Below are 140241 nucleotides of genomic sequence, written 5' to 3' on the forward strand. Positions count from 1 at the left end.
AGGATTTTATTCAGAATGACAGTTTGGCCACGTGATTTCGAGGTTTGGACACGTTTATCTGTATGCATTATTTCAGATTATTAGGTGAGTAGAACTTCAGGTCTACTTCTACTTATGTCATAATGTACCAGTATAACCTGGAACATTAGCTTTGCAGCAGTTTCTTTACTTCCACATCTCCCCTCCCCTAAATGTACAAGGTTTGTTAGAAGTTTTCAACACTTTCTAAGTTTCTGTAGAATTAAAGCGCTAAGCACAATGCCTTACAGAGAAAGCAGCTAATAAACATTTGCTAAACGTTTGAATGAACGAAAGCGTACATCGATAGCACCGCCGTGCGGCTTTCCATACTAGCAAGTTTCCTCACTTCCCCCCACGCCCCCGCCAAGAGTTTGCCAGGACAAATTTCCAACCACAGATCATTTTATTTAACTCTTTATTTTAACACGGCGGTCAATCACTGGGAAAAGAAGATAAAACAATGTAAAGTTTATTATTATTATTAAGCAAAGATGGCATGACACGAGTGAGCGTGTCCAGCATGCCCTATTTTAAGCTTGAAAAATAAACTGGTTACACTAGTAGCAGTCTCCGGAAGAGAAAGACCCGCCCCACCGCTTGCATATTCCGGGCGGTCTTTTGAGATGCCACACCCAAAGCGCCTGAACTCAAAGAATCTCTCCTCGCGGCAAGGCAGAGGCAGCGCAGAGCAAAGCAGGTCGCAGGCTCCCAGGCGCGTCTGGACGCCGTGGGCGACCGCACTTCCACGGGCAGCTGGAGAGCATCCTCCGCCAGGAACACTTGCTCAGAGGCGACTCGGGTGGTCACCCCGGGCCCGCGCAGGCCGGGGAGCGTGCGGCCGATACTTACCGGTTGGGGATACAATTCTTCACCAGGACGAGAGATGTGGGGCTGTCACGATCCAGGCCAGCCTGCTTTCAGATCTCTTCCAGAACAGCGACCAGGGCAATTGCGGCTACTGAGGCACAAGCTCAGCGGCGGGTGATCAAAACCCGCGGCTCCCACCAGGCACGCTAGGCTGAAACGAGGGTGAGTCCCAAGCCCTGACAGCCAGGTGAGCAGAAATAGTGCACCGAAGATTCCGGAAGACTCAGGCTCGGCGCGCGCTCCCGCCAGGCTGGCTGAGAGGCCACATCGCGCATGCTCCTGGACCGCCTAGATGTCCAGTCCTGAGGAGGAAGAGCTCCGCAGGCTTGGGGTGCGGGGGTGTAGACGTCGCGAGCGGTGCGGGGCGGTTGGTGACAGCTCAGAGTCCGTGGTGAACTGCGCGTCCTGACTTCGCCGCCCAGGCATAGCAGAAGTGCACCGACCATCCAGGTGAATGTCTTAATAACTCATAAAATGTCCTTACCCTTCCCTGTCGGACACTCCAATATTTTGTCTGGTTGCAGCCCTACTTGTGAAAAGAGCCCGCGGAGTCCCCAGACTACCAGGTCCAGACCCGCATGGGCCACTGAGACTTGTAGTCCCTAAGATCTGGCCCATCCATTAGTCATCACCTTTGGGAATTGATAAGGCTGAGAACCATTCCATTATACAGCGTTCGAGAGCAGTGCTTGATTTGTTTCAAATCCAAGTTCGTATTATTTATTGAGTCCCTACTGTGTGCTGAATACTTTGCTAGGATTGGTGGAGGGCAGATGAGTTCAGTGCTCAGCTCTTGTCCTCACTTTAGAGCAGGCGGAAAGTGAGCTTGCAGGGTAGGCTGTAATGAACAAAAAATACGTTATTATTAGTGCTAGTGGAGATCAGAAAAAAAAAAAAAAATCCTGGAAGATGTGAGGTTTGAATGAGGCTTTGAAACGTGGAATGCTCTAGATTAAGGGAAAGGTGGAAAAATCAAACAATGGAAATGCCAGGAAATATAAAGAAGAGTTTGGTCTGATTATAGCTGAAGGTTTATTTTGGAGAGTGGTGAGCAGGGCTTAAAGTGGGGAAGTGGACAGAAGCTTTCTTGGCCTCACTTAAAGAAAGGTGCTCCGTTTTGAGTTTCTGTCCAGCAGGGACTGTAAGTACAGGCACCAAGATACATGTATCTTAGTTCTGAGAACAATGGATGATTTAATTTTGATGCCTTTCAAAGACATGTTTGAGTCATGGATCAGAAAATCCTTTGTCAAGACTTGGTTCCTAGGTTTTCTTTTAGAAAATAAGATCACAGTTAACTAAAAGACACTAATTTTCAAATTTAGATAATGGAACACATGGAATTCACGATAGTTTTTGTGAAACACTGTGAAATAATGCTGTCTCACACTTAATTGTAGAATTTTTTGGTTAAGTTCCACCTTTTCCATATGCCAGTACCAGTAAAGATTAAATATTACGATGATCAATAACTAAATAGTATTAAAAGCAATAGTGTATTTCTTAGTTTAGTTTTTAGTTAAATTAAAAAATTTACATAGCATAAGTTTATCTTATGCATCAAAATAGTTGTTTTCTCTCAGTAATGTATCATTCTTAAAAATATTTCTTATTTATTTAGAAAGTGGAAATGAGAGAACCATCATGAAAAAGATTTCAAAGAGAAAAGAAGATATTTTTAGAAAGGTATTAATGGAGTATTAATGGAGTTTATTAAGGATTTTGATTATACAAAATAGCTCAATTATAAATGTAGGATAATCTTGGAAAAAATGATATATTTGGTTTTATATACAAATCATACAGTTCATATGTTAAAAAATAATATAAGAATTTAAGGGTGATATACTGTTTGATCTGTCAATTATGTAATTAAGAGTATTAGAGGTGAATTATTTATATATTTACTTATTTATTTGTTCCCTTATTTAAATATTTATTTATCTGTTCTCTCAGCCAGCCAGCAGTCAATTCCCTACTTTGCTAAGAAAAAAAAATGTTTTTTTTTTTATCAGCAACTGAAACATTTTTAGGACTGGTATCTACATGTCACCTACAGTAATTCCAATTAAGATTCATATTTTATTCCTGTCTTCTAAATGGGGATGGGCAGTTATGAAAAGTATATCCAGCATGTTGAGTGATATTATTAGGAATTAAAGGAGACCTCCATCACTCACTTGGTGGCATTGATGTTCCATCACACCTTCACGGTTTGCTGTCCCCTTGGTCAAGAATAAAATTAATTATTTTTAATTTTGTTGAGGAAAATGCTGAAGGTTTAATAAGAACAGAACATCTTAATTCATATTGACCTTTTTCAGCAATTCTTAAGTGTGGTACAGAATCCATTGATGGATTTTGGAGTTCTTTCAGAAAGTGTATAGACTAAGCTTGTAACTACAGTCATGTCAGTACCCTCATGTCAATACCCTGCTTTGGCTTTTGACCCAAATCCATGTTTTTACTGTGATTATAAATCTGAGGTATGTCTGCTTGCTCCTCCCACTCCAGCTGCACACTAGTTTCGTTAGCATGTACAGTTGTTGTTTAAAGAATCTTTTGCTATTCTATTTTTTTAACTTAAAATGAAAACCATACTTATCCATATTGTGCTGAACAAGAGTTTAACATTGCTAGTATGGTTTTATTTTGGAATATTGAGGTTTAAAAAGTGGTGAAGGAAATAAATGCTGATTTTAACATGTTGAGTTTTTGGTGATGGTAGGATATTCAATTAGAAATACCACTAGGCAACTAGAAATATGGTATTCAGGAGAGCAGTCAAGGTTAGAGACACATTTAGGAAGTCATGGGAATATATACATTCTGCAAAGCCTTTGAATGTACTCACATTTAAGCTATTAAGAGAAGTGTGACCAATGAAGGATACAAAGAGTAAGTGACCAGAGAGGCAGAATGATAGAGGACAAGGATCTGGAAAGCTTTTAGAAAGTTATCACATGCTAGGTACCCAAGTAGTAGCTAACATTGATATAGTGTTGAGTTTCAAAGTATTTTTATTTGTTTGATCTCATTTGATCTTCCTAAAAGGTACATGAAGTAGGCAATATATGAACACTAAGAACTAACTACTGGATTTTATCATTAAAATGTCCTTTTAAATATTACAGAGAGCAATTTCTTAATTTAAAAGTCTCCTATGTGTAAAGAGCTCATGCCTGCATGCTAAGTCACTTCAGTCATGTCCAGCAATTTGCAACCCTATGGACCATAACCCACCAGGTTTCTCTCTGTATGGAATTCTCCAGGCAAGAATACTGGAGTGGGTTGCCGTGCCCTTCTCCACAGGATCTTCCCAACTCAGGGATTGAACCTGTATCTCTTCCTTCTCCTGCATTGGCAGATGGATTCTTTACCATTAGCGCCACTTGGGAAGCCATAAAGAGATCATACCAACTGATAAAAGAGTGAAATTTAATAGAATGGGCAAAAGATATGAATTGTCATTATAAAGGCACTAACTTTCAAAGGACTGCTGCTGCTGCTGCTGCTAAGTCACTTCAGTCGTGTCCGACTCTGTGCGACTTCATAGACAGCAGCTCACCAGGCTCCTCTGTCCCTGGGATTCTCCAGGCAAGAATACTGGAGTGGGTTGCCATTTCCTTCTCCATTCAAAGGGCTGATGAACTTATGAAAAGATGTTAAATGCCAGAACAAAAAGATGCAAGGTAACCCTACCCCTCTTTTCTTGCAGATGTCAGAAGACACAGATAACGTTGCAGTAGAAGAAAATGTAGACAAGCATCTTCCAAAAGGTTCTCAATAAGTATACCACAGCTCTGATACTGCTGGGCTTTATTTTTTTAATATAAATGACTAATCTTACCCCACAGTTTCATTTGGGAACACAGTTTCTTAAAAGATGAGTTCAAACAGAAACTAAACTTCCTATATAATATTTAATACAAGTGGGCATGAGGAAATAATGGTAAAGTCAGTGCATGTAATAAAATTATATTTTGTTTCCTCTCTTTTTCTCTGCAAACATGGAAAATCTCCTCATGATTCAGACTGTGTTCAACCATAAAGATACAGAGATCTAGAACATGCTTCAGGAAACTTCAGATCTCAGGAAGAAAGATATATAAACAATGGTTTATCCCTGTTTCATTCATCAGCACATATTTATTAAGCACCTACTGTATGCCATCTGTCATTCTACGTTCTGGGAATAGAGTATAAACAAACCAACTAATAATTTTTAAATTATATCCCAGAATGCTGCAGTTAAGAATAAAGATGTCTGGGGACTTTCCTGGTGGTCCAGTGCTTAATACTGCACTTCAAACTGAAGAGTGCATGGGATTGATCCCTGGTGGGGGAACTGAGATCCCACATGCCTTATGGCCAAAAAGTTAAGAGAAAAAGAAGATTCTCATGACCTATACTGATTTAGTTTTATGCTCACCGTTTATTCCCACCATTTTCTATTTATCATTAAGTACTCAAAGGCACCTCATGCGAAGAGTTGACTCACTGGAAAAGACTCTGATGCTGGGAGGGATTGGGGGCAGGAGGAGAAGGGGATGACAGAGGATGAGATGGCTGGATGGCATCACTGACTTGATGGACGTGAGTCTGGGTGAACTCTGGGAGTTGGTGATGGACAGGGAGGCCTGGCGTGCTGCGATTCATGGGGTCGCAAAGAGTCGGACACGACTGAGTGACTGAACTGAACTGAACTGACTGACTCAAAGGCAGGGGGAAGAAAAAGAAAAATACAAGGCAAAATGACCATTAGGTCCTCCAGTTTCTGTACTTAGGACTGCATGACTCCTGTCCTTCTCAGTCCATATGGTAGATCATCTGATGGATGAATCAAAAATAATATGTGGCTTAGAGTGTACTCAACAGCTGGAGCAGTCTTGATACTCAACAGGATTGTTTCATTTCTTGTAGGAACTGGTAGGAATTGGGGTCAGCAGTATTACACTGAATTTTCAAAACTGACATAAGTGGTTAAAAATGAGTACTTGAAGACTTACCTCTCTTTTTTTTCAGATTCCTTCCTCCTCAGTTTAATCAAGTTGAAATATTGATATTTATATATTTTGTAGACTATAGAGCAGCTTATATAGAATGGCTTTGATATTTATATATTTTGTAGACTGTCTACAGTTTATATAGAAAATTACTGTTCTCATGGACTTTTTTTTCCCTAAAAGGTAAAAAAGGTTTCTCAACAATTTTTTTTTTTTTAGCCTCACTGCAAAATTCAGTCCTCATCATGCAGGACTGTTCCAGATGAAAAGGAGGAAGGTTCTAAGCTCTGTTTCCTAGATTCTGAACTCTCATGGGGCAGTGATTTGGTCTTCATAATTGTCAGGATCCAAAGAAATGCATATTAGCTAGCTATTTAATAAGTACTCTATTGCTGTTGAGTTATACTTTAAAGAAAGTGTCATGAGCTCTGTATTATGTTGGCTTCTTGACAGATTTGAATGTAGAAGAAAATCGAAACATAATAGAAACTCTGAGAGGCAAAGTAAGAGAAAAGCTAAAAAATGCTAAGGTAATGCTGATTTTTTTTCTTTCTTATTTTCAAATTTACTGTTTAAATGCAGCATGTATCATGGTGAACTTTTCTTTGTCAGAAAAGAGCTAAAATTCGGTTTTAACATAACTCCTCAAATCCAAAAAGCTTTAGATTCTTTTCCTTGCTTTTTTTCCTTCAAACCTAAAGCCAAGAAAAATTAAATGATTTACTTGTGGTCACTGTATATGACATCTCAGGAGAGACCATGTATATACTTTTTTAAAAAGAAAAACATTGAGAAATCTTTGTTTTTATCCATTTTTGGCCAAAGACTTATATGAGCATGATTAAATCTATATCTGTAGAAATTAAGTTTTCCATACTCTTCATTTGCATTGTGTTTCAGATTAATCAAGGTGAAAAATCGTCAACTCAACTGCTCATTGATAATAAGGTATATCAGTGGTCTAAGGTGAATAACTCTTTTTTAACCTTTTTAAACAGCTTTATTGAGATGTACTTTACAGAGCAAAAATTCACCCATTTTAAGTGTACGATTCAGTGAATTTTAGTAAACTTACAGAATTATGCAGTCAACACTATAATCCAATTTTAGACCATTTTTGTCACTCTTATGCCAGTTTTCAGTCACTCTCTATTTCTACTTGACATCATTTTTTATCCTAAAAAATTGTAATACAATATTTTAGGTGATCCCTGACTTACAGATTTTGTTCTAAAATCCAATGTGTAATCGTATATTTGAAACTTGAAATGACAAAACAACTCACATTTTGAAAGAGCTGTGTTATTTAGAGTGAAGGCAAAGCAGCTTTAACAAAAAGATTCAAACTAAAATGTCTTCTTTAAGATAGAAGTTTTATTCCTCTTTAATATAATAGATAAGTAGGAGCTGTGTTATTTAGAGTAAAGGCAAAGCAGCTTTAACAAAAAGATTCAAACTAAAATGTCTTCTTTAAGATAGAAGTTTTATTCCTCTTTAATATAATAGATAAGTAGGAGGAGCCATGGAGAAGGCAATGGCACCCCACTCCAGTACTCTTGCCTAGAAAAATCCCATGGATGGAGGAGCCTGGTAGGCTGCAGTCCATGGGGTCCCTACAAGTCGGATGCGACTTCACTTTCACTTTCACTTTTCACTTTCATGCATTGGAGAAGGAAATGGCAACCCACTCCAGTGTTCTTGCCTGGAGAATCCCAGGGACGGCAGAGCCTGGTGGGCTGCCATCTATGGGGTCGCACAGAGTCAGACACGACTGAAGCGACTTAGCAGCAGCAGCAGCAGTCCAGTCTGCTAGGTGGAGAAGGGCATGGCAACCCACTCTAGTATTCTTGCCTGGAGAATCCCATGGACAGAGGATCCTGGCAGGCTACAGTCCATAGGGTCACAAAGAGTCAGGCCGAAGCGACTTGTATGCACACACGCCAGGCTGCTAGGAGAGTTCTGCCTCTTCAACACTTGGTCTCCATCCCTGAGTCCAGTGGCAAACTCCAGAGTTTTCATTTGCTGGCCAAAGGCAAGGCAGGAGGAAGAGAGCCATAGGATTGCAGATTGATCTCTTGCAGGACAAGACCTGCAACTTGCACACCTTATTTCCACTAAAAGAACATGGGTGCATTGTCTAGATATCTAGTTAAAAGATCTATTATTAGAGATAGGAAAAAAGACAATCATGAACAACTAGTCATTTTTGCCGTAAGCAATGAGAGTATTAAACCCTACAAACTTTAAAATGCAATGATCGTTTCTTGGGTTTTTACAAAATTCATCTTTGTTCTCTTTGTAGGGTCCTTCTTGGACTCTTAGTACAAATTATTTTAATTAACTTTAAAGTAAAAATAGACTAAAAGATGTTTGTATATATGTTATTCATTCAACAAATGAATAAAAGTGTGCCTAGATTTGATATAATTTAACTATATACTAAAAAAAAAAGTAAATTTGTCAAGATCACTTCATTGAACGTCAAGAAAAGAGGTGAAAAGGAAGAGAAATTGGCTTCTAAGAATTTCCATTACAAACTACTAAATTGGTGTAGCTGCTCAGGAAGTTGAGAATTTTAGCAAATGATTTTGCAAAGAGCAGAGACAAAGGGAAGTAAAAGTATATACTGACAATTTATAAATAAGTATTGTTGAAAGTTAATGAGCCAGCTAAGTTGTAGATACAAATATATAGGATAACCTTTTATATTTTGCATTTTTTAAAATTCTTTGGCTCCTAGAAACTAACAGTTTGATTGATTGATTGATAGATTGATTCTTCTCCCAAATCTCTCTAAAAACAATCCATTACATGTACGTGAGAAAGAAGCGATAGGTGATTTGCATTTAAAAGATTCCTTTATGATATTGAAAAGTGAGCATCTACTTATATTCATTTCAACACTGAATACAGGCTTACTGTTGTTTAACCCACAGGCTGAAGTTCCACTGGATGAAGGTCTTTCATTTTTCATTCTGAGTGGTGAAGAAGACTCAGCTATAGGCCAATCTGCAGAGCAGGTTGGATTTGTTCCTCCTGAAAATATAGGCAGATTCAGTAGGATAGGGTTTATGAAAGAGATCTACATAGTCATGAATAAAAAGCTGGGATTTAAGATGAGAGCTTGATGTTACTCAGCTGTCAGGGCAGATCTCAGCTCTGAAGCCAGGTTTAAAGCCCTGCCAGGGGTGCAGTAAAGGTAGCTTGGTAATGGGAGCTCTGGAAGGTACAAAGAGCCCCTCTTTGTGGTTGAAATCTTCAAAGAGATCCCCTACGTGAAGATACCTCAAACCTTGCTTGAGGTGTCAGTGTCATATCTTGTTTGGCTTTTGAAAAAAAAAATGCCACAAAATTTCTGATTTTAAAATCTTTTTTGATTTCATGACAGAGATGTATACAGAAAGTATGATGATGCGATGACGTGATATGAACCTAGATGATACTTAACCATGTTACTCAGTTTTGTCAGAGTTGATCAAGGCCATGTACAGTTATCTATTCAAAGGAATTCTATGATTAATTCTTTTTATTTAATTATTTGTCCCTAAATGTATGTTTTCGAAAATTAAGGGATTTTTATTTACATGACTCGCATACTCTGTCTCCTTTCTTTCAATATATGTAGATTTTAAGTTAGACAACTATAGTCATCTAAAATGGTGATTTTTTTGTGTGTGAAGAGACATATAAAATTTCTGATATGATATAAAAGTATACGTTTTTACATTTAGTAATATATCTACTTCAATATCACCATTGTTTGAAACTTTTATATATCATATTTCAGAAATAATTGATCATCTGTCACAGACTTCTACTTGTGTTTCTACTTTTCTTTCTTTTTTTCTTAAATAGCATCCAGAAAAGAATATGACTGCTCCACATTTCCTTAGGTAGTACTGCTTTCTGAATGGTGAAAAAAATGGGGCTGAAGACCACATGGCTTGATGTCCCTAGACTTTGCCCTGCACTGTGAATTCTCAACCATTGGACTGTCATAGACCAATATCTCAGAACATTTTTCCATAGGAGAGGAGAGACTTGAATTGTAGTTTTTCTTCAGTAGTATTTTGTTGAGAATTGCAATGAAGGGCTGTAGGAAGATCATAGTTTATGATATTAAGCCTTAAGTGAGTTCTTCAATGTTCAATGAAAGTTCATTGTAACATGTTTTCATCTTGAACTTGAACTGGGTGGCATAGATCAGAAAGACTTCATGGCAGGATTTTAGTACATTTTATTTATCTGCACATTAATCATTAGGGACAAGCATGTATACTTATTTTTCTTTTGGGATCAGTAATGGTAGTTACCACAAATATTTTTCACTTGGTGATGATTTACAGAACTTTGCTGAGGGCCAAGATGAAGATTTTGTGGAAGAAGTCATTTTCCCAGATTTACTTGAAGTAAAGGCTGCTGATTATGAAGATTACGAAGAACAAATAAAAAAACAACAGGCAAATATTTTTGTTCCAAGTAGTTCTCCAGGTACAGAAGATTTTTTTCATGATATCATTTTTTTCATGATAAAATATTCAAGTCATTAATGAATCGTAGTATAGGATAATAGCTTCTTTGTATGGTGGATAGATAAAAATTAATGATCTAAAATTATAGAAGGTTTTCTGTATTTATTCTTTGTGCGTTCTCTGAGTTTAAGGGAATTGGTTAAAAGAGCTCATTCATTGTCGTGTGTGTGTGTGTGTGTGTGTCTGTGTATTTGACTTTCTGGTAGACTTTCAGTTCACTTCAGTCACTCAGTCGTGTCTGACTCTTTGCAACTTCATGGACCGCAGCACGCCAGGCCTCCCTATCCATCACCAACTCCTGGAGTTTACTCAAACTCATGTCCATTAAGTCCATGATGCCACCCAACCATCTCATCCTCTGTCGTCTCCTTCTCCTATGCCTTCAATCTTTCCCAGCATCAGGGTCTTTTCAAATGAGTCAGCTCTTTGCATCAGGTGGCCAAAGTATTGGAGTTTCAGCTTCAACATCAGTCCTTCCGATGAACACTCAGGACTGATCTCCTCTAGGATGGACTGGTTGGACCTCCTTGCAGTCCAAGGGACTCTCAAGAGTCTTCTCCAACACCACAGTTCAAAAGCATCAATTCTGTGCTCAGCTTTCTTTATAGTCCCACTCTCACATTCATGTATGACTACTGGAAAAACTGTAGCCTCGACTAGATGGACCTTTGTTGGCAAAGTAATGTCTCTGCTTTTGAATATGCTATCTAGGTTGGTCATAACTTACCTTCCAAGGAGTAAGTGTCTTTTAATTTCATGGCTGCAGTCACCATCTGCAGTGATTTTGGAGTCCCCAAAAATAAAGTCAGCCACTGTTTCCACGGTTTTCCCATCTATCTGCCATGAAGTGATGGGACTGGATGCCATGATCTTAGTTTTCTGAATGTTGAGCTTTAAGCCAACTTTTTCACTCTCCTCTTTCACTTTCATCAAGAGGCTCTTTAGTTCTTCACTTTCTGCCATGTTATCTGCATATCTGAAGTTATTGATATTTCTCCTGGCAATCTTGATTCCAGCTTGTGCTTCTTCCAGCCCAGCGTTTCTCATGATATACTCTGCATATAAGTTAAATAAGCAGGGTGACAATATACAGCCTTGACGTACTCCTTTCCCGATTTGGAACCAGTCTGTTGTTCCATGTCTAGTTCTAACTATTGCTTCCTGACCTACATACAGGTTTCTCAAGAGGCAGGTCAGGTGGTCTGGTATTCCCATCTCTTCAGAATTTTCCACAGTTTATTGTGATCCACACAGTCAAAGGCTTTGGCATAGTCAATAAAGCAGAAATAGATGTTTTTCTGGAACTCTCTTGCTTTTTCCATGATCCAGCGGATGTTGGCAGTTTGATCTCTGGTTCCTCTGCCTTTTCTAAAACCAGCTTGAACATCTGGGAAGCTCACAGTTCACGTATTGCTGAAGCCTGGCTTGGAGAATTTTGAGTGTTATTTTACTAGCACGTGAGATGAGTGCAATTGTGTGGTAGTTTGAGCAATCTTTGACATTGCCTTACTTTGTGATTGAAATGAAAACTGGCCTTTGCAGTCCTGTGACCACTGCTGAGTTTTCCAAATTTGCTGGCATATTGAGTGCAGCATCATCTTCCAGGATTTGAAATAGCTCAACTGGAATTCCATCACCTCCACTAGCTTTGTTCATAGTGATGCTTCCTAAAGGCCCACTTGACTTCACATTCCAGGATGTCTGGCTCTAGGTTAGTGATCACACCATCATGATTATCTGGGTCATGAAGATCTTTTTTGTACAGTTCTTCTGTGTATTCTTGCCACCTCTTCTTAATATTTTCTCCTTCTGTTAGATCCATACCATTTCTGTCCTTTATTGAGCCCATCTTTAAATGAAATGTTCCCTTGGTATCTCTGATTTTCTTGAAGAGATCTCTAGTCTTTCCCATTCTATTGTTTTCCTCTATTTCTTTGCATTGATTGCTGAGGAAGTATATGGGTATATCTTTCCTTTTCTCCTTTGCTTTTTGCTTTTCTTCACAGCTATTTGTAAGGCCTCCTCAGACAGCCATTTTGCTTTTTTGCATTTCTTTTTCATGGGGATGGTCTTGATTCCTGTCTCCTGTACAGTGTCACAAACCTCCATCCATAGTTCTTCAGGCACTCTATCAGATCTAGTCCCTTAAATCTATTTCTCGCTTCCAGTGTATAATCATAGGGATTTGATTTAGGTCATACCTGAATGGTCTAGTGGTTTTCCCCACTTTCTTAAATTTCAGTTGGAATTTGACAATGAGGAGTTCATGATCTGAGCCATGGTCAGCTCCCTTTCTTGTTTTTGCTGACTCTATAGAGCTTCTCCATCTTTGACTGCAAAGAATATAATCAGTCTGATTTCGGTGTTGACCATCTGGTGATGTCCATGTGTAGAGTCTTCTCTTGTGTTGTCAGAAGAGAGTGTTTCCTATGACCAGTGTGTTCTCTTGGCAAAACTCTTAGCTTTTGCCCTGCTTCATTCTATACTCCAAGGCCAAATTTGCCTGTTACTCCAGGTGTTTCTTAACTTCCTACTTTTGCATTCCAGTCCCCTATAATGAAAAGGACATCTTTTTTGGGTTTTAGTTCTAAAAAGTCTTGTAGGTCTTCATAGAACTGTTCAACTTCAGCTTCTTCAGTGTTACTGGTTGGGGAATAGGCTTGGATTACTGTGATATTTAATGGTTTGCCTTGGAAATGAACAGAGATCATTCTGTCGTTTTTGAGGTTGCATCCAAGTAGTGCATTTCAGATTCTTGTTGACTATGATGGCTACTCCATTCCTTCTAAGGGATTCCTGCCCACAGTAGTAGATAGAATGGTAGACTTTAGTGGTAGAGTATATGATAGTCCTCTTTTGCATCTTGTTTGGTCAGTCCCGGTTTACTCTTTTGGACTTGAAAGTAACATCTAGGTTTTGTTATTAAGTGATCAACCAGCTTAAACTGCCAGAAGATATGATGCCACGCATTTTAGAAGAAGAAGGATTCTATATTCAGAAAAAGCCAGAAATATATAAAAAGACCTGCAACAAAATGGAAAATCGTCTGCTTAAGCTAGAAGAGGCAAGTTCACTACCTGATAAGCTAAATCACTCACTGGCAGTAATGTGACATTTGTTTTTAGTGTAATATTTAATTACTACATTCTTAAGTATTTTTAATAGGGAAAGTGTTGGTTTGAAGAAAGTGGAGAAATAATGTCATTACCTTCACCTATTAGACGGTCATGGAATTTCAGACTAAACATAAGCAAGGAACCTTTAAATCCAGCACTGAAGACCATGTATAGAAAGGTAAACAACAGTTTATTTGTGATTATGTTTAGAATTCTTGTAACATAAATTATAACTTGTATATTTACTTGTATACTTATTTTGTTAATTCACCTTTTGAGGATATTAGTAAGTCTAGTAAAGGCAAAGCTATGATGAAGTATTAAATAGCCATTAAAATTATGTTTTCAAGGAATATTTAATGATCTGGGGGAGAGCTCAGAATGTGAAGTTAAAAAAAAAGGCGGAATGTGAAATTTCATATGATCCTATCTTTATAAAAATAGATAATGAGTGAAGGAATTTATCAATGAATAAGTACAGACGTGTGTATATAGATAAAAAGTCTGGGAAATATATAAGAGTTAATACTTATCTCTGGATGGTAGGACATAGGCTTATTTTTATTTTCTTTCTTATACTCTCTTCTAGATTTCAGAAATGAATCTATATTGTACTTAACAATCAAAGAAACAAATTTTATGTGTATTTCAGAGCACATTATAAAAATTAGCAGTTCATTAACCTAATGAAAAGAAATATTTAGACAGAAATAGTTATATTAAAAATTTGGCATGCTGCTGCTGCTGCTAAGTTGCTTCGGTCGTGTCCGACTCTGCGATCCCATAGATGGCAGCCCACCAGGCTCCCCCGTCCCTGGGATTCTCCAGGCAAGAACACTAGAATGGGTTGCCATTTCCTTCTGCAATGCAGGAAAGTGAAAAGTGAAAGTGAAGTTCCTCAGTCATGTCATAAAAAAATTTAAATAAGAATTATGTACAAAAACTTAATTGCTCAGTCACCTGCCTTTGTTGTTGTTCAGTCACATAATCGTGTGACTCTTTGCGACCCCATGAACTGCAGCACGCCAGGCTTCCCTGCTTTTAACTATCACTCAGAGTTCACTAAAACTCATGTCCATTGAGTCGGTGATGCCATCCAACCATCTCATCCTCTGTTGTACCCCTTCTCCTCCTGCCTTCAATCTTTCCCAGCATCAGAAACTTATCCAGTGGTGGCCAAAGTGTTGGAGCTTCAGCTTCAGCATCAGTCCTTCAGGGAATATTCAGAGTTAATTTCCTTTAGGATCAACTGGTTTGATCTCCTTGCTGTTCAAGGGACTCTCAAGAGTCTTCTCCAACACCACAGTTCAAAAGCATCAATTCTTCAGCACTCAGCTTTCTCTACAGTCCAACTCTCACATCCATACATGACTACTGAAAAACCATAGCTTTGACTAGACAGACCTTTGTTGGCAAAGTAATGTCTCTGCTTTTTAATATGCTGCCTAGGTTGGTCATAGCCTTTCTTCCAAGGAGCAAGCATCTTTTAATTTCATGGCTGCAGTCACCATCTGCAGTGATTTTGGAGCCTCAGAAAATAAAGACTGTCACTGTTTCCATTGTTTCCCCATCTATTTCCCATGAAGTGATGGGACCAGGTGCCATGATCTTACTTTTCCTCTTCTAGTAATTATATGCCTTTTGTAGTCAATGCTTTTTCTTAAAAGATGCCTTTCTGTATTTCTTTATTTTTTTAAATTAATTATTTTAATTGGAGGCTAATTACTTTACAATATTGTAGTGGTTTTTGCCATACATTGACATGAATCAGCCATGGGTGTACATGTGTTCCCATCCTGAACCCTGTTCCCACCTCCCTCCCCATCCCATCCCTCATATTCCAGTAGCTGCAACATTTTTATTTTATTTTTTAACTTTACAATATTGTATTGGTTTTGCCATATATCAAAATGAATCTGCCACAGGTATACATGTGTTCCCCATCCTGAACCCTGCTCCCTCCTCCCTCCCCATACCATCCCTCTGGGTCGTCCCAGTGCACCAGCCCCAAGCATCCAGTATCGTGCATCGAACCTGGACTGGCGACTCATTTCATATATGATATTATACATGTTTCAATGCTATTCTCCCAAATCTTCCCACCCTCTCCCTCTCCCACAGAGTCCAAAAGACTGTTCTATTCATCAGTGTCTCTTTTGCTGTCTCGTATACAGGGTTATTGTTACCATCCTTCTAAATTCCATATATATGCATTAGTATACTGTATTGGCGTTTTTCTTTCTGGCTTACTTCACTCTGTATAATAGGCTCCAGTTTCATCCACCTCATTAGAACTGATTCAAATGTACTCTTTTTAATGGTCCATTGTGTATATGTACCACAGCTTTCTTATCCATTCATCTGCTGATGGACATCTAGGTTGCTTCCATGTCCTGGCTATTATAAACAGTGCTGTGATGAACATTGGGGTACACGTGTCTCTTTCCCTTCTGGTTTGCTCAGTGTGTATGCCCAGCAGTGGGATTGCTGGATCATAAGGCAGTTCTATTTCCAGTTTTTTAAGGAATCTCCACACTGTTCTCCATAGAGGCTGTACTAGTTTGCATTCCCACCAACAGTGTAAGAGGATTCCCTTTTCTCCACACCCTCTTCAGCATTTATTATTTGTAGACTTTTGGATCACAGCCATTCTGACTGGCGTGAAATGGTACCTCATAGTGGTTTTGATTTGCATTTCTCTGATAATGAGTGATGTTGAGCATCTTTTCATGTGTTTGTTAGCCATCTGTATGTCTTCTTTGGAGAAATGTCTATTTAGTTCTTTGGCCCCTTTTTTGATTGGGTCATTTATTTTTCTGGAATTGAGCTGAAGGAGTTACTTGTATATTTTTGAGATTAGTTGTTCGTCAGTTGCTTCATTTGGTATTATTTTCTCCCATTCTGAAGGCTGTCTTTTCACCTTGCTTATAGTTTCCTTTGTTGTGCAGAAGCTTTTAAGTTTAATTAGGTCCCATTTGTTTATTTTTGCTTTTATTTCCAATATTCTGGGAGGTGGGTCATAGAGGATCTTGCTGTGATGTATGTCAGAGAGTGTTTTGCTTATGTTCTCCTCTAGGAGTTTTATAGTTTCTGGTCTTACATTGAGATCTTTAATCCATTGTGAGTTTATTTTTGTGTATGGTGTTAGAAAGTGTTCTAGTTTCATTCTTTTACAAGTGGTTGACCAGTTTTCCCAGCACCACTTGTTAAAGAGATTGTCTTTAATCCATTGTATGTATATTCTTGCCTCCTTTGTCAAAGATAAGGTGTCCATATGTGCGTGGATTTATCTCTGGGCTTTCTATTTTGTTCCATTGATCTATATTTCTGTCTTTGTGCCAGTACCATACTGTCTTGATGACTGTGGCTTTGTAGTAGAGCCTGAAATCAGGCAGGTTGATTCCTCCAGTTCCATTTTTCTTTCTCAAGATTGCTTTGGCTATTCGAGGTTTTTTGTATTTCCATACAAATTGTGAAATGATTTGTTCTAGCTCTGTGAAGAATACCGTTGGTAGCTTGATAGGGATTGCATTGAATCTATAAATTACTTTGGGTAGTATACTCATTTTCACTATATTATTCTTCCAATCCATGAACATGGTATATTTCTCCATCTATTAGTGTCCTCTTTGATTTCTTTCACCAGTGTTTTATAGTAAAGTTGCAGGATATAAAATCAACACACAGAAATCCCTTGCATTCCTATACACTAATAATGAGAAAATAGAAAGAGAAATTAAGGAAACAATTCCATTCACCATTGCAACGAAAAGAATAAAATACTTAGGAATATATCTACCTAAAGAAACTAAAGACTTATATATAGAAAACTATAAAACACTGGTGAAAGAAATCAGTAGCTGCAACATTTTAACAGCAAGAGCATTTCACTCCTTATAGTGCTGATACTTCTCAGCCTACACAGAAAATAAGGTTTCTCCCTAAACTGAAGAGATTTATAATTTCGGAGGTCTCCTTATCTTTCTTTAACACGTGAGAAGCTTCTTTCTACATAATATACACTCTCTTTTCTTCTCCACAGTCTCTGTTCGTTTCTTAGAGAATCTAGAAAAATTTAAAAAAATTCCTCATATCATAATATGTCTTTAATATCTTTATACCACTTATGAATTTATTTCAGGATTTTCTAAAAATACACCAAAACTTCTTGCTGCTAAGAAAATCGTTTACCATTTTACCATAAAAAAAATGCATTTAAGGTTTAATTAGTTGTCCTACTTTTAAAATTAAGACAAATACAAGAGTTTTTTTTATCATGAATGAATGTTGATATTTTTACCAAAATTCCTTGCTGTTACCATACTTGGAGTAGACAAAACCCATAACAGTTTTACCTTCTTTTTTTAAATTGTTTAAATTTTTTTACTTTCTGGTGAGTATCTGTTGGCTCTTTCAGTTCTCTTAACAGGATGGTCAGATGTTTCATTGCTTCTTTCGACTTTTATGCAGTCACCAATACTATGCAGATCTTGCTGTTAGTGGTTTTTCTCTACCCACTTGTATTTTGGATTCAGTGGAGATGTTTTCAGATGCAGTTTTGTTTAAAATCTTGTCCCTGGATTTTTGGTCTTGCTATCTAGTTACCCTGCTTGTTTTATATAGATATTTGGGAATACAGGCATATCTCTAAGATATTGCTGGTTCACTTCTAGACCACCACAGTGAAGCAAGTCAAAGGAATTTTTTGGTTTTGAAAAATGTCAAAAGTGCATGTAAAAGTTATGTCTACACTAATCTGTAGTTAATAAACTATTATTATGTCTAAAAAACCCAGTGTACATATCTGAATTAAAAAACACTTTATTGCTATTAATAACTGTCATCGGAGCTTTCTGCTCTTTTCTAACTTCATTTAAGCTAATTTCAGTGTTTCATGGACTCTTAGAGTTGGGAATAAATATAAATGTCAGTTCACCAAGCATGTAAACTTTGAGTATTAAAATTCATTCTGTAGCACCATCCTTAACAGGTAATATTCTGGAATTAGTGTCAGACAAATACCTCTGCCTGCCTTTCCCTTCTGTCTTCTCTACAGTTTTTATTATGCACAGCCAGCTATGGAGGCAAGGCTCATTTGGGGTTTCTCACTGGGAAATAAAAATCTCAGTGCTGTAAGGGCCACTGAAGCAGAGATAATAGTTTGCGATTTAAGTCTGGCTCCAGATGATTATTAGATCATCACCTTAACAAACTATTGACCCACCAGTTCTAAACACCATTTTTTTTATCGTGATCCTTTAGGAAATTACTTGGGTGCTTGTAACTTGAAAGTTAGCCTCTGCCAGCACATAGTAGTAAAGTAGATGACCATTTATAGTAAGGTGATTAAAATGCTCCAATATAAATATATGAAATCAAGGGCTATAATCAGTTTTAAGAAAGAAGGAGCAAATAATTGTTTTTTTGCTTTTCTGTGTCTTCATTTTCTTACAGTTAGCGTGTTACTTTTATAAGGAGTTACTTGTAATTAAAAAAATAGAATTGAATTAACATTGTGTAAATACTTTTCTTTAAAAGGCAGTGAAATCTGATCTAGAAAGCTCTATTAGGAACAAAATGGAAGGTCAAAGGGAAATGTACCAATTAGATCTCAATATAGTGGGTTTGCAATTCAGTCATCATCCTCTCTTCAATCAAGAACAAGTATTATGTGCTAGGCTGCTCCAACTTTATGAGTGTTTTCAGGACAGGCAGCAACAGAATTTACCACAGCTGCTTTATGAGAAGGTAAGCATGGTTTTCATTACATTTACAGAGCTGAACCTTTAATATTGGGGGAAAAAAAAAACAAAACAGTACAGAGCAAGTTATGGTGGAATATTCCCTTAGCACTTCAACTATTTAACCAAATAAAAGAAAGCTTGATTTCAGTTTTTCTGAAAAGAAATTGTAGGAATTAACTGGCCAGGGAGACAGATTCAAACATATCCTGCAGGGTATTTAGCATTTATAAATAGATTGCTAATCAATGGTATTTCTTGATCCTATGACTCAAGAAGAATATTTGAAATGATTACTATTTAAAAGAACCAAATGACTATTTCAAGTCTTGTAAGAAAGTATTTTTGATAAAAATATTAATGATCCTGAACCTTCTACAGAGTTTAGTATGAGAATGATTTAGCCAACTAATCGTCTAATGACACGCATGCGTGTGCACGCGTGCGTGTGTGTGTGTGTATTTGTGTGTGTGGTGCATGCACTCAGTTGTGTCCAGCTCTTTGTGACCCCATGGACTGTAGCCTGCCAGGTTCCTCTGTCCATGGAATTCTTGCATGCATGCATGTTAAGTAGCTTCAGCCGCGTCCGACTCTTTGCAGCCCAGTGGACTGTGGCCCACCAGGCTCCTCAGTCCATGGGATTCTCCAGGCAAGAATATTGGAGTGGGTTACTTCAGGGGATATTCCAGACTCTGGGATCAAACCTGCATCTTTTATGTCTCCTGCTTGGCAGGCAGGTTCTTTATGGAAGCCCAATGACATCGTAAAGAGTACATAAAGTCTGAGGAGAAATCAAAGAAATATACCCCCTGACTACTTTTATAAATTTGTACCTCTCGTTTAGACTGTATGCTGAGTTTTTGATACATGAATATTTTGTTAACTAGTGTTCTCTCTGAAAAGATTATTCTGATAGGTCTTATTCAGCTAATTAATACACTTAAATATTTAGTGAGGTATTTAGTTAAATAATCAAGCCTAGTAGGGTCACCAAGACATTCCAATAAGCTAGAAATGAATTGTACTTTAATATATTTGCTTCTTAAAGTACAAGTGCAAAAACAACAGGACTTAATCCATTTGATTGCGTTTTCATGTGGCAAATGTGTGGGAGTACTTCCTAAATGAAGCCTATGAATTAATAAGGTCAGAATATGTCCTAAAACAAAAGTTGAATATTCTAACTTTTAGTTTAATATGACCGTTGTTTTTTTTTGAATGAAAGAACCAACTCTGAAACTAAGATGTAGGTCATTGAAAATATGATTTGTCTATTTAATAGTTTTCCAACACTGTTGTGTAATCTTTGAAGCCTGGTCTAGCAATAGCAATTTTGTTTCACTAGAATACTACCTATTACTGTACATAAAAACTCATTTGTTTTTCATGTAGCATGGCTTTCTGTGTAAAATAATATTGAGGGATCATTATTTGCAACATTTTTATTAATGATTCTTAGGAGCCAAAGGTAATTTCTTGGCTGCTTTTTACTTCACTTTATTTTAAATGTGCACATAAAAATGTGCACATTATTTATTTATTTAAAATGTGCACATAAACATTTTCTCCAGTTTCCTGGTAAATTGTAAAAAGAGAAATTTGATAGGGCATGTGTATGCCCTTCTAAAATGAAAGAGAACTGTAGGAGGGAGGGGAAAAGGCCAAGGGTTGCAGGGTGTGACCATTGGTCTTCTACCAAAACACTGATTTATAATTTTTGCATCCTTTTAGTCCCTTGGTGTGAAATATATGGCTCTGCTCGTTCTCAGTGTGTTCAAACCAGGTTCAAAGTAGTAGGAGACTCAGTGACGTCTATGGATTTCTTAAACTGCAAAATGTCCTGTTAGGTGAACGTGAATTCCACTTAAAGAACACGGAGAAATGTTGTAGACAATATAAAAGAGTAGAACGGATCCTCAGTTTTGTAGAGTTCTGCTGTTGTTCCCTCTAGTTTACACAAGAGGGAAATTGCACAAGTAATTCAGGAGTTCATTCCCACTGTAAGAGATTCAGTGTAGACGTTTCATACTGTGAAAGTCCCACTTCAATCTTCACCTCGTGGTTTAGACTACAGCTTTAAAGATCTCTTTTCCATGTTTCTCTGTATATACATATGCCATGATAGATTTTAAGATAAATTGGATCTTCTATATGGATCTATGTATTATTTGGCAACTTGGCTTTTTAAAATTACTTCTTTTTTTAAAGTAATTTAATTACTTTAAAATTACTTGTAATTTAAAATTACAAGTCTTGGAGCTTGTCCCATATCACTATATATAGACCCATAATATACATGTATTTTAATATGTTCAATCACTCCTCGTTCTTGACACTTCTTATGGTCATGAATGACTTCATAAATGACTTCTTAGGTCATTTCCATCTTCTTATAATTACAAGTAATAAAGCAGTGCACATCCGTGTATCTATGTATTTGAGCACATGTGTGAAAACTTCTGTAGGCTAGATTTGTAGAAGTGAAAGTTCTTGGTCAAGAGTAAGGGTGCATGAAGTTTACATTTTTATCAGAGAGTAATGAATTGCCTTTCCAAGAAAGTTTTTCAGTTTGAATTTCCACTGATAGTACAGGACAGAGCTTACTTCCCAGAGCCATAACTAATAGTTGATATTACTTGCCCAGTTTTCTGTATAGCTTTGTTCATCTTTATAAGAGTTTTCATATATATATATATATATATGTACAAATATATATACACATATAACTATTTACACATGTACATACACACACATTGCATGTACAAAATGTATATCTTTTGAATATGTTTTAAATATTTTTATCCCATTCTGTTACTTGCCTTTTTACTTCATTTTTCCTATCTCTTGGAAATATTTAAAATTTTATGAGGTCAAACCTGTCAGTTTTTTTCTTTGGGGACTTTAGGTTTTGTTCATTTATTAGATTTCCTAGATTTTTATCAGTTAGCATATCTTTGGTTACAATTCACAGAGAGCTCTCTCAGTTGCTTTAAACCATAGGGAAAAGGTATGACTTTCTATATCAAAAGTTCTAAGTTAGGGCAGTTCTGTAGTTGGTTAATTTGATGGCTCAACAATATGAACAGCCCTGACTTTTCTAAGGACGAGTATCTCCTCATTGGTTTTTTCCTAGAATAAAATTCTTACAGAGTTGACCTTCCATATGAACATTAGAACTAGCTTGTTAACTTCTATTTTAAAGATTCTCCTACCATTTTTACTGCAGCTTCTTTGAAAATGAGAGTGTTAGTCTCTCAGTCACGTCCGACTCTTTGCAGTCCCATGGACTGTAGCCCACCAGGCTTCTCTGTCCATAGAATTCTCCAGGCAAGAATAGTGGAGTGCGTAGCCATTCCCCTCTCCAGGAGATCTTCTGACCCAGGGACGGAACCTGGGTCTCTTTCATTGCAGGCAGATTCTTTACCATCTGAACCATCGGTTATTATATTAATTGTAAAAGGAATTTTATCTTAAAAAATTTGGGTTTCCGCATCCAGGCATGCAGTATGTCTTCACAGTTGTTGAGGTCTTCCCTTGTGTCTTGCAGTAGAAGTTTATATCCATTGACTCCAGTCTTGGAGTTCCCACAAACTGTCCCTAACTGTGATAGGCTTTTTCTGCCTATCCCTGTTATAGAGAACAGTTTCCCCTGGTTTTATTTCTTTGTCAGTATTCTCTGTGGATATTTCTCTTTGTTTTGTAGTTTCTTCAGTACATTCTGTTGATTTTATTTGACTTCTTTTCCTATGTTGCTATATATTTATTCTTTTATAGAGAGATATAGATGTAGATATAATTATAAAATATGTATATAGATATGGTTGTGATGATGGCAGTGGATATGGATAAAGACAGATAGATGTCTTTTCTGTAACCATTGGATATTAGGTAGAAGATAAAATAGATTCCTGTGTTCAGTCTTCTATCTTGATTGAATGACATTTCTTTATGTTAACTGATCAAATGACTACCTAGAAGTTGCATGGTATAAGGTTTATCTCTTAGACAAATATTGAGGCTCTTTTTCAGTTCTGCCCCAGGGTACTTTTATGAAATATATTTTGACAAATAAGACAGTAATACAACAAAAGTATACACTTGTGTTTCTGATGCACATACTTAGACCTACAGGTGAATTGGAGTGATAGTAACAGGTGGATGAAGTGTACCAAAAAAGCTCTTTTGTTTTAGCTTAAAGCACTGACGGATGCTACCAAATTAGCAAATGAAAATTCGGAAATAAGCCAGCTGACCAGAAAATCTTTGCAGGATTATTATTGGCAGATAAGGTAGGTTTTAGGACATTCTTGTATTCATCAAGCATTTATTAAGGAGCTTGTTTAAACAAAGTATTGTACTATGCTGTGGAAGATGTAAAATAAGAAACTAACAATATCCTTACTATTTTTAAAATTGAAATATAGCTGATTTACAATATTTTGTTAGTTTCAGGTATACAGCCAAGTGATTCCATTGTAATTTTCAGATTATATTCCATTATGCTGCTGCTGCTAAGTCGCTTCAGTCATGTCTGACTCTGTGCGACCCCATAGAACGGCAGCCCACCAGGCTTCCCGTCCCTGGGATTCTCCAGGCAAGAACACTGGAGTGGGTTGCCATTTCCTTCTCCAGTGCATGAAAGTGAAAAGTGAAAGTGAAGTCGCTCAGTCATGTCCAACTCTTAGTGACCCCATGGACTGCAGCCTACCAGGCTCCTCCATCCATGGGATTTTCCAGGCAAGAGTACTGGAGTGGGGTGCCATTGCCTTCTCCAATATTCCATTATAAGTTTTATCAAATATTTGCCATTATGAGATTTATCAAATATAATTCCCTGTGCTAAGCAGTAAGTCTTTGTTGCTTATCTATTTTATGTGTAATAGTTTGGGTTAATCCAACACTTCTAATTTGTTCCTCCTTCCCTCCTTTTCCCCTTTGGTAACCTTGTTTCTTTTCTATGTCTCTGAGTTTCTGTTCTTTTTTTTTTTTTTTGAGTTTCTGTTCTGTATACAGATTCATTTGTGTTATTTTTTAGATTCTACATATAAGTGATGTTATATAGTATTTGTATACCCTTTTGACTTGCTTCACTAAGTAAAATCTCTCTAGGTCCATGCATGTGTGCATGCTAAGTCGTTCCAGTCGTGTCTGATTTTTTGTGACCCTGTAGACTGCAGCCACTAGGCTCCTCTGTCCATGGGGTTCTCTAGGCAAGAATACTAGAGTGGGTTGTTATGCCCTTCTCCAAGGAGATCTTCTTGACCCAGGGATCAAACCCGCATTTCTTATATCCTCCTGCATTGGCAGGCAGGTTCTTTACCACTAGTGCCACCTGGAAAGCCCCTGTAGGTCCGTATGTTGTTGCAAGTTATAATATTTCTTTTTTTTTTTATGGCTGAGTAATACTCCATATTTGTGTGTGTGAGGGGATATACACACCTTAAACCAATCATCTGTTGATGGACCCTTGGGGTTTGTTTCCATCTTCTGGCTGTTGTAAGCGCTGCTGCTATGAACATTGGGGTGCATGTATCTTTTCCAATTAGAGATGTCCTGTTTTCCGGTATATACCCAGGAGTGAGACTGCTGAAGATCCGTAGCCTTTAGGCACTTAAATAAATGATTCCAACTTTTTGTAACATTTTTGTGTAAAAATATTTAATAGAAGTATCACATGAAAGTAGCTGTAGCTTTATTAATATGATCTATTTATTTAAAAATATGTTGATTAAAAACTATTACAAATTTACTGATACCTTTCAATTTACTTGAATCATGTTTATCTGAAGTGTTTGTATGTTTGAGAACTAGTTTGCATACACATATGTGCAAGATATATTACTAATTTAACCTAAAAGCAACACTCAGTGAGTATGTAGAGTTAAGGACCCTTATTTTAAAAAATGGTCTACAATTTGGGAATCATTAGCTACTAGACTAGTTAGGAAGAGAAATTAGGAAAGTATAAAATAATTGGAAAAATAATTTAAAGACAATACATAATTATGTGCTTAGGAATCTCCAAAAGCAGGAAAGCTCTCTGGGAGGTACTTATTGGGTAGAAAGTTAAACTTGCACAAAGATATGACTACTCTGAGTGATTTGATAGTTAAAGAATTTCTCTGACTCCCTGCCCATTGACCTAAAATGGCTCTACAAATTCTTAACCGCTGGAGGCAAGTTGTTTTAAATAATTGGGTTTCCTAGAATAGCCTGCTGCTGTTGCTGCTAAGTCACTTCAGTCGTGTCCAACTCTGTGCGACCCCATAGACGGCAGCCCACCAGGCTCCCCCATCCCTGGGATTCTCCAGGCAAGAACACTGGAGTGGGTTGCCATTTCCTTCTGCAATGCATGAAAGTGAAAAGTGAAAGTGAATTTGCCCAGTCGTGTCTGAATCTTAGCGACCCCACGGACCGCAGCCTACCAGGCTCCTCCGTCCATGGGATTTTCCAGGCAAGAGTACTGGAGTGGGGTGCCACTGCCTTCTCCAAGAATAGCCTAGTTCAGTATAAACATTGTTACTTGTTTAGTATAAACACTGTTACTTGAGGAAGCTGACATATGCCTTGTACAAGTACTGGCATATAATGAACTATCTCTGTAAATAGCAGTTGAATGAATTAATAGAAACCATCAGTATATACAAAACAGTAAATTACTGTTGTTTATAAGCTGAAACTCCAGTACTTTGGCCAGTTCATGCGAAGAGTTGACTCATTGGAAAAGACTCTGATGCTGGGAGGGATTGGGGGCAGGAGGAAAAGGGGACGACAGAGGATAAGATGGCTGGATGGCATCACTGACTCGATGGACATGAGTTTGGGTGAACTCCGGGAGTTGGTGATGGACAGGGAGGCCTGGCGTGCTGCGATTCATGGGGTCGCAAAGAGTTGGACACGACTGAGCAACTGAACTGAACTGAACTGGTAAGATTAACTAAAACTTAAAGCCAAAAACACTCATTGACATAAAGAATGCTGAGGAAGTAAGGAAAGACTAAGGAGTAAAAAGAGTGGTAAATATGTGGATAAGTCTCAGTGAGTAGTCATGTAATGATGTTTTACAGGCATAAAATTAGAGAGTTCACAAAATGGCTTAGACTTAAAGGTAAGACATAATACCATAAAACTCCTAGAAGACAGCATAGACAAAACATTCTCTGACATAAATTGTACCAATGTTTTCTTAAGTCTCTCCCAAGGCAAATAGAAATAAAAAACAAAAGTAAACAAATAGGCCCTAATCAAACTACAGACTTTTGTACAGCAAAGAAAACAGACAAAAACAAAACCAAAGAACCCCAAAAAGACAACTTACAGAATGAGAGAAAATATTTGCCAATGATGTGACTGACAAGGGCTTAATCTCCAAAACATATAAATAGCCTGTACAATTCAATAACAAAAAACCAAACAACCCAATTGAAAAATGGGCAGAAGACCTAAATATAAATTTCTCCAAAGAAAGTGTAAAGATGGCCTGTAGTCACATGAAAAATACTCAACATCACTAATTATTAGAGAAATGAAAATTGAAACTGCAATGAGGTACCACCTCATACCAGTCAAAGTGGCCATCATTAAAAAGTCTACAAGTAACAAACGGTGGAGAGAGTGTGGAAAAAGGGAATCCTCCTACCTTGTTGGTGGAAATGTGTGTTGGTGTAGCCACTATGGAAAACAGGATGGAGGTTCCTCAGAAAACTAAAAATATATTACCACATGATCCAGCAATCCCACTTCTGGGCATATACCTGGGTAAAGCTATAATTCAAAAAGATGCATGCACCCCTATGTTCATAGTAGGACTATTCACAATAGCCAAAACATGTAAATAACCTATAATAAATGTCCATCGACAGATGAATGGATAAGGAAGGATGTGGTACATATATATACAATGGAATACTACTCAGCCATAAAAAATGATGCCGTTTGCAGTTTCATGGATGAAACTAGATTGTCATACTGAGTGAAGTAAGTCAGAAAGAGAAAAACAAATACCATATGATATCACTTCTATGTGGAATCTAGGGTGAACCTATCTGCAAAACAAGCTAACTCACAGACATAGCAATCAGACTTGTGGTTGCCAAGTGGGGAAGGAGAGGAAGGGACTGGGAATTCAGGGTTGGTAGATGCAAATCATTGCATTTGGAATGGATAAACAATAAGGTCTTACTGCATAGTACAAGGAACTGAATATAATTTCTTGGGATAAACCATAATGGAAAAGAATATTTTAAAAAGAATATATATATGTGTAAAACTGAGTCACTTTGCAGTACAGCAGAAGTTGGCATTATAAATCAACTATACTTCAATAAAAAAACAGAGTAAAATATAAAACTTTTAGAATGGAGTAAAGAATGGAGAAGGGTAAAAGTAATTAAAGATATTTGCATTAGCGATTAAGACTTTAGTAAATCAAGGACTTAAATTTTAACTTATAACCTCTAAAGGAAGAGGATAAAAAGATATAGTTTCCAAATCAAGAGGAAAATGAGATAATAAAAAATACTCAACTGATCCAAAAGAAGGCAAAAAAAAAAAAAAAGAGAGAGAGAGAGGAAACGGAACAGAGAAACATGAGACAAGGAGAAAGCACAAAAGAAAATGGTGATGTTAAGCCTAAATATATCTAAATGGGTTAAGCAATCCATTTTTATGTAGACTGGATTATATTACTTTGATATTCAAGTAGTATGCTCACTATCCCATCAGGCAAAGTACTTCTAAATTTGAAGCAGTAGTTCTGATTGTTAATCTGAAAAAACTATGATAAATATACTACAGAATGTTAAGAAAACCTGGAAATACATGGATTTTAGTAGAGTACTTTGAATAGTGAAAAATCTTAAAGATGCATAAATTTCTAAATGGAATTTCATTCTCTATATGAAGATGTGAGTAAAATGGAAAAAAAAAAAAAAAAATGAGGTGGGGAGCCCAGAAGAGTTAGTGCAATAAATTGTTTGAAGCCATTTGTAATGACTTGTAGCTCTAATCCACTAACATGATTTGTTTTTTTTCATTAGAGTCTGGTTGCTTTACAATGTTGTGTTAGTTTCTACTGTACAGCAAAGTGAATCATATATATATATATATCTCCCCTCTCTTGGATTTCCTTCGCGTTTTGGTCACTGCAGAGCACTGAGTAGATTTTCCTGTGCTATACAGTGGTTTCTCGTTATCTATTTTATACACAGTATCAATAGTGTATGTATGTCAATTCCAATATCCCAATTCACCCACCCACCCTCCTTTTCCCCTTTGGTATCCATATGTTTGTTCTGTACACCTGTATCTCTATTTCTGATTTGTAAATAGATTGCTTATACCGTGTTTTTCAAATTCCATGTATTAATATATGCATTCATATGTGATATTTGCTTTGTCTCTCAATCCATCCATGTCTCTACAAATGACCCAATTTCACTCCTTTTGTGACAGTGATACTCCACTGTGTATATGTACCACATCTTCGTTATCCATTCCTCTGTTGATAGATTTAGGCTGTTTCCATGTCCTGGCTATGGTAAATAGTAGTGCATGAACATTGGGGTGCATGTGTCTTTTTGAATTCTAGTTTTCTCTGGGTATATGCCCAGTTCACTAATTTTTAATCTAACATTATTGTTGTAGTGATACAAAACAACTCTATGAATTAGAAAAGGAAAAGGACTTTTCCCTGCTACACAGTATATTACGGACTTGGAAACAGATAAAATCCCTTCGACAACGACAAGGGTTTACAAGCACTTCAGTAAAGTTACAGTTTCAGAGGTGAGTGGCTGCTCTGTTTGTTCTTATAGGTCTCCTGAGGAGTTGCCCACTAATCACTGGGAATTAACAGAAACTGGGAAAAAATCCAGAAGTTAGTCAACTGCTTGATGTAGTCAACAAAGAATTTGTATAATGTATAATGAATATATAAACAGTAGTTACAGCTTTAAGACAACTGTTTCCCAGAGCAACTGCTGCTGCTGCTGCTGCTGCTGCTAAGTTGCTTCAGTCATGTCCGACTCTGTGCGACCCCATAGACAGCAGCCCATCAGGCTCCCCCGTCCCTGGGATTCTCCAGGCAAGAACACTGGAGTGGATTGCCATTTCCTTCTCCAATGCATGAAAGTGAAAAGTGAAAGTGAAGTCGCTCAGTCGTGTCCGACTCAGCGACCCCATGGACTGCAGCCTACCAGGCTCTTCCATCCATGGGATTTTCCAGGCAAGAGTACTGGAGTGGAGTGCCATTGCCTTCTCCGCAGAGCAACTGCACCATTTGCTATTCCCAACAGAGTATATAATATCAAAGAATCTCCTTTTTAAAAGATTAAAATTTAAAGACTGAACTTTTTGCTGAAAAGTGTAAACCCCTGCCATCTGAAAGTGTTCCAGATAACTGGGGTTTTGCTGGACTACTAATGGAAGAGGAATAATAGTAAAACCTACTTCGTGGGGTTGCTGTGAGAATTAAGTGAGTTAATACGTGTAAAGTACTTAGAACATTGCCTGGCATGTACTTCGTAAGTACAATGTTTGAGTTAGCTAGTGGTAATAGTAGTAGTTGTAGTAGTAGTTGGTGGTGGTGGTGGTAGTAGTTGTAGAAATAATAGTAGGACAGCAGTAGTAGTTGGTGGTGGTGGTGGTCCTCATAGAAGTGGGAGTAATACAGAGTAGTTGTGAGTGGTGGTGGCAGGAATAGTGGCAGTAGTGTAGTGGTGCAGCAGTAGTAGGTGGTGGTGGTGGCGGCAGTCACTGTGTTGGTAGTAGTAATGTCATGAATTCCTTACTGTTTATGCATAAACCCCAAGGAGTATACCTGATTTACCACTTACTGTTGCTATAGTGTCTTGCCCTTACACATGCTCATGTTCACAGCTTAAGAAATACGAGAGGGACTTGCTTGGTCCACTTGGACTACCACTTGCTTGGTGGTCCAGGGGTTAAGACTCCATGCTTAACCATGCAAGGGGTGTGAGTTCAATCCCTGGTCGAGGAACTAAGATCCTACATGCTACGTGTTGCGGCCAAAAATTAAAAAAAAAAATGAGAGGAAGCATGGGTTATGCCCTTAAATTTATATCTTCCATCCCCATTGGTTCCTTATTCTCACCAGAGAGGTTTCTTAATATCCTTAGAAAGGGCATAAAAATACTAACAGTAAATTAACTGGGCTTCCCTGGTAGTATTTAATAAGTAGGGAGAAATCTGTGAAAACTGAGAACAAGCTTATGAAATATTATATTTATATGCATATATATGTATGTGTAGGAGAAGGCAATGGCACCCCACTCCAGTATTCCTGCCTGGAAACTCCCATGGATGGAGGAGCCTGGTAAGCTGCAGTCCATGGGGTCGCTGAGGGTCGGACACAACTGAGCGACTTCACTTTCACTTTTCACTTTTCATGCATTGGAGAAGGAAATGGCAACCCACTCTGGTGTTCTTGCCTGGAGAATCCCAGGGACGGGGGAGCTTGGTGGGCTTCTGTCTATGGGGTCGCACAGAGTCAGACACGACTGAAGCGACTTAGCAGCAGCATATGTATGTGTATCATACTGACAAATTCCTTGGGATGTAAAATTATTTAATGTAAGAGATTGTGATGTATGTGTGTAGTGTGTTGGCAATATCTCTAACAACTCAAATAATTCCATATTTCTGTTTTAAATAATTCTATTTTTTTATTAATAAGGTTGAAAATGAATAAATGTGATGAACAAAAACAAGAATTGTCAAAAATGTCTGGGACTGAGAAGAAAACTGAAGGAAAAGCATTTAAGAACAGGAAGAAACAGGAGGTATTTACACTGCAAAATAACATTCAACTCATCCTAACTGGTTATAATATTTGTTTGATAGAATAGTGATAGAATAGGAAATCTTGATATTTATAATAGTTACCCAATGAAATGACAAATAAAAAAGTTGAATTTTAAGAATAATTGTCCTAAACAGTGAATTTACATTATAAATTATTTCTTTTTCTGTTTCTAGAGCTTCTCATATTTAGCTTCAGAATTTGAAGAAACAGATACTGAAATAGTAAATCCAATTACCGTGATACCACAACTTTCTTTCACAGCAGAATTAACAAACTTATCTAGATGTTCACTGTAAGCATTTTCAAAATTATTATAAGCACTTTCAGATTATTTTTCTTCATTATATGTTATCTAGATACTGTATTGTTTAATAATGTTAGATTTCCTGATTGCTAAGTTTAAAAAATGAATTTGCACTTTTAATTGCTACCATAGTTCTATGATATTATCCTCATTTTAGAGATGGGTATTGAACTTCTAATTTATGACTGAGGTGGGACATAAACCAGTTTGGTGTGATGATTGGTTTTTGTTTTGCTATGGTAATAATTTTTGTTCAGGTATAAATAGGTGGACTATAAAGCCACTGTGAAAAATAGGATTATATGGTCATCCTTGCTTGTTGAAGGATCTCCTGGCTTTCATAGAAAATGTTCTGATTAGAAAGGACCCTCTGGAAAATTTTTCTACTTGGACAATACAAGCTTCTTTCTTTCCCAGTTGTGACTTCTTCCTTGACCTTTAAGGTTTTCTTTCTATTCCTAGGAAATTCATGCATAACAGATATCATGCCAATCCCCGTTTCTCCCATCTCTAAGCCTTTGGATCTCATCTCCCTTAAAGAGGATGTAGCAACTTAGAGCACTGAACTAGGTACAACCTCTGTCCCATGAAACATTTGGTACCAGTTCATCTTTGAATACTGTGAATGTGCATCATTTAGTGCAGTGTTGGAAGATAGTGGGTGTCCAGTAAATATTCATGTTCATTAAATGAATGAATAAGTGGTTAAACTTTTAAATGAACATAAAGAGTGGCAAACACAAAGGCAAAATCATCATTACCTTCTTTCTGACTAGAGAGGTAGAGCAGTGAAGCAATTTTTATTTGTTCTACACCTACTTCCAAAAAGGGGCCCAAGATAATTTCTTGGGTAAGATGCCCACAAAAGGACCATCTAAATAAGGATAAGAGAACAGCCATAAAATGGAAGTTGGAAATAAAGAGGAGAAAAAGAAGGAAGAAGATATTTGTGCTGGAAAGGCTAAGCTAAAACTTAGAGGAAGTCAAGGCAAAAGGAAATTAAATGCTTTATATCTTTTCACAGCTATTGCTGTCATGGGGCATTGCTGTCATTATCCACTGAAAATGTCCAGTTGAATAAGAATTGAGTCTTTAGAAAAGAATAATATGGTTATGTCAAAGAGAGAGATAAAAGGAGTACATGGATTAAGGGAACATTAAAAAGAGTTTCGGAGAAGGCAATGGCACCCCACTCCAGTACTTTTGCCTGGAAAATCCCATGGACGGAGGAGCCTGGTAGGCTGCAGTCCATGGGGTCGCTAGAGTCAGACACGACTGAGCAACTTCACTTTCACTTTTCACTTTCATGCATTGGAGAAGGAAATGGCAACCCACTCCAGTGTTCTTGCCTGGAGAATCCCAGGGACAGGGGAGCCTGGTGGGCTGCTGTCTATGGGGTCGCACAGAGTCGGACACGACTGAAGCGACTTAGCAGCAGCAGCAGCAAAATGAGTTTACAGGTGCGAAAAGGCAAGATTTCGTGAAGATGAAGATAATCCCGAATTAACAAATTCTCATAATCAGTAGATAAGCTCATTATTTAAACTACTCTCAGAGGATAACGTAAGGGACATATTTTATGAAACTATTACTATTTCTTTAAAGGTAATTGGGAGGAAGTTAAAAAAAGACCACCAGGGAGATAGGAAGAATAAGTAATCTTTTGTCCCATACCCTTTTGAGAAGATTATAGAGAAGATGGGCAGCTATGCTGGCCAATAGGATGATCAGGGTGGAGAACAGAAGGGAATTTTATGTTTCAGCCTATGGCTTATCTTCCAACTAGTCTTTTACCTTCTGAAAATCAGGATCAAATCTTACCTGTCATTAGGTCAATTGACTTGTATCTGAGAAGATAGTCAATAAATGTTGGTTGAGAGAATGAATGAATGGGTGGAGGGAAGATGCCTTAGGAGTTCATATTATTGAATGGATCCATTTTTTCCCCAAAAAGTGTTGTCATAGTACCCCAAGAAGTTAACCTTTCTGCCTGGCCTCTGATCTTTGGGTTCAGAGAAACAATGTCCTGGAAAAAAAGAATATATAACCTAAAGCCTAAAGAGATTCACAAAGACCTTTAAGAGGACACAGCAAGGCTGTTGTCTTAGAGGCACCTGCTTGAGGTTATTGAAAACATAATGTGTGTGTGTGTTTTAAAAGTTTGAAAATATTTTTGAATTCTTGATGCAAGCTCCCTCACCCTCATTCCTAAGTCCCTCAGTTTTTTCCTCTCATAAAACATTTTATAATGGGTGTGTTATAATCTCTTTAAGTTATAATTTAGTAAAATAAATAGTTGAATGATTTATGGTACTTTAATTTAGTTCTTTTTCTGTTTTTGAGTTAACATCTTTTTAAAGAAATTTCTTTATAGGAGAAATTTCTTGTCTGTGGATAAGAGATAGGCAAATGTTATTGGGCTTAAAGATAACATTTGTCCTCTAAAATTACCACATTTTAATATGTTGAGGTATATTTTGAAAAGAATAATATTTTATATCTGGTTTGCTTTTCAAGGGTCTCTTAAAGGTTTATTTAATTTTTAGGTACGAACAAAAGAGGAGAGCCAAAATTCAAAAGCTTAAATATTTTATTAAAATCTTATACAACGATAAACAGGTTTCTTGCACTTCAGTATCTCCTCTACAGTTTGATTTTAAAGTCATGTTTCAGCAAATTTTCAATATTCAGTTAATATATTGGCCTGAAACAATTTGCTTGGAGGTATGCCATTGTCATTTAATTTTGTATATTATTTTATACAATACATAATTTAAAATTTCTTGTTAGTTACTATTATGTTTTTTATATTAAGATATATTAAGATAAGATATTAATATTTATAGAGAATATACTTATAATTCATCAGTAGTCTTTTATGCTTTAAGTACAAAATTATTTGGTTTGCAGTTGTTCTAAATACTTCTTTCCTGCTATAATTCTTGCCAACCCTAGACGTGCAGCATTATTCATTTATTAGTGAGGTGGAAGAGGTGAAAGAAAGAAAGTTGTTTAAACTATGAGTAGTATAGCAATTGTCAATGTTGAATAATTTCTTCAAATTGCCCCAACCTTGGCTTGGTGATTTCAGTCTCTTGATATATTTGTTCATCTTCTAAAAAATTTTTTTTAAAAATCTGATGAAGAAACACATATGTAGCAGACCCCTGATCCCTTCCCAAAGACCCCATCATAAGAATCCCGGCACTAAAAGAAGAAAATATGATGATGAAGACAAATTAGAAACAGTAATGGAATCTAGACAACAAGTCTTGATGGCTGATGCTTAAGAGTTAAACTTGAACCTAAACCTGGAAGAAAAGTTAGGAGGAGTAAAGATTTGTGTTATATGAGTATGGAGTGGAGTCTGAGACATGGGGAGATTATTATTACAAATCTAAATCAGTTATTTTTCAATGCCTAGAATAACTTTGTGCTATCCCTGATCAAAAGCTGTATTCATTTTATTCATCTGTGCTATTAAGTTACTATCATTTTAAAATGTACCTCTGTTGACATTTTTTAATTAATTAATTAATTTTAATTGGAGGCTAATTACCTTATAATATTGTAGTGGTTGTTGCCATACATTGACATGAATCTGCCATGGGTCTACATTGTTGAAATCTTTATTTTGAAAATATACTGACTACACTTTCCTACTATTGTATCTAAAATAAATTATGATATTATAATCTAACCTCTTGAAGTTTAAAATTGCCCCCTCTCCCAAAATAAGTAGGTGTAGATTTTGAATCCTTCATCATCATCAATTAGCACATGATCCTAACAAACTAAGAGGCAGAGAAAGAAATGAGTCTATCTAGGGATAATTCACACCATTAACAGCTGCATGAATTGCTAAATGAATCTATATGCCCTTGATGAACACATAGGAACCTACATTTCTAATTTTATTATTATTTTTCTTTCCTTCTTCAGTTCAGTTCAGTTCAGTTCAGTCACTCAGTCGTGTCCTACTCTTTGCAACCTCATGAATCACAGCACGCCAGGCCTCCCTGTCCATCACCTGGAGATCACTCAAACTCATGTCCATCGAGTCGGTGATGCCATCCAGCCATCTTATCCTCTGTCGTCCCCTTCTCCTCCTGCCCCCAATCCCTCCCAGCATCAGGGTCTTTTCCAATGAGTCAACTCTTCGCATGAAGTGGCCAAAGTACTGGAGTTTCAGTTTTAGCATCATTCCTTCCAATGAACACCCAGGACTGATCTCCTCTAGAATGGACTGGTTGGACCTCCTTGCAGTCCAAGGGACTCTCAAGAGTGTTCTCCAACACCACAGTTCAAAAGCATCAATTCTTTGGCGCTCAGCTTTCTTCACAGTCCAACTCTCACATCCATACATGACCACTGGAAAAACCATAGCCTTGACTAGACGGATCTTTGTTGGCAAAGTAGTATCTCTGCTTTTCAATATGCTATCTAGGTTGGTCATAACTTTCCTTCTAAGGAGTAAGCGTCTTTTAATTTCATAGCTGCAGTCACTATCTGCAGTGATTTTGGAGCCCCAAAAAATAAAGTCTGACACTGTTTCCACTGTTTCCCCATCTATTTCCCATGAAGAGATGGGACCAGATGCCATGATCTTAGTTTACTGAATGTTGAGCTTTAAGCCAACTTTTTCACTCTCCTCTTTCACTTTCATCAAGAGGCTTTTTAGTTCCTCTTCACTTTCTGCCATAAGGGTTGTGTCATCTGCATATCTGAGGTTATTGATATTTCTCCCGGCAATCTTGATTCCAGCTTGTGCTTCTTCCAGCCCAGCGTTTCTCATGATGTACTCTGCATATAAGTTAAATAAGCAGGGTGACAATATACAGCCTTGACGTACTCCTTTTCTAATTTGGAACCAGTCTGTTGTTCCATGTCCAGTTCTAATTGTTGCTTCCTGACCTGCATATCTTCCTGATCTTCCTGACTCATCTCACATGCTAGTAAAGTAATGCTCAAAATTCTGCAAGCCAGGCTTCAGCAATATGTGAACTGTGAAATTCCAGATGTTCAAGCTGGTTTTAGAAAAGGCAGAGGAACCAGAGATCGAATTGCCAACATCTGCTGGATCATCAAAAAAGCAAGAGAGTTCCAGAAAAACATCTATTTCTGTTTTATTGACTATGCCAAAGCCTTTGACTCTGTGGACCACAATAAACTGTGGAAAATTCTTCAAGAGATGGGAATACCAGACCACCTGACCTGCCTCTTGAGAAACCTATAGGTCAGGAAGCAACAGTTAGAACTGGACATGGGAACAACAGACTGGTTCCAAATTAGAAAAGGAGTATGTCAAGGCTGTATATTGTCACCCTGCTTATTTAACTTATATGCAGAGTACATCATGAGAAACGCTGGGCTGGAAGAAGCACAAGCTGGAATCAAGATTGCCGGGAGAAATATCAATAACCTCAGATATGCAGATGACACAACCCTTATGGCAGAAAGTGAAGAGGAACTAAAAAGCCTCTTGATGAAAGTGAAAGTGGAGAGTGAAAAAGTTGGCTTAAAGCTCAACATTCAGTAAACTAAGATCATGGCATCTTGTCCCATCTCTTCATGGGAAATAGATGGGGAAACAGTGGAAACAGTGTCAGACTTTATTTTTTGGGGCTCCAAAATCACTGCAGATAGTGACTGCAGCTATGAAATTAAAAGACGCTTACTCCTTAGAAGGAAAGTTATGACCAACCTAGACAGCATATTGAAAAGCAGAGATACTACTTTGCCAACAAAGATCCGTCTAGTCAAGGCTATGGTTTTTCCAGTGGTCATGTATGGATGTGAGAGTTGGACTGTGAAGAAAGCTGAGCGCCAAAGAATTGATGCTTTTGAACTGTGGTGTTGGAGAACACTCTTGAGAGTCCCTTGGACTGCAAGGAGGTCCAACCAGTCCATTCTAGAGGAGATCAGTCCTGGGTGTTCATTGGAAGGAATGATGCTAAAACTGAAACTCCAATACTTTGGCCACTTCATGCGAAGAGTTGACTCATTGGAAAAGACCCTGATGCTGGGAGGGATTGGGGGCAGGAGGAGAAGGGGACGACAGAGGATAAGATGGCTGGATGGCATCACCGACTCGATGGACATGAGTTTGAGTGATCTCCGGGAGTTGGTGATGGACAGGGAGGCCTGGCGTGCTGTGATTCATGAGGTTGCAAAGAGTCGGACACGACTGAGTGACTGAAGTGAACTGAACTGACCTGCATATAGGTTTCTCAAGAGGCAGGTCAGGTGGTCTGGTATTCCCATCTCTTGAAGAATTTTCCACAGTTTATTGTGATCCACACAGTCAAAGGCTTTGGAATAGTCAATAAAGCAGAAATAAATGTCTTTCTGGAACTCTCTTGCGCTTTCTATGATCCAGCGGATGTTGGCAATTTGATCTCTGGTTCCTCTGCCTTTTCTAAAACCAGCTTGAACATCTAGAAGTTCACGGTTCACATATTGCTGAAGCCTGGCTTGGAGAATTTTGAGCATTACTTTACGAGCGTGTGAGATGAGTGCAATTTTGCAGTAGTTTGAGCATTCTTTGGCATTGCCTTTCTTTGGGATTGGAATGAAAACTTCAGCCAAACTGAACTGTTTGTTTTTTTCCCATATATTTTTGCAATTCCCTACTTAGACTTTTTTAATATTACAGTTTCTCCACTTATAATGCCTATTTTTATTCTCTACACATCATCTCAGCTACACAGGTGTTGATAGCTGCCACTGGGGACAAGTTGTCTCCTGAGAGATTACAGGTGTCATTCTTTTCCTTTACATCTGCTGCTGTCCAGGATCTGGCCTCCAAAGTGAATTTGACAGTTCCATGAGAATGCATGGACATACCCTAAACAAGTCCGCATGATTGATGTGTAAAATCAGAATGCCAACTGAATATTTGAATATATTTGTCAGTTCATTGTCTCTTTTTATTTATTTTTTTAGTTTTGTTTTGTTTTTTTTTTTTAAACTTTACAATATTGTATTAGTTTTGCCAAATATCGAAATGAATCCTCCACAGGTATACATTTGTTCCCCATCCTGAACCCTCCTCCCTCCTCCCTCCCCATACCATCCCTCTGGGTTGTCCCGGTGCACCAGTCCCAAGCATCCAGTATCGTGCATCGAACCTGGACTGGCAACTCGTTTCATACATGATATTATACATGTTTCAATGCCATTCTCCCAAATCATCCCACCCTCTCCCTCTCCAACAGAGTCCAGAAGACTGTTCTATACATCAGTGTCTCTTTTGCTGTCTCGTACACAGGGTTATTGTTAGCATCTTTCTAAATTCCATATATATGCGTTAGTATACTGTATTGGTGTTTTTCTTTCTGGCTTCACTCTGTATAATAGGTTCCAGTTTCATCCACCTCATTAGAGCTGATTCAAATGTATTCTTTTTAATGGCTGAGTAATACTCCATTGTGTATATGTACCACTGCTTTCTTATCCATTCATCTGCTGATGGGCATCTAGGTTGCTTCCATGTCCTGGCTATTATAAACAGTGCTGCGATGAACATTGGGGTACGCGTGTCTCTTTCCCTTCTGGTTTCCTCAGTGTGTATGCCCAGCAGTGGGATTGCTGGATCATAAGGCAGTTCTATTTCCAGTTTTTTAAGGAATCTCCACACTGTTCTCCATAGTGACTGTACTAGTTTGCATTCCCACCAACAGTGTAAGAGGGTTCCCTTTTCTCCACACCCTGTCCAGCATTTATTGCTTGTAGACTTTTGGATCGCAGCCATTCTGACTGGCGTGAAATGGTACCTCATAGTGGTTTTGATTTGCATTTCTCTGATAATGAGTGATGTTGAGCATCTTTTCATGTGTTTGTTAGCCCTCTGTATGTCTTCTTTGGAGAAATGTCTATTTAATTGTTTGGCCCATTTTTTGATTGGGTCATTTATTTTTCTGGAGTTGAGCTGTAGGTGTTGCTTGTATATTTTTGAGATTAGTTGTTTGTCAGTTGCTTCATTTGCTATTATTTTCTCCCATTCTGAAGGCTGCCTTTTCACCTTGCTAATAGTTTCCTTTGATGTGCAGAAGCTTTTAAGTTTAATTAGGTCCCATTTGTTTATTTTTGCTTTTATTTCCAATATTCTGGGAGGTGGGTCATAGAGGATCCTGCTGTGATGTATGTCGGAGAGTGTTTTGCCTATGTTCTCCTCTAGGAGTTTTATAGTTTCTGGTCTTACATTGAGATCTTTAATCCATTTTGAGTTTATTTTTGTGTATGGTGTTAGAAGGTGTTCTAGTTTCATTCTTTTACAAGTGGTTGACCAGATTTCCCAGCACCACTTGTTAAAGAGATTGTCTTTAATCCATTGTATATTCTTGCCTCCTTTGTCAAAGATAGGTGTCCATATGTGCGTGGATTTATCTCTGGGCTTTCTATTTTGTTCCATTGATCTATATTTCTGTCTTTGTGCCAGTACCATACTGTCTTGATAACTGTGGCTTTGTAGTAGAGCCTGAAGTCAGGTAGGTTGATTCCTCCAGTTCCATTCTTCTTTCTCAAGATTGCTTTGGCTATTCGAGGTTTTTTGTATTTCCATACAAATTGTGAAATGATTTGTTCTAGCTCTGTGAAGAATACCGTTGGTAGCTTGATAGGGATTGCATTGAATCTATAAATTGCTTTGGGTAGTATACTCATTTTCACTATATTGATTATTCCAACCCATGAACATGGTATATTTCTCCATCTATTAGTGTCCTCTTTGATTTCTTTCACCAGTGTTTTACAGTTTTCTATATATAGGTCTTTAGTTTCTTTAGGTAGATATATTCCTAAGTATTTTATTCTTTCTGTTGCAATGGTGAATGGAATTGTTTCCTTAATTTCTCTTTCTGTTTTCTCATTATTAGTGTATAGGAATGCAAGGGATTTCTGTGTGTTGATTTTATATCCTGCAACTTTACTATAATTATTGATTAGTTCTAGTAATTTTCTGGTGGAGTCTTTAGGGTTTTCTATGTAGAGGATCATGTCATCTGCAAATAGTGAGAGTTTTACTTCTTCCTTTCCAATTTAGATTCCTTTTATTTCTTTTTCTGCTCTGATTGCTGTGGCCAAAACTTCCAGAACTATGTCGAATAGTAATGGTGAGAGTGGCCATCCTTGTCTTGTTCCTGACTTTAGAGGAAATACTTTCAACTTTTCACCATTGAGGATAATGTTTGCTGTGGGTTTGTCATATATAGCTTTTATGTTGAGGTATGTTCCTTCTATTCCTGCTTTCTGGAGAGTTTTTATCATAAATGGATGTTGAATTTTGTCAAAGGCTTTCTCTGCATCTATTGAGATAATCATATGGTTTTTATTTTTCAATTTGTTAATGTGGTGTATTACCTTGATTGATTTGCGGATATTGAAGAATCCTTGCATCCCTGGGATAAAGCCCACTTGGTCATGGTGTATGATCTTTTTAATATGTTGTTGGATTCTGATTGCTAGAATTTTGTTTAGGATTTTTGCGTCTATGTTCATCAGTGATATTGGCCTGTAGTTTTCTTTTTTTGTGGGATCTTTGTCAGGTTTTGGTATTAGGGTGATGGTGGCCTCATAGAATGAGTTTGGAAGCTTACCTTCCTCTGCAATTTTCTGGAATTAGCCAGTTTACTAATTTACAATAAGAATTTCTTTTCAGAGATGTAAATGCTTAAAATCCATTAGCTATAATTAGCTATAGCCCCTGCAAACCTTTCTGTATTAGCAATGCCTTTGGCAAAGGGACCAGTGTGTTGGCTTAAATTCACTCTTATAGAAACAGTATTTAGATGACCAGAAAAATATTTGCCTCTTTGTCTTGCGTTTTTCTCTGCCTTCTTGATTATCAACTGTCCTTTTGGTTGGTACATTCTTTTCCATTTTTTAAGGGGCATTTGCCCTCCTTGATTTTCTTTTCCTTAGAGCACATATCACTGCTTCCCCAGACACTGATAACAGAGTATAAGTCAAGATAAGATTTTCCTGTTGAAAAAATTTGAGTTTGTAGTTACGGCAGTGATGAAATTCTAGTAGAAAGCATAGCAGAATCATAAGACCTACTCAGTAGATGTCTGAAGAACAGCATACTCAGCGCCTCCCTTACTCCTTCTTCTGGGACTTTTCCTCCCTTTCCTGCTACATAGCTTGTTTAATCTGTCCTTGGACTCCATGAGCCAACAACTCTCCCTTTTTTTTTAGGCAATTCAACCTGAGTTTCTATCACTTTTAATAAAAGTTAATAGAGTTTCATATAGAGATTTCATTTCTTCATTTATAAAATGGGAAGAGTAATGGCCATTTCTTGTAATTTTTATCAGGTTTTAATAAGATAAAGGACTTTTAAAGTGCTACACAAAAGTAAGTTCTTTGGGTATTGTGTTATATGTACTGAATTCCCGGAACTATATTTCTAATCCTTTTATTCAAGTGATTTTCTTTGAAACCAGTGAAAGGCACTATACTTTTAAACACATAAGATTACCTAATTTTATCATAGTCATGTGGATCAAAGGCTCTAGGTAAATACCTATTTTACATTCTAGTATTTTTAAAAGAATTATGTTAGTGATTATCTTTGTTTTAGTTTTTTTCTATTTTGTACTTTCAGTGAGTTATCAATCATTTCTTTTATATTTAGGTTTATGAAATAAGTAAAAGGACATGCTTATTGGCAAAACTATATTTACCCTTACCTAACAGCACAGAGTTGAAAAGCAAAACTATTTTGGAATATCTAGAATTTAGCTCTGATAAACTGGTCATACCTGCATATGGAGAAGTAGGAAGCAGTAAGTTTATTAAAAATATATCTTCCCTCCTATTTCCTTCATGAGTTCTGTTTCCTAAATGACCCTGGGTCATTCATATGAATAAAGAATCCTATTCATAGAGTCATAAAACATGTTGGTAGATGCCAGGGGCTGGGGGTGGTGGGTTGTGGGGTGGGAAGGGAGAATGAGGATTTAGTGTTCAATGGGGACAGAGATTCAGTTTAGAGAAGTGAAAAGTTCGGGAGATGGTGAGAATTGCACAGCCATGTGAATGTACTTAGTGCCACTGAAATGTACAGTTAAATGTTGTTAAAATAGTACATTTTACATTATGTGACATTTACCACAATTAAAAAAAACATTAAAAAGGAATCCTGTATTCACAGTGTTAGGTTAAAATGAATTAAGTTCTTCCAGAGAGTAAACTAATTTTTAAAACTTTGACTTGAATCAGATCTTTGGGAAATCTAAACTTTGGGACAAGCTCCTTTGCTTTTCCTAGGGCATCTGAGACAAGAGCACTGTGCTTTGTATAATGTGAGTGCCACACTTTGAAGTGAAGTCAAAGTCCCTCAGTCGTGTCCAACTCTGCAAACCCCATGGTCCGTGGAATTCTCCAGGCCAGAACACTGGAGTGGGTTGCCATTCCCTTCTGCAAGGATCAAACCTGGGTCTCCAGCATGGCAGGTGGATTCTTTATTAGCTGAGCCACCAGGGAAGCCCACCAAATGGTCTGAGCTTTAGTAAAGCCTGAAGATGCTCCAGGACATGTTGATTCATCTTTGAACTGAATAGGGGAGGAAGGAAGAGGAGAGAGAAAAGAAGAGATAAGAGACAGGAGAGAAGAAGGGACTTTTTTTTACTGGCTTTCAGTTGATTTTCCTCCTCCTGCAATTTACGTTAGCATGTCTGCCAGAATGCTGTCATTCCTCGTCTCCCACGGTTGCCTTCTCTCTCACCTTCCCTGGGGTGTTGTAATTGCTGTGTCCATCTGGTGAAAAGAAAGGGAGTGTGAATGGGTGAGCAAGGAGGAGAGAGAAGGAAATAAGCAGGCAAAGGAGCAAGGAAAGTAGAGAAAACGAGGGAGGAATGTAGTCTGCTTAGATAAAGTCCAGATGGAGCAGAAAAGCAGGTTGTGGAGACCCAGGAGAAAAGACTTAGAAAAATTTAGGAGGCACTAAGCACTTGGCAGAAGTTTCAAGAAATACCACTGAGCTCTCTGGAGACTGAGAAAGAAGATGAGCAGAGGGATAAAATTGAAGAATGTAGGAAAGGAGCCAAACGGCAGCTCTTTCTCTGCCAGCACGCGTGCTCAGTTGCTGGTTGTGTCAGATTCTTTGTGACCCTGTGGACTGCAGCCCGCCATGGAGTTTCCCAGGCAAGAATACTGAAGTGTGTTGCCATTTCCTACTGCAGGGGATCTTTCCCCCCACCCCCCTGCCCCCTGTCAGGGATCAAACCCACATCTCCTGATCCTACATTGGCAGGCAGATTCTTTACCACTGAACCACATTGGAAAGCCTTTTTTTTTTTGCTGCCAATGTTTTTTTTCCTTGCTGGCAGCCACTCCCAGAAAGAATGGTTTGAAAACGTGTTCAGATAAATTCTCTCTCCTCTTGTTTGTAGTCTGTTTGAAACAGTCTGCCTTGAGGGATTTTGGGTAGGAGTTGAAGGAGAGCTGTAAGAATAGAGCCTGCAGTCAGCATAAACTTTGTATTTCTGGGGTTCCAGGAACATGTAAAAGGGGAAAAAAAACTGTAATGTGCTCAAATATTCCTATGTTTTTAATACCGTTTATAAACAGATGTGCCCTTTCTTCTTGAGGAAAATGGAACTGAAGAACTTTGTCTTTTGACGTCAGGAAAACTAAGCTATTCTCTATCATGGGCCTTAGATGAAAATGGTGTTCCTCTGACACCTGTGTCACAGTCGTTACGATCTGCTTTCTGCAGGTAATAAACTTTATGCTTGAAAAATAATGCCAGTCCTCAGCAAAGCATCACACAAAGCCTACAAAACGGAAACTCTAGATAAATGGTAGGAACAGTTTAGTTTACTTGGATGTTGCTTTATTTTTATTTGTATTTGTAAATATATAAAATATTTATTTCATTTGTAATCACTCCGCTAAAGCAATAAGTGTCTTTACGTGTAAGAGAATGTGTCTCTTCAATGTTTAGGATTAGAGCCACATGGATGATGACAGAGGCGGTTCCACATTCCTTAGACTGTGTAGGCAAAGGCCAGGACTCCCAAGAATTTGATTTCTGGGACCTTTATCTCTCCCAGTCATTCTGGATTATGTAAAAAAAATGATTTTTTGCATTATCAATTTTTTGGAAGAAATTTCTGGACATAGAAATTTCATCTATATCCCACAACTTCCTAGAGAAATTGGAGTTAACTTCTAGACCCTATCCACAAACAGTATTACTAGAAGTACAGTAGAATTCTATAAAAATGATCATAATGCTGGCTTATATACTGTGCTATGTTTGAGTAAGATGACACATTTAAAGGGCCAAAAGATCTCATCATTAAAGAAATTAATGAATGATAATAACAAAAGGATAGCCTTTTCCCTCCCCATCTAAACACATGTTTTTTTTTTTATTTATTTATTTAAAAAATAAAACACATATTTTTTAAAAAACAGGCTAGATCCAACTATATGACATTATGGGAAAGGTAAAACTATGGAGACAGTAAAAATGTCATTGTTCACCAGGAATTAGGAAAAGGGAGGGATGAATAGGCAGAGCACACGGGATTTTTAGGGCAGTGAAACTACTCTGTAAGGTACTGTAATTGTGGGTACATGTCATTATGCGTTTGACAAAAATCCGTATAACATAGGACACCAATGGATTTTGAGTGCTAATGATGGGTTAGTATAGGTCCATGGATTATAACAAGTGCAACTCTTTTATTGGCAAAAAACATAATAAATTATAACTCTGGTGCAGGATGTTGATAGTGAGGTAGGCTGTGTATGTGGAAACTGTACTTTATACCAATTTTGCTGTGATCCTAAAACTCCTTTTAAAAAATTCCTATTTTTAAAGTAAAATAATATTAAAAAATAATTCCTATAAATAATGTGGATTAAATAGGAAATCAAAACTGAAATTAGAGACCATTTTTAAAATAACAATGAGAACACTATCTACAAAATTTGTGGCATATAGCCAGAATCATAGCAAAAGTTCATAAGTGGTCTTCTTGCATACATGAGTGCTAAGTTGCTTCAGTCTTGAAGGAGGGTTGCCTTGACCTCCTCCCGAGTGGTCTTCTTGGTAAATAAGAAAGAGTTTTAGAAAAAAAACTAAACCAATGTCAGTAGTATTCAACAATTGATGTTGAAGAAACAGGAAGTGGATGTAGGTTACTCATGAAAAAGCTTGACAGTAAAAAGAGGCTGAAAATAAGAGAGAGAACAGAATCAAAGTATGGAGTGCTTAAAAATTGGGGGCAATACTTATCTTCTAAAAGGAAGTGATGAAACTCATAGGAAAAGAGCCAGAATGTATTAGAAAGAATTTGAGATAAAGAAGCCACCTGCCAATACAGGCAATGCAAGAGACTTGGGTTTGATCCCTGGGTCAGGAAGATCCCCTGGAGGAGGAAATGGCAACCCACTCCAGTATTCTTGCCTGGAGAATCCCATGGACAGAGGAGCCTGGCGGGCTACAGTCCATGGAGTTGCAAAGAGTCGGACACAACTGAAGCAGTTAGCACATGAACTCCTTCAGAGTCAGGATGATATTGAACCAGAACATAAGTCAATATGGTTCTAGAGAAGAGGAAATATCTTTTCAAAACAGAGAATGAGACAGAAATCACAGTACACACAGAAATATAATTTTGATGGATATCCCTCTTTTGCTAAGTAAATCAGGTCATCTTAGAAACCTGGAGCCAGGGCATTTTAGGAGAAAAATGGGTTGTCATCATTCAGTCACTCAGTCATGTTCAACTCTTTGTGACCCCATGGACTGCAGCACGCCAGACTTCCCTGTCCATTACCATCTTCTGGAGTTTGCTCAAACTCATGTCCATTGAGTCAGTGATGCCATCCAACCATCTCATCTGTGAGCCCCTTCTCCTCCCAACTTCAATCTTTCCCAGCATCAGGGTCTTTTCCAATGAGTCAGTTCTTCCCATCAGGTGGCCAAAGTATTGGAGCTTCAGCTTCAGCATCAGTCCTTCCAATGAATATTCAGGGTTGATTACCTTTGGGATTGACTGGTTTGATCTCCTTGCTGTCCAAAGGACTCTAAAGAGTCTTCTCCAGCACCACAGTTTGAAGGCATCAGTTCTTCAGTGCTCAGCCTTTTTTATGGTCCAGCCCTCACATCCATACATGACTACTGGAAAAACCATAGCTTTGACTAGACGGACCTTTGTAGGCAAAGTAATGTATCTGTTTTTTAATTTACTGTCTAGGTTTGTCATTGCTTTTCTTCCAAGGAGCAAGCATTTTTTAATTTCATGGTTGCAGTCACCATCTGCAGTGATCTTGGAGTCCAAGAAAATAAAGTCTGTCATTGTTTCCGTTGTTTCCCCATCTATTTGCTATGAAGTGATCGGACCAGATGCCGTGATCTTAGTTTTTTGAATGTTGAGTTTTAAGCCAACTTTTTCACACTCCTCTTTCACCTTTCTCAAGACGCTCTTTAATTCCTTCTCACTTTCTTCCATTAGAGTGGTTTCATCTGCATATCTGAGGTTATTGATATTTCTCCCACAATCCTGATTCCAGCTTGTGCTTCATCCAGCCTGGCATTTCACATGATGAACTCTGCATATAAGTTAAATAAACAGGGTGACAATATACAGTCCTTCCCAGTTTTGAACCAGTCCACTGTTCCATGTTTGGTTCTAATTGTTGCTTCTTGACCTGCATACAGATTTCTCAGGAGGCAGGTGAGGTGGTCTGGTATTCCCATCTCAGAATTTTCCACAGTTTATTGTGATCCACATAGTCAAAGGCTTTAGCATAGTCAGTGAAGCAGAAGTAGATGTTTTCCTGACAATCTCTTGCTTTTTCTATGATCCAATGGATGTTGGCAATTTGATCTTTGGTTCCTCTGCCTTTTCTAAATCCAGCTTTTACATCTTGAAGTTCTCAGTTCACCTGTTATTGAAGCCTAGCTTGAAGGATTTTGAGCATTACTTTGCTAGCATGTGTTGCTAAGTCACTTCAGTCATGTCCGACTCTGTGTGACCCCATAGACGGCAGCCCACCAGACTCCCCCGTCCCTGGGATTCTCCAGGCAAGAACACTGGAGTGGGTTGCCATTTCCTTCTCCAACGCATGAAAGTGAAAAGTGAAAGTGAAGTCGCTCAGTTGTGTCGGACTCTTCGAGACCCCATGGACTGCAGCCTACCAGTCTCCTGTGTCTGTGGGATTTTCCAGGCAAGAGTACTGGAGTGGGGTGCCATTGCCTTCTCCGTTGCTAGCATGTGAAATGAGTGCAATTGTGCAGTAGTTTGAACATTCTTTGGCATTGGCTTCTGTGGGATAGGAATGAAAACTAACCTTTTGCAGTCCTGTGGCCACTGCTGAGTTTTCCAAATTTGTTGGCATAGTGAGTACAGCACTTTCACAGCACCATCTTTTAGGATTTGAAGTAGCTCAGCTGGAATTCTTGGAGAAGGAAATGGCAACCCACTCCAGTGTTCTTGCCTGGAGAATCCCAGGGACAGGGGAGCTTGGTGGGCTGCCGTCTCTGGGGTCACACAGAGTCGGACACGACTGAAGTGACGCAGCAGCAGCAGCTGGAATTCTATCACCTCTGCTAGCTTTGTTTGTAGTGATGCTTCCTAAGGCCCACTTGACTTCACATTCCAGGATGTCTGGCTCTAGGTGAGTGATCACACCATCATGGTTATCCGGGTATTAAGATCAAAATGGGTAATAAGGGTAATTTATTTTGGAGCCAGTGAATAAGCTTATAATATGCTGAACCAGAATTTTCTTGTGTTACTCAGTATTTCCCTAGCATAGTCCCCCACTGCAGCTGTTTTTTTTTTTTTTTTTTAATTTTATTTTATTTTTAAACTTTACAATATTGTATTGGTTTTGCCAAATATCAAAATGAATCCGCCACAGGTACACCAAAAACATTTTGGGGGTATAGCTGATTAACAGTTTTGTGATAGTTTCAGATGGCAGCAAAGTGACTTCCAGCCATACACCCACTGCAGCTATTTTTAATCTTTGCCACATCATTCTTTGTCTTTTTCTTAAAGTCAGATGTTTGCTCTCCTCACTCTAAAGCTAACTTTTATGCAAGTAATTTGGAACTTCCCTTGGTCTCTTTTAGGAATCTATTGACATATTTATATCCTTTTCTTACATTTTCTTCAACTTTTCCATCTCCCTATGCTATAAATCTTTCATATCCAAGAAGCTTTCTGTGCTTTAAAACAAAGAAAAATCCAAGCATTTGATTAAATCCTAAAAACCTTTTCTGGTTGTTTTCCCTGCCCAGGTTATTTATTATATGGGTGCTCTCCTGGTCTGTATATATTGCCTTTACTTTTTGTTCACACATTTCATCCCTAAGCCAACCCATTTACTCCTGAAGGCTACGAAGGACCTTCTGGTCATATTTATTGACCTGTCCTCATCTTTTTGCTTCTTGATGTCTCTTCTCTCATGGTTTCTGTGATGCTGCACTTAACAGTTCCAGTCACTTGGGAACTCAAGTTTATAAAAGGTTGAAAGCAGTTGTGCAAGATTGGAACAGATGAAAAGTGTCAACAGAGAATGAACTGCAGGAAACATTTTCAAAGTTCAGAGCCCTTTCTAAAGTGAACTTGAAGTAAAACTTTACAGTTGGGGATTCTGAGATCAGAGAGGGAAATTGCAGAGCTCTCCTCATCTACAGCTGTGGTGGCCCAAGGACTGGTGAGGAGCAGTGGTTTTAGGAGCCTGGGATGGGTGCTCCAAAAGGCAAGACTGACTTGTGAGAGTCCGAGCATGAAGCCAAAGGAGATCAGAAAGAGTTTGTTTATTCACTCACTCATTCATTCATTTATTCATCAACTACTGATGGAACTAGAAACGGAGGAGGATCTTAGAATGCTTTATATTATAAAAGTCATATCTCTCCAGTGTCAATTAACACTGTCTAGAGTTTTTAACACATTTTAAAAACAAAACTGTTTTTCTTACACTCAATAGTTGATTATTTGTGACGTGGTTAATTGAGTTTTATGTTTGACCTTATTTCTTATCTCCCATAACTTTCATTCTGGATTTACTCTTCGTGCTGAAAGTTGTTCCCTTAACGATTCAGTCCTTTTTTAGCTTTTTCTTTTGTACTGGGGTAGAGCCAGTTGTGATAGTTTCAGGTGAACTGCGAAGGGACTCAACCCTACATACACATATTCATGAAAATGATTGTTTTCATGGCTAGAAAGCTTGTTTAGTCTTTATTTGAAAATGTATTTTTTTCCTCATTCTTGAATAATTGTGTAGATGGGCATAAAATTTGAGGCTGATACTTATTTTCCCTAAGCACCCTGAAGCTACAGTTGCATTATCTTCTGGAATTTATCATAGCTGTTTAAAAGTCTGCTGTCAGTCTAAATGTTAGTATTTTTTAGATAGTCTTTTCTCCCTGATACCTTTGAAATTCTTAGCTTAATTCTTAGAGACAAAGCTCAGGCCTGAGGGCAGGGAGGAATGGGGAGCTATTGCTTAATGGGTACAGGATTTCTGTTTGGAATGATGAAAAGTTCTGAAAATAACATGGTTATGGTGACTGTACAACACTGTGAGCATACTAAATGCCACTGAATTACATTAGATGCTTAGCATTTGTTTGTGAAGGAGGGTTGCAGATGACAAAGGAATTTAGCTGTAGTCCACAGCTATGATGTAGAATCATCATAGCAAAGGCAGGAGATGTTCTGAGGTTTTTATTACTTCCCCTGAGGCAGAAATCTGGAGACTATGTTGAAATATCATTACAACCAAATTTTTTTAAGGCTATAATAGGATAAATTTCTCTCCATAATGTATTCATTAACATTTAGACTGTACCTGAGCCTTTATTCTCTAAGGGTCCTGGGCTAAGATTCTTCCCGTGAGAAGGAAAATTTGTCACGTGATGATGTTAAGGGTGTCAGGCCCTAGAGATCTCTTATGACAAAGATATTAAAACAGTTCAAATGAGAGGGCAGACATAGGAATTGAAGAAGGGAAGAAGACTCAAGCTTTACCTGTTTGTAAAAAGGAGTACGTCAAGGCTGTATATTGTCACCCTGCTTATTTAACTTATATGCAGAGTACATCATGAGAAACACTGGGCTGGAAGAAGCACAAGCTGGAATCAAGATTGCCGGGAGAAATATCAATAACCTCAGATATGCAGATGACACCACCCTTATGGCAGAAAGTGAAGAAAAACTAAAAAGTCTCTTGACAAAAGTGAAAGAGGAGAGTGAAAAAGTTGGCTTAAAGCTCAACATTCAGAAAACTAAGATCATGGCATCTGATTCCATCACTTCATGGCAGATAGATGGGGAAACAGTGTCAGACTTTATTTTTCTGGGCTCCAAAATCACTGCAAATGGTGATTGCAGCCATGAAATTAAAAAATGCTTCCTCCTTTTAAGAAAAGTTATGACCAACCTAGACAGCATATTAAAAAGCAGAGACATTACTTTGTCAACAAAGGTCCGTCTAGTCAAGGCTATGGTGTTTCCAGTGGTCATGTATGGATGTGAGAGTTGGACTATAAAGAAAGCTGAGCATCGAAGAATTGATGCTTTTGAACTGTGGTGTTGGAGAAGACTTTTGAGAGTCCCTTGGACTGCAGGGAGATCTAACCAGTCCATCCTAAAGGAGATCGGTCCTGGATGTTCATTGGAAGGACTGACGTTGAAGCTGAAACTCCAGTACTTTGGCCACCTCATGCAAAGAGCTGACTCATTTGAAAAGATCCTGATGCTGGGAAAGATTGAAGGCAGGAGGAGAAGGGGATGACAGAGGATGAGATGGTTGGATGGCATCACCGATTCAATGGACATGGGTTTGGGTGAACTCCGGGAGCTGGTGATGGACAGGGAGGCCTGGTGTACTGCAGTTCATGGGGTTGCAAAGAGTCGGACACAACTGAGTGACGGAACTGAACTGAACTGAATTTTGCTTAACATTGTATCAACTGGCTTTGTTAGGAATAACTTCCAAAGATTTGGTAGCTTACAGTGCATGGTGTCGGATTCATGATCTCCGAAGAAGAAAATTGAGCTTCCGGATCAGGGATCAGACTTGACCACTTAGAGCTCTTGTGTGGGCAGAAGTTTTATTATAGGAAAAAGGACAGAGAAAGCTGCTGACATAGACGTCAGAAGAGGATGGAGAGTGCTCACTAGGCTTAGCAAGGCAGGTATATACTTTTTCAGTTGGTTATTAACAATAAATCAAAAAAATGTTTCAAGTTTGTAAAGGTCTTACTAGACCCACTCCCACAATTTACATTTTAAAATGATGGATTATTACTAACAATGGCAAGATCTTGCCAGTCCCACTCCCACAATAAACATTTTAAAATAACAGGATTATCTTAATGTGCTTCCCTTGTGGCTCAGCTGGTAAAGAATCTGCCTGCAATGCGGTAGTGAGTGAAGTCGCTCAGTCGCGTCTGACTCTTTGCGACCCTATCGACTGTAGCCTACCAGGCTCCTCCCTCCATGGGATTCTCCAGGCAAGACTACTGGAGTGGGTTGCCATTTCCTTCTCCAGGAGATCTTCCTGACCCAGGGATTGAACCTGGGTCTCCCACATTCCTGGATGATGCTTTAACCTCTGAGCCACCAGGGAAGCAATGCAGTAGACCTGGGTTCAATCCCTGGGTTGGGAAGATCCCCTGGAGAAGAGAAAGGCTACCCACTCCAGTATTCTGGCCTGGAGAATTCCATGGACTGTATAGTCCATGGGGTTGCAAAGAGTAGGACACAACTGAGTGACTTTCACTTTCACTTTCTTAAGAAGGAGAAACATGTCCTCCAACAGGATACATTGTTGTTAGATAATCCTTTGTACAGAGTTTAAGATGAGTTGTTTTGTTGTTATCATCAGCTCTGGGCTTAAAGAAAAAAAAAAGGCTGTAATGGTATAAGTTTTATGTGACTAAGACTAAGGAATGTAGGAAAAAAAGTTTGTTCTTTTGTCCTCTTTGATAACCCCAGACCCCTATCTCCTCCTCGGGGACCCCAGACTTCTTATCAACCTACCTAAGGATTGACTCTCTCAGATTCATCATAAAAAATATGAATAGATACTGATGGAAAGTGGACAGTGTAAAATGTATGTCCGTGTTTGGGCTGACATTGTGGAATCTGAGTCAGACTGTATTACTGAAATCCTAGTTTATAGACTGGAATTTTCCCTGAGTACTACATAGAAAGGATCTTAGAAATCTTTCAGTTTGAAGCGTTCTAATTCCACAAGGTGAATGAATTACCCATGAAGAGAGAGATTAAATAACTGGGATAATTGATGGCGGAAAAGAAACCCTTTCTGTTTAGGGTTGAATTTCCTCTGCACTTTGCCTGTGGTTGAGGTCACTAAGATTGCACTCCCAGGTGTGCTAGTGGTAAAGAACCTGCCTGCCAGTGCAGGTAGACATAGGAGACGTCAGTCAGGAAGATCTCCTGGAGGAGGGCATGGCAACCCATTCCAGTGTTCTTGCCTGGAGAATCCCACGGACACAGGAGCTTGGGAGGCTGCAGTCCATAGGGTTGCACAGAGTCGGACATGACTGAATTGACTTAAGAATGCACTTAAGAATACATTCTAGCCTGTCCTTCATAGCTCTCCAACTTCTAAAGATATGGCCTTATAGGACCAAACAACGATATTCTTCTGACTCATACTTCCCAGTTAATTGTATTACATACCCTATATTGTGTTTCAACTATAAAGATATAGCCTAAAGATTCTTTTTATATTGTATATTTTAGATAGCAAAGAGGAATATTTATGAGCTTTACCCTTAAAAAGCTTGTCTCTTAAGGGAGGGGTAGACATTTATCAAAAAACTATCATGCAGTTAGAATGTGAGAAGAACCAGGGAAGATAGCACATCTGAACCTTCTGTTTTATCCTTAAATACAGAGAATGGATAAGCTTAATCTTTAAATACCTGTAATGGGTCGGTTTTACCCCATATAACAGATGTATCACCTGTATATTACATACAAATTCACAACATATTTTTCCTTATGTTAGTGTGTTAAGGAATGTAGATGCAAGAGGTGTTCCTGAAATTCCATGGCTTATTAATGCACAGAAGCTTTTTGAATGGGCCAATGAGGTCAGAATTGACCCAAATAACCCAGAATGTTCTGATTTAATGGAATTTATTATGGTAAGTTGTGGCAAAATATCTGTACTGTAAATATATTTATTAAGGTCTATACTCTTATGCTCCTCCACAGTTTGCAGTGTATTTTTCTAGGCACTAGGAGTCATTAAAAGTAAAAAAGGACAGTTTTCAGCCAGTTTACAGTACTATGAGGCAGTTAGAAATTCAACAACTGGGAAAATGATTGGTACTCCGCTACTATTTAGCAGCCCTTGCTTGGTGCATCCAGCAGAATAATCTCCAGGTTGACATCAGTTGTACATCTACTGAGTACCAGCCGTATTATTAATTACTGAGGACTTTAAAGATGACTCAAAGACATCCTCCTTCCCTCAAAGACTCTATTCACTTCTACTCCTGCTCATAGCCAACTGAACTGCTCTTTGTGCTCCAAAAATGCTTTCTTCATACTTTTATCCATGCCATTCCCTCTGCTTAGAAGAGCACCTATATCAGCTATCTTACCCATCCTGCAGGTTTGGTAAATACTTCCTTGGCAACCTTGTTACCGAGTCCAAGCTCCCTCTGCTCCCCCACAGGATAGGCCAGTGAATCTGGGAGATAAGTTGAGGCAGGAATATGGCTTTGTTTGGAAAGCCAGCTGACCGAGAAGATGGCAGACTAACATCTCAAAATAGCCATCTTGTCATCATCTAGATGCCAGTTTCTTTTATGGATCAGAGATGGGGGGTGGACATAAGGAAACAAAGTAAAAAGGCCATTTAATCTTGCAAGTATCTCCTGGAATGGCAAGCCTCAGGCAGGGGGATGTGTTAATTTCTTTCCTCCTGCCAGCCAGGTGGACAGGGTTATGAACAAAGGCAATTTAGCTTAAGTCGGGCAGAGGGGCAGAGTTCTTTGAGGCAGGCCATTATGTGTGATTATAATAACAATATCAACGGAAAGCAAGTCAAAGAAACAGTTTCAACATGGAGTCAAAATTGACTTCTCCCTCCAACAACTTCAGTTAGATATGGGCTTTCCTTTTCTTGCCCTCCTGTTCTTTCTTTTCTTTTTTTTTAATAACTCTTACGGATCTATTTATAAGACAGAGTTTGAGCAAGCTCCCGGAGATGGTGAAATACAGGGAAGCCTGGCATGCTGCAGTCCATGGGATCGAAAAGAGTCAAACACAACTGAACAATAGCAAATGGACCTATCATTCTGCCTTTACTGCAGTCATTCGCCCATGTGCTTTATCTTTCCCTGTGGAACTATAGCTAGTAAATCTTTGTCTCTCTTATGGCACCAGCACCTTGCCTCTCATGTACTGTGTACTCAGGTTTGCATTTACTGAATAAAGCAGTGCATGCTGCTGCTGCTAAGTCGCTTCAGTCATGTCCAACTCTGTGCGACCCCGAGACGGCAGCCCACCAGGCTCCCCCGTCCCTGGGTTCTCCAGGCAAGAACACTGGAGTGGGTTGCCATTTCCTTCTCCAGTGCATGAAAGTGAAAAGTGAAAGTGAAGTCGCTCAGTCGTGTCCAACTCTTCGCGACCCCATGGACTGCAGCCTACCAGGCTCCTCCGTCCATGGGATTTGCCAGGCAAGAGTACTGGAGTGGGGTGCCATATTGCAATTAAGTTTCCTCAGATCATAGCTTCCCAACTGACATGCTGAATTGATTACTTGTACATAGAACTATTGAACTTCTCTCAGCTCATAGAGCAACCGGATATAAAAAGCATCATCTTTGAACCCATTGTACAGTAACATGTTTTCATTTTCTATATAAATCATGACTGGGAAAAGGTTGAGAACCTATGCAGGCTAGATTCTGCATTTTTTTTCAGATTTTCTATTACAGATTCAGTTGTTCCATTTCCTATTTATATTGCAATTCTCATATCTCACAGTTTCAACTGTTATGAGGTCTTGAATTTTAAAAAAAATTATTTTAAGTAAAGACTTTACATTATTTGTGTTTTACAGTACATAAAACATAAAGGACAGGATATCCCAAAGTATTTTCGTCTTGAACAGTTGCAAGATGAATTTAACTTTGTTTCTGAAGAAGAAATGAAAAAGAGTAAACGTTTCCAGCTATTGCAACTTAGAAATGCTGGTCAATTAGATGTTTTCCTTCTGCAGCAAATGCCCCTTTATGATAGAGAGATTCCAGATTTAGTCTTCCAGGTACTTGGTTTCTATTTGAATATTGCTTTTTCTGTGATAAGTTAATGTTTTGCTGCTTTAAATCTGTCTTAATTTTTATTTTTATTTTTTTAAAGCTGTCTTAATTTTTAAAAAACTGACTATCTGTAGACAAAAATTTTCCCCTTTAAATTTTTTTTACTTGAAGTATATTTGATGTGCAATATTTATAAAAGTTTTACAGGTGTATAGTATAGTGATTTACAACTTTTAAAGGTTATGTTCCATTTATAGTTATTCTCCAAGAGAGAATACTGGAGTGGGTTGAAAAGGAAATGGTAACCCACTGCACAGTACAGCACACCAGTATTCTTGCCTGGATAATACCATGGACAAAGGAGCCTGGGAGGCTACAGTCCATGGGGTCGCAAAGAGATGGATACAACTCAGTGACTATCACTCACTCATAGTTATTATAAAATACTGACTATATTCCCTGGGTTGTACAACATATCCTTGTAGTTTATTTTATACATAATAGTTTGTGCCTCTTAATTTTTTATCCCTCTATTACCCCCCAATAAAATTTCAACAAATCAAAAAGCAATATATTATATATAAATATATAACTGTACATCATAATCTAGTAGGGTTTATTTCTAGGTAACAGAGCTAACAGAATTAAGGAAGGAAAAGATATGCTCCTCTTAATAAATGCCCAAAAGGCACTTAATAATTTCAGTGCTCATTCATGGTGAAAGCTTTTAGCACCCTAGAATTAGAAGAGAACTTCTTTAAACTGATTAAAAATATTCAGGATTTTGGATTTTTCTGCTGATGCAAACTGCTTTGAAAAAAAGTGTTTCAGGTCAATTGTAGAATTGCCGGAATGGGAAGAGAGATAAGAAAGGACACCTACACACCCACTGGATAATTAGAGGGAGTTTCAGAGTTAATTAGCCAGGAATGCAGAAATATACGGAAGTCGGGCAGAACACAGGGCAGGACAGTGCAGCGAATTTTGTGTTGGTTTTTACTAGACTCTGGTACTACGGTGGGGGTCTGGGAATATTAAACTTCTTGTGACTTTTCCACATAAGAGTAAGGTTTTGCAAGAGCTAAGAACAAAACAAAAAACAAACCAAACCAAAAAACCTGTACAAAATAGGCAAGGTTTACCTTACCACCCCAGAAAAATTAATATGTTCATGGTAAATGCACTTCCATTTAAGGCAATGTTTACAAATGTTGGACTCCTCTAGTTCTTGAACCCAATTCAAGGTCAATAAGGCTATATCATCCTTCAAGAGAAGAAATAGAGCCAGTGCCTAGGTGTCCCTGAGCAAATTCTCTGTCTCCAGCTTTCCAGCATTCTGGAAAACCAGTTCCTTATAAACTATCCCTTGATTTGATTCAGTGCCTTATTATCTGTGTGGCTCTGAAACTGTTTGGTATAATGATCACTATTAGAAATCAGTTTCCTCATAGACTCCTACACAAACATTGTATTTAGTAGCCAAACATCAGTTTTCCCATTAATCTCAACAACTTGAAAATGCCTGCTATCATCTCTACCAGTAAGAGCCAATGCATTAAGCCAGAAAGAAGAAAGGAAAGAAGAAAATTAGAATTGGAATAGAAGACACAAACTATCCATGTTTGCAGAAAATTCATTTGTCTATGTGGAAAACGTAAGAGAATCTACAGCTAACTGTGCATGCTGACTGTGCTAAGTAGCTTCAATCGTGTTCGACTCTTTGCACCCTTATGGACTATAGTCCTCCAGGCTCCTCTGTCCATGGGATTCTGCAGACAAGAATACTGGAGTGCGTTGCCATGCCGTCCTCCAGGAAATCTTCCCAGCCCAGGGACTGAACCCGTGTCTCATGTCTCCTGCATTGGCAGGCAGGTTCTTTACCAGTAGTGCCACCTGCACACGTAATAAATTTGCTGAAGATGATACCCACTTTTAAGAATAAATAGCTACTTTTTTTATTTTAAAAGGAAAATTGTACCTCTATAATAGAGAAATCTAGTTGTTACCACCTTGACTTAGTGATCCAGCTTAATCTTATTAAGTGTGGTAGGCAGAATAATGGCTCCCTAAAGATGTCTACTCCCTGATGCCCAGAACCTATGAAAATGTAATGTACCTTGCTTAAAATAGGGAGATTGTGGTCGATTATCCGGGTGGACCTAATTTAATTGTATGAGCCTTTACAAGCAGAGAAAACTTTCCAACTAAGAGCAAAAGAAAGATCGCTTTTGCAATAGCAGGAGAAATCAGAGGAATTCCAATCATGAGAGGGACTCAGCATGTAGTTGGCTGGCTCTGAGATTTAGTGGTCCACCTGTGAAGACTGGAGAGCTATCTCTAGACGCTAAGAGTGGGCCTGAACTCACAGCCAGTGAGGAAATGAGACCTCAGTTCTGTAACCGTGAGATATTAGATTCTGCCAACCATCTAGATAAGCCTAGAAACAGATTCTTCTCAGAGTCTGCTAGTGAGAACCTAGCTGGCCTAAACCTTGGTATTAGCCTTGTGAAACCTGGAATAAATAGCTAACACCACTGTAAGTAATTCCATTTGTATCATGAGACAATCTAGGCTTCTAACCTACAAAACTCGGAGATAATAAATTTGTGTTGTCTGGAGCCACTAAATCTGTGATAATTTGTTCCAGCAGCAATAGGAAACTAAAACATTGATAAAGGACAGGCAGATATTATTGCCTCCTAATGTGATACAACATGAAATACACAGCACTACATGTTTGAAATACCCTTGTCAAAAATGTATTACCCGAATCAAATTAAGACTTGGTTTTTTTTAATGAGAAACATAAGGAATAGAGAAACAAGTTAAATAGCACCACAAGGAACCAGTCAGACAAATATGAAATGTGGGACTACTGGCTAGGAAGTGCAGCTGTTTTTCTGTTACATTTTGATCCCTTTAAAAAGCCATCATTTTTAGACTTAAATAGACATTTCTCCAAAGAAGACATACAAGTGGCCAACAAGTACATGAAAAGACAGATGCTCAATATTGTTATATGTTCAGTTCAGTTCAGTCGCGCAGTCGTGTCCGACTCTTTGTGACCCCATGAATCGCAGCGCACCAGACCTCCCTGTCCATCACCAACTCCCAGAGTTCACTCAGACCCACGTCCATCGAATCAGTGATGCCATCCAGCCATCTCATCCTCTGTCCCCTTCTCCTCCTGCCCCCAATCCCTCCCAGCATCAGAGTCTTTTCCAATGAGTCAACTCTTCGCGTGAGGTGGCCAAAGTACTGGAGTTTCAGCTTTAGCATCATTCCTTCCAATGAACACCCAGGACTGATCTGCTTTAGGATGGACTGGTTGGATCTCCTTGCAGTCCAAGGGACTCTCAAGAGTCTTCTCCAACACCACAGTTCAAAAGCATCAATTCTTCGGTGCTCAGCTTTCTTCACAGTCCAACTCTCACATCCATACATGACCACTGGAAAAACCATAGCCTTGACTAGACGGACCTTTGTTGGCAAAGTAATATCTCTGCTTTTGAATATGCTATCTAGGTTGGTCAATAACTTTCCTTCCCAGGAGTAAGCGTCTTTTAATTTCATGGCTGTTATATGTTAGAGAAATGCAAATCAAAACTACTATGAAGTATCACCTCACTCCAATCAGAGTAGCCATCATTAACAAGTCTACAAATAGAAAATGCTGGAGAGGATATGGAGAAAAGGGAACCTTCCTGCACTGTTGGTGGGAATGTAAATTGGTGTAGTCGCTATGAAGAACAGTATGGAAGTTCCTTAAAAAAACTAAAAATAGTGTTACCATATGATCCAGCAGTCGCACTGCTCGGCATATATCCAGAGAAAACTCTTAATTCAAAAAGATACATTCGTCCCAATGTTCATAGCAGCAGTATTTATAATAGCAAGGCATGGAAGGAACCTAAGTATGCATCTAATGGATAAAGAAGATGTGGTAGTGTATATATACACTTGGCCATAAAAAATAATGAAATAATTCCATTTGCAGCAACATAGGTGGATCAAGAGATTATCATACTACATGATAATCGTGTAGTAAGTCAGAAGGAAAAAGACAAATGATACCATCTTCAATTTAGGAAATGCATTTCAAAGTCTTAAAAGTGCATTTATGTGCTCATACATGTACATCCCTTGATTTGCTAGGAATTTCCAGGCTGTAATCAGTAGCGGTTTTCTAGAATTGTGTAAAGCTATCATTTGGCCATCTTATGTAAAACATGTTCTCAGTAAAATAAAATGAAAAAAAATATATGATACCACTTACATGTGGAATCTGAAGAAAAGATAGAAATGAACTTATTTTAAAAACAGAAATAAGACTCATGGACATAGAAAACAAATTTACCAATACCAAAGGGGAAAGGGAATGGAGGAGGAATAAATTAGGCATTTGAGATTAGCAGATACAAGCTATGCTATGCTAAGTCACTTCAGTCGTGTCCGACTCTGTGTGACCCCATAGACGGCAGCCCACCAGGCTCCCCCATCCCTGGGATTCTCCAGGCAAGAACACTGGAGTGGGCTGCCATTTCCTTCTCCAATGCATGAAAGTGAAAAGAGAAAGTGAAGTCGCTCAGTCATGTCCGACTCTTAGCGACCCCACGGACTGCAGCCTACCAGGCTCCTCCATCCATGGGATTTTCCAGGCAAGAGTACTGGAGTGGGGTGCCATTGCCTTCTCCGAGATACAAGCTACTATATAGAAAATCAATAAACAACAGGTTCCTACTGTATAACACAGGGAACTTTATCCATATCTTGTAATAACTTATAATGGGAAAAAATTTGAAAAAATATGAACAGTGATTGGTGGGAAAATGGCAGCAGTTGGTAAATTTTGGATATTAGAATATTAAGTATATTGATAATTGAATTATAGATATATTGGGAAATTGTTAATTTTGTTGTCTGTGATTATGGCACTGTGAATGTGTCCATAGTATTTGGAGATTCATACTGAAGTATTTTAAGAGTGAAGTGTCATCATGCTATAATTTACACTGAGATATTTTAGCCAAAAAAAGAAAAGAAATAGATTAAACAAATGTGGCAAAATGTTAATTACTTAACCTAGAGACTAAGTACATAGATTTTAACCGCCTTTCTCATTTTCTGTATGTTTGAAAAACTTAAGGAAATATTAGAGACAAAAAATAAATAACATTCTATACACCAATAAAAACCCACTAAAAATGTAATTTAGCAAAGATACACCTTACAGTAGCAATAAAAACTCTTAAATACACAGGAATACATTTAACAAAACATGTATAAAACTTAATGGAGAGAATTGTAGGACATTTTGAATGATGTAAAATTAGATTCAGACTTCACAAAAGAAATAAATACCATGTGTAATGAAGATTACCCATGAAATCCGAAACTCCATTTTTTAAATTAATTTTTAAAATACTTTACAGTATTGTGTTTCTACTGTACAGCAAAGTGAATCGGCTATACGTATACATATATCCCCTCTTTGTGGGATTTCCTCCCCATTCAGGTGACAACAGAGCATCAAGTAGAGTTCCCTGTGCTATACAGCAGAGTCTCATTAGTTATCTATTTTATACACAGCATCCATAGCATATATATGTCAATCCCAGTCTCCCAATTCCTCCCCTCACCCCACTTCCCTCCTTGGTATCCATACATTTGCTCTCTACATCTGTGTCTCTACTTCTGCTTTGAAATGCAAAACTTTAAATGGATATCTTAATCTTGGACAGGAAAGTATTTCTTAAACAAAGCACAAAAAGCATAAATTATAAAGAAGTAGAATAATTAACTTGATAATATTAAAATTTAAACCCCACAAATTAGGAAAAGATATTTGTAAGTTCAGTTCAGTTCAGTTGCTCAGTCGTGTCCGACTCTTTTCGACCCCATGAATCGCAGCATGCCAGGCCTCCCTGTCCATCACCAACTCCTGGAGTTCACTCAGACTCACGTCCATCGAGTCAGTGATGCCATCCAGCCATCTCATCCTCTGTCGTCTCCTTCTCCTCCTGCCCCCAATCCCTCCCAGCATCAGAGTCTTTTCCAATGAGTCAACTCGTCACATGAGGTGGCCAAAGTACTGGAGTTTCAGCTTTAGCATCATTCCTTCCAAAGAAATCCCAGGGCTGATCTCCTTCAGAATGGACTGGTTGGATCTCCTGCAGCCCAAGGGACTCTCGAGTCTTCTCCAACACCACAGTTCAAATAGTTAATAAAAATTAACATCCAGAGTATTTAAGTAAATCTTACAATTTAATACTTTTTAAAGAAAATACAGTGATATGAAATAATAATATAATATTTTGTTTGTTTAGTCACTCAGTCATGTCTGACTCTTTTGTGATGCCATGGACTATAGCCTGCCTAGCTCCTCTGTCCATGGGATTTCCCAGACAAGAATACTGGAGTAGGTTGCCGTTTCTTTCTCCATGGTATCTTCCTGACCCAGGGATGGAACCTGCATCTCCTACATTGGCAGGTGAATTCTCTACCACTGAGCCACCTGGGAAACAGTATAATGGGAAATAATATAGTGTTGTTCGTTCACTCAGTCATGTTCGACTCTTTGCAACCCCATGGACTGCAGCACGCCAGGCCTCCCTGTCCTTTACTATCTCCCGGACTCTGCTCAAACTCATATCCATTGAGTCGGTGATGCCATCCAACCATCTCATCCTCTGTTGTCCCTTTCTCCTCCTACCTTCAATTGTTCCCAGCGTCAGGATCTTTTCTAATGAGTCAGCTCTTCGCATCAGGTGGCCAAAGTATTGGAGCTTTAGTTTCAGCATCAGTCCTTCCAATGAATATTCAGGATTGATTTCCTTTAGGATTGACTGGTTTGATCTCCTTGCTGTGCAAGGGACTCTCAAGAGTCTTCTCCAACACCACAATTCAAAAGCATCAGTTTTTCAATGCTCAACCTTTTTTATGGTCCAACTCTCACATCCATATATATAATATAATATATCCTTAGGTAAAAGTGGTTACTTGCCAACAGAATTAATTTCAAGGTTTCTTATGGATAATTAGAAAATAAATTACTTTCAGATAATTTGTCTACTGTAAAGATAATTCATAATTTTTGTGGTGTCTTTAATGTTCTCTATAATATAAAATAATTTTTATGTGCTTTAGGAACATATCCCATACATGCAGATGTAATAGATGTGGATTTATTTTAAATTATATAAATGAGGCATCCTGACAAATAATCATACCAACTGCTATATGTAAAATTAAAGTTATTGATTATGGTCAACATATTTTGATTACTTACTACATGCTACACACATTGTAAATATTGTTTTAGCTAAATCTCACAGCAATCCTGTGACATGTTAATAGTAATTATATTATTACAAAAGAGGAAACTGAGATCTGCAGTAGTTAATCAACTTTTCCCCAAACCACACAGTTAGTAAATGTCAGGGCCAACTTGAATCCAGGACTATGACCTCCAAAGCCCACCAACTTGAACATTATATATACTCTAATGTTAATAGTTCCCATTTCTTTTGTTTCTAATGATACCAGGTAAATAGGCACATGAAGAATAGTTCTCAGTTGTCTTTACATCTTCTTACCATTTTCTCAATTGCAGTTTTTTTTCCTCAATCATTACTTAGTTTTAAAAGATGAATGAAACTCTTCCTAGAAGAAAACAAAATATAACAGTTCTTCGCTAATTCTCAGAGGGAAGAATCTTAAAGAAACATTCTCTCCGCCCAATTCCAGAGTGTTGCCAATATCTCCTACACATAAACTGAAATGAGTAGTTAATATTTCATTGCAGCATATCATAGCTAAACTTTGTTACATTCAAGAAGTGAAACTAGGATATTACCCTGGTGGTCCAGTGGTTTAAGATTCTGCACTTCGCGGGCAGGGGGCACGGCTTCAATCCTTGGTTGGGGAACTAAGATCCTGCATGTTGCATGGCATGGCCAAAAAAAAAGTGAAACTAATTTAATTTCTCTACTTACAGGAATATGAAAGTCAGATAGAAAAGGATATGTCCATTTCAGATGTGAATTCTATTACTGCACAAAGGAATAATTCTGCCAATTTTCTGAAAAAGGTAACAACAACAAAATAACATTGTCAGTGTGTTTGAATTTACTTTTGTGAAAACTAGTCTGCTGGATGCATAGCATAGTACTCTACTCTTCCCAGAGAGTCAGACGGGCAGACCTGGTTGCTCCTCACCTCCTTCTGATCACTAAGGGGTTTTCTGTTCCATTCAGACTTCTTTTTCAGAGTTAGTTACTGACCATCTGTAAATGTACACAGTTGACGTGTATTATTGATGCAACAGTTACTTCAGTTGACAGCAAACTCATTATTAGAGAATATTCCAACTTTTTCTGTTTACACCCATCTCTTCTTGACCCTGAAAATTCACCTTGAGAAATACAGCAGCATTTTGTTGGATTCCCTAGTTTTATTAACAACTCATAATGCCACACACCACAGCAGTTCAGTGGACAATAGATGGAGGACCTGCTAGGAGACAGAAAATAGTAGAGAAAGACATGCTTCAGATATTTACAGAACACCCTGCCAAAGCCTAAACCAGGTTTGAGGTGGAACCCCTCAATCAAATTCACTCCTGATTTCTTTGCACTGACCCCTCATCCTTCCACACTAAGCTTCCAGAGCACAGGGACTATATCTATAGATCCATGATGCCCAGCACTGTCCTCTTCACTCAGGAAATGTTGAGACACGTTTGAGCAGTTAATGAGGTTAGGAATAAAACCACAAGGCTGAGGAGATTTCTAAGATTTCTGCAAGAGTAGAATTGATAGCCCTTGCTATAGAGGACCAGGGAAGCCTTTCAAGATAACTTGAAAGCAGAGAGCCATGGAAAGATCTAAGAGATACACACCAAATACCTCGTAAAGACATGAGAGAAGTGACCTTGTGTGACTAGATGAGGCCTAGGCAGGTATGTGCAGACCTGTTCTGACCTCCCCATTTGTCTTTGGGCGAGTAATCTATGCACTGAGTCCTGCTTTATTGTTTTATAAAAACAGACAATAAAAATGCCTGCCTTGCTTTTCTTCTGAAGTAAAATGATAAAACTGCAAGTGCTGTGCTAGTTTGTACCCTGTTCGCTGAGAGCATGCTGGAAATGCAGACCTCTGTAGCTATCCTAGTCTGTGTCAGTACTTCCTGTTTATCATTGGCAGGTGTTTTCTCCCACTCACCCTTACCCCTCCTACACCTTCTTTATTAACTCCATGTGTGTGTGCCAAGTCACTTCAGTTGTGTCCGACTCTTTGTGACCCTGTGGGGTGTAGCTCACCAGGCTCCTCTGTCCATGGGACTCTAGGGAAGAATACTCTAGTGGGTTGCCATGCCCTCCTCCAGGGGATCTTCCTGACCCAGGGATTGAACCCGCATCTCTTATGTCTCCTGCATTGGCTGGCGGGTTCTTTACCATTAGCACCACCTGGAAAGCCCTACCAGCTCCGTATTTCTTTTAAAAAGAGTTGAGGTGATTTAATAATGAGATTTATGTCTTAGGAAATAAAGAGGTATTCCTATAAGAAAGGGAACACATACCCTACTCATCCCTTCTCTTCTTTTTGATGGATAAGGAAGCCCAGGAGGGAGCAGAGGATCAGGAAGGTGGTAAGAGCACAAGTGTCTGAGGATTCTGGAACTTCATGCAGGATCCTGCAAAGGAGTGTCAAGAACATTTTGTGATTGTGTTTCAGTTCCTTGTGAAGACTTTTTTGTTATCCGGAGATAGTTTCACACACAAGTTGAAGGATACTGACTCTAATTATAGGTGCTGGAATTGTGGTTTGACATTGGAGGCCTCATAGGGCCATGGGTGTTTAAATCTGATTGTGAGTTATGTGGGTTAAACTCCCTACTATGTTACTGGGGTCAGTGGTACCTGAGGCCAGGGTTGGAGCAGTAAAGTCCCAGCAGTCTCGTGGATTGCTAGATAAAGTTTTGCTGAAATATTTGTGTCTAAGAGGCCTGTAGCTCTCCTCAATTTGTCCCTTCCATTAATTTACTCAATAAATACTTAATGAGCATCTGCTGTTAATCAAGCATTATACTAGAGATTGAAATTACAGCAGTAAACAAAAGAGACTAAAATCCTTGACCTCCTAGTCATTCTAGTGGGAGAAGTCAGATAATGAACAAAATATTAGTGTATTAGATTGTGATATGTGCTCTAACAAGTAAAGTTGGAAAAGAGCACAGGTGTGTGTGTGTGTGGGGATGTGGGGTACAATTTTAAATAAGATAATCAAGGAAAGCCCCTGAGTAGGTAACACCAACGAAAGACCTGAAAGCTGAGGGAGCTGGAGTTGAAGCTCCAAAAAGTTAGAGTTTTCATGGGCGAAGAACATCGCAGGCTGATGGAACCACATGTGAAAACTGAGAAAGGAATATGCGTAGCCTGTGGCAGGAACAGCAAGGAGCTCAGTCTGTGTGTCGCCAGTGGAGCAAAGGAGAGAGAGAGAATGAGAGAAGGGGTGGGAGAAGGGAAAGAAAGAGAAGGAAGGGAGGGCTCCAGCACAATAATGGGGTCAGAGGGGAGAGGGATGTGGTTCACCTTCAAAGCAAGCAGTTTGTTGCCCATACAGGCTTCCCTGCTGGCTCAGACGGGAAAGAACCTGCCTGCAATGGAGGAGACCTGTGTTCAATCCCTGGGTTGGGAAGATCCCCTGGAGAAGGGAATGGCAAACTTCTCCAGTATTCTTGCCTGGGAAATTCCATAGACAGAGGAGCCTGGTGAGCTACAGCCCATGGGGTCACAAAGAGAGTAACACACACACACACACACACACACACACAGAGCAGAGTAATTCTTAGGAATTCTGTTTTTCCCATTCTACCACCTCATTTTCCTATATAATTTAAGCAGATCACTAGTCTCTAGGTTGAGCTTCCGAGGTGGTGCTAGTGGTAAAGAACCCTTCTGCCAATGCAGGAAAGGTAAGAGATGCAGGTTCGATCCCTGCGTTGGGAAGATCACCTGGAGGAGAGCATGGCAACCCATTCCAGTATTCCTGCCTAGAAATCCCGTGGACACAGGAGCCTGGTGGGCTACAGTCCATAGGGTCGTAAAGAGTCAGACACAAGTGAAGCGACTTAGGACACATGCACGTATACACAATTATCTCCAGGATGATTTGTGGCAGGACAGAAAGCGGAAATTTGCCTCGAGACACGCTTCTTCCTGGTTTCATTTCTAAAAGTCTACACCTGACGTGAAGGATGGGATTAGAGTAGAAAGGGAGGAATGTCCTTAGACTATATAGAATTTCAGAGTCCTTAGAGGAACCAATTTCTGTGGGTTCTACAAGCAGCATAGGCTTAGGGGAATGGCTCTGTTGAAGCACTGAATATCTAACCAAGCAGACAGAATGAGAACTTAAGGTCAGAATAGGATGAACTCCAAGGACATACAGAAATGTGATGACATTTCTTTGTGGATCAAGATTTGTGTGAATACAAGTGACTGCTGTAAAAACACATTCACAGGTAATCATCTTCTTTGGTGAAGACTGATTCTGTCTATGTGAATACTCTGAGTTAGGTTGAAAAAGAGATGAGAGGGTCATAATGAGAGTGTTAGAAATGATTTTGATAATGGTAGAAAACCGAACCATACTTTCAGTTACCTAATTCCCCTTCCCATTCCTTACTTACAAAAAGTAAGAGTAACAAAAGAGTGACACCAGTAGCATTGTGTATACTTAATCTTAAAATATGAACTCTTTATTTCTTAAAAATATTTTTTGTAGATGAGAAGGTTGGTAATGAGAAGAATTGTCAAAGTTAGCAAATTTAACTTATCAGATATTGTGGCTGATTATGAAGAAATTGTATCTGCAAGGTATATATTAAAATTATTATTATTTAAGTCTGAAATATAAAGCTATAAGCTAGTTCCTTCAGAGTCCTCAAATAAGTTCTCTTTTTATATTAATGTCAAAATCCAGTTACAAAGCATAAAATGAAATATAGTGATTTAAATATTTTTAATAATTTAAAAATTCCATTTTGGACATATCTGTATGATTTATATTTTCAATTGTATAGTATTTTAGTTTTTAACCCTCTCCTTGTGGCAAGAAAAAAAAGAAAGCAAAACACCTTTGTCCCAAACTAGTTTTGCTCTCAGATCTCCCTGTCCTGGGACTGATTCTGGAAAAATCATTGGTGGTAGCACCATGCTCTAAGCCTATAATCTCCCCCTTTCAAAACTGAATCCTCAGCAAGGACTGACATAAGCACTCTGTGATCCACAAGCAGCTGAGGGGGAGCCTTTTGCTGAAGGAACTCAATTCTCATACTGTCCTATCTGTGAGACTTAAGGGTAGGAACAGGAATTAGGGATGCTACATATTTGGGAAACCACTCTGGGGCCACTTGCAGATTCTTAGTATTAACAGGAAGGTTTTAATTGGTTTAGGATGCTGAGATATATTTTGGGGGAGGGGTTTCTATTCAAAAATATACCTTGAAGTAATTCTTCTATGAGTAAGTGTTTTTAAATGAAAACGTATTTTAAAAACTTTTTATTGGGGTATAGTTGATTTACAATGTTGTGCTAATTTCTGCTGTACAGCAAAGTGAATCTGTTGTACATATACGTATATCCACTCTTTTTTAGATTCTTTCCCCATATAGGCCATTACAGAGTGTTTAGTAGAGTTCCCTGTACTATCCATAGGTCCTTATTAGTTATCTATTTCATATTTAATAGTCATATATAGCGGTGTGTGTGGTGATGGACCGGGAAGCCTGGCACGCTGCAGGCCGTGGGGACTGCAAAGAGTCAGGCACGACTGAATGACTGAACCGAACTGACCGTGATGTGAGTGTGTCAATGATGAAAACTTATTTTTTAACTTTTCATTTTACATTGGAGTACAGGTGATTAACAATGTTGTGTTAGTTTCAGGCATACAACAAAGTGATTCAGTTAGACACATACATGTATCTATTGTTTTTCAAATTCTCTTCCTAATTAGGTTGTTACAGAATATTGAGCAGGGTTCCCTTTGCTGTACAGTAGGTCCTTATTGCTTATCCATTTAAAATATAACAGTGTGTACATGTCTATCCCAAACTCCCTAACTGTCCCTCAACCCTTCCCGGCTGGTAACCATAAGTTTGTTCTCTAAGTCTATGAGTCTGTTTCTGTTTTGTAAATAAGTTCATTTGAATCTTTTTTTGGATTCCACATATAAATGATATTACACAACATTTCTTTCTCTGACTTACTTTCCTCAATATGACAGTCTCTAAGTCAATCCATGTTGCTACAAATGGCCTTATTTCATTCTTTTCAATAGCTGAGTAATATTCCATTATATATATATTAAGAAACATATATATATATATATATATATATATATGCCACATCTTCTTAATCCATTCTACTGTATATGGACATTTAGGCTGCTTCCATGTCTTGGCTATTGTAAACACACTGCAATGAGTAGTGGGGTGCATGTTCCCTTTCAGACCATGTATTTCTCTGGATACATGCCCAGGAGTGAGGTTACAGGATGATATGGTAGCTCTGTTTTTAGTTTCTTAAGGAACCTCCAGACTGTTCTCCATAGTGGCTTCACAAATTTACATTCCCACTGACAGTGTAGGAGGGTTCTCTTTTCCCACCCTCTCCAGTGTTTATAGTTTGTGGGTTTTTTGATGATAGCCATTTTGTCTGGTGTGAGGTGATATCTTCTTGCAGTTTTGATTTGCATTTCTCTAATAATTAGCAGTGTTGAACATCTTTTCATGTGCTTCTTGGTCATCTATATGTCTTCTTTGGTGAAAATGTCTGTTTAAGTCTTCTGCCCCTTTTTTGATAGAGTTGTTTGTTTTGATGATGTTAAGCATCATGAGCTGTTTATAAATTTTGGAGACTAATCCCTTGGTCACATCATTTGCAAATATTTTTCCCAATCTGTGAACTGTCTTTTCATTTAGTTTATTGTTTCCTCTGCTGTGTAAAAACTTTTGAGTTTAATTAGGTCTCATTTGTTTATTTTTGTTTTCCATTTCCATTACTCTGAGAGAGGGATTGAAAAAGATGACAGTGTTCTGCCTATGTTTTCCTCTAAGAGTTTTATAGTGTACAGTCATACATTTAGGTCTTTAATCCATTTTGAATTTATTTTTGTGTATGATGTCAAAGAATGTTCTAATACCATTTTTTGCTTGTAGCTGTTCAGTTTTCCCAGCACCCTTTACTGAAGAGACTGTCTTTCCTTCATTGTATATAGTCTTGCCTCCTTAGATTAATTGACCATAAGTACATGCATTTATTTCTGGGCTTTCTGTCCTGTTTCATTGATCTGCATTTCTATTTTTGTGCCAATACTATGCTTTTTTTTTTTTGTGCCATGCTGTTTTGATGACTGTAACTTTGTAGGGTAGTCTGAAGTTTTTATTTTCAGTCTTTAGAGGAAAACAAGTGTGACCATAAAGTTATAATTCCATATAACTTTGTGTTTCCATGTAGGTTCCATAAAGGTTTGTGTTGCCAGAAGTTGCAGCACTTATAACTAACTCCTACTCAGAACTATGTAGAAAATGATCAAGAGAATGATTCCTAAAAAATGAATAATCTTTTGAAATAACATCATGTTTCATGGGATTACCTCTCCATGCCCTATCTCTTCTTGGACCATATACCCAAAGAACATGGAGCAATCAGATGCTCTCTTAAAACTCAGAATCCCTTCCACACTCCAAAAAAGATTATTTTCTTGGATCTAAGACAACTGTCTCCCCTACACAGTAAAGAGAACATGGTTCAGAATAATGACTTTATTTATAATAAATTTTAAAAATCGTTATCTTTCAAATCTTATTATTTTATATCAATCTGATTGACCACTTTTTAGCCAGTTGACATATGCAGTTTGTAAGCTTCTTGAACAACGAAGAAAGTTAAAGCCTCAGAGGAAAGAAAGGAAAAAAGTGGCAGTACAGACTATCTGTGATAGAGATATTAAGATTCTTATCAGAATACTGAGAGCTTATAATATTCCTACAAGGAAAACAACAGTTAATAGGTAAGGCAATTGCACCAATTATTGGAGTTACAAAAAATGTCTTAAATGTAAATTTCTAAACTGTCTTTTTAATAAAAACTTTGTACTTTATTGATGCTCTACATACAAAAGCTGAATGAGAGTTGAAATCTTCATTTGAATAGTCAAACTTAACTGTCATTTCTATGTAGTAAAAGTTTGCAGAACTTTGAGATGCCTGAAGTATCTTTAACATGTATATTTTGGGGTGCTTTATTAAATAAATGCCTTCTGTCCATATTCCCTATTTTGAAAACTTAAGCAGCTATTGCCAATTATACTGTCCACTCACAGTGTTGGAAGTAGAATAGTAGAATACAGGAGAGAATAGGCTCCATTTTGGACTTGTCATTTTATGTGACTTCTATAAAAATCAGATCTTACCATCTCTTTTGCAGGCACACAGAATGATGTGTTTTATTGATGTTTCTTGGGCAGAGGATATGTGGGGTCAGAATGGTCAAATGAAGTCATCCTGAATATTTAGTATATCCTCAATATCAAGTGTCATATATTTAATCTCATATATAATCTATATATTGTGACTGTTTCATACCCAGGTACCTAAGGGATACTGAGTGTCCCTCTCTATCTACATTTAACACAGGTGTGCTCTACTTTCGTATTTTATGTTTATCCCGTGAATTTTACCTATGAGAAACATTTTGCTTACTAGCTACTAATCTACAGTTAAAACCTCTTAAAGGTTTTGCCTGTGTTTTGTAAATATGATTTTATTTATGATACACTTGATATTCTCAAAACAAATGCACATTTCAAGGCTGTTTTGTGAAATAAGGACATTTTAAAATTACTACCATTTTTTACAATAATCGGGCTTATTGGGCTTCCCTTGTGGCTCAGCTAGTAAAGAATCCACCTACAATGGGGGAGACCTGGGTTCAGTTCCTGGGTTGAGAAGATTCCCTGGAGAAGGGAAAGGCTACCCACTCTAGTATTCTGGCCTGGAGAATTCCATGACTGTATAGTCCATGGGGTTACAAAGAGTCGGACATGACTGAGTGACTTTCACTTTCTGCAATAATTAATCTGTAAAAGAAAGAATACTATAACACCAAAAATAGAAATAATATAACTCAAAGTATTACCTACCCTATTTTTCCCTTTTTGCTGAGGATCAGTGAAGACTTTGCCACAGACTGGTTCCCATCCATAGCTCAGCACTGAGGAGCTACTCTTTCAGAGCAGTGATTGTCACATATTTATCTCTAACCCCCTATGATATGAAGACCCAAAGCAAACTGTAAGATCCAGGGTAACTGTCTTATCTATCTCTATAAGCATAAGCAGAAACCCAACAACACAGCACAGAAGCATAAGCAAAAACACACCTACTCGCATCAGAACAAATATTGAAATTAATTAAAATGTATGTCTCTATTTTGTTTTTCCTGAAGGTCCTTGGATATGCCTACTTATTTGATATCATCCATGTCTCGCCTCAGACATAAAGAAACAATCAAATCATTAGCCTCAGATGAACTCTTAAATGAGATAAGTATTTAACACTTCTCTAAAGCGCAGTTTTGATCATGTTTTCCCTGAATTGCAACTGGCCCCTAACGGGGGCTACTCTCTTGGGCTTCTAGTTTACTCTCCATAACATAGTGATGGTGCTGTTTACAAAATGTAATTCTAACCATTTCATTCTCTACTACCCTGCCCTCAGGGTCTATAGAATAAAATGCAAGCTCCTTAGAAAGTATACCAAAATCTGTATTTATCTGGTTGTTATCTACCAATCAGTCAGCCACATTTCCCTCCACCCCACAGCAGTGTCATATACACTACTGCGTTCTAGCAGTCCTCCATTCTTGCCCTTTCTTTTGCCTGGAATGGCCACCACACTTCATGTTCATGTGTTACTGGCCACATGAACTACTATTTAATGTTTCGAAGCTCAAGCCCACGCTATGTGTTCTCTATGAAGTTCTCTTTGTCCTCACCCCCCAAAGTTTAATCATTCTCTCTCCTGAGTAACTATTATATCCTGAATATATTTCTTTTGTTTCATTGCCATTATTTGCTTAACTGTCCTTTGTTTTCTCCTGAGAGACTTAAGATAAAAATCTTTACCGATATCCATGTATTTTTGAATCCTAGAAAAATCATACCTGATATTAAATAGGATGAAATCTTAATTGAATGAATGAATGGAATAAATAATGGTTGTTTGAAAAACTAGAAAAACCAAACCATCTAGTTATCAGCCAGTAACTAATTTCTACCTTTTATCAGCTATATAAAATATTACAAAAACCTAGTCGGGGTTTATCATGTGTTTCAGGATACTGTACACCCCTTTGTGGAAGTTTCCTTTCAGCACACTGTATACCAAACCAGCGTTGCCAGTGGATCTCATCCATGTTGGAACGAAGAAATTAAAGTAGATTTTATGTAAGTTGGAGTCCATTTTTCCTTGACTTCTAAAATAAACCAATAACAGAATTGGTTTCTTGAGCCATTTATTAAAAATAATGATTGATACAGGCTTAATTTTTAAGTTTTTAAATTATGAAGTGTGTTTACATAGATAATGTATGCTTGCGTGCTAAGTCGCTTCAGTCATGTCTGAGTCTTTGCGACCCTGTGAACTGTAGCCCACAAGGCTCCTCTGTCCATGGGATTCTCTAGGCAAGAATACTGGAATGGGTTGCCCTGCCCTCCTCCAGGGGCTCTTCCTGACTCAAGAATTGAACTCGTGTCTCCTGTGGCTCCTGCATTGCAGGCAGATTCTTGACCACTGAGTCAGCAGGGAAGCCCCTATATAATGTATATGTAAATATAAGTTCTGAGGGAAAATGAATATTTGTGTATCTACCATTTAGCTTTAAAAATGGAGTGTTACCAGGAACGTTGAAGGCTCCACTGTGCCAATATCTAAGTGTATCCCCCTTGTGTTTATCCTTCCCTCTCTTTCTTTATGACTTTAAATCATAGATATTCATCCCTAGCTATGTTTTATTTCTTTATGGATGCTTTTCAACTGTATATAAATTGAATTATCTTTTGCAACCTGTTTCTTTATTCTTCATTATTTTTAGAGATTTATCCATATTCATAACTATTCCTTCCTTCATTTTCACTTTGTTATAGTATTCCACTGTTAAAATTTATTTATTCTTTAAATTATTCCATAATTTATTTATCCTTTACCCTGTTGATGCACATTTGCCTGATTTTAGTGTTTTGCTATTATGAATAGTGTTGCTCTGAACATTCTTGTACTTGTTATCTGGAACACACATCTAAGAGTTTCTTTTTAAGACATTAGTTCTCAAGCTATTTTGTGCACTGAAATCACCTGTATGGCTTCTTTAAACAAATTGCTGGGCCCAACTCCATAGTTTCTAATCCAATAGCTCTAGAATAGGGCTCAGAGAAGGCAATGGCAACCCACTATAGTACTCTTGCCTGGAAAATCCCATGGATGGAGAAGCCTGGTAGGCTGTGTCCATGGGGGCGCTAGGAGTCGGACACGACTGAGCGACTTCACTTTCACTTTTCACTTGCATGCACTGGAGAAGGAAATGGCAACCCACTCCAGTGTTCTTGCCTGGAGAATCCCAGGGACGGCGGAGCCTTGTGGGCTGACGTTTATGGGGTTGCACAGAATCGGACACGACTGAAGCAACTTAGCAGCAGCAGCAGCAGCAGAGTAGGGCTGATACATAATTCCATTTCTAACAAGTTCCAGGTGTTACTGATGCTACTAGTCAGGAGACACTTTGAAACCCTCTGTTCCAGGATCCATATCCAGGGGTGGAATTGCTTCAGCTTTACTATGTAATGTCAATTTTTTTCCCAAAGTGATTGTGCCAATATACACTCTCAATATATAAGTTCCTATTGTGCCACATCTTCAATAATATTTAATATTTTTTAAATTAATTTTTCTAATATGGTGGATCTAAAGTGATATTCTTACTGTGATTTAATTTACATTCCTGGATTTCTAATGAGATTGAGTTTCTTTTTCTTCCATTTTAAACAAATTGATAGACTTTATCATTTTTAGAGAGTTTAGATTCCTAGTAAAATTGAGCAGAAAGCAGAATTCTTACATATCCTCTCCCTTCAACACACACACACACACACACACAGCTTCCCTAAGTGTCAGTGTGGTACATTTCTTATGAAATGGACCATATTATGAGACAAAGTCCACAATTTACATTAGAATTCATTCTTTGTGTTGTACATTCTATGCGTGTGTACTCAGTTGCTTCAGTCTTGTTCAGCTGTTTGTGACCCTATGGACTATAGCCCACCAGGCTCCTCTGTCCATGGGATTTCTCCAGGCAAGAATACTGGAGTGAGTTGCCATGCCCTCCTTCAGGGGATCTTCCTGACCCAGGGGTCGAACTTGTGTCTCCCACATCTCCTGCAGTACAGGTAGATTTTTTACCACTAGTGCCACCTGGGAAGCCTTGTATGTTCTAAGGGTTTTGTCAAGAATAGCAAGGAGAGACAGGAAAACCTCCTTCAGTGATCAGTGCAAAGAAATAGAGGAAAACAATAGAATGGGGAAGACTAGAAATCTCTTCAAGAAAATTAGAGATACCAAGGGAGCATTTCATGCAAAGATGAGTACAATAGAGGACAGATATGGTATGGACCTAACAGAAGCAGAAGATATTAAGAAGAGGTAGCAACAATACACGAAGAACTATGCAAAAAAGATCTTCATGACTCAGATAACCACGATGGTGTGATCACTCACCTAGAGCCAGACATCCTGGAATGCAAAGTCAAGTAGGCCTTAGGAGGCATCACTATGAACAAAACTAGTGGAGGTGATGAAATTCCAGTTGAACTATTTCAGATCCTAAAAGATGATGCTGTGAAAGTGCTGCACACAATATGCCAGCAAATCTGGAAAACTCAGCAGTGGCCATAGGACTGGAAAAGGTCAGTTTTCATTCTAATCCCAAAGTAAGGCAATGCCAAAGAATGCTCAAACTACCACACAACTGTACTCATCTCACACGCTAGCAAAGTAATGCTCAAAATCTCCAAGCTAGGCTTCAACTTTACATGAATCATGAACTTCTAGATGTTCACGCTGGATTTAGAAAAGGCATAGGAACCAGAGATCAAATTGCCAACATCCGTTGGATCATCAAAAAAGCAAGAGAGTTCCAGAAAAACATCTACTTTTGCTTTATTGACTATGCCAAAGCCTTTGACTGTGGATTACAACAAACTGGAAAATTCTGAAAGAGATGGGAATACCAGACCACCTTACCTGCCTCCTGAGAAATCTGTATGCAGGTCAAGAAGCAACAATTAGAACTGGACATGGAACAACAGACTGGTTCCAAATAGGGAAAGGAGTCCATCAAGTCTGTATATTGTCACCCTGCTTATTTAACTTATATGCAGAGTACATCATGCAAAATGCTGGGCTGGATGAAGCACAAGTTGAAATCAAGATTTCTGGGAGAAATACCAATAACCTCAGATATGCAGACACCACCCTATGGCAGAAAACAAAGAAGAACTAAAGAGCCTCTTGATGAAAATGAAAGAGGAGAGTGAACAAGTTGGCTTAAAATTCAACATTCAGAAAACCAAGATCATAGCATCTGGTGCCATCACTTCATGGCAAATAGATGGGGAAACAATGGAAATGGTGAGAGACTTTATTTTAGCGGGCTCCACAATCACTGCAGATGCTGACTATAGCCATGAAATTAAAAGACGCTTGCTCCTTGGAAGGAAAGTTATGACAAACCTAGACAGCATATTAAAAAGCAGAGACATTACTTTCCCAACAGAGACATTATTTTCCCAAGGTCCATCTAGTCAAAGCTATGGTTTTTCCAGTAGTCATGTATGGATGTGAGAGTTGGACTATAAAGAAACTTGAGCACTGAAGAATTGATGCTTTTGAACTGTGGTGTTGGAGAAGACTCTTGAGAGTCCTTTGGACTGCAAGGAGATCCAACCAGTCCATCCTAAAAGAAATCAATCCTGAATATTCATTGGAAAGACTGATGATGAAGCTGAAGCTCCAATACTTTGGCCACCTGATGCAAAGAACTGACTCATTGGAAAAGACCCTGATGCTGGGAAAGATTGAAGGTAGGAGGAGAAGGGGACGACAGAGGATGAGATGGTTGGATGGTATCACCAACGCAATAGACACGAGTTTGAGTAAACTCAAGGAGTTCGTGATGGACAGGGAAGCCCGGTGTGCTGGAGTCCATGGGGTTGCAAAGAGTCAGACACGAGTGAAGAACTGAACTGATACTCACTCCAGTATTCTTGCCTGGAGAATCTCATGAACAGAGGAGCCTGGTGGGTTACATTCTGTAGGGTCACAAAGAGTTGGACATGACTGAAGAAACTTAGTGTGTGCGCACACATGGGTATGTGCCCATAAATGGGATTGCTGGGTCATATGGCAAATCTATTTTTGATTTTTAAGGAACCTCCATACCGTTCTCCATAGTGGCTGTACCAATTTGCACTCCCACCAACAGTGTAGGAGGGTTCCTTTTTTTCTACATCCTTTCCAGGATTTATTGTCTGTAGATTTTTTGATATTGAGTCTAATGAAAGATAACAGTCATCTTGAAAACACATAGGTTTTCTTAACTTACACTTTAAAAAAGAAAATAACACAGGTAATTTTATAGTCCTTTATGAATAATGATTTTATAAAATCAGTTAAACATCTGAATATGTTTTCTTATTTACAGCTTACCAGGACATGATTGTAACTTCTCAAGTTTATCTAAAATAAAAGATAATATATATATCAACATTTTTGATGAAATGATTATTGAAAAGCATGAGGTAAAGTAGAATAATTATAATAATCAATGTTGAAATAATTCTAGGTTCAGACTGAATGAAGTCTGTGAACGTATTTGTTAATTTGCTTTTAGATGCAGTGTCTACAACGTTTTCTCAAAAGGATATGGAGCAACATGAAATAAAATCAGACATGTGACAAGTCAGTTCAAAAATAACAGAGCTCATAAACCACACATAGGAAGAGGAGGGATAAATATACCAAGAATTTGGGGAAACTAGGTTTCTGCAATTGAACATTGTATCTACATGTGAACTTCCTGGTAGCCAAGCTTTACCATATTTTCAAGGTTTGCTGCACTAAGCATATTTGCTATGATATATACTGTGATACATACTTAATGTATATATTATAGTAAAAGTATGTACATTAAGATGCTTTACATTGTTTACTGAGATGTAGGTAAATCTCAAAAGCAGTGGCTATGAACTGAAGAGAGGAATCAGGTGTACTGGTAGCTTTTTTCAAACTTCAGTGCTTCCCCAGATTCAAGTAAACAGCAGCAACACACTCAGGGCTTAGAAACTGAATACCATGGCTTCCTAGTTGGCATGTGATCACTAGAATCTCAATATTGTCTATTATGACCCTTACCTCCCTGGCATTTGTTCTTCTTAGAAGAAAAGAGAGATCAGATTAAAATGGGAGCCAGCATATATTGCATTTTCTTTTACAAGGTTTTTACATTTCTAAACTGGACTGTCTGCAAGAGGACCATTCAATGAATTTTCTTAGTCAAGAAATGGCCCACGTTAACCTTTGTTGTGGTGGCTGTTCAGTCAATAAGTTGTGTCCGACTCTTTGTGACCCCATGGACTCCAGCACACCAGGCTCCCCTGTCCTTCGCCATCTCCCAGAGTTTGTTCAGATTCATGTCTGGTGATGCTATGTAACTGATGCCATTATTTCTTGGCAGTAAGCCAACATGATCCATAATTATGACAGCAAGGGAAAGGTGGTTGATGGAAAAGCATAAAATGAAGCAGAAAGCAAGACAGTATATGGGAAAAACCACAATGAATTGTCCTTTTTATCTCCCTTCTTTTTTCCTAGCTCCTTACTTCAGCCCAGGTTAATAGTGTATAACTTTAATATTAACAGAAATTCTGAGTCTATGGCTTTAAAAGAAATCACATTAACATAAATAATTTAAGGTCTTATTCTTATTCTACCTTCTACTCACAAAACCTCTATCAGTCCGTCGCAAAATTTTCTGGAAGCCTCCGAGAAGTCCTCATATATGTGCTTAGACATGACTGTTAGCTACAGTTGTCAGTATGTGGGTTCTTTTGACTCAGCCCCCAGAGCTCTCAGTTCAGTTCAGTTCAGTCGCTCAGTCATGTCCAAAGAATCTCACCACCACCACTGTTGACATTGCCCGTGATTACGATGCCACCATCTGTGCCAAGGGTGTTATCCCTCCAGTTATCCTTGAGCCCAGAGTTATCAGAATACTCAAGAGGCACTGGATTCTGTACAAACATGGGCAGAACGGGCCTATTTTCTCTGAATCCATACCACATATTGTGTATCTAGACTTTAAAGCAATAGTATTTGTCCACAAAATCTCACCGTAGAAGAGCTTCTCCAGCCACTGACCCTAATCACCAGGGGCCAAACCAAGGACAGGGGACCTAGTGGGGTTCGGTGTGCGCCAACCCTTCCCACGTCTTCATTGTCCTTTCTCTCCTTCTTGATTCCTAAACTCAACCCAACTGCTCTCATCTTCCCCAATTACAAGTAAAAATCAGTGGATGTAAGTATATACTGGTACTATGGAGCGGTTTGTTGCCTATGCCCGTCTTAACTCAAACAAGCAACATGCCAATCCCAAGAACTATTCTCTAACACCTTTCCCATATTCCCCCTATTTCAGCACTTCGGCTGATGAAATGAAAAACGTAAATGGCTAAAAGTGAAGTGAGTTACAGAGTAAATGCCAGTGGGGTTAGTGGTATTGGTGGTGAATGCCAAACCCTTTTTTGCCTAATACCCCACTACACTGTCTCTAATTTTTAAAAATAGCATTATTGAGGAGTAGTTGGCATACAGTAAGCTGCACATAAAGTGTGTATTTTGACAAATTTTGACATATGTATATATATACATGAAACCATTATCAAAGTCAAGGCAATTAATATATGCATCACTCTCAAAGGTTTTCCTCTGTCCTGTTAGAATACCTCCATCCTTCCCTTCCTTCTTCCCACCCCAGGAAATGATTCATCTGCTTTCAGTAACTATAGTTTGTATTTTCTGGAATTTTATAGAAATGGTATCATACAGTTTTCACTCTTTTTTCCTTGGCCTGGCAGCTTTTGTTCAGGGAAAAAAAATTATTTTTAGATTTGTCTATGTTGTGTTATTTATCAAATAGTTCATTACTTTTTATTGTATAGTGGTAGTCTGTTGAAAACACACGTTGTATTGTATGTTTAAATATTCACCTGTTGATGGACAAGTGGGTTTTCTATGGTGGGGGTGGGAGGGATATTATAAATAAAACTACCATGAGGATTTGTGTAGAAGTCTTACATACAAATGCTTTAATTTGGGGGTGGTAAATACATAGGAGTGAAATGACTGGATCATATGGTAAGTGGACATTTAAGAAACAAACTGTTTTTTCAAAGTGATTGTACAGTTTTTTATTTCCACCAGCACTGTATGAGACTTCTAGTTCTTTCACATTCTTACAAGCATGTAGTCAGACTTCAAAATTTTAGCCATTCTAATAAGCCTGTGGTTGTATCTCATTATAGTTTTAATTTGCATTTCCTCTTGATGAAGGTGAAAGAGGAGAGTGAAAAAGTTGGCTTAAAGCTCAACATTCAGAAAACAAAGATCATGGCATCTGGTCCCATCAGTTCATGGGAAATAGATGGGGAAACAGTGGAAACAGTGTCAGATTTTATTTTTCTGAGCTCCAAAATCACTGCAGATGGTGACTGCAGCCATGAAATTAAAAGATACTTACTCCTTGGAAGGAAAGTTATGTCCAACCTAGATAGCATATTGAAAAGCAGAGACATTACTTTGCCAACAAAGGTCCGTCTAGTCAAGGCTATGGTTTTTCCTGTGGTCATGTATGGATGTGAGAGTTGGACTGTGAAGAAGGCTGAGCGCCAAAGAATTGATGCTTTTGAACTGTGATGTTGGAGAAGACTCTTGAGAGTCCCTTGGACTGCAAGGAGGTCCAGCCAGTCCATTCTAGAGGAGATCAGTCCTGGGTGTTGATTGGAAGGAATGATGCTAAAGCTGAAACTCCAGTACTTTGGCCACCTCATGGGAAGAGTTGACTCATTGGAAAAGACTGATGCTGGGAGGGATTGGGGGCAGGAGGAGAAGGGGACGACAGAGGATGAGATGGCAGGATGGCATCACTGACTCGATGGAGTCTGAGTCTGAGTGAACTCCAGGAGTTGGTAATGGACAGGGAGGCTGCTGCTGCGATTCATGGGGTCTCAAAGAGTCAGACACGACTGAGTGACTGAACTGAACTGAACTGAATAACTAATGATGTTGAATGGCTTCCCTGGTGGTTCAGATGGTAAAGAATCTGCCTGCAATGCAGGAGACCTGGGTTTGATCCCTGGGTTGGGGAGATCCCCTGAAGAAGGGAATGGGAATCCATTCTAGTGTTCTTGCCTGGAAAATTCCATACACAAAGGAGCCTGGCGAGTCGCAAACAGACACGACTGAGCAACTAACAACACACAATGACGTTGAGCATTTTTTCATGAATTGCTCTTGGTGTCATGTTTTTTAGCTCTGATTTTATAACTCTTTATTAGAGTTACAGGGCTTCCCAGGTGGTGCTAGGGTTGTAAAGAACCTGCCTGCTAATGCAGGAGACGTAACAGACTCAAGTTCCATCGCTTGGTAGGGAAGACCCCCTGGAGGAGGGCATAGCAACCCACTGCACTATTCTTGCCTGGAGAATTCTCATGGACACAGGAGCCTGGAGGGCTACAGTCCATTGGGTCACACAGAGTCAGACACGACTGAAGCAACTTAGCACACACACACACACACACTGTTAAGATTATATTCCTTCTTCATGAATTGATGGCCCTATTATTATGAAATATTCCTCTTTATCCGTGGTTACATTTCTTAAATCTACTTTGTATGTTATAAATATAGTCATTTCGGCTTTCTTTTCATTGGTGTTTGTTTTCTTTCTTTTCTTCTTATTTTTTCTTTTAACCTGTGTCTTCATATGTAAAATGAGTTTACTTTCAGTTCAGTTCAGTTCAGTTGCACAGTTGTGTCCGACTCTTTGTGACCCCATGAATCGCAGCATGCCAGGCCTCCCTGTCCATCACCATCTCCCAGAGTTCACTCAGACTCACGTCCATAATTGGGTCTTCCTTTTTTATTCAGTTCACAACCTCTATCTTTTAATAAATGGGTATTTACACTTTGTGTAATTACTGACTTGGCTAGGTTCCATCTTCCTGTTTGTTTTCTGCTTGTCCCGTCTGTTTTTTGATCTTTTTTTCTTCCCTTTTTTGGATTAATACTTTTATTATTCTACTTTATTTTCACTATTGGCTTATTAGCTGTACTTTTTTTATTTCTTAATTGTTGTCTAGGTTTTATTATATATTATTGCACTTATCACAGTCTATAATATTATGCCACTCCACATATAGTGTAAGAACAGGATATTATTACACTTCCATTTCTACTCCTATGCTTTGTGTTAATGTTATTTTATCATATATTTTGCTTTTATATATGTCATAAACTCTGCAACAGGTCATTATTATTGCTTTAAATAGTCAATTATCTTTTAGAGAAATTTTTGAAAGTGAGAAAAAAACTTCTCTATTTACTCTTTGGTTTCTTTTTAAAATGAAAGAGAATTTATTATACTTACCTGCAAGTTTGTGTGAAGTTATTCATCACATGATATAGAATAGTAATAGAAAACTTATTTATTTTAATAGGATCGCTGTTTCAAGAGCTGTAGTGGTCATTCATATATAAGAAAGAATTGGCTTGGATCCATTGTCTTCCCTTTCTCTGCTCTCCTACAACAATCTGAGGTAACAGAAACTGATTTTTTGCTAATTCTAAATTTTTGTCTCTGGCTAATAGAAACACTTACTGTTTTCTTTGAGTCAGATTTTGATTGGCATGTTGATAAGTCAGTTGAAATGATCCTGTATGCAAGTGCCTCTTAGGTGTTGGAGTATTTGAAGATTTTAGCTGTCTCTAAGAGATACCCACAAATTTATTTCATATATTTTTTGTATTCATTGATGAAGAAAAGGTCAGCTAACTGTAGGTCTTAAAGCAACATTCATATTTGTTTATAATAGTTACATAATTCCAGATTCATACATTTTCTGAATAATGACATTGCTTCGTAACCATGGGTTCCATGATTCTATGCAATCACAGCATGTCATGAGGGAGCACGTTACAAATACAAGTGCTGCGAATGAAGAGCAATGGAGATTTTAAGCTGTTGGAGGTATAGGGCCTCCTCTTATAAATCCCTGCAGTTACTTCTCAGTCTCAGGCCAGATGCTAGGATAGAGAAGTAGTTAAGAAGGTGAGCTTCAAAGGTAGACTCGTCTGCATTGTAATCCTGGCTCTACTACTCATTGGTTGTGTGACCTGTCACAACTTCCTCACATGCTCTGAACTCATTTCCTTATCTATAAAATGGAGATTAGTGGCGTCTACCTCATTGAATAATGTGATCTATATCAAGCACTTGGAAGAATGCCTTATACATAGTAGGTGCTCAATAACTATTAATATTAGTTATGTTATTATCAGTAGTAGTTATTATTTTAAATTATCTCCTCACACACACACACATACACACACGGTCCCTCCTCCAGTGGACTTTGGGTCATCTCTCCTTCTGTTCCATTTTTTTTCTCTTTCCAGACCCAGTGCAAAATGTAACATGGTCTTTTAGCATTTTTCTCTGAGCTTAAATTTTATTCTCTAAGAGTTTCTATCACTCTGGTATGTTAACTTCCTTCCTCATTTCATCCCTTTCTTACTTCTGCCTTTTCCACATACTACATATTACAGAAGGACCCAGGGTGTCAAGGTTGCTTGTGAGCAGATCATCATGGAAAACTTTATCATTCTTTGCAAGTCCCTATTAGTCGAATCAGCATGAACCCATGCAAGCCTATTTCCTGCAATAGAGTAGACTGAACTGAGCTATCTTTGACTGATGTTTATTTTTATCATGCAGAATCCATTCTGTTCATATACTCTTTCAGATTAGTGGAACATTTCAAGTAAATATTCCACCTGTTTTGCTTGGGTATACTTGGAGTAAGACTTATGTGTCTCCTAAAGAAGATTATAATGGACAGAATTTAAAAGAAAGTACCTTCTTAAATATTTTTGCTACTATTGAACCTCAAATATCATATGCCATCTGTAGTCCAGAACTAGACAAGGTAGGCTTTCCACTGAATTATTTTCAGATATACTATCAAAGGAGTGTTAATTTCAAAGATGACAAAAATGAATGTTGGTTCTTGATATTTTCCTGTGGGAACAATATGGTAGCAAGTTGAAATATTTTAAACTTGATTCTAGTTTTCAGATCAAATAGACATTTTGGAGAGAGCACGGATTTTTACAAAAAATTGTAAGGCATTATTTCCTAAACGAAGAATCACCACTACTGTTTTTAATGATGAAGGGATACAGATCTTAGTAATAAGATACATCAAAGCATTGAATCCACCTCAACAACTCCTGGATATGTTTCTTCATGATTCTAATGCAAGACTTGTAAGTGATATTTATGTTAGTAAATTTATTGAGATATTCACATACCATATAATTTGCCCTTCTAAAGTATATAATTCAGTGGGTTTTAATATATATACCAAGTTGTGCAGCCATCACCACAGTAAATTTTAGAACATTTTGATCACTCTAAATTTATATTTATTTTAATTGGTTTATTTTTTAATGTTAACTTTGAGTAAAACTTTCTTATTAAAATTGCTGAGACAGTTTCCTGAGAGAGATAGCATCTGTGTTGCAATGTGTGCTCCTGAGTGTGTGGTGGAAGAAAACATTTCCTCCTGTTGCCCTTCACTCTGCCCACTTGTACTGAAGGTCACTGTTGCCACATCACTTCATGCGACCATACCAACTTCATAATCTTTCTGTCAGACTTTGAAAAATGATGCAGAAAAATTCCTTTGATTTTCAGGCAGAATTGAAAGTTGTATTTCTAAAGAGATTGTGTCCTTCTAAGGATTGCTTCTTGTTGTCAAGAGGCTATGTTATCTTTTGCTCTGTAAACTGCCAACATAACACTTCTCACCTTATGTGGCTTTATGCGTATCTGTTATTTACCAGCTGACAAAAGAGACATGTACAGGTGATCATTATGAATTCAGAAGAGGAGATAGCTTCTTTCACTTTGAGAAAGGAAAATGTGAAATCAGAAATCTAGTCTCCCCTTTAAGGGAAAAAAAAGCTTTGATTAAAGGACACCTATGAGAAATCATTTATACCTTTTATTTATTCGGGCCTGATTGACTCAATTGACTCTTTTTAGAATATTTTATTTATATTATTCTTCCAGTATGAAGCTCTCACCTGAATTCTTTAAGCTAAAACAAAGTCCTAATTTAGATCAAATTTTACTACACTCTGCTTTTGGGTTTCTTCTTTCCTGTTTCCTGATACCAAAAGTCCAAGGAGATAATAATGCTCTCAGATTTCTTTTAAAGGCAGTCTTTGTCTTTAAAAAAAAAAAAGTAGTGTAAATCCTAGCTCTTCTGCTTATCAGGAATTATGAGCCATGTTTAATTAATTGCATGAAGTCAGAAACATGATTAGTGTAGGAGGTCATAGCAGTGCATATACGGTAGCTACTGTAAATCAGTGAAAATGTTGGTGAGCTTTCTGTGTTAACTCTAACCTGAGTCCTTATCTCCAGCCCCGTAGGGGTAGCAGTCCACAACAGAAGTTCTGTTGTTTGTAAAAATAGGCTGCACCAATATCTTCTTGCTGCAGCAACTTATAACTGGATATTATTAATAAAAATAATTCTTATGGATTTTGAACCTAGAAGAAAATCAAACTTTTGCTACTCTTCTACACCTTTTTTCAATTTTCTTAAACAGTTGTATTTTAAAGTATACATGTAATGTATCACATTTAAATTTTTAATTTATTATAGTGAAATGTAATGATTAATATACATGGTCTGGAGTCATGCTAACTTGGGCTTATTCCCAGAGACCCATATGTTGTGTTAGTATGTGACCCATATATTATGTTAGTGTGTTAGTGTGTGTGTTAGTGTGGGCAGGTTATCTTAGCACTCTAAGCTTGTTCTTCTTTTGTAAAATAAAATTAATAATAGTGTGCATTTCAAAGGCTTGTAGGATGTACTAAATTTGGTGACAATGCATGTAAAGCACTGTGCTTGGTGATGGACATATAGTATGTTCTTAATAAATCTAAGTTAATATTATTTTAGGACCTTGTTGCTCACTTTGTATCTTTGATTCCTATTATGCCTGAGGCACTGGATGAAAATAATGGTTTTGATATATGGATGACATCAGAGGTAAGCAATTACAATTTACAATTTAAATGTATAATGTTTGCTTTTCTTGTAAAGAAATATTCAAAAATATTATGCACTTATGTAGTAGCTTTCCTTATGCAATTTGAAGACATTTGATAATTTAATACACTGTTTTCATTCAGCTCTGTAACAACCCATAAAATAATTCTTAAAGACCAAAAATCTTGTTCAACTCTTTAAGTAGCTCATAATATTCAGATTAAGCAGGAATTCCAGGAGTACAATATTATGACATTCTCCAGAGAGAAATATGAAATATGCCTTGTTCACTATAGAGGTGGTTAGACCCTGAAATCTAGGGGAAATACCATCATTTCCCAGAAGCTTTCCCCAGTTTTCCCATATCTGAATGAAGAGCTTCCTTGGCACTTGGATTAAAATTGTATTTAGACTGGTTGCCATGCAATATTTGGGACATATTTAAACTAAAAACTATTTATTTGAAATTTAAATTGCTTTAGGCATCCCATCCCTCCCCCCAAAATCTGGCAGTCCTAATTAGATTGCCTAACTTTTTCCATTTCACCTTAAATTATATTTAGTTGATTATACACTGGCCCTGTACTCAAACACTATACATATACATCCCAAGTTTAATCTCCTTGAATGAAAAGGCAAATTTGCACTTATCTAGAATGTTTAGAGGCTGGATTTGAGGCCGAAAAGGATTTAGAGAGCACAGGACTAATTTAATAGGTCAGTTACCCTGCCTTCTGCTAAATAAGAATAAAAGAGACACAAGCATGTGGTTTGTTTCAGGACCCAGTGATTCAAATCTGGTAAAACTCAAAGAGTTTTTGAATTTTACTCTAGACTCTCTGAGACTCTTCAAACTAATCAGAATGTGTTACAATCCTGCAGAACACTGAAAGATAGCCTCTAAAGTAGCTAAAAATAACTATAAAAATAACCATTCTGGCAAATACCAGTGCTTCCAAGTGCCCTCCAAGCCACACAGTACTCATAATCAACAGGTCACCACCGGCACAGGCTTCCTTTTGGCTGCTGTCTTCCCATTGCCATGAACTCTGGACTTGGGATGTCCCTGAGTGAATGACTAATTAAATCGTCACAGGAGTTATTTCCTCTACCCAACATACAGTCTTTGAACAAAACTTGGTTCAAATCCTACTTCAACCACCTGATACCTGTGTGACTTAAGTTATTCAGCTTCATTAGACCTCACTTTCCTCATCTGTGTCATACAGGGATTTTGAAAGGACAGGCAACTAGAACACAGTGTGTTAGTTACCTTGTTGTTGTTAGTCGCTAAGTCGTGTCCGGTTCTTTGCAACCCCCTGGACTGCAGCAACCAGGCTTCTCTATCCTTCGCAATCTCCTGAGTTTGCTCAGATTCATGTCTTTTGAGCTGGTGATGCTATCGTGCTAACTACCTCATCTTCTGCAGCTGTCTTCTCTTTTCACCTTCCATCTTTCCCAGATTCAGAGTCTTTTCCAATGTTAGTTACCTACTCTCATTCATTCCCTCCTTCTCTTAAGAGATGCAGTCAGGGGAACCTCCTTAGCCTGACATTGAAGACTACTCATGTTCTGCTCTTAATTCTCCTGTTCATCACACGTATCGTTCAGAAGAGCCGTGTTACCATTCTTCCTAACCTCTATCCCTCACTATCACATCCAGCCAGTGCGTACTGATGTGGCCACATCTGTTGTTAAACCATTGAAATGGGGGAAGATGGCTGAGCAGGTGACCAAGTCGGTGCTGTTCGTGTGTCTGGGTAACATCTGTCGATTGCCCATCGCAGAAGCGGTTTTCAGGAAACTTGTAACTGATCAAAACATTTCAGATAATTGGATCATTGACAGTGGCGCTGTTTCTGACTGGAACGTGGGCCGGTCACCAGACCCAAGAGCTGTGAGCTGCCTAAGAAATCATGGCATTAACACAGCCCATAAAGCAAGACAGGTTACCAAAGAAGACTTTGTCACTTTTGATTATATACTATGTATGGATGAGAGCAATCTGAGAGATTTGAATAGAAAAAGTAATCAAGTTAAAAACTGCAGAGCGAAAATCAAACTGCTCGGGAGCTATGATCCACAAAAACAACTTATCATTGAAGATCCCTATTATGGCAACGACGCCGACTTTGAGACCGTCTACCAGCAGTGCGTGCGGTGCTGCAGGGCCTTCCTGGAGAAGGTGCACTGACCGGCCGTCCCGCTGTGGCCCAGGCTCGTCCCCCCAGGCCATGTGTCCAGTGTCAACAGTGTCACCGTTCCAAGCCAAGGCCGCAGCCCTCTCTTCAGTTGACTCACTGTTTCTTACCTGAAAAAATAATTGTAGATGGAAATCAGTCTTTGTGTTTGGCGAAAGAGTAAATAAAAAATCTTTATGTGGGGTAAGAGTTCCTTAGACTAGCTAAACCTCCCACTATGCCCCAGTTACAAAAACAGTGGAACAGTCGAAATAGTGGAGCAGCACAGTAGACCATAGTGAAGGGAAGTGAGACGCCCCCGGGGGCCTGCGCTGCCCCGCCGCTGTGGACGGGCCCTGCCGCACCGCCTCTCCACGGGCTGGTGCCCAGCGGCGGTGAGCTGCCAGGCGCGCACTCTCAGGACAGGAAGGGCGAGCACTCTCAGGACAGGAAGGAGCGAGGGTCGTGGGACTCATCCTCAGCACCTTCACTCCTTCTTAGTTTGTGTCTGTGTGGTTCGTTTCATAAGGAAGTCACCTTATGTGTTCCCATTGGAACTCCTTTGCCTCTGGAAATGTAGTTATATCCAGGAGAAGGACGTGTGTGCTGGTTTGTATTATGGTCAGCTGGGGACTGTGTCTGCTTCTACATGCGTACAATTGCCTGAATGTCAATTACAGATCACCTTATGTGGGAAAAGTATTAAGTTGGAAAAAGTCCTTTTATGTTGGAATGCTTAAATATCAATATATTAAGTATTGCTTTGTCAGTGCCTGGTTATAGGGAAATATACATAATTTGTGCACACTTTGAAATAACTAATCTAAAATTCATATGAATATATGTCAGAAAAAATTGTTCTCAAATAAACTGGGGAAATTACAAAATTCAACTGAAAAAAAAAAAAAAAAAAAAAACCATTGAAATGCTTCCAGACTGACTGGTAAATAGTCACTCTGAGAGCTCCTGAGCTCCCCCTCCCCAAGCTCCCTGGCCACCACAGCCCTTTCTCTGGGACTAATGAATTGGAAGCACGTGTCCAGTCTAAATGGTGCAGCCGAGTCTGCATGTTACAGCTGCTACTCAGCAGCAACACATTATTGCCGTATGAACATTTGGGCCCATATATTTTGTTAGATCCTTTGATTCTTAAAGAGAATCTAGAAATTCAGAGTTGTATGTGTGATCTTCCAATTTTTAAAAGCATTTTGGGGCCAAGCAAAACACACCTATAGACTGGAGCTGAATCATAGGCCACTGGTCTGCCACCTCTTCTGTGCTTTTTCTCTTCTGCTACAACTGCTTTACTAGGCACTCTGCATTTGATTACACCTACCCCTGCTGTTCAGGTCTTTCAGTTAAGGAAGTTTCCATCATTTTCTTGATTTGGCTCCAACTCAGATCTCTTCTAAGTTGAGAGCATTGTATTGGAACAGGGCAGAGAGTGACTCCATTGACCAAAGGATACTTTCCTCTAAAAACAGGTGTGATTTCCTATCAGATGAAGTTCCTTAAAATATTAGCCAATTTTGTTATTCAGTCACTGAGTCATGTTCAACTTTTTGTGACCCCACAGACTGCAGCACGCCAGGCTTCCCTGTCCATCACCATCTCCTGGAGTTTGCTTAAACTCATGTCCATTGAGTCAGTGATGCCATCCCACCATCTCATCCTCTTTTGTCCCCTTCTCCTGACTTCAATCTTTCCCAGCATCAGGGTCTCTTCCAGTGAGTCAGCTCTTCACATCAGGTGGCCAAAATATTGGAGCTTCAGCTTCAGAATCAGTCCTTCCAATGAATATTCAGGATTGATTTCCTTTAGGATTGACTGGTTTGATCTCCTTACTGTCCAAGGGACTCTCAAGAGTCTTCTCCCACATCACAGTTTAAAAGCATTTATTCTTTGGTGCTCATCCCTGTTTTCCCAGGGTATTTGTCCCCCCAAAAAAAGCCTGCCTCATTTTGGATGATAAAATTATTGAATCACACAGTATCCACATTAATTGTCCCATAATAAAGGTGACCCTTATGTTCCAGGTCAATGTTCTCTCTTTCTAATGCCCTAAAGTTTTAACAGGAAAAGTGTGTCAGAGTTTTAGACTTTGCAGTCATCTTAGTGACCTGGCAAAAATGTGTGTGTAAGGGCGTGGAGGGGCCCTGAATCTGTTGGATGTTTGCACTACTCAACTCTCTCTCCTCCCCTCCCTTCCTTTTTTTTTTTCCTGTCCTTGTTGCTTTTGTCTCACCTTAGCGCTGCATCACTTTAGCCATTGGAAACAAGGAGGAGCATGCCATACTTCTCTGTAATTTCTTCCTATATTTTGGGAAGAAAGCTTTGGTCCTTCTAGGAACCTCAGTGTTGGAAGTAAGTGTTGGACTTAATATTTAAATAGTGTAAACAAAACTAATTAGCTTTCAGTTGCAAGTTTTAAAGACTTCAACTCCAAGTTTCCATTTTTTAACAAATTAATTAGGAAATTTCATAGGCAAACAAATATTTACTTAGGAGAATAATGTTGTATCATCAAAACTTCCACAATGTAAAGAATGACTTCCTTTTGTTTTTCTTCTTTGTAAAGTAGTGCAAATAATAGTGCTACTTCATGGCAGCAAATTTGGAAAACTCAGCAATGACCACAGGACTGGAAAAGGTCTGTTTTCATTCCAATCCCAAAGAGGGACAATGCCAAAGAATGTTCAAACTACTGTAAAATTGTGCTCATTTCACATGCTAGCAAGGTTATGCTCAAAATCCTTCAAGCTATGCTTCAGCATTGTGTGAACTGAGAACTTCCAAATGTACAAGCTGGGTTTCAAAGAGGCAGAGGAACCAGAGATCAAACTGCCAACATTTGTTGGATCATGGAGAAAGCAAGGGAGTTCCAGGAAAACATCTACTTTGCTTCATTGACAATGCTAAAGCCTTTGTCTGTGTGGATCACAACCAAATGCAGAAAACTCTTAGAGATGGGAATACCAGACCATTTTACTTGTTTCCTGAGAAACCTGTATGTGGGTCAAGAAGCAGCATTAGAACTGGACATGGAACAATTGACTGGTACAAAACTGGGAAAGAAATATGACATGGCTGTATATTGTCCCCCTGCTTATTTAACTTCTGTGCCTGAGTACATCATGCAAAATGCCAGACTGGATGAATCACAGGCTGGATTCAAGATTACTGGGAGAAATATCAACAACCTCAGATATCCAGATAATGCCACTCTAATGGCAGAAAGTGAAGAGGAACTAAAGAGCCTCTTGATGATGGTGAAAGAGAAGAGTGAAAAAGCTGACCTGAAACTCCATGTTAAAAAACTAAGATCATGGCATCCAGACCCAATACTTCATGGAGAATAGATGGGGAAAAAGTGGAAGCAGTGACAGATTTTCTTCCTTGGGCTCCAAAATCATTGTGGACAGTGACTGCAACCATGAAATTAAAAGACGCTTGCTCCTTCTTGGAAGGAAAGCTATGACAGACCTAGACAGCATATTAAAAAGCAGAGATATTGCTTTGCCAACAAAGGTCTGTATAGTCAAAGCTATGGTTTTTCCAGTAGTCATGTACAGATGTGAGAGTTGGACCATAAAGAATACTGAGCGCTGAAGAAGTCTTGCTTTTGAATTGTGGTGCTGGAGAAGACTCTTGAGAGTCCCTTGGACTACAAGGAGATCAAACTAGTCAATCCTAAAAGAAATCAACCCTGAATATTAACTGGAAGGAATGATGCGGAAGCTGAAGCTCCCATACTTTGGCAACCTGATGTGAAGAGCTGACTCATGGAAAAGACCCTGATGCTGGGAAAGATTGAGAGCAAAAGGAGAAGAGGGTGGCAGAGAACGAGATGGTTGGGTGGCGTCACTGATACAATGGACACGAGTTTGAGCAAACCCTGGAAGATAGTGGAGGAGAGAGGAACCTGGCATGCTGTATGTAGTTCATGCGGTCGCAAAGAGTTGGACATGACTTAGCGACTGAACAACAGGGGGTTACTAGAAATACTAAATTATGTAGTAAATATATGACACTGAGAGCAGCACCTGGTTTATGGAAAATGCTCAATAAGTGATGGTGGTAGGTGATGTAGTAATAGTTATTGTAGTAATAGTTATGTAGTGGTTGTTAACCATCATCACCATCATCATCTTTATATGTTCCTAGAATTATATTTTAAGATAATTAAGATGTACCTCTCCTATTTTTCACTGCTCAAATTTTAATTGTGCAAGAAATGGGCCAGAAATTCACTAATTTGTACAACTTAATTATGTACTCCTGTATTCAAACCTCCAGAAAGCTGCCTTATTAGGACTCTATTTCTATTCAATAATATGAACATATTGATAAGCATTTAAAACTTTCAGATTTTTCTTGTCACGATCATTTATTTCTCTGTATTTCCTTTCCAAAACTTATTATTTCTGTGTCCTGTTTGTTAGCTGAAAGTTCAGTTCAGTCGCTCAGTCGTGTCCGACTCTTTGCGATCCCATGGACTGTAGCCTACCAGGTTCCTCTGTCCATGGGATTTTCCAGGCAATAGTACTGGAGTGGATTGCCATTTCCTTCTCCAGGGGATCTTCCCAACCCAGGGATCGAACCCGGGTCTTCCGCATTGTAGACAGATGCTTTACCCTGTCCAAAACCTATGGCTAATTCCCATGTGATCGCTCCGCTGTAGCTTTGAGCACCACTAGATGGCAGTGAACAGTGAACAATAGTTTAACAAACACTTGTATTTGTACCTGTGAGTCCACACTGGGTGGCAGCACTTACCTATACGTTTCACCTTGGCTGTGTGGTTGAGGTGAAGCCTCTTTGCTTGGGAAATCCCATGGACAGAGGAGCCTAGTGGGCTACAGTCCGTGGGGTCACAAAGAGTCAGACACGACTGAGCAACTTTCACTTCACTAATAGTATTTACTAACTGTATGATCTCAGCATTATTTATTTCTCTGAGCCTCATTTATCTACCCTCTCAAAGTGAAAGTGAAAGTCGCTCAGTTGTGTCCAACTCTTTGCAACCCCATGGACTATACATTCCATGGAATTCTCCAGGCCAGAATACTGGAGTGGGTAGCCTTTCCCTCCTCCAGGGGATCTTCCTAACCCAGAGATTGAACCCAGGTCTCCCACATTGCAGGCAGATTCTTTACCAGCTGAGCCACAAGGGAAGCCCCCACTCAAAGGAATAATGCTATTTACTGTTACCCTAGACATGTTGTTAACCTCTTATTCTTCATGTGAAAGGTGGGCATGATAATCATACCTACCTCACAGAATTTGGAATTAATTAAAGTGAGAAATTAAGTAGAATTAGCATGAGCACTGAGTACAGAACCTGGGGTACATAAATGATAAATGTTAAGCAGTTATCATTACCCGAAATTTTTATTTTTTGCTAAATAAGAAAGGTTTACACTTCAAAAGTATGTGCAGAGCAAAATAGTAACATAGTGACTACTTTTATTCCTCAAATGATTTTCTGTTTAATTTCTCTCTGGCCTCTAATTCTAGATCTTGTTCTCAAAATTAATTTGATGGCTTTTTAACTTTACCTAGCTTTTCAGAGCCTTGGACTAACACCATAACTCTCCATGGTGTTCACCCTTGATCTCTAAGTATATTCTGCTTGCTGCTGCTGCTGCTGCGTCGCTTCAGTCGTGTCCGACTCTGTGCGACCCCATAGACGGCAGCCAACCAGGCTTCCTCTCCCTGGGATTCTCCAGGCAAGAACACTGGAGTGGGTTGCCATTTCCTTCTCCAATGCATGAAAGTGAAAAGTGAAAGTGAAGTCGCTCAGTCATGTCCGACTCTAGCGACCCCATGAACTGCAGCCTACCAGGCTCCTCCATCCATGGGATTTTCTAGGCAAAAGTACTGGAGTGGGGTGCCATTGCCAGCAGGGCTAATCCATATACCACCTTTGTGTGAGTTGTACAAAAGTACCCCTATGCATTAGCACTAGCTATTGGGAAATGTTCTTCATATACTGATTTCATCAGAACAACATATTTTATTGCTATGAGGGTGGCAACACTGGCTCATAAGTTCTCTCATTTGAACCCTCATGATAGCTTGGGCCTGCGGATTTCTATTGCTTTGGTTTTTCCCTTTTCAAAAAAATTGTAAATATTCTTTTTTTTTTAAATATTCTAAAAAAGGCTTTTAAAAGATCAGAGATACCAGGGAGTTTCCTGATGACATAGTGGTTATGATTCTGGGCTTTCGCTGCTGTGGCCCGAGTTCAATCCCTGGTCAGGGAATGGAGAGCCCACAAGCCGTGCAGCATGGCCAATAAATACATAAATCATACAGAATAAAGAATCTATAAGGTGACTGATAATATTATCTGTAAAAAGTCAGAGATAGCATATGCTTACACTACAATTTCCAATACAAAAATGAGTTAAATCAATCATCCACCAAAAATAATTTTAACTCTTTCTTCGGACAGGGGCACGTGGCGTATGTATTAACTCAGGAAACTGATGAATATTTGCTTTGGAATCCATTAACTGGACGGTGTCATAAGCAGTTCGACCCATTTTGTCCGTTACAAGGCGTAGATTGTTTGTTTGATGGTGAAAACGTAAGTGTGTTGGGTGAGGAGGGAAGATCTTGAGTTCTCTCCTCAGGAGTCCAACTTGTGGCTCTCCACCCTGACTATACATTAGAATCATGTGGAAATGCTGAAGAAACCATAGATGTTCAATTAGAATCCCTGGGATGTGGGGCCAGGGAAATCCTCTATCCCCAAAGCTCCTTGAGGTGATTCTGTAGCGCCTCCAAGGCTGAGAACCAGTGAGCAGTCTCGTGTTCACATGCCCCTGGAATTGTCTGTGCCTCCTGCCTCAGAGCTGTCCTTGGCTTCTGCCACTTCACTGGGTAGTAAGACCGTAACCCACTGTGGGCTTCATACTCCCATGGGCCTGTGTTGATTCTTTGTTGATGTTTTAATAGGTCTGGTTTAATCTTCAGCAGAATAATTCACCAATGGCTGTGTATTTTGACTATTCAAAGGAAAGTTTCTGGAAACAATTGCTTCCAAAAAATTATCAAGGAACAAAAACACAAAGCATTCAGGTAAATCACACTTTTCCAGGTGTGTCTCTGTGAAAGTTACCATTGGTTCCGACCTTAGAGTTGTGCCAGCAATTGTTACATTAATATAGCTGATTGCTTATTGAATGGTTTATCAATATCAATAAAACCCAGTTTTCTCTGCCATCCAGCCTGACCTTGGGCTACTCTGGTCCTTTTCCTCTACTTGCAAAAGAAGAATTGAGAAGAAGGCATCATCTTAATTGTGAATTTAGGTTTTAGAGGAAAAATTTTAAAGTGTTCATCATGAAACAGAAAATATAATGTCCAGATGGTGTAATAAGTTCTCACTTTGACCTTGCACTTCTACTACACATCCAGGACAATAATAAAGTATACAAATTGAAAAACAAAAGGCTTATCTGGGCTCTGAACCATGATGTGTATCTCATGGAATAGAAATAGGACAGAAACACCATCGGTGAGCAGGGCCCAAAGAGGATGGGAGCAAAGTCTAAAAATGAGTCATGAAATCCAGGAAACCAGAGCCAGTCTCACTTTTTGAAGCCAGTACTGTGATGGAGCTTCCCTACTTTGCTCCTCTTGAGAGAAGATGAGAAAGGTAAGCTGTAAACCCATTACCTGGAGCTCAGGAGGTAAGAGACCAAAGTACAGATCAGAGCATCAGGAACCAATCTAACTACCAGATGACTTGGCCAGGGAATCTGTGGTGTGCTCAGTATCACTTTGGGAAGACACCCAAATTTCATTTCAACAGCCATTTCTGGATTGACAGCCATGGTATGTCAATGTGCAGGCAATTGCAAAATTCAAAAACTGGGAGCTATGACCCAGAGGAAGAAAGAGAGGGGGGATAAGGAAAAGAACATTGGAAAAATAGGAAGAAGACAATTCATAGAAGCAGAAACTCCAGAGCTCAACCTCACTTGTACTGAGGGAAATATAATTTAAAACAAAACATGATTTCACATGTATAAGATTGGGAAACATTTTTTTAAGTGTGATCACATCAAATATTGGCAAACAGGCTGAGAAACAGTGGGAGTGTAAATTGCTATAAACTCTTTGAAAATCAATATGGTAAGGCTGGTAAAGTTGAAAAACCTCAACCTTTGATCCACCAATTCAACTTCTAAGTATGTACCCTAGCACAGAGAGATGAGCACAACAATAGTCATTACTGAATTGCTTGAAATAGAAAAAAAAAAAAAAGGAGATGATTTATAAACCAGAAAATGGGCACATAAGTTGTCAAGAACCCACACTATGAAATCTTATATGTATGTATGTGTACGTCACTCTGTCATGTCCGACTCTTTGCGACCCCATACATTATAGCCCACCAGGCTCCTCTGTCCATGGAATTCTCCAGACAAGAATACTAGAGTGGGTTGCCATTCCCTTCTCCAGGGGCTCTTCCTGACCCAGGGATCAAACCCAGGTCTCCTGCATTGCAAGCAGATTCTTTACTAAGTCACCAGAGAAACCCAAAATCTTCTATACAGTAGTAAAAAAGAATATATGAAACTAATTTACTGTAGCTCTCAACTTGACTGTACATCCATGACATCAGAATCTCTGAGTGAAGAGCCCACACATTGGTGTTACTTAAAGCTCCCCAAGTGACTCCCACATGTAGCCACAGTTGAGGACCACTGACCTAGAGCTGTTGTATCAACGTGAGTGAATATAAAAAATGTAATGTTGAGCAAAGTAAAGAAGATGTGAAATGACACATATATATGAAGTTTGAAAAATATGTGTTTATATATACAGATATATAAGTGAAATTGCTAGTTGCTCAGTCATGTCCAACTCTTTGTGACCCAATGGACTGTAGCCCTGCAGGCTCCTCTGTCCATGGATTTCTCCTGGCAAGAATGCTGGAGTGGGTTACCATTTCCTATTCCAGGTGGTCTTTCCAACCCAGGTATTGTGCTAGTGTTTTCTGCTTGGCAGGCAGAAAGAATACCATCTGAACTATCAGGGAAGCCCATAGATACATAGTGATAGTATAAAAGCTTGCATGAGAATGATAAACATCAAATTTAGGGTAAAGGTTACCTTTGGAGAGAGAAAAGAGGGGAATGAGATCAGGGAGCAGTATATAGAGTACTTTAAGTCTATCTGTAATGTTTTACATCTTTTTCAAAAAAAAAAAAAATGTTTTACATCTTTACATTTATTTATTTGGCTGTGCATATGGGATCTAGTTCCCTGGCCAGGGATTGATCCCAGGCTCCTTGTATTGGGAGGGCAGAGTCTTAGCCACTGGATCACCAGCAAGTTCCTACATCTTTTGGAACAATCTAAAACAAATACGGAGGAATACAAAGGTTACATATGGCTAGGTGGTATGTATGTTGGGTGGATGTTCATTACTTTATTCTCAGTGCTTTATCTGTATGTTTGGCATAGTTCACAATATCAAAAAGAAGGAATGGTGGTTGTGGGGGAAAAGAAATCAAACAGTACCCAAGTATATAAAATGAAGAGTTTCTTCCCTCTTTAGCACTTTCCCCCCACGCTCTAAGAAATAACCACAGTTAGTAGTTTCTTGTGTATTCTTCTAAACATTTTCCTTGCAGATGCAAGCATTTGTACGTCTGTAAAGTCATTTTAAGTTAAGGGGAAATGTGCTTATCTCTGTTGAGCAGGCCACATTTACAGCACCCACACAATGCCTTGCTTGCCCATCCCAAAGTTGTGACCAAAGCATTTGGTTGCAGCCTCCTAGGGGGAGAACAGTATATTCAGAGATGAGAATTTTTGTTTCTTTTAATCATTCGCTTATTAATTCAGGTAACATTTATTGAGTGCTGCAGTGGGTCAGCACTGTGTTAGGTATAGGTACCACAAGGAAAAAGAGTTTGATGTTGGGAAAGATTGAGAGCTAGAGGAGAAGGGGGCAACAGAGATGGTTGGATGGCATCATCAACTCAATGGACATGAGTCTGAGCAAACTCCGAGAGATGGTGAAGGACAGGAAAGCCTGGCATGCTGCAGTCCCTGGGGGTGCAAAGAGCTGGACACAACTGAGCGACTGAACAGCAACCATATTCTTGGAGCTTGTGTTCTAGAAGGGGAAACAGAAGGAAACAAGCACTTGGAGTAGAGAGAGATAAATACCACTAAGAAGAAATGAATGTGCTTTGGGGAGCACACAGCAGGAAACCTGAGGGGAAGGGGAGCTTCAGGGGCTTCCTGGGGAAAAAAGTGATGACCAGCAGCACAGTGGAGAGGGGTGAGCAGCAGGAGCTGGTCTAGATGAAGATTAGTGAAGAGAATAGTCCCAGCACAAAGCGGAAACAGCAGGCTTGAAGACCTGCTGTTTGTGTGTTAGTCGCTTAGTCATGTCCGACTCTTTGCAACCCTATGGACTGTAGTCTGCCAGGCTCCTCTGTCCATGGGATTCTCCAGGCAAGGATACTGGAGTGGGTTGCCATGACCTTCTCCAGGAGATCTTTCTGACCCAGGGATTGAACTCAGGTCTCCTGCGTTGCAGGCAGATGAAGACCTGCAGGGCCAAGTGTCTGTCACAGAGCTGAAAGGTCAGCTTGGCTGCTACCAGGGGGTGAGCGGAGATGAGCTGAGGTCCTGGTCAGGATTTTGGCATTTATTCTTTATTCAGCATCACCAGGGCAAGGGCTGCCGTAATCAAAATTGTATTTTTAAAAGCCACTCTGACTGAGAGTGGAAACTAAACCTTTTGTCAAGTTGAGTAATTAAACAGAAAACTCATAGTTGCATTTGACTTTCATCTTTACTGATTTCTTCCCTGTGGGCCAGTGGCCCTTGATCCTCTGCCTTGTCACACACATACCAGAATAAACCACCGTCTGTAGTGAATGCTGGGTTGTTTTTTGTTTTTTTCTGTTAATCACAATTGAGAACATAAATTTGAGTGTGTGTGAGAGAAATGGAGTTAACAGGGAAGCCCTCTTCAAGTTTCAAAGGTTATGAATTCCCTGCAAGGGGCCTTTGCCCTAATGGGAAATAGACTAACACTCCATAAACGTATTGGGTCGACATAACCCAGGCCTCCTTTTCGGGCCTGAAGGTGGTCTAACTGATCCACAGGAGTTGCCGGGTTAGGAGCGCAGGGCAGTGTTTTGGGGCAGACAGTAATTGAGGACAGCAGTCGGGATTTGGTTACCTGCCCTGTCTGCAATAGTTGGTGACCTCTGCAAGATGATGCTGGGTTTTAGACTTTACTTTCTCCAGTATTTCATCTTCTGCCATGATCTACTCTGGGCAAATTCACTGTGTCTGAGCATGTTCTCTAATCTAGTGGTTCTCCAACCATCATAATCCTCTAGAGGGCTTGTTAAAAAGCAATGTGCTTGGCTGTACCCTCACATTTTCTGAGTCAGTAGGTCTGAGGCTGCTGACTCAGCAACATTTTGCTGAGGGGGGCATCACATATTGGGAGCCACTGACTTAGATCAGGACATGATAGACTGAGCCTCCTCAAATCACCCCTGAAATTTTCTGAGACCTAGAGTCCCCCAAATGTTTCCTCCCTTACACTCACGAGGGGGAAGCATCTGTCCCTGTCTCTACAGAGCCTCTATTTCTCAGCTCATAAATATTCAAAGTAAAGACTCTCTAAACCCAGTCCCACTCCTCCATTCTTGTCTATGTGAGCCCTGCAGGGCATTTGGGTAGGAGGGAGGGGGTTGGAGAAGTCCTCTCCTTGTCCCAGAAAATCCGGCTCAGCCGAGCAACATGGGGAAACACAGTAGAGCCTTGCTGTCTGCTGTTGCTGGGGTGCCTGAAGCAAAGACTTGAAGACAGCAGAGACTGAAATGGACTCTGTGTGTATGCTTGCGTATGCGCGCATGCACACCTGTGAACATGGAGACCTGACTCCTGCCTGCTGAAAGGAGGAGGATGATAAACCATGTTAGAAGAGTAATATCTGACCTTAGTTGAGCAATATGTGCCTTTATTTTAAAATCTTCGCATGACCCCAGGGAAGTAGATGCTCTTACTGTCCCTCTTTAGAAGATGTGGTAACCGAGACTCCAAGCGGTTAAGTAATTTCTCCAAGGTCACAGTTAATAAGTGGATGAGACCAGTACAGCTTCCAAGGATTGTCTGATGGAATGAATAAGTATGCCAAGTTCTTATTTGAATAAACAAACAGCAGATCTGTCTCATGAGAAATATCTTTCGTAAATCCAGTTCCCCTTTCCTGCCCTGGTGAAGTAGTATTAAAGTCAAAGGAAACGCTGTGATCTGTGTTAGCTTTGTGCCCCTATTATTGAGTGTTTCTGCCACATGAGACAGGTTTAGGTTGCCCGCCCGCATTATGATCAGCACTCCAAGGGGTGACTGATATCAAGATGGCCTCCCTAGAATCTTTTCTCACTTTCAGGTTTCTGTATTTCAGCCTGAAGAAATAATTTATTCTGATACTAATAAGAGCATGGTAGAAGATCTAAAGAACAGGTATGATCTCTATATGCTATGATTATCATGTTTTCTCCCTAATCTCCCATTCAGCCACCCTTCAGTCCTGTTACCCAGTCTCTCAAAATACCCATTAGACTCAGCAACAGAAGCATGAAATGGAGATTTAATAGTTCCATTGAGTCATCTGCCTCTTGGCCCTTGTGTAAAAAAAATCAGCCCCTCTGCTATCCACAATACTCCTTGAAAAAACATGCCAAGTTAAATACAGTTGCATCTGGACAACATTGTGGGCTGCTATTGGGAAGTTCTCAACACAGACACCTGTTGAGCCTTATAGCTAACACTTCTTGAAAGAACAACAGGGGTATGGTCAAAACATCTGAGCTGGTAGTAGAAATACCAGTACTGTCCCTGGGAGCCACCCGCATCCACATACTCCACACACACACACACACACACACACACCCTGAGGAGTTGCTCAGTCAAGCCCAAAGTGTCACAGCCTTCGCAGCAGACCTTGCTCCTACTCCAGATATGTCAGAAGCTTCTAGATCTGACTACTTCCAGTGACTCATGCTGACACAGCAGGCTGGCATGTAAGCTGCTACCAACTAATCAAAACAGAAAAGGACAAAAAGCATTTTGCCACTCCCTTTTCTCACTAGCACATGACCCCCACCTCTTACTCCCCTTCTTCTTCCCCAGCTCTTAACCAAAAAAAATAAAAAGAAGAAATGCACTAGGAAATTGTCTCCAACTTTTAGTTTTCATCAGAATTGCTTCTGGAACTAAATATAGGTGCCAGAGTCCAAGATCAGACCTGTTGAGCCACTATCTGGAGGATAGTGCAGTATTTTGATAGAATCCTACAGGTGATTCTGGTGTGTAGCCATGACTGAGACTCTTTGCAAACTCAGAACCACTTACTTTATTAGACTCAGCCAAAAGGAGAGGCCCAGCACACAATAATCCTCTGCAGAGAAAAGGCTTTCCACCAACCAGCTCAACTGGGCTCCACTTCCTCCCTGGAACAGTTCCTCAGCAGGCACTGTTTCAGAGGCGGGGTAGGTAGGTGAAACTCCCTGCTCACGTAGAGCATACATTTGGGGGGAATGATCAGATCAGGGGAAACTGATCATCATACTGATCAGCCCAGTGTCTCATTTCCTCCCAATTCCACTTGCTGGATTAACTGATCTAATAACCCCATTCCTGCTAACGCTACCCCAGACAAGATACCTGGATTTTTATAAAGCATTTCTTGGAAACAAGACATCTTTTGTCAGAGGAGGGTCTTGGAGAACAAGAATGCCAACCCAGTAATCAGATGGTAGCAAATCACACCTAGTAGGCAGCTATCTACACACAGGGAACTGGAAGAAAGAAGTGTCTTTGAGAACTAATTGCTGGCTACCCCAGGAAGCATCTTGCTTCCTCAAGCCAAGCAAGAGCCTGATCTCTCCCAAACCAGATTAATATGGTTGATGGCAGATATCCCTCACCATGGAGGTCTGGTTTTCTCCTACATCAAAAATGTATCATTGTTTTAAATTGTGAATGACTATATATTTTAAAAATTTATTGTATTTATTTGGCTGTGTGGGGTCCTAGTCGCAGCATGAGTTGGGTCATCCAGGATCTTTGTTTGCAGCACATGGCCTCTCTAGTATTAGCACACGGGCTCCAGAGCGCTCGGGCATCTTACTCATTTTACTTAGTTCCTTGACCAGGGATTGAACCTGCATCCCTTGCATTGCAAGGTAGATTCTTAATCACTGGACCACCAGGGAAATCCCCACAAAATAGCATTCTCATACTTGAGTAAATGCAACAAAACTCTTTTGTTTCGCATTTATTAAATGAGTTGTATTTTATCGTAAGATGACCGTTGCATTCTTACTAATGCAAGAAACCCCCAGGGCATTACCCCAAAGTATTATTCTCATACTTGAGTAAACGTGACAAAACTTTTTTTCACATTTATTCCATGAGTTGTAATTTATCATAAAATGATCTGTGCATTCTTACCTTAGGATCGAAAGAACTCTGAAGTGTAAAATAATGGAATGGCGGCCTAAACAGCCGACACGTTGGAATAGACAGTGTACTTTCATTTTACGACAGATTCTTCCTAAGTTAGAACTTGGTACTGGAAGCTTTGTTTCATCTGAAGAAGAGAGTGAATTTGAAAGACTACTACAATTTTATTGGGTTTGTATATGATTTAATGCATTAATGACATTTGTTTTACCTATGATGTTAATTGCCAGATGATCGTAATCTTAAAAACCCCTGAGATATCTTTTATCTTGATCATTGGGCTTCCCTTGTAGCTCAGCTAGTAAAGAATCCGCCTGCAATGAGGGAGGCCTGGGTTCGATCCCTGGGTTGGGAAGATCCCCTGGAGATGGGAAAGGCTACCCACTCCAGTATTCTGGCCTGGAGACTTCCATGGACTGTATAGCCCATGGGGTCGCAAAGAGTCAGACACAAATGAGCGACTTTCACTTCACCTTCATGTTATACATGGTATGTCATTAAAATCCACTTATGTTTAGACTGAGACTTTTCAAATGTAGTGAATAACTAGTACTGTGACCAGATTGCATGACATTTTCTTGGAATCAGTTTTATGATACACAAACCACAAACTTTGGAAAGAGATGCCCAAAAGGAAATGACTTGCAACTAAAAAACTAAGAAATGATCTCTAGATGGTAGTAATAGGATGGATTCCCTGTCCTTGGTTCTGGGCAAGAGGACTTCAGGCAAGCTTTAATACCTTCCATATGGAAAGTATTCTCAAATTTATACATCATAGCCTGGACTTCTGTTTTAACCTCCTCTCGTATATTCACCAGCACATTTGACATCATCCTTCATGTAAAAAGGCCTATCAAACTCAAGTCCATAATCAAACATGGTAGGCATTTGGTGTAAAGTCCTTCTTTTCTTCCCCTGAATTCTGAGAATCCTGAGTTCTGAGAATCCTCTCACCTCCTCTTGCCTATGAATTGTTGCAGTAGTTTTTGGAAGCCCCAGCCTCCCAAGAGTGATATTCCTTCCCCCTTCCATCTTGGAGATCAGAAAATGTCCCCGAGAGAAAGCCTTGGGAAGAGGAAAGGAAGCTATTTGTTGAAAGTTGATACTTAGGCTGCCAGGGAGGGGTCTGCAGGCACTATTCATGAATAGGGAGGTAGTTGTTTTGTTTTGCTTTCTTTTTAATTGAATTAGGGGGTAAATAGATAAGCAAAGTATTATTAAGTATAAGCCAAGGTTTTAAACTTAGAGTTCCTTTGTAAAATTATCTGCTGTTTAATAACACAGATTCATAAATCTAGACTGAATCCTGCAGCTTGGGTTCAAATCCTGGCTCAACCACTCACTAACTTTGACCAAATTACTCAACTTCTTTATACGTTCTTACCCTATTGCACAAGATAAACAAAGATAAAAAAAGTTAGGTATTTTGTGGTTGTGGTGAGGATTGAGTTGCTTAACCATAGCACCCAACACTTACTAAATGTTAACTATTATTTGTATTCCATGTGGCAATCATTGTGCCATTCACTTCAGGTTATGACAGTAAGTGAGACAGATAACATTTTGAGCATTCACAGAGACAGTGGTCTTGTTAGATCAGAAAATATGTAACTGCAGTGTAATTTATTAAGTAAACTAGGGAAGGATAGTGTACTATGCAGTCACAAGGGAAGAGCACGTGAAGAGATTTAAAGATCAGAAAAGTAATCAATCTGAGGCTTGAAAGCAGCTTATGATTGTCCTTTGTAAATTCTTTAATAGGTAATTTTACATGAGACCCATGTCCCATATCCTTTAATCCTGTCATCAGAGGAAATGAAAGTGGAAGTCCCGCAGTCATGTCCAACACTTTGCCACCCCATGGACTATACTGTCCATGGAATTCTCCAGGCCAGAATACTGGACTAGGTAGCTGTTCCCTTCTCCAGGGGATCTTCCCAACCCAGGCACTGAACCCAGGTCTCCCACATTGCGGGAGGATTCTTTACCAGCTGAGCCACCAGGGAAGCCCAATCCTGTCATGCTGCTGCTGCTGCTGCTGCTGCGTCGCTTCAGTCGTGTCCGACTCTGTGCGACCCCAGAGACGGCAGCCCACCAGGCTCCCCCATCCCTGGGATTCTCCAGGCAAGAACACTGGAGTGGGTTTCCATTTCCTTCTCCAATGCATGAAAGTGAAAAGTGAAAGTGAAGTTGCTCAGTTGTGTCCGACTCCTAGCGACCCCATGGACTGCAGCCTACCAGGCTCCTCCATCCATGGGATTCTCCAGGCAAGAGTACTGGAGTGGGGTGTCATTGCCTTCTCCAATCCTGTCATAGATATCAATAAATATAAAGTAAATCAATGTGAAATAAATTCTTCCAAAATGCTCTGTTAAATCATTTATATGACCAAGAATTTTCCTTGTTGGCACTTTGTCATTGCAGAAAAAGTGCAGGTATGTGGAATGTTAAATGTGTAGCCTCTGGCATTAGACAGACCTGGCTCTGCTGCTCTTTCTATAAAGTGGGGTTATAGCAAAACCTGCCTCAAAGGGTTGTTTGAGGATTAATCATATATGTGAAGTATTTAGCACTGTGCCTAGAACATAGTACATTCTCAGTCACTTCAGTTGTGTCCAAGTCTGTGTGACCCTATGAACTGGAGCCTGTCAGGCTCCTCTGCATGGGATTCTCCGAGGCAAGAACGCTGGAGTGGGTTGCCATGCCCTCCTCCAAGGGATCTTCCCGGCCCAGGGAGTGAACCTGTGGTGTCTCCTGTGTCTTCTTGTCACAGGCAAATTCTTTACCGCTGAGCCAACCAGGAAGTCCCCTAGAACTTGGTAAACACCCACAAAATGATAACTATTATTATTATTATTTTATGACTTCCATTTCTTTGAGGCTTCTGTAATCTCTTTTCATACAGTAATTCCCAACCACCTACATGATTGTACTGTGGGTTTATGTATTATTGTCTTTGGTCCAGGTCACAGGATTTCCTATCCAGATGCCATACACTGATGTACAGTCAGTCATTGATGCTGTGTATCAAACTGGAATTCATTCTTCTGAATTTCCACAGACAGAATTTGCTCTAGCTGTGTACATTCACCCCTACCCAAACAACATATTATCTGTGTGGGTCTATTTGGCTTCATTAGCTCGACATCAGTGAAAAGGAAAAAGATAGAAGGAGAAGATGGTACATGGGCCCCCAACCAGAAGACAGATGTTTCTGATGCTTGGGATTTTTCTGTTTATCCTCAATTCCAGACAAGCGGGAGTCCAATTTTTGGCTCACTTATAGAGTAGGGGACAAGACTCACTGCCTGAGTTTCTGGAGACAAGTATAAATGACCTCCTCATCAGAGACCTCATCAAGGAGGACCCTTTGGAAAGTCTGGCTCCTGGGGTCACTGTCTACAGTAGGTTTATTCTGGGAAAGAAGCAATTCTGGCCTCTCTGTAAAGCCAGTGTTGCTCTAATTGGGGGGGGGGGGTCCCACCACCTCCATCAAAATCACTTGGAAAGCCCTATTGAAAATGCAAGTTCCCACATCCCATCCAGGACCTACTGAATCAGGATCTCTGAGAGTACAGCTCAAGAACCTACATTATTTAAAACAAGCTTCCCAGGCAATTCTCTTAACCAGTTAAGAATAAGAACCCTGCCTTACAGAATGCTGTCATTACTAAAGTGAGACTGATAACTTTGATGATGGTTCTGATGGAATTCCAGGCAGGAGTTATTCAAATAGAAACCCATGAGATAAAAGATTATTTCACTGGTTAAGAATAAGAAGGAAATATGCCATGTTGGGTTAAGGACAGCTTCTGAGGGCTTCTTAAAAGTTTTCTCTTTATATACTACTGACCTAAAGTCATTTCACCTCCAAGTATTTAGAAGGGACTCTCAGGAAACACTACCTAAATTCTTTCCTAATTTTGTGAGAAAGGGAGATAAAGGTCTTACCCGAATCTCAGAGTCCTCTTTAACTTAATGAGCAGCTCCCCATTCTGCCTCTGGCACTTTCTGCTGCTTTTCTTTTACAATGGTGCCCCAAGGAGACCCCTCCAGGGCCTCAAGAAAGAGTGGATAGGGATATAAGTAGAAAACACTGTACTTTATTGTATTTGATTGTTCTGTACTTCATTGAGAAAAGTGTTCAAATAGTTTATTTAAATGTTACATAACAACTTATTTTTTAATCAAAGGATAGATTTCCAAAGGTTTATGAGAGCAATTTTATATGAGGTTAAAGTAAGAAAAAGAAGCTTCACTTCTCCCACTGTAGTAGCACTGGGGCTCCTTGAATCACTCCCAGAGAAGCAGAGAGCAAAAACCCCAAATTCATCCTCAGGGAACCCTCAACCTAAATCCCCTCTCCCAATATACCTGCAGAGGCCAGAGAAGACCTCATTTATTTGCAGGATGTTAGTCTCAGACCAAACTCAAGATTACTAGAAAGAAAGGGTATGTAGGTAAAGAGAATGTTTTTCCTGCAAGGTTAACACTTTGTTATGTATGTCTTCTGGCATGCATCAGAAAAATGATCAGAATTGTTTTTATTTGAATGTTTGTGTTTAAATGCTGTAGGAGGTTTTGTTATTAATAAGTTTCCCACATCAATTGGGGTAGCACAAAATGATATCTGTGGAAAGACAAGTTTGCCAAATAAAGGCTGAACTCATGCAATTCATTTCTGTGCCATGCTGAATGTTTACATAGCTATTTTGTTAATTTTGTTTGTAGTTTTAGAATCGATAGAGCACTTAAGAGTAAGGTGGAAAATGTTCATAGGCAAGTGTGCATTATATTCTGTATTGTATTCATTTTAAAATATGTGTATGTATTTCTCAAAAATTTTCCTAAAAGTTGTATGATTGTAATGAACTATGTTTTTTCATTTGACTGTTTTAAAAGTACATATTAGATGTAATGTATAATTCTTAAATTTTTTGTTCTTCAGTCACTCAGTTGTGTCTGACTCTTTGCAACCTCATCCACAAATAATTAGAAAGCGTCCATTATGTACCAGACACTTCAGTATGTGCTAGAGGACAGTGTGAAGACATTCTTACAAGGAAAACAGATCATAAGCAAATAAACAGTAAGAAGGTGAGATAATTCCAGGGTATAATGAGTGCTATAAAGTAAACAAAAATGTTGGTGTAATGGAGAAGGACTTTGATGGGGATGGAGAGTATAAGCAGAGTAGTGGAAGAAGGCCTCTCCACAGAGATAATGTTTTGAGCTGAGATTTAAAAGATGATTTATCAGTTAGAATTGCATTCAGTTGCAAGGAACAGAAACCTAATCACAGTAACGTAATCAAATAGGGATTACAGAACTGTCAAGTGCAAAGGAGGCAGCCCAATTCTAGTGCAGTAGCTCTGTGATGCCAGAAGTACATTAGCTTTCATCCATCTTTGTCACCATCTGTAAGGAAACTTCTGTCTTCTTCCTCAGTGGCTCTCAAACTTCAGCATGCAGAAGAATCACCTGAAGAGTTTGTTGAAACACACTTCTCTGGGCCTGACCTTCAGAGTCACTGATTCCCTGAGATCTGGGGTGGGGCCTGAGAATTTGCATTTGTAACAAGTTCCCAGGTGATATTGAGTCTGCTGACCCGGGAACCACAGAGGCTCTAACCTTACAGTCATTTTCATTAAGAAAACGCAGACAGGGAGGGAGGAGGTAGAAGAGGCAGCTGGTTTAGCTCTTTTAAAAAGTTTTCTAGGAGACTGTGCCTATTAACTTCTACTTACATCTTATTGGCCAGAATTGCATCACTCCTAGCCACAAAAGAGGCTGGAGATCAAGTATTTTAAATAGAGCCATTGCTCTCCCAATAAAATCAGTATTCTCTTGGTGAGGAAGAGGGGAGGGTGGCTATTGGATTAGGCATCTGTGGCTTCCATAGTTAAGAGGAAGCCAATCATGCAAAGACTTTTAGCAAAAGCATTTCAGGCAGAGGAGACCTATGATTACAAAGCCCTCTAGCCCAGAAAAAGACTCACATGGAGAAGGAGTAGTAGCCCATAAGGTTGGAGAGGCAGACAAGGACCAGATCACACAGGCCGTGGTAAAGAGGTCATATTTTATTCAAAGTGCAATAACAAATCAATCAAGTAACAGAATAAAGTAGTAGTTTTTCTTTTTTATATTTGAGAATATAAGCCCCGTTCAGATGCAGATCCCAGCTCTGTTTTCCACAACTCTGTTTTCCACAACTGCCCACTCACCTTAGTACAGCAGCCTTCGCCCTAGTGGGCAGCTGCACTAGGGGTAGAGGTGCCAGAGTGGGTGCTTGGCATGCTAGGGTGGTCCTGAGAAACTGACTGGGGTCCTGGATAGTTGCAATCTGCCTCCTTCACCATTTCCAGTAGTAAACAGCACAGGCGCACTTTTCTCAAGCAGAGTCTAGGTTTCTTAAAGCCCTCCTGTTAGCCCACTGGTTTTCAAACCAGCTAAGGGGACTCTTCCTGGTGTCAGACCCAAGGACTGGGATGCCCATATGTGGTTCAATCTGTTCCCTCCAGAGGGAAGCTCTCTCTCTCTGAGCCCATGTAATCCCCTCCTCTTCTGTGTCCCCTCCTAGAGGGACAGGTCCTGATTCTCTTCACACTGACCTAACTTAGTAGGGACCCTTCTTTACAGCCTTGATTGTATAAGAGACTTTCTGACACTCTTCAGGTGTTTTCAATGAGACTGCTCCACAGGTCAATGTATTTTCAATGTGTACCTAAGGGGAAGTGAACTCGTTGTCCTTCTATTCCACCATCTTAACCTCAGGCCACCTTGATATACTTTCAATTTAAAACCTTTACACCTGGATAATGATCAGAGTACATTATGAGAAACACTGGGCTGGAAGAAGCACAAGCTGGAATCAAGATTGCCAAGAGAAATATCAATAACCTCAGATATGCAGATGACACCACCCTTATGGCAGAAAGTGAAGAAGAACTAAAGAGCCTCTTGATGAAAGTGAAAGAGAAGAGTGAAAAGTTGGCTTAAAGCTCAACATTCAGAAAATGAAGATCATAGCATCTGGTCCCATCACTTCATGGCAAATAGATGGGAAAACAGTGGAAACAGTGGCTGACTTTATTTTTGGGGGCTCCAAAATCACTGCAGATGGTGACTGCAGCCATTAAATTAAAAGACGCTTACTCCTTAGAAGGAAAGTTATGACCAACCTATTAGCACATTAGAAAGCAGAGACATTACTTTGTCCACAAAGGTCCATCTAGTCAAGGCTATGGTTTTTCCAGTAGTCATGTATTGATGTGAGAGTTGGACTATAAAGAAAGCTGAGCACCGAAGAATTGATGCTTTTGAACTGTGGTGTTGAAGAAGACTCTTGAGAGTCCCTTGGACTGCAAGGAGATCCAACCAGTCCATCCTAAAGGAGATCAGTCCTGGATGTTCATTGGAAGGATTGATGTTGAAGCTGACACTCCAATACTTTGGCCACCTGATGCAGAGTTGACTCATTTGAAAAGACTCTGATGCTGGGAAAGATTGAGGGCAGAAGGAGAAGGGGACGACAGAGGATGAGATGGTTGGATGGCATTGCTGACTCAATGGGTATAAGTTTGGGTAAACTCTGGGAGTTGGTGATGGACAGGGAGGCCTGGTGTACTGTGGTTCATAGGGTCACAAAGAGTCGGCCACAACTGAGTGACTGAATTGAACTGAACTGAGAGATCAGAGCTTTATGAGGAGTGTTGGGCCTCTCTCATTGTAGAGGACTCTACAGAATGTCAAGTAACAGTGGCCTGCCATAGGAGCAGGGGCTCTGGGTGCAGCAGACCTGGATATGGCATAAGCCCTCATGAGGGAGACCGCCATTAACCTCACCACAGAGCTGCCAGAATTTACACAGGACTAGGGAAACAGACTCTTGGAGGGCACAAACAAAACCTTGTGCACACAAGGACCCAGGAGAAAGGAGCAGTGACCACACAAGAGACTGACTCAGACCTGCCCCTGAATGTCCAGGAGTCTCCAGCAGAGGCATGGGTCAGCGGTGGACTGCTGCATGGTGGGGGGCACTGAGTATGGTGGTGTGTGCATGGGACATTTTGGAGGAGGTCGCCATTATCTTCATTACCTCCACTATAGTTTGGCCTCAGGTCAAACAACAAGTAGAGAACACAGCCCTGCCCATCAACATAAAATTGGATTAAAGATTTACTTAGCATGGCCCCAGCCATCAGAACAAGACCCAGTTTTCCCCACAGTCAGTCTCTCCCATCAGGAAGCTTCCATAAGCCTCTTATCCTCATCCATAGGAAGGCAGACAGAATGAAAACCACAATCACAGAAAACTAATCAAACTGATCACATGGACCACACCCTTGTCTAACTCAATGAAACTATTAGCCATGCCTGTCATGGGTCATGGGTCATGGTGGAGAACTATGACAAAACGTGGTCCACTGGAGAAGGGAATGGCAAACCACTTCAGTATTCTTTCCTTGAGAACCCCATGAACAGTATGAAAAGGCAAAAAGGACACTGAAAGATGAACTTCCCAGGTCAGTAGTTGCCCAATATGCTACTGGAGAACAGTGGAGAAATAACTCTAGAAAGAATGACGAGATGGAGCCAAAGCAAAAACAACACCTGGTTGTGGATGTGACTGGTGATGGTAGTAAAGTTTGATGCTGTAAAGAACAATATTGCATAGGAACCTAGAATGTTAGGTCCATGAATCAAGGTAAATTGGAAGTGGTCAAACAGGAGATGGTTAGAGTGAACATGGACATTGTAGGAATCAGTGAACTAAAATGGACTGGAATGGGTGAATTGAACTGAGATGACCATTATATCTACTACTGTGGGCAAGAATCCCTTAGAAGAAATGAAGTAGCCCTCATAGTCAACAAAAGAGTCTGAAATGCAGTCCTTGGATGCAGTTTCAAAAATGACAGAATGATCTCTGTTTGTTTCCAAGGCAAACCATTCAATATCACAGTAATCCACGTCTATGCCCCAATCAGTAACACTGAAGAAGCTGAAGTTGAATGGTTCTATGAAGACCTATAAGACCTTCTAGAACTAACACCCAAAAAACAGTTTTACCAAGAGAACACACTGGTCATAGCAAACACCCTCTTGCAACAACACAAGAGAAGACTCTACCCATGGATATCACCAGATGGTGAATACCAAAATCAGACTGATTCTATTCTTTGCAGCCAAAGATGGAGAAGCTCTGTACAGTCAGCAAAAACAAGACCAGGAGCTGACTGTGTCTCAGACCATGAACTCTGTATTGCAAAATTCAGACTTAAATTGAAGAAATTAGGGAGAACCACTAGACCATTCAGGTATGACCTAAATCAAATCTCTAACAATTATACAGTGAAAGGGACAAACAGATTCAAGGGATTAGATCTGATAGAGTAACTGAAGAACTATGGATGGAGGTTCGTGACATTGTACAAGAGGCAGTGCTCAAGACCATCCCTAAGAAAAAGAAATGGAAAAAGGCCAAATGGTTGTCTGAGGAGTCCTTACAAATAGCTGAGAAAAGAAGAGAAGCTAAAGGCAAAGGAGAAAAGGAAAGAAATTCCCATTTGAATGCAAGGTTCCAAAGAATAGCAAGGAGAGATAAGCAAGCCTTCCTCAGTGATCAATGCAATGCAAAGAAATAGAGGAAAACAAAGAGATCTAGAGATCTCTTCAAGAAAATTAGAGATACCAAGGGAACATTTCATGCAAAGATGGGCACAATAAAGGACAGAAACAGTATGGACCTAATGAAGCAGAAAATATTAAGAGGTGGCAACAATACACAGAAGTATATTTTGTATACAACTATACAAAAAAGATCTTAGTGACCCAGATAACTACAATGATGTGATCACTCACCTAGAGCCAGACATCTTGGAAAGTCAACTGGACCTTAGGAAGTAACAGTACGAACAAAGCTAGTGGAGATGATAGAATTCCAGTTGAGCTATTTCAAATCCTAAAAGATGATGCTGCTAAAGTGCTGCACACAATATGCCAGCAAATTTGGAAAACTCAGCAGTGGCCACAGGACTGGAAAAGATCAGTTTTCATTCCAATCCCAAAGAAAAGCAATGCCAAAGAATGCTCAAACTACCGCACAATTGCACTCATCTCACACGCTAGTAAAGTAATGCTCAAAATTCTCCAAGCCAGGCTTCAACAGTACATGAACTGTGAACTCCCAGATGTTCAAGCAGGATTTAGAAAAGCCAGAGGAACGAGAGATCAAATTGCCAACATCTGTTGGATCATCGAAAAAGCAAGAGAGTTCCAGAAAAACATCTACTTTTGCTTTACTGACTATGCCAAAGCCTTTGACTGTGTGGATTACAACAAACTGGAAAATTCTTCAAGAGATGGGAATACCAGACCACCTGACCCACCTCCTGAGAAATCTGTATTCAGGTCAAGAAGCAACAGTTAGAACTCGACATGGAACAACAGACTGGTTCCAAATAGGGAAAGGAGTACATCAAGGCTATATATTGTCACCCTGATTATTTAACTTAAATGCAGAGTACATCACGTGAAGTGCTTGGCTGGATGGAGCACAAGCTGGAATCAAGATTGCCGGGAAAAATATCAATAACCTCAGATATGCAGATCACACCACCCTTACAGCAGAAAGCAAAGAAATAAGGAGCCTCTTGATGAAAGTGAAAGAGAGTGAAAAAGTTGCCTTAAAACTCAACATTTAGAAAATAAGATCATGGCATCCAGCCCCATCACTTCATGGCAAACAGATGGGGAAACAATGGAAACAGTGACAGACTTTATTTTGGGGGGCTCCAAAATCACTGCAGATGGTGATTGCAGCCATGAAATTAAAAGATGCTTACTCCTTGGAAGAAAAGCTATGACCAACCTAAACAGCATATTATAAAGCAGAGACATTACTTTGCCAACAAAGGTCCGTCCAGTCAAAGCTATAGTTTTTCTGGTAGTCATGTATGGATGTGAGAGTTGGACCATAAACAAAGCTGAGCACTGAAGAATTGACGCTTTTGAACTGTGGTGTTGGAGAAGACTCTTGAGAGTCCCTTGGACTGCAAGGAGATCCAACCAGTCCATCCTAAAGGAAATTAGTCCTCAATATTAATTGGAAGGACTGATGTTGAAGCTGAAGCTCCAATACTTTCACCACCTGATGGGAAGAACTGACTCATTGGAAAAGACCCTGATGCTGGGAAAGTTTGAGGGTGGGAGGAGAAGGGGACAACAGAGGATGAGTTGGTTGGATGCCATCACCAACTCGATGGACATGAGTTTGAGCAAGCTCAGGGAGTTGGTGATGGACAGGGAAGCCTGGTGTGCTGCAGTCCATGGGGTCGAAAAGAGTCGGACATGACTGACCAACTGGACTGAACTGAACTGAACTGTAAAATGTGTATGGCAAGAGCAAAGAACCTAAAATGGTAAAGTCAGAAGCAATCTCTGTCATCACTCAGTTCACTTTCTAGAGGAGGAAGGAACTGCCCTGCCTTAAGGCCACTCCAGTAAGAAGTAACAAAGCAACAGCCAAGAACCAAAGCCCAGGGCTTCTGACTTTGCATCTTGTGGAATAGGATGTAGTCTTGAAAGGAATTCTGAATGTTCTGTTATTGAAGGGTCACCAGTATATGTTGAATGACAAAAACTAGGTACACAACAGAGTGTAGTGTGTTCCAATTTGTGACAAAATGGAGCAAGGAGATTAAGTGCATCAGTTCAATAAAGTTGTTCAGTCGTGTCTGACTCTTTGCAACCCCATGGACTGCAGCACACCAGGCTTCCCTGTCCATCACCAACTCCCAGAGCTTGCTCATGTCCATAGAGTCGGTGGTACCATGCAACCATCTCATCTTCTGTTGGCCCCTTCTCCTCCCATCTCCAATCTTTCCCAGCATCAGGGTCTTTTCAAATGAGTCAGTTCTTCACATCAGGTGGTGAAAGTATTGGAGTTTCAGCTTCAAGTCAGTCCTTCCAATGAATATTCAGGACTGATTTCTTTAGAAGTGACTGGTGGGATCTCCTTGTAGTCCAAAGGACTCTCAAAAGTCTTCTCCAACACCACAGTTCAAAAGCATCAGTTCTTTGGCACTCAGCTTTCTTTATAGTCCAACTCTCACATCTGTACATGACTACTGGAAAAAGCATAGCTTTGACTGGATGGACCTTTGTTGGCAAAGTAATGTCTCTGCTTTATAATATGCTGTCTAGGTTGGTCATAGGAGAAGGCAATGGCACCCCCACTCCAGTACTCTTGCCTGGAAACTCCCATGGACGGAGGAGCCTGATAGGCTGCAGTCCATGGGGTCTCGAAGAGTCAGACACGACTGAGCAACTTCACTTTCACTTTTCACTTTCTTGCATTGGAGAAGGAAATGGCAACCCACTCCAGTGTTCTTGCCTGGAGAATCCCAGGGACGGGGGAGCCTGGTGGGCTGCCGTCTATGGGGTCGCACAGAGTCAGACATGACTGAAGCGACTTAGCAGCAGCAGCAGTCTAGGTTGGTCATAGCTTTTCTTCCAAGGAGTGTCTTTTAATTTCATGGCTGCAGTCACCATCTGCAGTGATTTTGGAGCCCATGAAAATAAAGTCTGTAACTTTCCATTGTTTTCCCATCTATTTGCCATGAAGTGATGGGACTGGATGCCATGATCTTTATTTTCTGAATGTTGAGCTTTTAGTCAGCTTTTTCACTGTCCTTTCACCAAGAGGCTCTTTAGTTCCTTTTCGCTTTCTGCCATAAGGGTGGTGTCATCTGCATATCTGAGGTTATTGATATTTCTCCCAACAATCTTGATTTCAGGTTATGCTTCATTCAGTCCCACATTTCACATGGTGTACTCTGCATATAAGTTAAATAAGCAAGGTGACAATATACAGCCTTGATGTACTCCTTTCCTAATTTGGAACCAATTGGGATTATGTAATTGGGATTATGTACATGCATGGTTATAAATATCTGGATATCCCTGGAAGGAAATGAAAGCAAATAGTAATAATGTTGCCTTGATGAAGAACTGGGATCAAGGAAGAGAGGGAGAGCTGATAGTCACTGAATACAGTCTTACACTGTTTGAATGTATTACCTTTTGCATACATTCATTTGAATGATGAGTGAATTGTTTAAATAAATATATATAAATATAGTCACTTTACAATGTTGTTAGTTTCTGCTAACAGTGAAGTGAATCAGCTATATGTATCCATATATCCCCTCGTTTTTAGATTTTCATAAGTTTTGCCATTTTAACTTCCATCCTCTTACACCCTTACTGATCACTGCTTTTGAGATTTATCTCTTCATTCCAGGTATCCCCTGCCCTCCAAATGCACCTTCTTATTACAGCCTTTGCATTTACTGTTTCCCCTGCCCAGAACACAGCCTCCAGAAATCTGCATGCTCCCTAACCTCCCTCAGGACTTTGCATACCCTACTTGTCATAAAACAGTGCTCACCCACTGTCATTTCCTAGTCTCTTTTTATGTTCATTTATCTTCAGCACTTATCACTATGTGACTTTGTTGTTGCTGTTCATTTATCTCTCCCCATTGGAATATAAACTCTATATATTCTATACAGAGAGCAGACTTTTATTTAGGAATTAAGCAAATACCTAAATTGTGTCCAGCTTGCTCTAAATGAATTAATGAAGAAATATAATAAACCTGGATTTAGGATTTTAGGGACACACCGGGCAGGTTATATATTCCACCCCCCCACCCCCCCCCCACACACACACTAAAATCAATACACAAACCAGTCCTTGCATCATATCCAGAAATCCAACAGAATGATTTCTGAACAATAGCTCCCAATGAATAACATCTTCAAAGGAGAAACCATGAGAGACAGCCTACTTATTAAACTGATGATTACAGTCTGTGACCCATTTTTCTGAAAGAGTTCTTAAATAGGCTTTGGACATTTAAGTCATTGGGAAGCCAAATTATTGTCATAAAGTTGCTTAGTGCACATGAATTGGAGCCTGAGGAAGCAGGTACTATTTAAGTGCCATCATAAATTGCATGGAGCTTTCAGCCTGATGTGGCCATCTCCTCTCTAGGGAACTAAGATGGGCCAAGAACAGCCTCTCCTCGGATGATGCTGGGTTGGACTGGGCTCTGTCAAATTCTGCTTGAGTTTTCCTTGTCTTGTCATTGGTTCCTGTAGCCTGTGTCACATGGCTTACATATTGCACCTATTTGTAGATGTTCTTTAAGTATCTGAAGATGTTACTGTGATAGCTAAAACTCAGATTCATGCAACATACATTTCTCACTTAATTGTAGATCTTCATCATGTATCTTCCGGGGCAAAGGATTCTAAGAAAAAGAATTAAGGCTTCATGATCTATTTTTTAATATTTAAAGAGGTTGATGAACATGTTCAGAAGTGAGGATCACGGTCCTGGGCTGACCATCTACTTCTGGTCTGATATTCCACTAAACAGATTAAAGCACAATTGACTAGATTTTTTTCTAATCACATTTCGGGGCTTATATCGTTTTATCTGATGTTGGAGTGTTTTCATAGTTGTGTTGTTTTCCTGATTTACCACCACAGATGGTTAATTACATCCACTACAGACTCGACAAGCCAGGTTATTAAAGGTAATCTTGGGCTGAGTCGCTCAGTCGTGTCCGACTCTTTGAGACCCCATGGACTGCAGCCTTCCAGGCTCCTCTGTCCATGGGGATTCTCTAGGCAACGATACTGGAGTGGGTGGCCATGCCTTCCTCCATGGGATCTTCCCAACTCAGGTCTCCCGCATTGCAGGCAGATTCTTTACGGACTGAGCCACCAATCTTAACTCCTTTCATTTAAAGCTTTGGGAATTTCTAAAGCAAAGGAAGTAAGGCGGGGGAAGAGATTACTTGGGTTTCTAGAAGAAGGGATAAGTTTTGATGTGGAATCTAAGAGGCAGAGAAAGCATTTTAGGGGTTTCGGAAACGGGTAAAGCACATATGGAGGGACTGATAAGCCTACTGAGCAGCCCCCTCAGAGATACGGGTCTGTTGTAACGTGAGATGAGGCCGAATCAATCCTTGCCGACAGGGTTTTAAACGCCAAACTGAGGCATCGGAACTTTCCTCCTCCGCCTGGGGAGCAAGCGGAGGTTCTCAGCAGGTGAGAAGCATGACCGGATTGGCCAACGGATGGATGATCCGCATTATAATTTCTCCGGCGCGCTCTTCCGACCTTTGCCCGCAGCGCAGGCCGGCTTCGCGGTAGGTGGTGTTGGGGCTCTCCGGTAAAGCGAACCGCAGGGCCAGCCGGAGATGCTGCCCGGTCCGGCTGGGGCCCCCAAGCCACTGCCGGGCGCTGCACCTGGGCCCGGCCCGGCCGCCGATTGGACGACTCCGGGTGACCCGGCTGTATCGCGAGACGAGATTGGCAGCGGCGGGTCCGCATGTGCCCCCGCGCTGGCTTTGTACGCGGAGCCGCCTGCCGGTCCTTTAACAATGGGCGGCGCGAGCGCCCTGGCGCTGGGTCGGAGCTGAGGCCGGCGCTTTGCTGCCGACTGTCCGCAGCATGAGCGGGGTCGGCGTTCCCCGCATGTCGGCGGGGCTGGGCCTGTGAGGGCCGCGGTTCCGGGTAAGGGAGGCCGCCGTGGGAACCGGCAGGCCTGGGTTGGTGGCGGGGCACTGGAGCCGCCCGGCCCGGCCTTTTGTTCGCCTTTCTGGGGCCGCGCGATCCCGTGCGCTCCTCCGGATGAGGAGGCGGGGGCTTGGGTGCGCGCTGGGCCCGGCCTGGCCGCGGGGAGGCTACGGAGGAGGAGCGCGCGCCCGATCTTCTGCAGCGGGCACCCGGAGCGGGGCTGGCGTTCGTCTTCGGGCTTCTCGGCGGGAGGTTTTTACCTCAAGGGGTCTGTGAGTGCTGTCAAATCTGCGCTTCTCGGGGCTGAAGAATTCGAACCCGGGGCGCGGGGAGTCCGGGCCTCCGGTCTAGCTTTTCCGAGTACGCGCCCGGGTTCGCGCCTAGGGAACTCGGGCCCCAGTTGGTCCCCTTTTGCCTGGCACCCGGTCCGGCAGTTCATCAAACAAGCTGGCTCCTCCTGACCGGGTAGCTTGGGCCTTCCGTGAGGCGTCAGGGAGTTGGTTTGGTCGGTGCTGGTTTTCGGACGAGTCAGGTGAAGATGAACAGTCACCCTGGGTGGCCTGAGGTCACACCCCTCGGGCGGGGGGCGCGGAGGGGCGCGTGGAGGGAGCTGGCAGTGACCGCGTCTGGGGTGTGTCTTACAGACTGAAGTTGCCTCGTCTGGCCAGGCACGCCGCCGGGTCCCATGGAGCTGGAGGCGCAGTGGTGGCGGGGACAGCTGGCTGCCGACATCCATCAAGCTCTTCGGTACAAGGTAACCGCTACGCCCCGACCTTTCGGTTCGGTGCCTCAATGCCAGTTAGTGTGAATCTCGGCTCCCTGGAAAGCCTGGTCAGGGTCTTTAACCTCTAGTTTCCAAATCAGAAAAGGCGAGTTTGCTTATTTGCTCGAGGTTAATTAACTTCTTGGCTTCTTCCCTGGGGTGTATCAGAAGAACCTGAAACTTGAATGAGGAGGTGGGTGGGGCGTGGTAGTTGAGAGAGGGAAGATGTGAAGGGACAGTCTGATGTTCTTGTTCCCAGGTGGAACATGGATTTGATATTGTATTTTGAAAGATATGTGTGCTGGCTTTTTATTGGGCAGAGCAACCCTGCTTTCTTCTATGGCTGCTGTTGCATGCAGCTGTCTGTTATGTCACATTTGTACAAAAGTAAATCCCCCAGCCTTTCCACTAACTTGCTGTGAAACTTTGGACAAGTTACTTCATTTTCTGATTCCCAATTTCCTTATCTGTAAAATGATTAATAATAGAACGTGCTCTATGGAACGACTGTGAAGATTAAAATGAGGTAATACTTCAGATGTGCTCAGAACAGTGATTGGCAGATAGTACGCACTAAGAAAGTGATAATTTTGTTATTTTCTTCCCTTGAAACCCCAAGACTTGGGGGGTGTTCACAAAACCTTAAGATAGGAGTTAGCTGCTCTTTCAGCTCATATCAAACAGGAGGAGTAGACCTAGTGTATTTAAAAGATATTGGGGGAAAAAATACACCTTTCTGGCACAATGCAAAGTTTGTTTATTGTTGCTGTCATATCTGTTTAACATGTCACCTCCGAGTCTTTTATAACTTTAGTAGAAGAGAGCCCAGATCCAAAATTAACTCTAACTTGACTTAATTTCACTGTGAAATTAAATAGAACCAATGTGAAATAGAAAGAACCATTATTATGTATAGAAAATTGGAAAGAAGCAAAACAGCTGACTCTTTAATAAAAAGGCTGCTGACTGTTGGAGTTTAGAGGTCCTGGGATGACAAAGAACTTCTATCTTGATTTTTTTTTTTTAAAGAAAAACAGGTTAAATAGATTAGAAAACCTAATTCTGAGTTAAACTATTACAATTGTACCCTTTTCTAAAGTTTGAGATTTCTAAACGCTGGTTGTTAATTCTGACATTCAAGTCTCTTAGACACACTAAATACACCTCAGCTCCCTAATTGTACCATAGAAAACTCTCAAGTATGGAATGGTTCTCTGGAATGTTAAGAGAGTTGCAGGTTTTCCACCTTGAAAATTGTTCAAATACTTTTGATTTTTTTGTTGTTGTTGTTGTTTTTTATTTAGATAGTATCTTTCAGTTTTAAATGGTCCTGTTTTCTAAGTGTCAGTTCTTTATTTCTCTGGTATGTGGTGAAATTAATATCTGATGTTTAATGATACATATGTTTTTTAATGACATGAAACTTAAGATTTTTCATGGTGATTTCCATGGTTTTTGATTCTTATATTTTATGTGTAATTTTAATCCTGGGTGATTATCTGAATTAATTTTATTAGCTGAAGTTGGAAGTGCATTTTTTTTCCAGCAGATTTATTGATGTTTTTGTTTATTGGTCTCTGGATGCAAGGAATAAGACACAACCTGTACTAAACTTATGTACAAACTATCAGAGGACGAGCTAGAACAGGGCCTGAAAGAATGCCACTGAAAGTTGTGTTGGGCCACCTGCCGCCTGCGACTGTGGGTTGTTTTTATTTTATCTTTAAGCATTGTGTAAGCCACATTCTTGTGATTTGACACAATGGCCACACTTGGTAAAGAATTTGTTAATCAGTAAAACTTGAACCTGTGGAACTGGAGAGACCACTCTTTGTAGTACACTAAAGTCAAGGAAAGTTAAAATGGACTTTTCTCACAGAGAATACATGTCAATTCCAGGCTACTAATTAGGTTATTTAGTTGGGTAGTCATATGCTTATTTATTCAACATATTTGAATGCCTACAGTGTACAAGGTGCTGTCAGGCATTAAAATGGTAAAATGAGATAGACATGATCCTTGCCTTTAAGTAGTCTAATTTCATCTGAATTTAGGTCTTCCGTTGGACAGTTGCCATTTAGGCACAGTGGAAGGTGTTCTGTTTAGACCCAAGGTTTGTGGAGGAATAATTGGTGTGACCAGCATTGAATCTACTAGGGAAAAGTAAAAATTACAGCAAATGAAAATCCTCTTCAACCCCAAATGCCAGCTATACTGTTTCCATTAAATACAATCACTTTTTCCTCAACAAAGCAGCTGTCCTCTAATACCCTGTGTCTTCTCTTTCTTCTCATTGTTTGGCTATGTATACTAGTGTCTTAGGATGCTTGGGGAAGTATTTTTAGGAGCCTTTATGACAGATAGAAACGATGCTAACTTTGTGAGAAGCATCAAGACAGTATCCCACAGAGTTGTAAGTATTCCTTCTATGCCTTAATTTTCATCCTGGCTGGATAGTTAACCCATTCTGGGAACGGGATGGCATTTAGGGTGGTGAGCTAACAAGGACCTGTGATTGGAGATGGAGATGACAGATTTAGATCTTTCTGTGCTTTGGTCCTGTGGGATCCTGAGAAGCAGACAGGAATAAAAGTGTCAATTGTAGGGAATGAGGAATAGACATTAGAAAAAACTCATAAGCTGAAAGAAGCGTAGGTCATTTTCTCATGTGTGTAACTGCACTACATGGACAAAGAACTAAATCTGACAGCCGTGTGATTAGCCCATGTCCTTTACCATTTGCAATAATATAAAGAGAGTGTATTGGATACACTGGTAAAAATCTCCTAGTGGTGCCCTTCAAGTTCTTGCTTTTGTCTTCTTTTAGCCAAGTTAACGTAGTTAAAGTCCACTAGTGTCTTCAGCTACGTTCCCCTGTGCATCTGGCAAAACTGTGGTTTCATTACCACAACTAGGGTAGTATTGACATTGATACAGTCAAGATCGAAAACATTTTCTGTACGTTTATAACCACAAAGATCTTTCATCTTATCCTTTTATAGGCACAGCCTCTTTCCTCCCATCGTCATTCTCCCTTAACCTCTGGCAACCACTCATCTGTTCTTTATTTTTATAATTTTGTCATTGCAGGACTGTTACACAAGTGGAATTATGTACTACATGATTTGGGGGGATTCATTTTACCCACTCAGAATAATTCCCTGGAGATCCATCCAGGTTTTTGACATTAAGCTCTTTTATTCCACCCTTTTGCTACTAAAAACAGTGCTGTAATCCTCCTTATATGTAGGATAAATTCCTAGACCTGGTGTTGTTAAGTTAAAGGGTATCTGCAGTCTGCATTTTCAAAACTGTATATTATCTAATTGCCCTTCAGAAGGTTATATGAGTTTTAAACCTGACAACTCAGTAATACATGAGTTTCTGTATCCACTCTTGATAACATAAGTGAAAATTAATGAAATATAAAAAAATAATTGAAAAAACTATATAGTCATCCCTCAGTATCCACGGGAATTGGTTCCAGGATCCCTGTAAATACTGAAATTTGAGGATGCTCAAGTCCCTTATGTAAAGTGTAGTAGTGTTTACATATATCACATATATCCTACACACATCCTCTTGTATGTTTTAAATCATCTCCAGATGATTTACTCATCCATGTTGCAGCATATATCAGAATTTCATTTCTTTTTAGGGCTGAATAGTGTTCCATTGTATGTATATACTACATTTTGTTTATCAGTTCATCTGTTGATGAACACCGGAGTTGTTTGTTTCCACTTTTTGGCTCTTGTGGATAATGCTGCTCTGAACATGGTTGTACAAATATCTGTTTGAGTCCCCACTTTAACTTCTTTTGGATATATATCTAAAGGTGAAATTGCTGGATCATGGTAATTCTACATTCATTTTTGGGGGGAATTGCAATCCTGTTGTTCACAGTGGCTACACAACTTTATATTCCTACCACTACACAAGGGTTCCAGTTACTCTACATCTTTGTCAATACTTGTTAGTTTCTATTTTCTCCATTTTCTTTTGGGGGGATTTTTTTTTACAGTAGCAATCCTAATTGGTATGAAATGGTATCTCATAATGGTTTTGATTTGCATTTTCCTGATCATTAGTGATTTTGGTCATCATTATAGGTGCTTATTGGCCATTTGTACATCTTCTTTGGAGAAATGTTTAGTCAAGTCCTTTGCTCGTTTTTCACTCTAGGTGTTTTGCATTTTGTTGAGTTGTATGTATAAGAGTTCTTTATGATCTGGATATCAACACTTTACCAGATATATGATTTGCAAATATTTTCTCCCATTCTGTGGGTTGCTTTTTCACTCTGATGAAAGTGTCCTTTGATGCATAAAAGTTGTTTTTTGGATGAAGTCTTACCTTTTTTTTTGGCCTGTGCTTTTAGGATCATATCCATGTTACTTCCTTCTATTGTAATACCTGTTGGGTTTACTGTGGCATTGTGCTGAGCTCATAAATTGAATTTAGAACCCTTTCATCTTTCTGGAAATTCTTTAATAGTATAGAAATTTTCTTATTTTTAAAAAATGAGAAACCAGATTAGAAGATACTAGTAGATCTTCAACATTCCTACAAGTATAACACAATATGTATTATACTAGAAGCATGTCCATTTATTCATTACCTTCTAACTAAAAGCTTTGAGCATCTTTAGGGGATATGTATGTATGGTTTGATTAGTATTTTGGTAATGATGTTTTTTCTGAAAACACGTGGTAGGGAAAACAGGATTCCATTATTAAAAATCTTGCTAATATACATCTATTCCATAATGTTAGAAATACCTATAACTGGTAATGTCAGATGTGGTTAAGAATAGGAGAAACGTTTAGTTCTTAATTTTAAATGCCATTCATTATCCTTCCACTCAGCTTTTTCATTTTTGTGTTTTACTCAAGAAAAGTGTTTTAGGCAATGGTAACACTAGTATATTGGGGGGAAAGTGTCATCTTTGCTTTGGGGGGATAATTCTTCTAACAGCCTATATTAGACTAAACGTTGTTCTTGATTTAGGAGCTGAAGTTGCCTTCCTACAAAGGCCAGTCCCCTCAACTAAGTCTCAGAAGATATTTTGCTGACTTGATTGCCATTGTGAGCAATCGTTTCACACTCTGCCCTTCTGCCCGACATCTTGCTGTCTATTTGCTGGACCTGTTTATGGATCGTTATGACATCTCTATCCAGCAGCTGCATTTAGTTGCACTTTCCTGTCTGCTTCTAGCAAGTAAGTACGAGTACAATCTACATGACTGGAAAATTCTAGTTTATAATTAAATAGATTTACGTAGAACTCGGTAAAATACCACCAAATTCCTTTCATTCTAGTTTACTAGTATTGGAAAGTTTATGTTGAAAGTGCTTTTTGGCATGGCAGTTCTTAACCAGACATATTAAAAAGTGGCTCTGAAATCTTTCAAAAACATGTGTACCTGAGCCCTACATCCTGAAGATTCTGATACAGATGTCTGGGTCATTCTGGATCTACTGACTCAGAATCTGCATCATGGGACCTGGATATTTTTTAACTTCTTAAAAATTTTAAAGGTGATTCTCATGTATCTTTCCAGTTGGGAACGATTGCCTTAAAGCAGTGGTTCTCAACCAAGAGCAGTTGTGTCCCACTGGGGGATATTTGGCAATATGTGGAGACAGTTTGGGTTGTCGTTACAACTGGGGAGGAAGCTAAACATCTGCAGTGCACAGGGCAGCCCACACAACAAAGAATGATCTAGCCAAAATGTCAGTGGAGCTTCGGTTGAAAAACTCTGATAGGTATCATAGTCTTGTGTTGTTAGAATACCTTCTGCTGACTAAGTGGTGATTTAGATTAATGAACGGAAGGTTCACATGCAGTAGCTACACATGTGAAAACACTTGCTCTTACAGTAGGCGGAACTGCATAGTAAGGGTAGGGAAGAATCTGTTAATGGGCCTTCTGGTGCCTCTTTCTCCTAACATCTTCCTGTGACCTATTTCATTGTTTGTTAGTATCTTGACTGAAGAGAAAGAGGGTGAGTAAAAGCATTGAAACTGAAGTTTTCTTCTCTTAGTATTCTGAAAAGATGGTATTTGTTACTGAAGTTGAATCCATTATGTAGTGTTTTTTGTTTTTAATTATTCATGTCATTACAGTGGAAACTTAAGTCCCACTTAAAGTGACATGTAGAAATACCGACTGCCTTCACCTCTAACTCCCACTTGAGGATTTAGGATCCAGTGTGACTGCTATCTAAGAAACATTCCTTCTCTACCCTACCACCAGAATTCTTTCTAAAACACCTTTGCATTTGACTGCAAATAAACCTAAAACCAAATGCAGGCCTGTGTGGTATCATTTATGATACTAGTCTTTTCTGCTTTTCTTTTCCTGTCCTTATTTTTTCTCTGATGACTTCAGCTCCCTATTTTATCTCCTGGAAGGTCTTTTTGTAAACTATTTCAAATCTTTTGTGGACCAGGTTGAATATATATAAATACAGCCCAGTGATGACTTTCCACTACCTGTAGGTTAAGGTAGAAACTCCTTAATGTAACATTCAGAACCGTTCATCTGGACCCAGCCATCGTACTAGACTTTTCTTTCAACTCTGTCCCCATGTAACTTGAGTCAAATTCTTACCAGAATGATATATTTCCTGAGTATCTTTCTCCTTTAATCTGCTGTCCTCTAAGATCTATTCATATCACCTGCTCCTCTTGCCACCATCCAGAAAGCCAGAGGTAATGTTTGTACATTTATTATTAACCTTTAATTTAACCTTTAATTAAGGTTTTATCCTCATAAGCAGTCATGTGTACAGTTCTGTGTTTCATCACTATGATGATTTGTGATTTAGTAGTTTGCATAGGGTTGGAAAAACCCATACTTCGCATACCAAAAATGTGTGAGAATCTACATGGAATGGCTTCCCAATATCCTGTACAATATTAGTTTATTATAGGATCAGTTATAGTTGAGAGACACAGGAAATCAAACATGCAAGTTAGGTTATTTTAAAATCTTGGGATCAGTAATAGAAAATTTTTTTGCTTGCTGTGGCCATCACTGTCCTTCAATCACTACCAAGCCCTACCTGGTCTGTGCCTATGGATTGTGAAATTATGAATGATGGATAGTCAGTTCATGGACTGACTTATATTTGTGACTAAAATTTACTAGTACCTTACAAAATGACTTGGGGATTATAAACTAGATATTTATAAACTACATATTACTATCAGAGTTCACCAGGGTCTCTAGTTGAATAATCTAATAAGAACTCTGGCCACCATGCAGAGCTTGGCATTGGTACAGGTTTCTGCAGTTTCTACAATTTGGGGAAAGGATCTTCTATTTATGCACCACCTTAGGTTGATTGGAATGGTATTTTCAGTTCTTTCTAAATTTTCTGTAACTGTCAGTTTAAGGTCGTGATCAGTTTATTTTACTGAAGATTATTTGACTTAATCTGTGGTACTATATAGTTACTTTTGACTCATTTTCTAGGAACTAGGCTCTAGGATTTGTGTTTACTGAGTTCAGATGAGAATTGTTTACTACCTATTTCTAAAAGAGTCAGATACCTCCTCCCTTTGTTTGACTGACCCCACCCTATTGTCTCTGAGAGAGAATTGCTTTTACATTGTTGTTCTTCCACTGGAGAGTGGGAAAATGTGAGATAGGTGCCCCTCAGGGTGTCAGCTCCTCCCAAGTAGTCACTGGTCAAACGGAGGTCAGGCTGTCAGCTCTTCAATGGGGTAAGGAATCAAAGAGGCTGGCCCTTAGTAGCCCACTGAAATCTCTTCTTCCAGTTAGTGAAGTCTAACTTTACTCCAACAGAAATGCTTAGGATGCTTATATATGACGTATGTTTTAAATTTGTGGAGTTCTTTCTACTGTTTCTTACATTCTTATACTATATCTTCTTATATTTGAATTCCAGTGTCAAGTCTCCAGTTAGTTATCATAAACTTTACTCAAACGTTGCTTCTCTTGTCTCAGAATGATTAGACTCTGAATGTCCCCCACCCCCAGCTGCTCCCTGCTTTGGGATGGGCAGCCTGTTGTATAAAAGTGAAGAACAACTTACAGCTGACAGGACTCGGCGACAGCTGTATTTTAGTTATTAAATAGGTTGGAAGGGTGTGGTAGTTTGGTTAAAAATGGAGCACAGCTTGTACGTTTCAGGTACTAATGCATATCCAGCTGCTTGGATGTACACTATTAGAGGTAGGAAGAAAGGGCCTACAAGCTGGAGAGTGGGATGTAGTATTTTTACAGCAGGGATTATGGGAAATCTATCAGATCAGATCAGTCGCTCAGTCATGTCCGACTCTTGCAACCCCACGAATTGCAGCACGCCAGGCCTCCCTATCCATCACCAACTCCCGGAGTTCACTGAGACTCACGTCCATCGAGTCAGTGATGCCATCCAGCCATCTCATCCTCTGTCGTCCCCTTCTCCTCCTGCCCCCAATCCCTCCCAGCATCAGAGTCTTTTCCAATGAGTCAACCCTTCGCATGAGGTGGCCAGAGTACTGGAGTTTCAGCTTTAGCATCATTCCTTCCAGAGAAATCCCAGGGCTGATCTCCTTCAGAATGGACTGTTTGGATCTCCTTGCAGTCCAAGGGACTCTCAAGAGTCTTCTCCAACACCACCGTTCAGAAGCATCAATTCTTTGGCGCTCAGCCTTCTTCACAGTCCAACTCTCACATCCATACATGACCACAGGAAAAACCATAGCCTTGACTAGACGAACCTTTGTTGGCAAAGTAATGTCTCTGCTTTTGAATATGCTATCTAGGTTGGTCATAACTTTCCTTCCAAGGAGTAAGCGTCTTTTAATTTCATGGCTGCAGTCACCATCTGCAGTGATTTTGGAGCCCAGAAAAATAAAGTCTGACACTGTTTCCACTGTTTCCCCATCTATTTCCCATGAAGTGATGGGACCGGATGCCACGATCTTCATTTTCTGAATGTTGAGCTTTAAGCCAACTTCCAGAAAAGACTGATTTGTCCTGAGAAGTTCTTAAGCTCTTAACTCCTTGACACGTAATACCCTGGCTCCCTTGGCTTCTGTGATCAGTACTGAACTTGTAGAGAGCATGGAAGTGGTCTTAAACATGAGACTTTTGATAATCTGCTCAAGGTATTGTGTGTGCTTAGTTGCTCAGTCATGTCCAACTCTTTGTGAGCCCATGGACTGCAGCATGCCAGGCTCCTCTGTCCATGGGGGTTCTCCAGGAAAGAATACTGGAGTGGGTTTCCATGCCCTCCTCTAGGGGATCTTCCCAACCCAGGGATCAAACCCAGGTCTTCTGCATTGCAGGTGGATTCTTTACCATCTGAGCCACCAGGAAGCCTGTTCAAGGTTTTGTGTAACTAAGAAAAGATCTTAAAGTCAAGACGAAGTCAAAAGAGAGATTATAGGCTTTTAATAGCAAAGATTTGTGACAAGTGCTTGTTTCTTCTTGCTCACCAGTACTGGGTTGACAAAGCTTTTTACTATTTGATAGGTGAAAAACTGTATGTCACAGTTGATTCTATTTATATATTGATTTTTAGTGAGAATAGAACCTTTTTTTTTCCCCCCTCTATGAATTCTGTCTTCTGGTTCCTTATCCATTTTTTTTCTTATTAGACTGGTAGTCTTATAAATTTGTGAGAATTCCTAGTAAATATTAAGGATGACTTTTTTCTCCTTAGTAATAAAAGACAAAATGTGGGTTGGCAGAGATCACAGTGACATCTATCTGATCCATGCCCTACTGCCACATACCTGCCATTCCCTCCTGACTTTGAATATGTGCTGGTTTCCATGGCAGATCTGAGCATTTCCTATAAAGGAAAGACAACCTGATGTTTTGTTTCTGGGGCTCCTGATTCTTTATTTTCTGGGAAGCAGATGTGAATTTCCTGTGCCCTTATTTCCTGTTTGGGACCTTTATCAATATGATCACATGGCTTCTGGTATTTCCTTTCAATTGAAGAAAACTGATCTTTGTGATCTGTATGTGGTATTATGGATAAGTAGATTTAAAACAGTCATGCACATAGCATTCAGCACAATAAAAACTGTATATGAATGCAGGTACTCGTGACATTGTCTCACATTTTGAATTCCTTTAACATCCATGTATCTGAGTATATTACTATATATAATGAAAAGTTTCCCCAAAAAACTAAACCTCAATTTAAATATCAAGTATGGTTATTTATGCAGTATGCAGGTTATTTTTAACTTTGCAAATCAAGATGCAAAGACCTTCATACTTTTAATAGCCAAGTACTTTATAAATATGGAAACCCCATGGATCCTTAATAATATAGAAGCCTGTCTATTCTAGGAGTCCTCATTTAGCTTTGGTCTGGAAGCAGATTTGGGAATTCAAGCATAAATCTTCCATTTTTGGTTTGACTCAACTTAATTGACCTTAAATGAATTGGCCAGCCTTGCTAACTTGGTTTCTTGAGCTGTGAAATTGGTCGTATACAATTTTGTTTTCTGTGTTGAAAGGTTCAAGGAGATAATATGAAACATTTTCTTGATCCTTGAATTAAACAGTGAATTGTGGTATATTAATTTCTCAAAGGAGCTTTAAACTCATTAACTTTTACAGCATTCTTTTGAAGTTCAATGCCAGTATTGCTGCTGCTACACAAATAGAGTACTTTGAAAGCCTTAATGATTCATCCAGAGGGATTGAACTAAATTCCTAAGTCACTCTCCTTCTGAAGAATTCCACTCTGTTATACAGAAAACAGTGGGTTCCACTCCTATATTTATGCAGTGATCATACTGGATGACTGTCATTAAGACCACTGTAGTGCTTTCAGGTCTGCTAATAAATGCCATTGGCAAAACTTGGGAAATTCATCTTTATGTGATTTGAACTGGGAAGCATTATCTAGATTATTGAAAAGTCTGAATTATGTAAGTTTTTTGGATTAACTCATACTTGCAGCAATATTAGGAGAAGGAAATGGCAACCCACTCCAGTATTCTTGCCTGGAGAATCCCAGGGATGGGGGAGCCTGATGGGCTGCCGTCTATGGGGTCGCACAGAGTCGGACACAACTGAAGCAACTTAGCAGCGGCAGCAGCAGCAATATTAAGAGTGGTTTAAATCTAACAAAGTTCAAAATTTCTGGAGTGGGAGTGAAATTTTAAACTCTTTGGACCTAGACTCTTAAAGTCATGAGCTTAGAGTTCCTGGCACAGGAGACAAACCTTCTACCCTAGTTTCCCCTCCCTAAGCCAAGACCAGGGTAGTTAGTGTTTTTTCCCAGCCCCTAAGGCTGGCGGACTTGAACAGACCTCTCTGACTCCAGTATACTGAGCATCTGGGCTGAGTGGTTCTGGCCACTACCATTTGTTGTCAGAACTTCAATGTATGGTTCTGAAAGAGAACCATTCCCAGTTTTAACAGGGAAACTGGTTTGATTTCTTCTGGTTTGGCAGTCTTTCTGGTCTTCTCCAAGAAATGTTTTTAAATGGATAAAATAAAATTGTAAGATTTCCAAAGTAAACAAATATATTGAAATAAATATCAAAATAGTAAAACAAAAATTTTATGTAGTAATATATAACATTCTAACAGCTATAATTATGAACAAGTGTAAAAACTATTGTGAGAAATTATAATAATTGCAGTATAATATGATTTTATACCTTACTATGAAAAAGAACATAAGGCTAGGAGGTGGAAGCCTTTAGTTTTAATTTCCCTTCTTCTTTGGACAGTCATGGAACAGAGACCCAACGAAACTTGAAGATAATTCTTTTGGTTCTATTGCTGCATTTGAAGAATCATAATAGTACTTGATACTTGAACTTTTCTCCAGCCATGACTTTTAGAAATACCTAAAATGAATAATTTATATATAGTAAAATACTTGAGGGAAATTAAAGTGCAAGATGATATGTAATCAGTAGAAAAATCTTTCAGGGCTAGAGGGAGCATTCTATTCCTCAGCTGTACATGTGGATGAGTTTCATGAAAAGAAGTTAATGCCTTCAGATAACCAGGTTCAATATTTATGCCTATTCTGCCTTGAGTAAGGGGATATAAAAGTGGTATAAAGTATCTTCCACTTTTTTAAATAACAGACTTGGCTAGATTTTTGGTTTAATTCAGAAGAGGAGGATTAGGGGTTTTTTGTATAGTGGTAATGTTTGTGTTAGATGTTCACCTGTTTTTTTACTTTATTTATATCTCTCTGAGATTTTGCTGAAAATATGCTGAGATGAAATTCTTGAAGCTTAGCTGTTTTTTATTTCAGATAATTTTATGACATTAAATACTTGAAACTTTGTCCTAAAATAGTTTTTTTTTTTTACCAACTATCACCTGCCCTCATAAAGAAATTTCCTGAAAAGATTCAGCTGTTGAGATGAAAGTTATTTTTTCAGTGGCACATAGAACTGTTTTCCTTACACAATAGGACATAGATCAAAACGTTTATACATTCCTTTTTTTTTTTTTTTTTTAGGAGAGGGTAAAGGGTGTGGAACAGAGGCACTGGGAGAGAAAACATGAAGATTTGAGAACCATAGAGTTCTGGCACAGTTGTATCTACCCAGAGTAGGGAGAAAATGTCTTTGGATCTAAATCTTTGCACTAACATAGCAGATCCCATTTAAGTGACTAGACTTAACTTGAATCATTTGGCCTAATATTTTCTTTCTCTTGCTTTTATTTCCCTTTGCATATAAGGTAAATTTGAAGAAAAAGAAGATAGTGTGCCTAAGCTGGAGCAGCTCAACAGCCTGGGTTGTATGACTAATATGAATCTAGTATTAACAAAACAAAATTTGCTACATATGGAACTATTATTATTGGAAACCTTTCAGTGGAACCTTTGCCTTCCAACAGCTGCCCATTTCATTGAGTATTATCTCTCTGAAGCAGTACATGAAACAGATCTTCATGATGGCTGGCCAATGATGTGCTTGGAAAAAACTAAACTCTACATGGCCAAGTATGCAGATTACTTCCTGGAAGTATCCTTGCAAGGTGAGTTGTTGCAGATGCCAGTGAGTGACGTGTGAGCTTGTGACTTGTGTGTTCTGTTGCTTAAGTTCATTTTTGATGTCTCCACAGATTATGCCTTTCTAAATTATGCACCTTCTTTAGTAGCTGCAGCATGTGTGGCTTCTTCAAGGATTATACTTCGTCTCTCTCCAACGTGGCCTACAAGACTGCATCGTCTTACTGCTTACTCCTGGGATTTCTTAGTGCAGTGCATTGAACGGCTATTGATGTAAGCCTCTCTGTTCTTTTGTTTGTAATTTCTTATTAACATTCTTCATGTAAAAGGGGCCTTGGAAACAAGTTCTCAGAGGCCGAGAGCTTTTAGGATACTTGCTCTGACACGTTCCTGCTGCCATAAGCAAGCCCCTGGTGAGCAGTACTCAGTGGAGTACTGAGTGAAAGGGGAGTTTCTTTGGCTGTTATCCAGGTAGAGGCTGTCATTGCTAGTATGATTCTGGGTACATAATAAGGAAAGGAGCTGCTCTTGTGTGCGTCCACAACTGTGAGATCATCCAGGTAAATCTTGCTCCAGTCCCCATTTCCACATCTTTGGGGATATCCTGGTGGCCTCACAATTCAAAGAGGCAGTCATATTTAAGTGCTCATTGTGAACATAGCTGCCAAGCTGCAAAGAGCCCTCAAAGCCACTAGCAGCCAGTCCTCAAGGGTTATACCAAGGGAAGGAGCTTTCAGAAGGCTAAGGGTGAGTTCTGTTGTTGAAATTATGGTTGCACTGACTGCTACCTGGGCAGTGGGGCAGTCCAAGGAGCCAGCTGTTAAGGAGTTGGGGGTGTGTGTGACTTTCTAGCAGATTTTTCTCAAGTAACATTATTAACAAGATTCCTTTCTGTCTGTGTTGCAGCGCTCATGATAATGATGTGAAAGAAGCAAACAAACAGAGAGGACAGGCAGGACCTCAGCCAGCACAGCTAAGTGTGTTCCAGGCAGCCTCCCAGCCCTCTCGGGCAGTTCACTTTCAGCAGCCTCAGTATCTCCATCAGACTCACCAGACCTCACTGCAGTATCGCCATCCTGTATCGGAACAACCAAGCTGTCAGCAGATTGTATCTACTACACACACCTCATCTTACACACTACCAACATGTCCTGCTGGCTTCCAAACTAGCGTTCAGGGCCTTGGGCATGTGCCAGCTGGTGTTGGGATGTCACTGGCAATACCGGTAGAAGTTAAACCCTGTCTGAATGTTTCTTACAACCGGAGTTACCAGATAAATGAACATTACCCTTGCATTACTCAATGCTTTGAAAGGTGATTTTATGTGAAGGTAAGACCTGACCCAGACTGTTTATGACTTGAAGCTCTGGGGCAAGCTTTTTGTAAAACTTCTCTTCAAAAGGAAAGGGATCCAAATTTCATCAGAACTCTTCAGATACCAGCACCAGGAAGACTGATTATCCCTTCCAACACACCATGAATATCTGGGAGGACTAAGGTAACACTGCAAACACTTTTAACAGTGTATATGTCAAATCCTGTTAAAACAAATTTCTATATGACACATTTTAAAGCCCCAAGTGATGGTCCAAATATTTCAAAAATATTCAACCCAACAGAAAATTTGGACAGACTCCAAATTTGCTGTTTCAAGATTTGACCTGTGGTGGCTCTGGGCCTAATGTTGGCTTATATGTCAGAGATTAATGTTTATCTGTGGACTTGCCAAACATTCTTTTTATGAAGGAAAGTTACAGTATTAATTTTTGAAGAGATCCTTTTTTAAGTCTCCAGTTTTGATTTATATTTTTGATCTGCATCTGCAAATGAACTTCTGACTAAGTTTCAACTCATGAATTTCTTTGCTATACCAGTCAGTGTGGTTAAAAAAATTTTTTTTTAGATATTCTAAATAACTCCTTATCACAGATAGTATAGGTATCTGGATTTATGTACTAAAATTAAGATTGGAGTAGATTTCTTAAAATCATGGTCATACGTTTTTCTTATTTTTCCCCTGTGGTCAACCTCAAGTCTTTAGAATTAAACACATTTAACTCAGGGAATTTGTACTACTTGGAAACACTTAACTGTAATGCAACATGCTTTGGGAATGTTATAGTATGACTACCTTAATAACATAGGTTAGTAGACTCCTGCTAGAGTGTGTTTTCAAATGAGAACATAATTGTAGCTTAGAATGAATGAAGTGGTGGTTCCTGTCATTCATAATACACATACAAGTTTTGCATTTCTCAGTGCAATCAATGATTTATACTCAGATTTGATATTATTCTAAAAAAGTTTTTTCAAGGGAAGGTGTAATTGTAAAATGTCAGTACTAGAATAAAGTCCCGTAAGTTTGTTTTGAGGTGGAATGTGGCCAGGGTAGTTCTCAGGTTGTGCTAGAGCAGCACTTTGTTACATGGAAGACAGGTTTTATAAGCAGCCTTTGAATCCAGCTAGTCAAGTGTAACGGAGAAGGCAATGGCAACCCACTCCAGTGTTCTTGCCTGGAGAATCCCAGGGACGGGGGAGCCTGGTGGGCTGCCGTCTATGGGGTCGCAGAGTCGGACATGAATGAAGCGACTTAGCAGCAGCAGCAGTTAGGTGTAAGTAGGCAAAGGTGACTTTCATTGGACTGGCCCCAGAACTGCCCTGGGACATTTCACTATATTGGTAATGAGTGAAAACAGCAATAGGTCATTACAGCAAGGGCAATTTGGGGGTAAAGAGTTTGGAGGAAATAAACTGCAAAAAGTAAAAAGAAAAAAAACATTGTAATAACTGAAACTATATACATTGTGCTCTTATCTGTGGGAGAAGAGATTTGGTGGAGGGAAGCTTTCTGATAGAAAAATTAGTAAAGTGTGTCATTTTGTTTGTGTGGTTTTTTTTTAAAGATAGCACTTGAATAGAAGGGAAACTGCATGGCAGGTATGTGACTGCCGTAATATGCATTGAAGACAAGCTTATTATAAAGATGTTATGGGTATGCAGCAGGAGTCTCAATAATCAAGCCAATGGCTTTTGTTAGGAAGGGAAGGGACTCATCACAGCAATGGATTGATCCAGATGGCTCCAGTAGGTGGATGTGGGTGGGTGGGTTCTGTCAGTGTGAGTTCTTACAGAACATCCTTTCCTTAAATGAAAGGTAACTTTTATCATTAGAGTACATAGGGCATGACATGGATTTATTAGTCTGGTAGATAAAATGAAAAACTACTCAGGTAAGAACACTCACTCGTGGCAGATTTTTCAAGCATGAAAATTGTTTTCTGAAAGTATCATCACTTTTCTCTTTACAGAAGGCTGCTTATTGGATTTTAGTAGTCCTTACCTCAAGAGAACTTGAATTATCTGGGGGAAAGTGGGTTCAAAAGAGAATATATCATTCACATTCAGAACCTAGCAACCTGGAGTCCAATTTTCAGTATTTTAACTACCTCAATAATACTATGAATGTAAGATATTGGGATAGAGATCCCAACTTGAAACAACAACTGGTGCCTATGGTAATTTAAATGTCTTGTCAAATGCTTTTACTGATTGGTTTAAATGTCATTCTTGTTATAGAAGAATATGCCTTTTTAAAAAGCCTGTAACACTTTCCCAGTTTATATTTTAAAAAGCTAAAGAACACTGGACTAATTTGGGTTGCAGGGGGGAGAGTAAAATAAATAATTGGTTACTATTGCTGCATACCCAGGGTAGGGTGGGATGGGGTGGTTGGAGAAACCAGTACTATTTTTAAAACATTAGGTTTCAGTATAAATACAACTCACAACTGCTAGCTTTGGGGGGCTATGGGTGGGGGGCGTTGTGTGGGTTTTGTTTTGTTTAATTTATTAATTAGTCTTTAAAGCAGGTTTTTTGTTTTTTGAGATTACCGGACCATCATTAAATGTGTACTGTGAAGAAATTAATGATATGTATAAGGGGCTTTACCAAAGTCCACTAAATAAACACTACTCAAATATAGACTGCAAACCAAAATGTATCTGTTATGACATTAATTGCAAATAGCAAGTATGGTGCTAAAGTCCACACCAATGGAATTAGATGAGTGCTATGCACTTAATTTTAAAATAAAACTAGTTTTCATTAAAGTGGTTTTGGTGTTTTGTTTTAAATATAAATTTGTATATTTGCAGCTTCATTAAATCATCTCATCATGTAAGTCAGACTTGGAATCATAATTACACTTAAGAAGTAAAAGCTATCCCAATGGAGAATATCACCATAGTGGTGGGAAACATTTGTCCATTCTTTATGTATTCCATACGGCAGAGACCAGAGCCCACAGAAGTGTATTTGATAGTACCTTTCTGGCCTTTTGAACTTAAAGTAGTTGTTAGTATGTTAGAATTGCAGTGTATAATTTGCAAAACAATAATGCAAGCTGCAGAAAATTTGAAGTCTGATTTCAAAAGTAGGAACGTGTAAAATGGCCAAAGGTGTGAGAAGGCACAGGGTTGACAGTGAGTGAGAATGGTCTGTTCAGTTAAGTATCATTACTACTTAATTCAACTTAAAATTTAACATAAAATTAATGAGTAAAATTTTTAGCAGAGTTAGGAATTCACATCCCTCTAGAGTATTTCTTTAATTTGTTCTATGTAATGTCACTTATTCTGGCACAGTGGCACGGTTTAGCAACAGTCAGTATACATTGTTTGTTTTCACATTGTTAATACACACACACATTGGTTTTTAAGGCTGAATTTAAGAAATGCAACAAGCATTCCAAATCGGGGCAGGTAGCTTTGCATTGAGGTGATTCTGAGTCCCATGTGATAAGTTTATATTCATCAATAACTCAGCTTACTAAGCCCTTAGTGATAGACTTATCTCCCTAGCCTCAAGCAGCTTACATTTAGCTTGCCACTTGAAGAATTAGAATGGTTTATCGTCCACAACTCAGTTTAAAATTATCTTGGTTAAGGGATCACTCAACTTGATTTTTAAAATCTCTTAGGGGAAAAAAAATAGTTAAAAGCATCAAAACCAGACTCCTGCTTCCTATGAGAAGGATACCTTCTACCCTATTCCTAACCCCACCACCCCTTTTTTAATTAAAAATTTTTATGACTCTTTAAGAGCAGTTTTGTGTTCACAGCAAAATTGAGAAGATAGAGAATTTCTTCCTGCCCCTACACATGCGCAGTCTCCCCCATTATCAACATCCCCCCTAGAATGGTGTGTTTGTTACAAGTGATGAACCTACACTGAGACATAGTCACCCATTATGAACATTTTGGTTTACTCGGGGTGGTGCACATTTCTACTGTCACCACTGTAAATTTATGAAGGTGCAATGGCACACAGTTACAAATGTGTAACAGCATCTATTCCACCATGTAGTCTCACTACTCAAGTCTGCTCCACCCACTGGTTCTTCCTCATGCAATCCCCACCCCTTCCTTACCCCTAGGTAACCACTGATTTTTTTCTTGTTCCATACTTTGCATTTTCTAGAATGTCATAGTTGGGGTCATACAGTATGTGGCCTTTTCTTTCACTTAGTAATTATGTATTTAAGTTTCCTTCATGCCTTTTCATAGCTTGATAGTCCATTTTAGTGTTGAATAATATTCCACTGTCTGGGTGGATCACAGTTATTTATCCACTCACTTAAAAGGACATTGGGGTTGCTTCCAAGTTCAGAAATCATGAACAAAGCTGCTATATACATCCATGTGCAGGTTTTACTATAGACATAAGTTTTCAGCTCCAAGGCATGAAACTGCTGAATCTTAGGATACGAGTATGTCTAGTTTGTAAGAAACTACCAAACTGTCTTCCAAAGTGCTCTAGCATTTTGTGTTCCCACCAGCAATGAATGACTTCTGCTCCACATCCTTGCCAGCATTTGGTGTTGTCAATGCTCCAAATTTTAGTCATTCTAATAGGTGGGGGTTAATTTGCATTTCCCTGATGACAATTGACGTGGGACATCATTTCATGTGCTTATCTGACAACTGTATAATCTTTAATGAAGTATCTGTTAAGGTCTTTAGCCCATCTTTAAGTCAGATTGTTTCCTGTATATTTTGGGGAATAGTCCTTTATTAGATGTATTTTGCAAATATTTTCTCCCAGTCTGTGGCTTGTCTTCGTAATCTCATGACATTGTTTTTTGCAGAGCAGACGTTTTTAATTTTAATGAAGTCTAGTTTATCAGTCTGTCATCACTTAGAGAATAACAGATGCTGAAAGGCTGGCTCAGAATTTGCTGGCAGTCCAGTGCTCTGGACTCTATGCTTCCAACACAGGTGGCCCAGGTTTGATCCCTGGTTAGGGAGCTAAAATTCCCACAGCCATGCAGCATGGCCAAAAAAAAAAGCAGTTTGACTACATAAATAGGTAATGGAGGATATTATAAAGTCAAGGTATTAGAAATGTAAATAACCCTGGGAACAAAAATACAAACCTCACAGAAACCTACACACAAAAAACAAAGCAAGGAGTCTATAGTAAAATTCTTTAAAAGGTATAAATATGGAGAGTATAACTATGGCATAACTAAGACCAAATATATCAAACTAATAAATGTAAATGAGCTAAACTCGACTATTTAAAGAAAAAGAATTTCAGACTGAATCACAAAGCAAAACTCAAATCTATGCCATATAAAAGACCTACAACAACAAAGTGATTCACAAGGGTTGAAGATAGAAGGATGAGTAAAGAGATAAAAACAACCAGCAACTTCTTAATAATAGATGTGGCTGGATTCAGGCCTAAATCAGCAGGAAATGGGGTGGAATGGCATTCTGTAATGCTAAAGGTTACAATTCAAAATAAAGGTGAACAGTTATGAACTCTCTGGATCAAATAACCTTGCAACAATATTAAGTAAAATCTATAAAAGATATAAGGAAAAATAAAACAGGAGAAAATTAATTCATCTTGGTCCATGAGAGATCAGTAATTTAAAAAACAAGAGAGAGAAAATCTTAACATATTGTGGTAGACTTAATTGACATATGGGCTTCTCTGGTTGCTCAGACAGTAAAGAATCTGCCTGCAGTGCAAGAGATGTGGGTTCGATCTCTGGGTCGGAAAGATCCCCTGGAGAAGGGAATGGCTACCACTCCAGTGTTCTTGGCCTGGAGAATTCTATGGATAGAGGAACCTGGGGAACTACAGTCCATGGGGTAGCAGAGTTGGACACAACTGAGCAACTTTCAGTTTTTCATTGGCATATTAAGAAAGAAATGCCTTTTGAGAAGGGAAATGGTACAAACCTAGCATAACTAAGATGGACAGTATAACAAAGGACACTGACAAAGCCTGCACCCATGTCAACAGCAAAGTTCAGTCTTCTGAAGAGGCCTTAAACAACTGGAACTGTTCTTTTTGACACATCAAAGTGCCTAAGGTCAGAATACCTTGACTGGTCTTTTTGTTGGCTGCCAGCTCATCTGCAGCTCACCCCCACCCCCAACTAAAAATCCATGGTTTCCAAACTATACAAGTTCTCATTTTTTCCTTTGCTAGATGAAACTGATTCATTACTGGTTTCTTGTGTGTACACTAGTGTACTAATAATTATCTATATCTAAGTTTTCTTTGATAATATTAAGCTCTAATGTGAACTTTTATGAAATTAACTGTATTAATTAATCTATAAAGAAAACAATCAATTCCAAAAAGTAGAATTAAGATAGAAAACATAACTTTTCTCATGAAAGAGAAATGAACAAAATGTATATATAATAGGACCTCCCCCCAAATCTCAAACAATTCTTGGATTAAATAAGAAATCCAAACCAAAATTTCAGAGTATCTACATAATTCCTATCATGAAAATTCTAGAAACCAGGAACTCCAGAATAATGCTAAAACAGTGCTCAGAAGAAGTTAACATCCAGCTGAAAAAGTATGAGATATAACAAGTAAACCAAACAAAAACAGAAGGAAAGAAGTAAAAGCAGAAATTAATGAATTACAAAAATGGAAAATAAACATATGCTTGCATGCATTGCAAC

At 39.3% G+C, this 140241-nt stretch overlaps 2 protein-coding genes across 22 annotated transcripts; both read left to right on the forward strand.

Annotated features, from left to right (window-relative positions):
• Positions 1 to 664: 664 nt before the first annotated feature.
• Positions 665 to 107853, forward strand: CC2D2B (coiled-coil and C2 domain containing 2B). 17 transcript variants are annotated; one of them, XM_059881986.1, is made up of 35 exons: positions 665 to 1338; positions 2510 to 2574; positions 4607 to 4667; positions 6348 to 6424; positions 6795 to 6860; positions 8831 to 8914; positions 10241 to 10385; positions 13354 to 13490; positions 13592 to 13720; positions 19081 to 19290; positions 23475 to 23572; positions 28929 to 29069; positions 30979 to 31084; positions 31281 to 31399; positions 33958 to 34135; positions 42048 to 42198; positions 43985 to 44132; positions 53429 to 53567; positions 55496 to 55699; positions 63691 to 63783; positions 67481 to 67572; positions 70601 to 70771; positions 72208 to 72302; positions 73096 to 73207; positions 77518 to 77614; positions 82589 to 82687; positions 83891 to 84073; positions 84216 to 84413; positions 86125 to 86214; positions 90645 to 90758; positions 94852 to 94986; positions 95358 to 95480; positions 100840 to 100913; positions 102911 to 103088; positions 105886 to 107853. In XM_059881986.1, the coding sequence occupies exons 2-35, from the start codon at positions 2533 to 2535 to the stop codon at positions 106072 to 106074; spliced, it is 4278 nt and encodes a 1425-aa protein (XP_059737969.1). In that variant the 5' UTR covers positions 665 to 1338; positions 2510 to 2532; the 3' UTR covers positions 106075 to 107853. The 17 variants fall into 17 exon arrangements, with proteins under 17 accessions (XP_059737969.1, XP_059737975.1, XP_059737970.1 ...); XM_059881992.1 differs by having other exon boundaries at positions 106173 to 107853; XM_059881987.1 differs by having other exon boundaries at positions 100855 to 100913.
• A 10570-nt stretch (positions 107854 to 118423) lies between these two features.
• On the forward strand, positions 118424 to 136356 carry CCNJ (cyclin J). 5 transcript variants are annotated; one of them, XM_005225547.5, is made up of 6 exons: positions 118424 to 118513; positions 119161 to 119270; positions 124290 to 124500; positions 131974 to 132273; positions 132361 to 132520; positions 133154 to 136356. In XM_005225547.5, the coding sequence occupies exons 2-6, from the start codon at positions 119202 to 119204 to the stop codon at positions 133563 to 133565; spliced, it is 1152 nt and encodes a 383-aa protein (XP_005225604.1). In that variant the 5' UTR covers positions 118424 to 118513; positions 119161 to 119201; the 3' UTR covers positions 133566 to 136356. The 5 variants fall into 5 exon arrangements, with proteins under 5 accessions (XP_005225604.1, XP_005225605.1, XP_005225606.1 ...); XM_005225548.5 differs by having other exon boundaries at positions 132394 to 132520; XM_005225549.5 differs by having other exon boundaries at positions 132397 to 132520.
• Positions 136357 to 140241: the final 3885 nt, after the last annotated feature.

The sequence above is a fragment of the Bos taurus genome, chromosome 26 (assembly GCF_002263795.3).
Source record: "Bos taurus isolate L1 Dominette 01449 registration number 42190680 breed Hereford chromosome 26, ARS-UCD2.0, whole genome shotgun sequence".
Lineage (NCBI taxonomy): Eukaryota > Metazoa > Chordata > Mammalia > Artiodactyla > Bovidae > Bos > Bos taurus.

Coding starts and splice junctions, on each gene's coding strand:
- CC2D2B (XM_059881986.1), top strand. CDS start 2,533: ATGAAAAAGATTTCAAAGAGAAAAGAAGATATTTTTAGAAAG. Junction 23,573..28,928: donor GATTATTATTGGCAGATAAG/GTAGGTTTTAGG, acceptor TTATTGTTGTAG/TGATACAAAACAACTCTATG. Junction 42,199..43,984: donor ATATGGAGAAGTAGGAAGCA/GTAAGTTTATTA, acceptor GTTTATAAACAG/ATGTGCCCTTTCTTCTTGAG.
- CCNJ (XM_005225547.5), top strand. CDS start 119,202: ATGGAGCTGGAGGCGCAGTGGTGGCGGGGACAGCTGGCTGCCGACATC. Junction 119,271..124,289: donor ATCAAGCTCTTCGGTACAAG/GTAACCGCTACG, acceptor TTCTTGATTTAG/GAGCTGAAGTTGCCTTCCTA. Junction 132,521..133,153: donor TGCATTGAACGGCTATTGAT/GTAAGCCTCTCT, acceptor TCTGTGTTGCAG/CGCTCATGATAATGATGTGA.